The following is a 144179-nucleotide window of genomic DNA, read 5'->3' as shown; positions in this document are numbered from 1 at the left end:
CCATCACAATCAAACCAGCGGACAAGGGAGGAGCAGTCGTTATTATGAACACCCAAGATTATATAGAAGAGGGAAACAGACAATTATCAGACAGCACATACTATAAGAAACTGATCAAAGACCCCACCAAGGAATACACTACCAAACTGAGGAAGCTGATCAGATCTGTCACAGAGGAACAGCAAAAAGGATTGGAAACGTTCATACCCACCAATCCCAACATAGGGACATTCTACATGCTTCCGAAAATCCACAAACCAGGGAACCCAGGCAGACCTATAATAACAGGTATGGACACACTAACCGAACCAATTTCAGGCTTAGTGACAAATATTTTAAAACCCTTTGTTAAAAACACTAAGAGCTTCATACAAGACACCACTGACTTCCTTAACAAACTCAGTCAAATTACAAACTTGCCTGCCAATTCCATACTTGTAACCATGGATGTGGAATCTCTATATACCAACATCCCACACGAAGATGGAATTGAGGCCTGCTCTCTGTCCCTCTCAGAACATACTCATAACCAGAAATACAGTCCTCAAACCATTACTAAACTCATAGAATTCATCCTCACACACAACTACTTCAGTTTCAACAACAATATATATCTGCAAACCATGGGCACTGCCATGGGGACTAGAATGGCACCACAATATGCCAATCTATTTATGGCTGATCTGGAACAACGATTCTTGGAAACACAACTTCACAAACCCTACAAATATTATCGCTACATTGATGATATTTTCATTGTCTGGACAGACGGAAGAGAAAACCTCAGAGAGTTCCATAACGCATTTAATACATTTCACCCATCTATCAAACTCAAAATGGACTTCTCCACAGAAAGTGTAAACTTCTTGGATACAACTGTCACAATAAACAAGGACACACTACATACATCCCTATACAGAAAACCCACAGACCGATCCAACTACCTGCACAAATCCAGCTTCCATCCATCCCACACAAAGCAAGGCATCATCCATAGCCAAGCCACCAGGTACCACCGCATCTGCTCCAACACTAATGATAGAGACATGCATCTAAAAACACTGTCTGAGACACTCAAACAAAAGGGATACAAACCTAGGATCATCAATAAGAAAATTAACTCTGCTCTACAAACACCACGTGAACACCTGTTGCAATACACAGACAAACAAACATCCTCACGCATACCTCTAGTAGCCACATACAATCCTGCCCTAGAAGAAATCCGAAAAATCATCAAGGATCTGCAGCCAATGCTAGCAGAGGAAGAGGTGTTAAAAGAAATTTTTCCTGAACCCCCCATCTTGGCCTTCAGACAACCAGCTAATCTCAAACAAAAGCTGGTGAGTAGCAAACTACATACTGAAACAACACACACAGATAATGGAAGCAAACCATGCAACAAAGCCAGATGCAAACTTTGCCAACACATCTGTACCAGCAACACAGCCACCCACAACAACAAGACATACAATATTAAAGGATCGTACTCATGCACTTCACAAAATGTTGTATGCATGATTCAATGCACCAAATGTACAATGGGGTGTTACAAAACTTCCTATAACCTGTTATTTTTTATTTTTTTTCCTTTCTCTTCTTCTCTCTCTCCTACACGCTCACCCCTGCTCCCCCCCAGCCCTATCTGTGCAGTATATGCCACTATTTACTATTTACGACCCTCTTAGTTTTTTGTCTGCAAATTCTCTACCTTGTTGTTTTAACCCCTGTTTTAACCCTATATCAGAACATGTACTGGTCAGTTTTAAACTGTTTTTCACTTGCTTGGTAAGAAATGCTTTTGACTTGATAAAGGGAGGACTCCCGAAAGCTCGTCTATTATTTTAAATACTGTTAGTCCAATAAAAAAGGTATTACAAGATTCTGCAACATTCTGCTTTTTTGAATAATTACACCAAAAGACTTCCAAATATTAACCAATGAATAGTTGATCACAAAGATCCCTTCAATGCATCAGGACGCCTTTGTTTTTGTGAGCTCTTTGAAACTAGCCGTAATCTGTTGGTAACATCTGTAATCACTTATTACCGACCATGTACAAGGTGCTAGTTAACATATCACTGGCTCATATTTTAAACAAACAAATATGTACATTTGGTGAAAATATATGCAAGTGAGCAATAATTTCACACTCTCGATTAAGATGCAACATTAAAATCCAAAACATGATGCATGGGGGGGGGGGGCACAGGATTTTACATTATGTTACTGATCTCAGGAGGTAAAATATATTTTAAAATAAGTCAGCTGTACTCAGACAAGAATTTCAACTGTGCTATACTAGTAAAAAAAACACCAACTGGTTTTGTCAAGGATCATTAAATCAGAGTAGGCTATAAGTGAGTCAGCTCAAGACTGTGTGACCTTGAGAATCTGCGTTCCTAGGCATGACTTTATAAGAACACTCATGAACGCTCATTTGTCTCTAAACTAATCAAACAATATGTGGTTTGATTATGAGCATCATGATTATTTACTAACCTAGTGGTATAATGCTCTGGAATGGCCCTCTAAACTGTCCAATAAATTTAATAGCAATTTTGGCATCTAAAGACTCACATAAACAAAAATCTTAATTTAGATTTAATGTTTGATATATAATATACCTTTCTACAGTATTATAGAATTACAAGCTTTATTCTTATTTGAGACCTTTTCATTTAACCGATTGTAGAGTTTTACACAAAAGGTTCCCAGCATGAAGTAAATCACTTCTGCAGTATAATACAATTAGCAGTGTCGGGCTAGAAATTAGGGAATTCTTCACACTGATGCAGAAGGGACAAAGGATCAATAATGCGATAAACTAGCAGATCACTTCAAGGAGAAGGTCACACACCAAGGTAGGATGTAGTCTAGAAATGAAAACACTGAGGGCTGTTAGGAGGTAAAGTACGCCAGTGAAAGACTAAATTAATGAAACCCTCTAAATCATAGAGTACATGTTATGTAATCTTAGAAAAGGATTTGACGGTAGGATTAGTATGGATTATGCTGTGAAAAGCCAGAGTTGGAGGAGTTAATTATATACATGAACAATCCTCCTAAGAGAGGAGAGAATATATACAGTCAGGTTTATCCATTAAAGGGCACACGCCAACTATGATATAACTGTGTGGTCCCCTTTAAATTTTGGTGTTCTGCAGAATCCCCCATATATATTTGCCCCTTTCCTCAGCGAACACATCTCCCTACACGTGATTTACTTACCTCCAATCAGATCCAGCACTGAAAATGGAAGCCTGTGTGCAGGGGACTATTCAGACCCGTGTATGCATGTGTAGAGTCCTCCCATTGATTTCAATGGGAGCATTTTCCTGCCACTGATTGGACTACTTCGACCAGCCAAAAATGTAACTTCTAGGTCAGGCATTTTTTATTTTTTTATTTTTGTTTTGGATGAGTGCATACTCATGGAATATTTTAATATGAACTTTTCTATAATGAGGATGTAAGAGACACTGAACCGTCCCTTTAAAAGGTGAATTGCTGATTAGTTGCGTTGAGTTGAACGTTCTATATTACTATTAAGGAAGGATGTCTTAAGTCAGTGGATGAAATTCTTTGTTTTTAACAATGGTTTATTTAATACAGCCCAGAGTAATTTCATAGTTAGCAACATATCTACCTTTAGGACAGTCGGAAGAATGAAGCTTGGACCAATCTGGGTAGGTTAAAACGAGCATGTCAGAAAAGTAAGATATTGGAACCACGTATTATAGTATTTATATTCTAAATACTTAAAACTAATTTTAAAAAATGGTGAGACTTCTGCTTTAACAGAAACTTTCATTGAGTGTTCTTGCTATCGATTGATGAACAATGACACCTGATCTTCCTGAAAGTTTAACACTAATCTAGAAGGATATTACAAACTGCTGCTAAACTGTTTCAGATCTTCCGCTTTCAAGTGTGTCAATCTCAAGGGATGTTACTATGTGTGGTAGAAAGTTTAAATACAAACCTGTGAAATAGTAAATGAAATTGAATAACTATTATGTATATGTTATTTATACAGTAGTGCTCTTTCATATAGATTTTCTACAGAAATTTTGGTGGTGGTAAACAACTAAACCAAAGCTGTCCCCTTTCCCAGTTCTCTGAGACCAAAGACTTCTGGTCTGTGAACAGTCCTCCACATTCTTTCACAATTAATCCTCCCTGTTGAGGCCTGGATTTGTCTTCTGAGACACCTGTTTGGCGGGCAATAAAATCCAAATACTTACCGATACTGCTGCAGGATTACCTTTTGATGCTGTCTCACAGTGTGTGGCTGTGTGTATCCAGCCAGCTGGCCTTAAAGAGCCAGGGCCGTCATCCTTGACCATGTCCCTGTTTATACTATTACTTTAGTCAGGGCCGGCCCAAGGCAAAATGCCGCCTGGGGCGAATTTTAAAATGCCGCCCCCCCCCTTATCTACCCTTCCTCTCCCTCCGTCCCTGCCTCCCCCCCCCTTATCTACCCTTCCTCTCCCTCCGTCCCTGCCGCCCCCCCCATTATCTACCCTTCCTCTCCCTCCGTCCCTGCCGCCCCCCCTCCCTTATACTTACCTTTCAGCAGTCCTGCGGCGAGTCTCCCTGTTCGGTCTCGGTGCCGGCTTGTAATGCTGAGCGCCGGAAATCTTCCGGCACCGAGACAGAACAGGAAGACTCGCCGCATAGGAGAGAGAGAGCCCCTTTCTCTCTCTTTCGCTTTAAAAAAAAAAAAAAAAGGACTTGGGGCGGCAAAGTGCCGCCCCTTCAAAAGTGCCGCCTGGAGCGGTTGCCCCACTCGGCTCCATTGTCGGGCCGGCCCTGACTTTAGTGGACAATGATAAGTCCTAGCAGCTTTCATAGGAGTAAGACGAATGTAGGTGACATAAGGACCATCTACCCAAGTCTTTTACCAAGGAACAAAACCAGATTTTATCCTTTTGCATTGCAGTATTAAGTAATGCAGGGCCATCCCCACCATATAAATATAAGTGGCTTCCCATTGGGGGCTAGTAGCCTAGGGTTGATAGAAAGTGTAGGGCAGGTCTCATAGTTACCATGTAACATTTTGGACTCGGTAGAAAAGCGCAAGGCAATTTATGATAAATGTGTATCTCACACCCCAAGACTCCAGTGTCAAAGTTATCATTCCTTTAACAATATATACATCTTTTTCCTGTTTGCTCTTTTTGAGATCTTCTTGTGCAGTTGCAGAGGGGAAAACACTTAAAATATTTACATTAGGAACAGAGATGATAGAAACAGAATATACCCCAAGCGGTTAATGTATGTCTCAAAAATGTAATAAAATGAAATGATCAAGCCCTTTATTGCCTAGCACTACATCATAACCTGGCACAAAAACAACTGAAAGGTAGATTAAATCTTTTCTTGATCTTCATTTTCCTTTGTAAAGAGAGTAACTTATCTTTTCCTTGTCATTCTGAACAGGGGACACACACCAAAAAAACAAATGAAACACATTAGTTCCCAGAGCTCCTCTGCTTTTTATGACAAAGTAGGTGATATGTTATTGAAAACTGATCTCCTTACCCATTCCCTCCCTTTAACTTATCGGTTATATTGGGGTATCTGATATCTTTAAAACATTTTGATCTACAACCCTTTTGTATGACTGACAACATGTCTTACATCCAGTTACATGCTTTATAGTTACCAATAATAAGGAGATTATGACCTGTAACCAAAAGTCATTTATCAAAGACTCAATCTCTCTGAAATATTTTTATCGAGCTTGTGCTGTACTGAGTTAACTTCATAGCTCATTCTTTTCAATGTGCAATTTTTTTCATTACACCGTGGTTTTCCATTATATTTTCACATAAACGGGGTAAACATGCCCCCAGCTACTGCTACCAAAATAATAAGTTTATACATCAAAGTTACAATCCCTAATACAGTAGGGGCAGAACAGGATACATAGTGAGTCTGGGATGCTGAAAGTGAACTAAGAAGAAATCTTGATGGGTTACCAATGATGGGCATCACAGAGAATCTAATGTTATGGTAATGAGGAAACAGGAAGGTTTTTGTAAGGAATATGGTCAAGTACAGTAGTACCAAAGGTTAACTTTCAAACTTAGAAGTTTCCCCATTTTTGAAAGAAAAGCACATTTTTAATCCATAAAAAACATGAAAAGGATCAGAGATACAGTGTAGATGTTCAGAGACTCTTTATCACTACCATCACTCCTGTGTTCCAATGGTATACTGTGTTCGCTAATCCAAGTTTAAGTTTAAAAGGTTAATCGATCATTAGAAAACCCTTTTGCAATTATAATAGCACAGCTAGAAATGTCCATGTCTTCCATGAAAACCACTAAGTGTCCCAAACTTTTGAAAGCTAGTGAATGTATTAATTCAATTGCTTTAGATGAGGAAGAACAAGGTATTGTCAGAGAAAATTGACTAATGAGATGTGCAAACCTGGAACACCTGATGCTCTCCCTTTTCCAAGGGGGTGGTTTTGATGGGGCAAGGTCTAGCTACACAAAGCAGTGGGGCTAGCCCTAGAATTAATTAAATGGGAGGAAACTGGGCGGTGGCAGAGGAAAAGTGGGCAGAATATGGGAGGGGAGATGGCATGGCCGCATGTCACTACCCTGCTAGAAGAAAGTGATCTGGAGACCTGGGAAGCCTGTGCTTCACCCAAGAGACTCCAGGTCTAACCTGTATACTTCCCAGGTACGGAGTGCACGCAGTTTTTAATATCAAATCAACATTTGTTGCAGCATTATGAATTTACAATCTTGTATTAATATTTAATCAGGTAGACATCTATTATTTGCTGCCAAATGTGGGATGGTGCGGAAGTACCCTGAATAGTATGACAAAAAACTTTGGGAAATGTGTATAGACACATCATCGCTGGGCATTTTCCCCCTTTAAAAACAAGGGGAAAAATCCCATATATCATCCATTAACTACATGGCACTATACATCACCAATTAGACACATTACGCATACTGCAATTGCTAAGCACACAGACTCCATATTTAATACACAAAACAGCCATTAATCAGTTTTATAGCTGCAATCAATCACATGACCCATATATCACTCATCCACCACTAATTACACACACAGCAATTCGCCATCTAGAAACATAGTCCTCCGTATTGCTCATATAGCACACAGGAAAGTTTCATGGCAGGTAAGTGTCAGTAAGTTCACCCACACTCAAAACATATTTTGTGTCTGCTGTAAGACCTCATACCTTAGTTGTCTTAATTAGCTTATATCTGTAACGCATATGCTTGCATTTGCAAATTATATTCATCGCTAACTTCTGTTGAAAGGCTGTTCCGCCAAACTCTCAACTGCTTTTATTACATCAAAGCCTCTGACATTCTGGTTTTAGAGTAAGACATGTTATCCCAATGTGTATCCTTTCCCTTAAAATAATATATATATATATATATATTTTTTTTTACCAAATCTCCTTAAACCATTCTTTCAGCTAATGTACCAACTAATGCCCCCTACCCTACCAAGATGTAGATGTTCAAAGGGGGTTGAGAGTGAATTAGAAGCTGACTGTAGCTCTGTGCCTGCTGTATATAAATAGGGTTACCACCTTTAGGTGAATATAAATTTATGCATTGTTTATATTCCATCCATCTCACTCTCCATCTGGTCTCTCCAAGTCTTAGTTAAGCAGAGTGCTGGGATGTTAGATGGCATATCCCAGGGCTTCACTTCTGTCATAGCTGAAGAGACCATGAGCACGAGTGAGAGCAATGCTTGCCCCTTCCTAAGGGCGAAGGAGCCCTGCAACACCGAGGGCAGTCCAGACTCTATATTACAAGCTCATACATACATAGATATTATTTTTTATTATAGTCTTGATAAAATAATGTTTTTTTTCTGAAAATGTCCTTCTGCAAGAATTCTATGCTTTCTTGGCAATGCCTCACAAAGCTTTCAGACATACAGATCTTTCTCTTGCACAATACCTTTGGCTGGCACAAAAAGGATGATTTATGAGAGCATTCCTAGTATTTCATTGGCTTATGTTATGCCTAAAAGATTATCATTGCCTTCAGGCTGCTGTTTAAATGGAAAAGCATATGTTTTAGAAACCTCTTAGAACTCTGGGAAGGAGTTAGGACAGTAGGATCTGCCTTGGAACCAATTTATGTCGTGTTTGGAGATAAGATGTATTTTATCTTGAAGAATATTCTTCTATATTTCAAGACTTATTATTAAACAAATATCAAGAAATCATGCTTCCTCAGCCTGCCGAAAGGAATTTCTAATATCGTATTAGTTGGTAACTGTAACGTGGCCACCGCCGCTGCATTCCTTACTCCCAATGTCTGATCAAAATGGTTCACAAAGGGTCGGTATCGCATGGACTGGCCAAGGTCAAACCAGTCCCTTAACAGTTTTGGACCTAATGTACAAGTGGTCTCAATTTACGGCCTGAGTTATTACACCACTGATAAGTTATGCAAAAAAATTAACATTCAACAAAATTAAAAAACTGAAGACTCCTCTAGTGTTGGAGACCAGTTTATGCAGTTAATATAAGTGGGCACCAACAGGTAAGTAAATAGGGGTTCTTTAACTTGTACTCTTGTACAAACCATTCTACAAGAAAAAAAAACATTTAATGCCACACTTTGAATTTTTGTTTTGTGATATGCTATGTGATATTATATTTTCAAATTATGCAAAATTCGCTACCGAAAGAGAGAGTGATTAAACATTGCAATAGCATCAAAGATGAAGTTAAATTTGTAACATTTCACCACCTACAAGACTCGCTTTGTTTTGTTGGGTTTTTTTGTACAGGTTTTAGTACCTGACCATTTTTGTAGAGAGCAATTCTACTGGGGAACAGAAGAACTTTCCATTAGTTACCATAGAAACTAACTCTAGAGTGTAAGCTTACGAGCAGGGCTCTCTCTCTACCTAATGTATCGGTTTGTCTCAGTCTGTCAATTCTAGTTTAGCCATGCCTCTTGAATATATATGTATTGTATTAAGTGCTGCTTAAACTGTTGGCAATAGTAATACAAATAACAATAATAGAATTTTTTTGAAAAAAATAGAAAAAACTGTTTTGTGCATATGTAATATATTCTTCATACATGCTTACAGTTAAAATATTTAGCATTTATATGTAGACATTTTGCCAAGAATACTCTGTATTGATTGCTTATAGATTCTGCCATTCTAACTTCATCTTATCACCCTTTAAGTATTGACTTTTTTTTTTTTTTATTTTTTTTTTAAACAGAAGTCCTGTTTTGTATTTGTGAATGTTTCAAATGTTTGATTAGGAAACAAATCTAATAGTTTACTTTAATGATCCAGGTAGTTAATTTCACAGGTTTTAAATAATTGAATGTTTTTCTAACTTACGGTATTTGTCACCACTCATTTGTCAATATAAAATAAACAGTATTTAAAAAAAAAATAAAAAAGTAAACATACTTCTTTAATTAATTTGAATAGTACTGCGTGTAAGGTGCCACCAACAAAATGGCATTATAACTAAAGATATATGTCAGATAAATGCATCATTATGGGGACATTCCATGTGTATTGGTGGATTTTGCTCAGACAAGTATAAATCATCACAATAAAAAAGCCAAAGTAGGCCAGTTAAAGCGTGTTTTATTGAACACATAAAACCGCTTTGCGTGCTCTCACATTAGCATGAGTTTGATTTATTAGATATTGGTTGATTTAAGGGCTTTAGAGAAATACCCAGTGAACTAAAACACTGCATTTTTACAACTACTAAAAATATGTATAGGCAGGGCTGTGTTTATTAGGAGCAATTCTGATGCGATGGAGAATCCAAAATTGGAAAATATATTTTCTATGTTCTAAAAAGGTAAAATGTAAGAGATACACGCATTAGTTTTGGATAAATGCATAAATACAAACCATGAGGCCTTTTCATGTGTATATATATCAATGTAAATTGTTACTGCTGATACTGGTGTTATACAGACATGTATTGTGGGACAAATTCAGGCATTGGCGGTAACTCATTTATTTTTTACTCTTAATGTTTTAAGCGCTCTCTCCATTCTTTGTTGGAGAAGCCAATGGAGGGTTTAACCTACTGACAATGAGTAGACTCATGAGGTGCCGGGGCCTCTCATACCAAGTAGCATCCATAGAGGACTGTGTGTTGCTATGTTTTAACTCATTTCAATTTGGCGGGATATTAACTCACTTCCCCCGCTTTTACTCTATTTGCAGGAAAAGATATGCACCATCTTCCCCGTGTGGTGCATCTCTTATCTCATCTTCCTCATGTGGCAGCCATTGCTTTGGGACTGATGCGCCAAAGCTGGCTCTAGCATATAGGGAACCTAAGCAGCTCCCTAAGGCATTGAGTTGGTCAGGGGCACAAAATCTCTCAAATTGTTAAACATGCTGTAGGATGGGATGTTGGAGAACATTTACTTAATGCTTTAAAGGGGCTGAGGCAGCTCCTGGCTGTTTCTAGGAGGTGCAATTGCCACAGCCTGTAATAAAACCAGCAGGGCAATATTAAGATACTGGAAACCATTCAAACACAATTATAGGAAGGAACAATTCATTAACCTGAAATAAAGGAATGGGGGTAAAATTCAGCAGGGGGAGAACATATTGAATTAAAGGAGGTTATTGAACATAGCTAACAGAAATACAATAATCTTATCATGGTTTTGTTCTCAATGAGGAAATATTTGTGGGCAACAGTCTTTGCCATAAGTGTATTGCCCTTAAATGTCACATTTTTCTTACTCGTCAGTTCAAGCCCATATAGATTATTTAAAAGCTAAGCGAAGTATAGGCGGTTCCGCTATCCCTTTAGGCTGGGCAATGTCAGCTGTAGTTGCAGGTTCCTATATTAATGTTTGAGGGTAATGAAAATGAGTGTTTCCAGATGAATATTTTCTCATTTTAATTCCATCATGGATTTATAGTTCTATTCGTTTTGATGTAAAATGCTGGGTTACTAGGATGGATTTGTGGCACCGCTATTAACCTGTGTGCAGATATACATAGCTACCTCCTCTCTACAAAAGGAAAATATATATTCTGCTTCTGCCGTACAAGGCTGCAATAAACCCCAGTGATTTATGTTGACTGATAGAATACCCTGCAGAGGTAAGGTGGCCAAACAGTGAGCTTTAGCTGTCAGGTATCTGATATTGGCTTTTAAAATATGCTTATTGTTTTGCTGTTAATGGGATTTTCGGTTAGTGTTTGATAGCATAAGGATCTTTATTATGTCACATTTCCAATGGCTTATAAAAGATATGTTTAAGGTAATGTGAAAAGACGGTAAAGTATATCTGTTACACTAATTTGTAATTGTCATCCATCAGAGCCATTCAAGGCATGATTATAGATTACATGCAGAAAATGATCTTCAATCATCATATATCAAGACATCATTTGCAGAGGTTGAGTGCAAAATTGTGACCCATTTACTATTCGTAGTTCAAAAGGAGTCTGGCTGCTAAAGCAGCCCTTGTTGTGCTTATCAATGTCTTAAATGCAGACCATGTCTCCTCAATCGTCACCTTTTATTCTAGCATATTTATAAATTAAGCACCAAGTATGTGATGGCAGTTTGCATTGGGTATTACCTAGACCCCTTCTACATATACGTTATGGTGCACCAGTGCCAACGATCTTAACTTCTGTTATTGAAGGCATTTTTTACTTTATCATGCTGGGCGAGCTAAGAAGTCAAAACTGCCTTCAATAACCATTCTAAGTCTTCCAACCAGGGGAGGGCTGGCAGCCTAAGGCCTGGGGGGGCAAGTCAAGTGAAGTGGTTCCGCCCCCTCGCACTCACCTTTCACCCCTCACGCTGCTCCCATCACTATGCGGCCGTCAGACTGCTGGAAAACTTATCTAAACGGCCGCTGGGTGCTGATGCCACCGGCCGGAGCTACTTTAATCCTTTTTTTTTTTTTTTATTTAATATGCCGGATCGGCTTGCCATATTAAAAATAAAGTATTAAAGTAGCTCCGGCCGGCAGCATCAGCATCCAGCGGCCGTTTAGATTCAATTTCCAACAATCTGATGGCCGCATAGTGATGGGAGCAGCGTGAGGGGTGAAAGGTGAGTGCGAGGGGGCGGAGCTTTCACCCCTCACGCTGCTCCCATCACTTGGCGGCCATCGCATACGGCCGCTGGGTGCTGATGCCGCCGGCCGGCGCTGCTTTAATACTATTTTTTTTATCATTTAATAGCCGATCCGGCTTGCCATATTACATTTTTAAAAAAAGTATTAAAGTAGCGGCGGCCGGCGGCATCAGCACCCAGCAGCCATTTAGATTAGATTTCGGGCGGCCTGGGGGGGGCAATTGCCCCCCGGCCCAGCCCGCCCCTGCTTCCAACTGACATCTTCCTGACAACATTCTGCTTAATCGGAAGATTCTCTAATCTATTTATTGAATATCTTTCCTTCTCTTTCTCTTGGACTGCAAGCTGGTTTGGCAATATAATTATTCTCATTTTAAAGGTCAGTAGAGAAAAAAAACAGAAGGTGGCCTCTGAAATAAGCTTCTAAGCAGAATGGTAACTTATTCTATCCTAGTCTGCTGCAAGCCTGAAATCACTGCATTATTTATAACGCTTCTATAGAAGATATAGGAACACATTTATGGTGGCCTTGTAAGCCTTTGTTTTTCGATTAACCCCAGAGGAACCTACAGTGCATTACAAAATAAGGGTTTATGGTGACATGACCAAAAGGGAATAAAATATCAATAAATCAAGATATTTTGACTGGCTCAGCAGTCTTTAAAATAGTTGCTATTTTATTTATTTATTTATTTGTTTTGCCGAAACAAGCTTCTCTTCAAAAACCATTTAATTCTTGATATCCAGCTAGCAAGTCTAAACGGTGATTAAAAACATATATTAAACAGTATAGTTGCATACTTTATGGAAGATTTTTACCCCAACCCCTAACAAAAAGAACATTAAGAGATTCACCAACTAGAGGACTGAAACATATTTCAGATAAGCACTGACAAGGCAATAATTAAGCACAGATGACCTCTGGTAACTGGGTGATCTTCAAAGAACAGCCTTGGAATTAAGAGCTGATGCAGGGGCTACATGATGGCACGTGCAACGGTCAGATATACAGTGAAGGAAATAATTTGATCCACTGGTGATTTTGTATCTTTGCCCACTGACAAAGACATGATCAGTCTATAATTTGAATGGTAGGTTTATTTTAACAGTGAGAGACAGAACAACAACAAAAAAATCCAGAATAACGCATTGTTGGCAATCACAGAGATGTTTCCTGTAGTTGGCCAGCAGCTTTACACACAACTCAGGAGTGATTTTGTCCCACTCCTGTTTGCAGATCACCTCCAAGTCATTAAGGCTTCAAAGCTGATGTTTGGCAACTCGAACCTTCAGCTCCCTCCACAGATTTTCTATGAGATAAAGGTCTGGAGACTGGCTAGGCCACTACAGGACCTTAATGTGCTTCTTCTTGAGCCACTTCTTTGTTTCCTTGGCCGTGTGTTTTGGTTGATTGTCATGCTGGAATACCCATCCACAACCCATTTTCAATGCCCTGGCTGAGGGAAGGAGGTTCTCACCCAAGATTTGACCCTACATGGCCCCATCTATCGTCCCTTTGATGCGCTGAAGTTGTCCTGTCCCCTTAGCAGAAAACACCCCCAAAGCATAATGTTTCCACCTCCACGTTTGACAGCGAGGATGGTGGTCTTGGGGTCATAGGCAGCATTCCTCCTCCAAACACGGTAAGTTGATGCCAAATAGCTTGATTTTGGTCTCCTCTGACCACAACACTTTCACACAGTTGAATCATTCAGATGTTCACTGGCAGACTTCAGACGGGCCTGTACATGTGCTTTCTTGAGCAGGGGGACCTTGCAGGAGCTGCAGGATTTCAGTCCTTCATAGTGTAGTGTGTTACCAGTTGTTTTCTTGGTGATTATAGTCCCAGCTGCCTTGAGATCACTGACAAGATCCTTCTGTGTAGTTCTGGGCTGATGCCTCAACGTTCTCATGATCATCAAAACTCCACAAGGTGAGATCTTGCATGGAGCCCCAGACTGAGGCAGATTGACGCCTATTTTATGTTTCTTCCATTTGCAAATAATTGCACCAACTGTTGTCACCTTCTCACCAAGCTGCTTGGCGATGGTCTTGTAGCCCATTCAAGCCTTGTGTAGGTCTACAATCTTGTCCCTGACATCCTTGGACAGCGCTTTGGTCTTGGCCATGGTGGAGAGTTTGGAATCTGATTGATTGCTTCTGTGGATAAGTGTCTTTTATAGGGGTAACAACATGAGATTAGGAGCACTTTAAGAGAGTGCTCCTAATCTCAGCTCATTACCTGTATAAAAGACATCCGGGAGCCATACATTTTGCTGATTGATAGGGGATAAAATACTTCTTTAACTGAGTAAAAGGCAAATCAATTTATAACTTATAAATTTGAAATGCATTATTCTGAATTTTCGTTGTTATTCTGTCTCTCATTAAAGTTATAGACTGATCACATCTTTGTCAGTGGGCAAATGTACAAAATCAGCAGGGGATCAAATATTTTTTTCCTTCACTGTATGTAGCCAGTTACTAGGTGTAGGAGATGATACATTGCAGTGAAGCTTCTGGGTAGGATTTATTTGTTGAGTGCATGGGAGTTACTTATAACATAACATGTCTCAGTTACGCAGTTACCATAGGTTTAGGATAGGGGTGTTTGAGCTCTAGAGTTTAGACCACAACATTCATAATTTATGAAGGGACTGCGTGATTGGGCATGTAATATCATTAACATACACAGTGCCCAGTGGTCAGAAGAAATTAAGTCTATGAAGGGCAGGGGCTTGTTACTAGGAATCATGGGTATGAAGCATCTCATACAGCTAAATTCCACACTAGCAGCTGAATGCAGCATTCACCGTGGGCTAAATTCCTGGTATGGCACCATGCAGTGCGTCCACCGTGCAGAAGATGTTATGCTGGTGGCTAGGCATATCTGGGAACCTCCAGGCTTCTGACTCCCTGGACCTCTCCCTCTTTGGGGTCCATCAGCATTGGTGGACAAGGCCAAAACTATGAAAATGTTAGCCCAACAGCTAAATTTTAGTATGGGAGTGTGAGGGAGAACTGGCCATGGGTGTGGGGTGGGGTGTTGTGGGGCATGTCTAAACGCTGCTCCCATGACCCAGAGAAGCAGTTCTTCACCTGGAGTCTCCAGAAGAAACCCAGAGAGGTCTAAGGTATTAGCCTATATCAGTAATTTAGGGGCCCCCAGTTTGCCTCAAAGTAGTGACAGTGTTCAATAACACTGTACTCCTTTATCTCCATGCCCCTGTGTTGAAGCCTTTATTTTAATATAATTTAATGAGGATATTGAAAACGCACCTGCCAAGGAATTGCCAAATCAACCAACCCGCGAGAATTGTAAAGAACTGCGGACTGTGACCATGTTACATTTTATAAATCAGTCTGGTTATAAGAGATCAAACAGGGATTAATAAAATCCATAGATTACACATTGTGCATGTATAGAGTGTGTACCTGTGATGGCATCTTCATCATTGTAAATATCTAATTTATAAATGATGGTCAAACTTAGCTAGACAATATGTCTGTGGGACCAAAATCCCACTTTTCCAGTAACTCGGAATAATTGGAAGTTACAATAATATGTAAAAAAAATTATAAATCAAGTTTATGTAAATAGGATACATTAAAAAAAAAAACAAAAAAAAAAACACGGTTACATAAATTGGCAACAAACACACATAAAAAGCAAAGCCACACCCCAAAACAAATGCCCCCCCCATGACCATTTGAAACATTTCATGTAATATCTAGTAAAGTTCTTTTTAAGCACATATTAGGGTAAATATGCAGCCTGATTTCCAATACCAACTAATGTCGTCACACACTGTATTATTGATGTGGGTATGTGACCTGTTTTACCAATTTATGTTCGCGCAAAAATATGATTTCTAGTTTTAAGTCACCTTTACAAAATTTTCACAAATTCTCTACATAAAGTATGAATTGCCAACAAATGTCTTCTTTTAAAGGACTGGGAAGGTAACCCAATCCAAAAGTGAAAATCATCACATAAAACTATGCATATCATTGTTAATTAGTGACACTACATATATATTGAAGTGATTTATATCTGCATTAATGCTCATTTATATGCAAATCAGCAAGATTTGTACGTTAAGTGATCAAGGCAACATATATTATACAATAGACTAGCTATAGGCAGGCCTATGAAATATTTATCACCTGCTTCAGGGCCGTATCAAGCTTTTCCTGCCTCTCCTTAATGAAAATTAAAAGTCGTCTGTTCCATAAAAAACATGGTAATAAAACATTTTACTATAAATATCCAAACTTGAAGCTTTTATATTAAAAGCGAGTTACGTCCAAAGTTTAAAAAGTATTCTTACATTACAGCTATTTATATAGTGGCAGCAGATTGTGTAGCGCTTTTTAATATTTTCAATGTTTCCTATTGAAACAAAGATAACTAAAATTGATAATATTAACAAGCCATACTGGTACATAAGAGGGGCCTGCTCTTGTGAGCTTACAATTTAAGCAAATCAACTAATAGAATAGTGCAAAACAACAGGGACATTGGTTGCTACAGTGATAAGGCCAGTTTTCAAATGGTCACATTATATTTTATATATATATATATATATATATATATATATATATATATATATTTAGGGCTGCAACTAACGATTATTTTCATAATCGATTAGTTGGCCGATTATTTTTTCGATTAATCGGATAAAAAAAAATATGCAAATTTTTCATTTAAAATAAAAACGTATAATTTACATTAAGATGTGTCATTAACACTGACATAATAGCTATATTTTAAAGGAACCCAAACACACTATTTCTCTAAGTTTTAATACCAAAAAAGTTTTACTAGTAAATATTAATTCATGTAAACTATTTTTTCATATTTAATAAAAACTATGAGAAAAATGCCTCTTGTTTATATTTTCTTTTATTTGCCAACATGCCCCCCCAGTTATGCACATCTCACTCCCAGCTTGAAACTCTGCCCCATATATGCCTTATACCTCCTATGTACCAGAGATGCCACTGTGCCCCCAATATGCATTATACCTCCTATATGCCACTGTGCCCCAATATGCCTTATAGGCCCCTATATGCCAATGTGCCCCCTTGATATGCCTTATAGCCCCCTGATATGCCACTGTGCCCCATTATGCCTTATACCCCCTATATGCCACCATGCACCCTGATATGCCTTACACCCCCAATACGCCACTGTGCCCCGATATGCCTTATAGCCCCCTATATGCCTTATACCCAATATGTCACTGATATGCCCTTTACCTCAATATGCCACTGTGCCCCGATATGCCTTATACCCCCTATATGCCACCATGCCCCCTGATATGCCTTACACCTCCAATATCCCACTGTGCCCCCTGATATGCCTCATAGCCCCTTTATGCCACTGTGCCCCCCTGATATAAGAAAAACTGACAGCGCTAAAATAGGCATAAAATATATGCTTTAATAAATAGACAAAAAAGAATAGATAATACACAATCTAAATATATGGACAATACAAACAATAAATCATTTATACAGCAATCAAAAAATAAAAACCACAAATTAAAGAATGCACAGACATAATAGATCCCGAAAAAATTCTACCTGCCCCACCAGGGGTTAATATATCAACAAAAGAAACACAGGGCAAATAAGCATAAAAAAATAAAGATAATACTCCATGCTTACCTTACCCAGTGCTGCTTACTTGCTCCGTGTTTCTTCTGTTGCTATATTAACCCCTGGTGGGGCAGGTAGACGTGAAGGGAAGTACCGGAGGTTGCGCACATCGCGCACTAAAATCAAAATCCCCTGCAGCGTTGCACGGGACCTGGATCCTCTCCGGCAGCCGGTAGGGGTCTGTGCGATCCGCGCAGACAGCCGCTTCTCCCCTCCGCTTCCGTTGGGGCTTCCATGACAGAAGCCGCACCGGAAGGTCACGTGACGACGGGTTCAGTAATAGAAGCCCCAGCGGAAGGGGAGGGGAGAAGCGGAGGATGTCTGCGCGTTTTGCACAGACACTCACCGGGTGGCAGAGAGGATCCAGGTCTCCTGCAGCTTTGCGGGGGGTCTGGATTCTAGAGTTATAATCCAATCTCTATTTGAGATCGGATTATAGAAGGGAGTTTTTCGTTGACGATTTTCATAATCGATTATCGATTTTATCTATTGGTTGTTTCAGCCCTATATATATATTATTATTTATTGTTTTATATAGCGCCATCAAATTCCGTATAAATGCTTGGGGGGGGGGAACCCCTTGTTTTAAAATCCATTTCACTCAGTGTCTCATAGCAGCAGTTACTACTTACCATTCCCTCCCTGCAATCACTCTGACGATTGGCCCCGCCCCTTCTACCAGTCCCTCCCTGCAGTCACACTAAATATTGGCCCCGCTCATTTCCTATAGCGTCCACACGGCTCAGCAATTCATCCGAGTATAAAATTAATATTTGGGTTGCTGAAAGTTAGGGGAGGTGGGGGTTAATTTAGGGGCAGTTATGATTAATGGGGTGTTTAGGGTTAATTTAGGGGCAGTTATGGTTGATGGGGACAGACTTAAATTTACAGTCGGATGGTTAGTTTCCATGGGTTGGGACCCAAGGAAAAATTGTACTGATAAAGTACCAATCCACTGTCTCGTAAGTTACAGCTTGTGGCCACTAACTTGTTAAAGAATTATTTCAGTGTGTGTATTGCAAACGCAGCATTAGCAACTATGGATCAAGTTATACCAGCATAGCCCGACTAATATATTCCACACCTTGCTATGCTTCACAACATGGAGACCACCAATACCAAGAAAACAAATCACTAACCCGATTAATTCCGGGTATAACAATTGGAATGGACATGAAGTGAACCATGGAACTTCCTTAAATATGGACTATAGATACATATAATACTACTACTAAATTCAGTTTCTTACAAAGTAGTCAAGTTGGTTAGCGACAAAGGAATATACCCATAAAACAATCTACAAAGACAACCTATTCCACCATGAGAGTCAGTAAACCCACCTCACTCACTGCAAGTAGTAGTATCCAGTGACCAGAGGTACCTAATCAGCTCACCCGTAGGGTATAACTGTAAGCAATGACACATGTGCCCTCTAGTGGGGACTTTGGGAAAGTACAGTCACAGCCATCTCCATTTTACTCTAGGTGGCAAGGCTGAGATTAAGCCGATTGGGGAAAAACATTTAACCTCACCAAAAAAGTAAAAAATTAAAAATATAAAATATTTAAAGAAGCCTCAGTGATGTGCTTCAAAAACATAACTGTGCATGGTGCCAGCATCAGACGTATTGTCTGCAAGAAGCGGACCCTCATTTACTTCTGTACCAGTATTTAATATTGTCAGTTTTTATAGTTTCACTCTCCAATTGCAAAAATGTTTAGACACAATTTGAATATATATATTCAAACGTACACACATATACATATCCCTCTTTGTTTAGTCTAGTTATGTGTAATTTAAAAATGTATACATGGAAAAAATGCATAATTTATCAGACTTTTCACATTTCTTAATGAATAGTATATCATCTTCAAAAGACATTTGTCCTGAGAAAGCATGTGTAAGTTTAATTTGCAAACTAATCAAGAAGAAAGAGGGCATAAGCAGTAGGAATGCTTCAGTCCTTAAGTATAAAACAGGAATTTTCCTTATGTTTTTATCAATTGTAATTATATAACCTAATTTATGAAACAAATATCTACATTTCACAAGAAACAAATATCTACATTGTATGAGGTTAATATTACAGGGTCTGACTTCCAACTGGCTATTTCCATCCAGACACGGACCTGGGTTCATTAACCAGTGAACATATATTTATTATATGATTAATAATTAACGTTTACCATACCTGGAGGCAATCCTTTCCTTTCTGCATGCTCCTTAAACCATTCTACAATGATCTTTCAAACTTGGCTCCCATCCGAGATATGTTTAGTCTGTTTACTTGTACAATAAAATAGTGGAATTGAAGCTTGATACAGAGCAGATCCATAAGACTCCACAGGAGCAATGTATAAAATATATTTATAATATATAATACATAGTGTTAAAATCTAATAGCACGGGCAATATCTGGCCCCTGTAAAATATAAAGCTTGGGGGCAAACATGTATAATGTGTGGGTAGTTTTGATCCCACGTGTGTTTAACCAAATACATGCTTTTACTCATGCCAAAAAGTCACGCATGATATGTTATTTCATCGGACGCGTTCCGCTTACATATGTTTTTTGGAGATGGGAAATAACTTCATCACTGACCATGGGTGAATATTTACACAAACTACCATAAGAACAACAGGTTCAAAAGGAATTCCAGACACACTTCGGCAACCTTGAGGATTATTTAAACCAACAATAGAATAGACAATGTAAGAAAAAACAGTTTAATCAAATATTCAAATGATACAAACATTTTAGTATCCTTCCCGTACAACCTGAAAAAAACTAATCAACCTGAAAAGGCTGTACATTTAAAAGGAATGTAACAAGTTATTGGAACACTTCCACTGACACTTTTAAACATTATAGAGGGATACACCGTGCCACAAGCATTCTTCTGCGAGCGTCAGGAATGTGTTACCCTTTTTTTTTTTGTTTTTTTTTTAACAGACCTTTTGCATTTTTGGTTAACAGATGATCCATACAACCCCTCCAAACAAAAGGTGTCCGTGGCATAAGCTTATATTCAAACACATTGCAAATGCAACGCTAGGAAATCACTTGAATTGTACAGTGTATAGCCCGGCATAACCTGCACTAGTCTTTGGTGCTAAAGCGCTGAAGCTGCAGAGTGCCGAGCAGGAGCGCTCCCTACAACCGCATACCTTAGGCTGCCGACGACAGGTCCAGAACATAAACAGGGATTCGCGATTACCTTAAATGTTCATAATCCATAAAAGTCTTTTACACAAAAATCTATATCTCCAAAATAGAATACATTGCATATATATTGGAAAAATAGGGGTATTTGCTACATTTGTGTAACACACACGTACACACTTATTGGATCTACTATGATACAGACTAAAATAATGACTTACCACTGGCTTTTGTTACAAAAATACATTTAGTGTAATGCGAAAAAGTGCAATCTCAGTACAAAAAAACCTTATTTCCATACAATCAAGATCATCATTTTAAAAGTGTAAACAAAACATAACAAGTAGATGATTAGAAGTAATTTGACCTGCAAAGTATCCGGTGTATCAAATGACTTTGGTGATGAATTCAGAGTATAGTGTCCTTCATTCCTCTGATGCCGTATGTAAACCTTTAAGTTTAAAGGTCTTAAGACAAAAAAAAGTCTTGAGATCAACCACAGATTGCAAGCTGTGTCTTCCCTAAAGGCTACTTTTGGAGCTGGTTGTTATAAGCAGATTGAAGAGGAAAAAAGAAAGGAAAAGGGAAAAAAGAAAATAGCAAGAGGGCAACTGATTCAGAGATCAGACACCCTTTAGGCAAAAAGTCTGATTTAACCTTCCTGGGCAGTGATTTGGCACAAACAGGGGAAATGGATATAATTGCATCACACTAAATCTAATAGTTTGGATTATTTGTGATTGAATAATTGATCAAGTCTGATTTTTTTTTTTCTTAAAAATTACAATTTTGCTATAACCTACTGCACATTTTCTTTTAACAGGTTATTTTGCATTTAATTCTCAATTGGATTTAGTCAAATACGTTTCTTTAATCTTAAAACATTTGATCGCTGCATGAACAATTAGTACTGTCTATGGCAATCCATGCATTGCTGTCACTCAGCGGGAAGAATATCACCAGCAAAAGGGTCGATTAGAGATTCATTTCAATGTCGCTACACGTTGTGAATTAAAGAAGGCAGCCCACGGCGACATGGTATAACCATTTGGTTTGTTTGCACGAGGTCCAGTTGGCTTTTACTCCATGCTATGAGAATCCATTGAAGAGGACAATACAAATAAGCATTACTAATGGATAAAAGGCTTAGGCACTATATATATTTCATAGATTTGGCAACTGTTCACTGTAGGTTTTTAGGGTGACCGATACAAAAGAAAGGGAGAAATAAGGATAAAGAAAATAAAAGATGTTTCTAAGAATGAGACTTGTATCTGGAGCGATCAAGCAGCATCATCTATGGCAGTAGACGTATCTACACAATATGCCTAGTGCAGAGGAGACAACACAGACCTCATGGGTGGCTCCACGCGTGCAAAATAAAGGGCGTTTCACAAACTATATTCTAGGTACAACCCTTGACACTGAGAAATATTATTCCCCGAGTAGTAGTACTCCGTTACTTCAGGACACTTCTGTGGCTCAATGCTGACAGGTGACTGGAAAAATGGTCCGGCAGCTAGGAGGGAAGAAAAAAAATAAATTCAAAATTCATATATGTTTATACATTTACCAGCCCACTTAAAGGGAGAGAGAGTCATCTCCCCAATCATAATGCTAGCGCAAGGGACAAAGAACAATATTATAATGACTAATCCTCTTAATAGCTATGGAGCTTTTCCTTTTTTATATATCGGTAATGAAACCCTATACAGGCATGCAACATGTTGCACAGAAACATATGATTTAACAGCAGATGCAAACCATTCAGTCCATCTATTCTGCCCATTCCTCCAGTCTGGAAAGATCTTAATCAGTCCCTGGTCTTGTCTTAGGCATGGAATAGGCATAACACTATCCCGAATCTATATAAACGAGATGCAGCGGTCCTGCAACCCCAATTTATTTTGCACTTTACTCTGCCCCGTGCAATCACTTTCTAGCGTCAGACAAAATTCTAGCAAATGGACAGATCAGGCAATTAAGACATTTACATTAGCACATTGTTACATGCGGCTAATACAGCACTACATGTACAATGAGAAATGTACATGTATAGATAAAATATACAAGCGGCAGCAACGGATGGAGAGGGACAAGATAATCCAATCATATGGGGATAATGGGCTCACATTAATAAAATATATTATTCCCCGATATCTGAAATAGTATATCCACATAAAACCGTAATTAGTGGTACAGATAAATACATGGAGCTTGTGAGCAGTAGTAACGTACCTGAGCACCTAGTCTGGAAAGATAACGCACTCTCACTGCAAAAGCCGTCATAGGGCGAATTCTGGACCAGTCGGCGCTTTCACGTCGCATCTTCTCTTTCTCAGCCCTACAAACACAGTCACCCATTTAACAGACTGGGATTATAATACAGACGGTCTAACATGACAATATTTTTAAACTGGGAAACTTAAATATAGTGCTGACTGCAGCAAATTAATTGTCAAAGCTTAACTGACCAAGTAAAAAAAAAAAAAAAGACAACACAATGCATTTTATTGGAATTTTTTTATTATTAAAAAGTTAGTGAAAAGTACACAAGTTAAGAATATGGAGTTAATGTTTCATGTCAATACAACTTGTATACAATGTTAAACAGTACAGATAATCTCTATGAGAAGAGCGAATAATTAGCAATTACTCAGTACATTTATTTCAAGTAATTTAGTTAAGAGTAGCTATGTGACAAAGTGTTTCACGGGACATGGACTTTTAAGCGAAAAGACTAAAAAAAAAATGTTTTTTAAACGACTTGGCTTGCTTAATGGCATTACAAACACATTCCCTTCATTAGAAATCACAACCCATTGATGATCTATTGTGAGAAGAGCTGGCCCTGCATAAGGAGTAGGGAAATTGGCAAGACGAAATATTTGGTTTAGTAAAAAATTTCCAAATTGGTTGAAAATAGCTGTATCCCGTACCTTAATAGTTTGGTTCACATAATGTCCAATAAATATTAGCACTATTTAGCAACGCTTTCATAAAATCAGCACTAGACTTGGTAAAGAAGGCGTTCTGCATCAATTGTTAAGAATAATGGGAAATTATCCCTGAGCGCCTAGAAATTACAGCTATTCAACTAGAAAACAGAAACCAATGAACATAAATGCCATTCAAGTAACGTGAATTCAAAAGGCCAACCATTGTATGCACATCATACCTATGCATTTGCGCTCTCCCTGTCACCCAGCTATTTGCATTGCGGGAGATGTGTTTAGCGCGCACAAACTGGTGCAGAATGAAGACAGAGGACAGGGAAGTAAGCTGCAGCATTTTCAGCAAGTAAGCTTACTATCAAACCAATGAGACTGGGCATTGATAACATAACCTTGTCTATTAGTTGCAGGATTGTTACAATTTGCGTCACAGTGCTTACTATTAGCACATTGCACTGTGATAAACAATAGTAAAGCCAGCTTGGTCAACAACCACTGATCAACAGGTATGGTCAATATCAGACATATTTCTTAGTGTAACAGTAATCATATTGCATAAAAGTGACATCAACATATTACAACACAAGGAGCAAACAGGCCTGCATTGTGATACCCAACATAAAGCAATAATGTGATTCTGAAAGAAATAATGTCAAATGGATTTTACTTAGAAACCTTTAACAGAAGCATTTTCAGCAAAAGATGAGTAGAAGGACGTATTAAAACATAATTATCCTGGTTACATTCCCTTTATTATCCTAGCAGCATTGCACGCAGTAACACTACCCCTCACTTATGAATATGAAGAACCTAAGTATGTGTTATTACCAAACACACTGATAAACTTGTGTTAACAAAACCCTCACAGGGATTCAGTGCTAGATTCGTTTTTGCTGAAACAGAGGTAAAGTATTGTGCTTGTGAAGTTAAAGTGCTTTTATAAACATAGCAACTTAAGTAGCACAGTATATATTGCTTATATACTTTTCTGTATTGACAAATCTGTTCAATTCAACCATAGACAACACCACAATTTTGAGCATAATTCTCTCATTAGTGATAACCCTTTTAATGCAAAGTAAATACTAAATAGCCATACCCAAGGTTACTACTTAGCCACAGTCCAGAGAACATACAAATATCAGCACTAATGCCCTTGGTTTAGCCAACAGCAACACAAAAAGTGTTTTCCTGTCTTACATGTAAACAAGTAACGTCCATGCTAAGGGGACACTAACCAAACGGTCTAGCATGTCACAGAGCAGAACAAGCAGTACTTAACAGAAATGCTCTGCAGGACTTGGGAAAGGAATGGTTAATATTATATTAAGATTCAATATATGCAATCACTTGAGCAAGTGTCCCTGCATGCTTTCAAAATGATTTGCCCCTGAAATATACCAAAACCCCCAACCCCCCAAAAATATATTCCTCATTCATACAAATTTAAAAATCAAGTGCTTACAAAGAAGAATTGTCCATGGGGTTAGTTGTTTCCATAACATTTTGCGTTAATTTCATAGAAAAGCGAAAGATGCTACAAGAGTTCTGTGAGATTACCACATTTCCAACTTTAACACCACCAATGGACCTAAGTGCAGAAAAATCAGGGAAGGGCAGGGATAAGGATGGACAAGTATCCTATAAAATTAGCAATTAGGGATTATATGTTAGACAGGACATTTCCAGCTAACCCAGAGTTATACAAATGGAGAATAAAATGGCCATGTCTGGATTTATTTTTGTCCCTTTTCATACCATCCAGCTTAATGCCCTGCAGGAGAGGCATTCGGCTGAATGCATCCCCCTGCTCGTGACATACCCACCTCCAGCCCTGGCGAACGATACGTTCTCCGTTTAGAACCCAGTTCACATGTAAAGTCTACCCAATGATTTCAATGACAAAAAACGTTGGATTGTGGAAGGTGGCGGAAGTTATGCAGCAAATTCTGTGTCAGGTAAGAGCTTTATTTTGTTTTAGAATAATGCATATCAAAAGTACTCACAGAGTCGGGGTACCAGGGACATTAGACTGTACCTTTAAAGACCAAAATATCAATCTAGCTTCCATCTTATTCTTCCTTGGGGTAGGTTTCATTTTTAGTGGCCTCTATTGCTGCTGATATGCCATGGTTTTGCCTGACTAACAATCGCTTGGACATATTACATAAAGTGAGCGTAATAAGAATTTACATGTAAATGCAGAATACCCAATGAAATAAAAGTTACCAGAGAACACTCTGCTCAGTAAATAAGCCCCAGCGCTTCTTAAGTGCCATTGTGTGTCTGCGTAACAGCACCATAAAAAATCAGTTACGCTGCTAAAATTAAAAACTGCTCGAGCTACAGAACATTAAACTTAAATGAACGCTGAAAAGATAGTTACATGCACAATAAGCTTTAAAAATGACATAACAGGTTAAACGAGCCGAATTTAACCAGGAAATAAATACAGCATATCGAAAAAGGATAAGTGCTATAGATAGAGAATAAAAAAAATGCCAAAGCAAATTTAGATAAACTTCTAGGAGCCGATACCTACGGTTATCGACCAATCCCAGCTGATAAAAAAATATAAAATATAAATGTTAAGTACCAATAGATCGACGATTGTTAGCAACATTCAACATACAATCTTACTGTACAAGTTGTTTAGTATTAAACGTGTGTTAACTATTAGCATTCAAGCTCAGAAGACACTAAGACTCTTCAAGTTGACATGTTTCTGACCGCATTCTGCACACTTGAAGGTGACTATTCAAATTTCATTTCTGCAAAACATTGTTGTGAAATGCAAGATTATAACCTGTGAAAAGCTATTAATATTAGTCGAACCTACAGAACCACTGCAAATCATCAACTATTTCTGACACGTAAACAGAGGGGAAAAATGTATATTAAAATGTATTTAAAAAAATATTCTAATATGAATTTATATAAAAAAAACAAACACCGGCTTTTATTACCAGTGCCTACAAAAAAAATGTCTGGCATCTACTGCCCACTATGCACTATGAAGGGCCAACCTTGATGAGTTTCTCCTGCAAGTTCACTCAAGCTGCCCCATGTAATAGACAGTAACATCTTTAAGATAACCATGAAAGTTTATTGCAGAAGAATCTCACTGGGGATGGCTCTCCATAACTCAGTTACATTTTACCTGATCTCACTAAATAGTAATGTGCGTGTGTGTACGTGTAATATTTATATATATTCAATTAAATATGCTCTGTGTGCACAGGTTACTCTTGCATGATTGAGTAACGAACAAAGTGGACAGCTTCCTCAGTAGAGTAAGCAGTGGGCATGCGCCACAATGATAAAGCAGACACAGAAAGAAAAGTATTTAGAGTGTGGCTGGGTAACATATCCCATGCAATGACCAGTTTTACTTTTCTTTATTTTGTGTAGGTTAAATAGTCCAATAATGTCTATAGAGTTTAACCCTTTGAGCAGTATGAACGGCACACCATCTGAAACCCAAAGAATAAGCTTTCTAATGGATTTTGCATTGACGATGTCTACTTTCTTTGATCTTTATTTCTTGCCCTGTGACTGCAATATCCTGACATAATATTAAAGTTTAGAATAACGTGTTCGGGACTATGCGATGTCACATTACGACATACACAGATGTGTAAAGGTGATCAGTGTGTGTGTGCGCGCATGCATGGTTTACTGAACTCTCACTGCACAAATTGATCAGAGCTCAAACATGCATGTAAAAAAACAATATTCTGATATAGCAGAAGAAAAGCACATTTGTAACATTTGTTAAGTTTGATGTTAAAATGTTAAGTTTGAGAAGTGTCTCAAGCTGGCCCCTTTATGTTATCGTATAAAAGCTTTTTCACCAACCAGAGGAGAGATCTAGGGTGCAAAATCGCACATCGCCAATTGCAATGGATGCCAGCTGCCTAAACCATAGAATAGGTAGGCAACTCTTAGTAACCCATGATCGCCAGTACAGAGAGCATCAAACACTGCCACCTATGTATTAGAAGAACTGTACTTACAAAACCAGCACAGAGGAATAAATAATGCATCTTGTTAAATAAGCCTCTAAATCCATGCTATTTGTTACACTGAGGGAGTAGAGAGCAAAGCAGGGAGCCATAGGTAATGCCAAAAAGCAAGCAAGCTCTAACTACAAACAAAAGCAAAGGCGTTAGTGCATTTTCACAAGTAAAGATTTAACGCTTCTAAGGCTGATCTGTGGCTGTTGTTTCACCTCACTGCATACACAGGCTGCAGAGCTGAAACACGTCCATAATTTCTAAAACTGATCTACAGGTGGTTTCCCAGACAGCCTTAGTTTATACAGGACAGACACCTTTACTGCAAGGATTATAGTCCCCAATTAAGACACTTTTAATCCCAGAGTAACCCATCACATGTACTCCATGCTGCAGCATGTGACGTGTTCTAATGAAACGATACCATGTCTCTGCAGAAAGCTGTCCCGTACCCTCCTTGTGAAAACACAGTACTATACAAGGCTTCCTGTTGATAGCGATTTGAGAAGTAATATTAGCCAGATTAAACAGGGACTCTGGAACTATATCCATGGATTGATCAGCCTTCAAGACTAAGAATTAATACGCAAACCCAAAGCCAAAAGCGCAGAGAGGAGAAAGAACTTCGAATTATTCATTCAAGTCGGCAGCAGAAACTAAAAGTACGGCTCCAGAATGTATTAAACATTAAAAGTGCATAATATGTAAGAATTGTATCATTTAGACTTACGTTAACATTTTATATTAACAATATATATTAGTTGTTCTCTAAGACATATGAGGCATCAACATGAAAACTGAAATATAAAGACAGACATTACTTACTCGAGAGCAGCTTGCTTTTGCAGTTTCTCTCTTTCCCAAGATGATAAATTTAGATCTCCACCTAGAATATATATTTATGTATTTATTTAAACATGGGTTTTGCATAGGTCACAAATCAGAACACCTTTGCCACCACATAAGGAATAACGCATGGCCAGAGTCACTGAGTCCTAATAACTATATAAAACATGTCATTATACAGACATATTATTGCTCTTTTCTTTACGAGTACTACTGCATAGTAAGATCATAAGCAGTCTGGGAGGCCTTTATTTGTTTTGTGCTTTCTTACCTCTAAGAAGGTTTACGAAGTACAGCATAACCACCGCTATAATGGCCACTGGGGGGGAAAAAAAGACAACGTTTACATCTTAATATAAAATGTGGAGCAGCGCCTTATGGCAGCCTCCTGCTCAGCATGTGCTCTTATGATTAACAGCTGCCCCAAACTTGAATCCATGAGGAACTTAATGCGCTCAAAAATATTATAGTTTTTGTATTCCTGGTGTGTTTGTCTTTACCATTTAGCAACAATATAAACCATTTCGGGGCTCCTGCCTCATAGATAGGCTTGCAGTACTTGCTTCCCAAACACAGAGCACCATAGAGAGGCATCACAATTTCTTCCTATAGCTTACTGTGAGTCTCTATGGTTTTTTCTGTCAGGAAGCGCTTATACAAATTCATTCTGCTTTATAAAGCAGGAGGGGGAAGAGCAAACGTGTTTAACCGCTACCTACATTATAGCAGCAAGCAAAATGTAAACAAAATGTCAATCTATTAAGGAGGGGGAGGGGAATACGTGCCTCCATAAAGCCCAATCGCCAAACGCACCAAAACCTGCAGCTTGAGAACATCCACTGGAATTTCCCAAATGATATACATCTTGTACACAGGAATACTTACAACAAATACAAGCACTAAAAAACACTTCTAAAAACAAGTATCCCCGTGAGTCCAGTATGATACCAGCTAAAATGGCAATTATAGCAAGACCGAGGTTCTGTATGGACTGCATGCTGAAAGATAAGCGGAGAGAAACCTAAATCAGTTTACACTGAGCTTTATCATTAAACACCGAGATTATACGTTAACCAAAACGCCGCACTATGCATTATTATTGGTCAATCCCAGCAGGTCTCACACTCACTCCTTCCATTAAAAACCTGCCAGGGTTGGTTCTTCAGAATGCATTTTTTACCTATAGTCTAAATGTGTAAATCTACAATAAAATAGCAAACACTGGTCTGATATGTAAATATCAACAAGGTAGAAAATTATTAACCCCACAGTTCTCTCTTTGAAATGTAAAACTAGAGGTTAATAAATAGGAGAGGAGATAAAGACCCTGGACACTTTTCCCTGGCATTCAACAGAAATGCCTATAATCATTCTATCCGCAAATCAAGATAAAAAAAAAAAAAAGCGTTTTATCTAAAGTAATATTTCCGGTCTCGCAAGTGATATATGATAAGATTCAAGCGCTCTGATTGAGCTGCCAGTGTTCATACTGGGATAATAATAAAAAATGCTGGTGTCTGCAGTTTGACAGCCCTGGCATATGCCAAAGAAGAACTTATTTTTCACTTAACGGAGCATACTTACAAACCATATGCAGTACCCAGCTGATGTTCTGGAACCACAAAAGCGACCATGGGCCACAGAGCGCAAGCCAACAAAGAATAGGAAACACCCAGGAAACTCTGAGGAAAGAAAAGTATCACTTGAGAGACATACGCACAGCTTTGCTAATGCTTTTTCCCAGCAAATGATTATGCTATTCAGAAGAATATGGATGGAAAAGGACTCAGCACAAAATTTTACAAACATACAAAATAAGGAATGAATGCGGCGAAGCACAAAGCAGATGAAAGAACGCAATATTCTTAGTAAATTATTTTAGCTAAAAGAAATAAAGTTTCTCTTGACCAGACACGTACCATAGCAATCCAGGGGTTCCAGAAGGTAAAGGCCACCATGATGTGAGCAGCAAGCGTGACAACCACAGCGCACATTACCCAGATAATGTTCTTCCCAATGCGATCGACCATAAACCCAAATACTGGTGACAGGGGTGCAGAGATGATGTACACCACACTAAATCGGGTGGAAAAAAATACATTGTAGATTATGTTAACACCAACGTAGTTATGTATTAAAGCAAAAAAGAATTTCGCATACATATATACACCTTGCAGGGCACAAATACAAAGTGTCAGCTCATGGTAGCGCACCTATAGCTTTTCTGCTAGTTATCCAACTTGATGGAAATGGATTCAGATACCTAAATTAGCTTTTTAAAATATGGATCTAAAAACAGACGTGGAACAAGATCAGAAGATAAAACGCTAACTTACCTGTTTATCGCACCAGCTTGTAAAGGTGAAAAGTTAAACTTCTCCATGAAGAAAACCCTGAGTTAAACAAAAAATTACATAAAATATGGATTTGTCAAAATCAGTAAAGATCTGTGAAAAGTATTTTATACAAAAACCTTATCAAAAAGAATTAATCGAAGAATCAAGATAATTACAAACATTTAACAGTTCACTACATCTGCGGTAAAGGTAAATTATGCCAATCTTTAATCTTCAACAAGCTATCTAATCAGAACCATAATATGAATTGATTCTATATACCGTATTAGGAAAAAAACAAAAAGCCTGAATATAAGACTACCCTATAGGAAAAAAGTTTTAATAGTAAATATTAATTCATGTAAACTAATTTTCATATTTAATAAAAGCTATGATTGAGAAAAATATATATATTTTTTTTATTTCCTTTTATTTGCCAACCTGCCCCCCCAGTTATGCACATCTGCCCCCAGGCTTGCCACTCTGCCCCCAGAAATGCCTTATACCCCCCTATTTGCCACTCTGCCCCACGATGTGCCTTTTAACCCTCTATATGCCACTCTGCCTCCAGAAATGTCTTATACCCTCCTATATGCCACTGTGCCCCATGATATGCCCCTCTGGCATGTAGGGGGTTAAAGGGCATTTCTGGAGGTGTAATTTATATATATATATATATATATATATATATATATATATATATATATATATATATATATATATATATATAAACTGCTAACAGCAATCACACTCCTATCAAGCCAAGGCAGCCACTACATGCTGGAACCTGGGGATGATAGGAGTGTGAGTACAGCCTCCCTATGCCATGCTACCACCACCACCCCCCTTACACATCCATGCTATCACACACACACTCATTCACAAACATTTAAATACTCATTCATTTCATTAATCACACAATCACAAAAACCCTCCCCCACCCCCTTACCTGAACTGCAGATCTCCCACTCGCAGACTTCTGCAGGGGCCCGGCTGTGCGAGCAACTTCCCTGGCCCCGCCCCCAGAGGAAGGAGGGGGGAGGTAGAGTTATGTGAGGACTGTGCTAGCTTCCTGTTCTCCTGCTGCTACTAGCAGAGACGCTGCTCCCGACCAAGGCCCGGTAGGCAGCACGGCCCCAGCAGAATGAGGTCTGATTATAAGACGAGGGGTATTTTTCAGAGCATTTGCTCTGGAAAAAACCTTGTCTTATAATCGAGCAAATACGGTATATATATATATATATATATATATATATATACACACACACACATATACGTATATATATATATATATATATATATATATATATATATATACATACATACATACACACACACACATTTGCTTTCACTACAACACTTACTTTCCAAGCCCGATGAATGGAAAGATGGCAACGTAGTAACAGACGCAGATCACAAATATCAACCAGAGAGACAGCGAGAAATCTTTGACATCAGTCAGCTTAATGACTTCACCTGACAAAGCAACAGGAAGAACATTCACAATACAGCGCCGTGTGCAGTTATTAAACACTAATGTCTACGATCGTCATGACAAACTATAACACAATGCGTCTATGTCACCAAGCGTCCTCTTATAACTGAAAAGAACAACTTTTGATCTATACATTGTGTTACAGCACGCTATTTTATTTATTTTAAAAAAATTATTTTAATTGGAGGAAATAGAAGAAGAAATACCAATCTTATAGGTTTTGCCCCTTTGCGGACGCATCAGTTATATGCCGTGCAGAGGACATCTTGGGCAGAACAGATCTCCGTGCACATGATAACTATGTCCAGCACTGGCTTGGCAAACATTTATAAGACTTTTTTTCCCCTTTTGAAAAATGAAGATTAAAACACTCACAGCATACTTTTACGTATCAGTTTTGCACCCATACAACTATAATGAACTTCTTATTTGGATAAAACAGCTTAAGAAAATCTAACTCTTTCCATAATACACACAAAAAAAAATGTCATCTCTAGAGACAAACTTATTTATTACAGACCTGTTTTCCCCTGTTCTTTGTTCAGAATTCTTTCTGCTCGCTTGTCCAGATAGCCAAGGACTAATGCGCATATTAACGAGAACAGGCACGTTATCCCGCCTGTAAGAAGAAGAAAAAAGTAAGAAAAAGGTAGAAAGAATAACAAAAGAACATAGGTCACATTGGTCAGGGTTAATACTGTTAATAGCTTAATAGTAGTCCATTAACCCGAATATGCTCCACCAGATGATGACGGACACCCTTTACTAGATACAAAGCCAACTAGTAGGCAACTACAAAAGCTACCAACAGATACAATTTTAGACACTCACTCAGACCAAATCTACCAAAATTCCTTAAGACGATCCTACTCCATTATCTCAAGCGTTGAACAAATGGATGATGCGCAGAAAAAACTGATAACCACCAGTGATTCCTTCAACCATACAAGTTCAGTATAACCTCAACAAAAACCCCACCGTAGCAATATGATAGAAAAGAGATGGGGCAGCGCCATTAATGGGAAATTTGGTTAAACAAAGTAAAACATGTTGCAAAATCCCACTTATACCCACAAATAGATTGCAAGTTACCTATCATAAGGGTTACACCAAGTGTACTATGTCCTGCAGAGCCCATAAGATCCTTGACGTGAGAGTACACCACCCCCATGATATTCATGTTCACCGTACTACCCTAAAAAAGAGAAATAAACATTTTTGGTTTCTTGTGTTATTTGCGGACGCAAACTTATAAGTGGAATTAGATCAAAGCAGGGGTACAAATGAGGAGGATCTTCAGCAACACCTAAAGGTAGCAAATTATTATGATGAAGGAACATGGCAATCAAAGCAAACAAGGTAATAATTGAAACATGTCGGCCCAGAATACTTTGTTCCTCTGAAGGTCTGTTATCCAAGAGTCTACCCTTTGAACATCTGAATGGGTTGAGAGACTCGCTTATTGGGTTTTTACATCATCTGCCATCTAAGGGTTTATGACCGGTCCATAAGTCCTCAAAACTCACCACTCTGGCCATGCTAAGCTGAAGGCCAAACACCAGGTTCAGCTCCTTTCCTTTGAACCAACTAACCGCGTATGTGTTCTGAGCCACAGCGAGCGATTCGCCGCCAATTCTAAAAACAAACACACAAAACAGATTAGGAATAATCGAGTCCAACAAGGCAAATGCAGGTCCAGCCAAACAACGCTAAACATCGGTGTAGGATTTCCACTCACCCAAATACTAGTCTGCCAGCTTCCATTAACCAAAAGGCATTAAACAAAGCCCCTGTCGCAAAAATCACCTAAAATCACAAAACATTTGATTCAAAGTAATTGATAGAAATGTACACAGATGAGGAGTATAACCATAACGTCTTTGGATGTATCTTATTCCTTCTGGTTGCCCATTTTAGCACACTGAGGCCACCTAACTATTTAATGATTTTCTAATTAGATTTATCCTTTTGCGTTTATTTCGACACATTTTGTTTGGCTGCCTGAACCGCTTTAACATACAGAATTCCATTAAAGACGAAAATTGAGCAAAACGAGAGGAAATACTTTATTAAATGACAGATGGTGCTTTCAGGACATGGTTAATTGCAGCAAATGTTGCTAATCATTGGAATAATGTAAGCAATGCTGTTCATCTTATTTGAATTTTTTAATTTTAACAGAAAGTTGCATAAAAGTTTTTAAATTCTAATAATAAGCTGTATAAAGTGATGCTTACCTGCCCGGCACAAACAAACAGGCTAAATATTATGGTACCCAACCTATGGAGAGAAACCAATTGAAATAATAATAATAATAATAATAATAAAACAGGCTGAGAGATCCAATAATTCGCTGCACTTGACATAACATCTGTGGGACAAAAGAATGACATATGCAATAGGGCTGCAACTAACTTATTTTCAGAATCGATTAGTTGGCGGATAATTTTTTGGATTAATCGGATAAAAAAATAAATGTCAATTTTTCGTTTATTTAAAATAATTTAATGAACAGACTGGATGTTAAAAACAAACAGCAGAAGAAATAAAAAGAGAAAAATGCATTTCTTGTTTTTATTTTATTATATTGATTAGTTGTTGCAGCCCTAATATGCAATGAAAGGTCGTTAACGTAAGTGGAATGTGACTAGCTCTCAGTCGCACGCAATGCAGTTTCAGAAGTAAGACGTGATTTAAAACCTAGAATTTCAAGAACAAAGACCAGCATCCCTCGCGTGCTTTGCTGCAGCCAGACTTACCGAATGCCAAACACCCGGTCAATAAGAAATCCTCCAAAGAAACACAGAACCACGTTGGGCCAGGAATAAAACGCGTAGAGCTGCATGAAATTTGCGGTATTCACTTTCATGTCCTGCAAAGAAAATACAAACCTATGAAGCGGACGAATAATCGAAAGCATTCAATAGCAGATACACGTCATTTCAGTTTTTCCATTAGGCTCGCCTTCAGCCAGATAAAAAAAAAATCGTAACTGCATGTAGCTATATTTGGATTTATGAGCGATTTAACCGCTCGGCACACCCTCTACAACCGTCCTGATAACCAAAGGCTAATTCACATGTTTTCACATCTTGGGATCGTAGAAAATCATATTACCCTCTTGCTGGCTTCAGCTGCCTAGGTCATGATTATAATTATAATATATACATACTTTATTATTATTATTATCCTTTATTTATATAGCGCCAACAGTTTACGCAGCTTAAACTGTACATACATACACATATATATATATATATATATATTAGGGCTGCAACTAACGATTATTTTCATAATCGATTAGTTGGCCGATTATTTTGTCGATTAATCGGATAAAAAAAATGAATGTAAATTTTTTAATAAACAAATTATGTTAAATACAAACAGCAGAATAAAAGAAAAACTTTGATAAAATACATTTCTTGTCTTTATTTCCCAACCAGCCCCCCCAATTGATGCACATTTGAGCCCAGGCTTGCCAGGCTGCCTCCCACATATGCCACGCCACGCTGCCTCCCACATATGCCACTCCACGCTGCCTCCCACATATTCCACTCCACGCTGCCTCCCACATATGCCACTCCACGCTGCCTCCCACATATGCCACTCCACATATGCCACTCCACCCCATATATGCCACTGTGCCTGATACGCCTTATACCCCCTGATACACCACTCCATCCTCCCCAGACATGCCACACTACCTCCCAGACATGCCACACTACCTCCCAGACATGCCACGCTGCCCTCCCCACATTTGCCACTCCACTCTACCCCCAGATATGCCACTGTGGCCCCAGATATGCCTTATACACCCTGATACACCACTCTGTCCTCCCCAGACATGCCACACTGCCCTCCCCACATATGCCTTATATACCGTATATGCCTTATACCCCCAGATATGTCACTCCGTCCTCCCCTGATATGCCTTATACCCCCCAGATATCTCATAGTCCCCTCATAGAGTCACAGACCCGTTCACAGCACACTGACACCATACTTTAATAAATAAGTACTGGGTTAATCTTCACTGCCCCCAGGATTTAGATTCCCCTTAGTTTGGCCCCCCTTTATCTCTAACTGCACCTTAAGTTAACTTTAATAAATTAATTAAATTAACCCTCAGTCCTCATCATTAAATTAACCCTAAACACCCCATTAACCATAACTACCCCTAAATTAACTCTAAATACCCCATCAAAACAACTACCCTAAATCAACCCTAAACACCCCATTAACCATAACTGCCCCTAAATTAAACCTAAACACCCCATTAACCACATCATCCCCTAAATTAACCCTAAAGACCCTGTCAACCACAACAGCCCCTAAATTAACCCCAAACACCCCATTAACCACAACTGCCTCAAATTAACCCCAAACACCCCATTAACCACAGCTGCTCCTAAATTAACCCTAAACACCCCATTAACCATTGCTGCCCCTAAACACCCCATTAACCATAACTGCCCCTAAATTAACCCTAAACACCCCATTAACCATAACTGCCCCTAAATTAACCCCCACCTCCCCTAACTTTCAGCAGCCCAAATATTAATGTTATACTTACAGTTAGATGAGTGTCACAGCCATGTGGTTCTGGCCTTCTGGGAGAAGGAAGGGGGCGGGGCCAGTTGTCACAGTGATTACAGGGAGGGGCTGGTAAGTAGGAGCTGCTGCTGTGAGTCAGACTAAACGGTTTATATAATGAGGGGGATTTTTCAGAGCGTTTGCTCTGAAAAAACCCTCATTTTATAATCGATAATAATCGATTCAACTAATCGATAATTAAATTCGTTGGCAACGATTTTCATTATCGATTTTATCGATTAGTTGTTGCAGCCCTAATATATATATATATATACACACACACACACACACACACACACACTATATGGACAAAAGTATTGGGACACCTGACCATTACATCAACAGGGACTTGTATGACATTGCATTCTAAATAGATAGACATTAATATGTAGTTGGTCCCCCTTTGCAGCTGTAACAGCTGCCATTCTTCTGGGAAGGTTTTCCATAAGATTTTGGAGTGTGTCTGTTCAAATGTCTTGATATGCTAAAGGACATACCACGATATTTCTGACAATTCTATGCTTCCAACTTTGTGGGAACAGTTTGGGGAAGGTCCCTTTCTATACCAGCATTACTGTGCCCCAGAACACAAAGCAAGGATGGTTGGATGAGTTTGGTGTGGAAGAACTTTATATTCAAAAGGACCTCTCAGCATTAATATACATTAAAGGGAACAAGAACTCACTTTAATTTAAAAGCATATTTTTTGTATTCTTTACATATAAACCAAAAATTTGTACGCTTTAGTTATGATGGCTTACCAACTGAACTTGCGTTTGCAGGGCTGCTGGATTGTCATAGCAAAAATAACTACCTGTAAGAGAATACAGTATTAGTTACAGGCAAACTAACAGTCTGTAGAGCCCCCAACATCGGTATATTATTATTATTTATTGTTTTATATAGCGCCATCAAATTCTGTAGTGCGCTGTACAATGAGTAGACATAACATAAATTGACTAACAGAGACAACAGGTGAGGAGGGTCCTGTATATAGCAAACCCGTTAGCAATTTGCTTGCCAGCAGCTTACTTTGCTGATATAACCGTTAGCCGAAGATAATCCCCCTAACCCACATAGAACATTCAGCAGGGGGCAAATGCCACTTCCTACTAAGGTCACTTTTTGGGGGTTCTCAGTGTAACGGGTTCACCAAGAGAGCTGTAGTAACTCCCAGGGATCACCCACATGTATCCTCCTCTTGTCCCCGGAATCACTTCCAGCACCAGCCAGCATGCGCACCTTGGAACCCTGCTATGTGTTCCCAATAAGTAGACACAACTACCTTGAACTGAGTCCAGCAGGAATGAACAGTTTATTGTTGTAAAACAGACTGATATAGCCACAGAACCTTATTAACATAAATTAACACTGATAAACAGGTGCATGTAGACAACCCAACCTTTAATCCCCTTTAGCTACTGAATATCCCCCTGGTAGCCATCCTGTTAATGGGATTAGTCAACACAATGGAGTTCCTGCCTGTTTGGCAGCCAGACTGGAGCCATCTCGGACTACCTTGGGGCCTTGTATGACAGCTCATTCTGTCACACTCAGCAACACCCCTTCAGACTATTCCTTTTCCCCCCATCTATTCCCCCAATTTCTATATGAAGTATAAAGCATAGTATTACCTATTCAATATAAATGATTAGTGCATGAGGTGTGTAATTTTATAAACATATTTTATTCTGTATTTATTTTGTGACCGTACCATATTGAAAAGAGCAAAGATATGGCTTTAAAACAACTACAGACAATTCTCATTCTATGCCGTTTGTGAAGAAAGACTGATAATGCCAATAATGACATATAATACATGTTCGGTGCAGGCAGACTGATTAGCCAGGCGATAACGTCTGGTTATATATAATGTAAAGCAATGTAATTTCACCAAGTCTCATAATGAAACTACATCGTTACTTGGGTAGAGAAGAGCAATACGTGCAGCTACAATATTCTACACAGAGTTACTCGCCCCAATCCCACCCAGCGATGTATGTGCGCATGCACAGCCGGACGCCCTTTGGTGTTTATTCTTCTAATGCTGAAGGAAGGAGGAACCGAGACTTTGGTCTTTGCAGACCTCAGCAAGGCACAATCACACACCAGGGAGTAGCCCAGAGAACTAATCCTCCCAGGTTTCATTTTATCGTGTTTGCCAAATGGTCAAGAAACAAAAAACAACACTGAGGTCAGCCGTCCTTTAACCATCTGCCACAAACACTCTTTCCTATGTCTCTTTTTACAGTTTTGCCATTTATCCCATAAATTGTAATCTCGATTTCTGGAAGTCACACGCTGTACAATGGGTAAACAGGATATGATAAGTAGTCAGTGCATAATGTAACAATTTGATTTAGAGAGACAGATTAAGGAGGACCCAGCTCTAACAGTTTACATGCCTTGTTTAGTTATTTGAGTTAGCCCCTCCCCCGCTATCTGTAGTGAAAGCAGGGAGCATACTGTAATAATAAAACTCCTATTCTGGTTAACAGAAGCTGAGCTCCTATTGGAACCAAAGACAGCAGCAGCCACCAATCACATGCATGGAATTAGGAGCTCCAATGGAAGTGCTGTGAGAGTGTGAAGGAAGTTTACATATTGAGGTTTTCGGTTTTGCCTCAAGAGATGGTCATCTCTGAGCATGCTTCTTGTTGCAAACACTGTACACACGCGTGTCAAACGAATGAAAACGCTAAGTAATACAGTCCCATACAGGCAATAATTTCCCATACCAAACACCATGAACGCAGACTTATGATTCTTTTCAGTAACCATAGAAACCGACAGCTGGAACACACACACACACACACACACACACACACACACACACACACACACACACACACACACACACACACACACACACACACACACACACACACACACACACACACACACACACACACACCCCCCCCCCCCCTTCTGCAGTACGGGGCCTCGGAAGGGCCTTCTTGACTCACCGAAACCAAGAAAGCACATGAGAACCAGCACCACGATCCTGTGTGCCAGCCTGCTGGGGTCGCATACAGCTGACAACTTCGGCCCGTCTGCGTTGCTGGGGGCTCCGGCCGCCCCAGGAAGCAGCGGCTCCCGATCTTCGTCTCCCACCATGTTAGGATCGCTGGAATCACGTTACGGGGAGCGCGGTCACGTGATGTAGCGTCATGTGACTGGACCTTAAAGAAACTTTCGGCCGGGGGCGTAAGTGACGTGTAACGCAGCGACGCACGGAATTAGTGCGCGTGCGCTTAACGCCGTGCCTTGAAATATATGTATTGTATACGCGGTCCAGTACCGAGAGGAAGTCGCATAATGTAGAGCTGTCCGCCTGAGCGTTAACATCCAGCGCTGTGCATAGTAATGCAGGATTGGGTTTCTTTATTTCCAGTATCTCCCTTTACCTGCAGACCTGGAGGCTGCTGTTGTCAGTCACGTGATATTTTGGGCGACCTTCCATGCTCGAACCAGGACAGATATGAGAAGCTATTTAGTAGATATGTCTTTGTTTTTTTTTTTAGATGAGGCAAAGATTTTCTACCGCAATTTATTAGTTTGTTTTATAATAAACTATATGATCAAAATAATGGTATCTAAAGAAAGTTTGCACACAGCTAAAGAATGACTGTCCTCATGCAGAACGACATTTTTTTATGTTTTTCAGCAAGAGTTTCGTTTTTTTCCCCAGTAATAAAACATACAATGAATTGAGTTGTATTGAATTAATGTATGTATACGTGTGTGTTAAATGGATCTGGATGTGTAAGTGGTTGTATGTTTGCCCCTCTAAATGCTTATGCATCCATGCTAAGATTGCACAGGCTGCCTATGGCCAGAGACATTGTTTTTTTGCGGGCAGAAATGGGACAGATAAGCTGTTTGGGTCCATATGGTATAGGCAGGATATTTGGTGGTTAAAATGGCGCAGGCAGGCAATTTGGGGGTAAAAATGCCACAGACAGGCTGTTAGGGGGCAAGAATGGCACAGACAAGCTGTTTGGGGGGCAGAGGTGTCATTGTGGGGGTCTGTTCCCCGGTACTTATTTAAAAATACTTTAAAATATTTATATATTTAAAAATAATGATTTTTAGCTATTTGGATGGCAAGTGGTGTGGGCACAAGAGCTCGACCACTCAATATAATATAAGATTCTGATGTCCAAATATTTCCAGAGCTGCTTTTCATTCCCAGTCTGGCCCTGTTATAAAACACCATAAATTATGTTGTGTCCTTAAAGTTGTTTTTGTGTCATTTGTGAATAAGTGAATTTTAGGATGGTGATCTACCCTGTTCAAAGTTTCTATAATTTATCTGTGAAATAGTTCCCTCTAGTGGGATTAATGGGAACAGCAATTGGAAGAGTCTCTCTGCTGCTTTCCATTTCTTTTAGTTCTGTATATTTGACTTACAGAGGATGGAACAATGGCCCATTAGTAAACAACATGCTCAATGTGTACCATTCCTAAACATACGTACTATTCCCCTACTCCCCTTCCCAGCCCTCCCCCGTTGATTTACCGTATATTCCGGCGTATAAGACGACTGGGCGTATAAGACGACCCCCAACTTTTCCAGTTAAAATATAGAGTTTGGGCTATACTCGCCGTATAAGACTACCCTTCTACCCAGCATACAACAACCAGCCAATCGCGGCAAGCGATGTACCTTACCGGTGATTGGCTGGTTGTTATACAGACATATACATACATACATACACTGCCCTTACACACACACACACATCTATATATCTATATATATATCTACACATACTCACACACACCTGCCCATACATACACATTTATACACTGCCCTCACCACACACCCCTGCCTTTACACACACATATATATATACATGTGTATATATATATATATTTATATATACACACATATATACATACACATATACATGTATATATATATACACACACCAGCTTACAAACACACAAATACCTACACTGGTCTTACACACACCTGACCATACACATACACTGACCATCTCACACCAACATATATACACATACACTGCACTCACACCCCTTTCTCCCCATCTCTTACCTTTCTCATCTTCTATCTTCCATCCAGTTGTGGGAGCGCGAGGTTTGTCATGTCAGACCTCTGCTTTACTGCTCCCTCATCACTACGCGCCGGCAATTGGCGAGCGCCAGGACATGACGTCATCACCGTGGTCGGCATCAATAGCCGGCGCGTAGTGATTAGGGAGCAGGGAAGCCGAGGTCTGAAGTGCCAGACCTCGAGCTCCGTAATGCTGGGCTAGTTAGAGGGAGGTCGAGATCACGATCTTGCACCTACCTCAGCGCGGCCCTGAAGACCGGCCCAGGGGAGGCGGCTTCTCCACTCGCCCCTCCCCTAGAGATTCGTGGCTTCATGGGACTCTCCGGCTGGGTAAGTGTTCGGTACTCGGTTAGTACCCGGCGTATAAGACGACCCCCGACTTTTGAGAAGATTTTCTGGGGTTAAAAAGTCGTCTTATATGCCGGAATATACGGTATGTGTATTTATATGTTTATTAATCCTTATTCTGGTACTTTCGTTATAAAAATAGCACACTACATACCTAAATATACTTATATAATTTAACAAAGTGATCATTTATAGATCTTCTTTGGCTGTAATCTGTAAAGTAGCACCCATTGAAATAATAAATTAAAAACCATGCTGTGTTACTTATCTTCTATTACTGATTTATCTATTCTTTTAAGATACTTATATTAGTTAGTGTCTTTGATTTATTAGAATCAGGCTCACTCCATCCTTGCTTACGGCTCATTTTACATCTTTAATTGATAAAGTATTTTATACCTACTACGATTCAAAAGGCTTCTACTGAGACCCATGTGGTTGTTAAAACAGTTCTTCCCTACCATGACATCTGAGGTGTCATGCTTCCAGTCGTGCAGTGAAGAAAAGGTGTTAGTATTTCTTGCCACGGAGTCTATTATGGCTATAGTGGTGGACCACACTCCCCTTCTCCTCTCCATAGCAACGAGGAGGACCTCTGAAGTCTTCCATGGGGCATGGCAACCAAAAGGTTGGATAAGGGCACTGTGAAGTTATTAAAACTGGAGAAAAAATACTAAAATCTAATTTGGCTTCATTTTTAAAGCCACTAAAGGAAAGGTGCACGACTAGAGCCACTACCAAAAATGACAATGAGGTTCAGCACACAGATGGGACAATGTTAATTTCTCGCTGATTTTGCTCTAGAATCCATATTTAATGCAAAACCTCCACTGAGAAGGAATGAGATGGAAAATCTCAAACCTCAGTCCAAACCAAGCCCATAGAAACATGCTAGCATTGGCCGTTCATGATGCACCACTAATGCAGCTTGTAGCAATCACTCTATAGGGTCACCTATGTAATACATGTTTATAGAGCATGTAGGTACATGTATATGTCTAACAGTATTCTGGACACAGGTCAGGTAAGGACGCTGTGATTTCATTAAAATTATAGAAAAATACTATAATAGAATTCAGCTTTAGTATTATCTAAAGTTAATGTAATACATATTTATCCGACAAATACGTCTTTATATTTAAACTAATTTTCAGAAGGGGCTCCCATTTCTTGGACAGTGTCTGAGTGACTTTCATACATTTATAACCTTCAACCAAAGTATAAAATGTCCCCCTTTTATCTAAGACGAGCTGTTTCGTTATCTCAACCTTGAAAGCATAAAAATCTTAGATTTTGGCTCTCAGACTCTGGTTTCTCTGCCATTGTACGTAATAGCGGTATCATGTGTGCACTACATATTTTGTCTGCAGAACTGCGGCATTATTTGCTGTGAGATAATATTAATCTTTTTTTTTTTGATGGAACCATAATTTCTGAAGTCAGCATTTGTACCAATGTACCTATTGAACACCAAGGCTCTGGTTATTTCTTGTTTCTTGGGCACGGTCTGATAATCTCCATGCAACAGGGATAATTTGAATAAAGAGAAAGTGTTAAGGACTGAATGATTAGCTTATCATTTACACCATAAGTTTCCTGTTTGACTGGACAAATCATTTCTACACTTAGCCCTTGGCATTTTCAGACTCTGATAGCGCCAGTTAATTCAGCACAAAGCTTGCTTGATATTTTTACTTTGGAGACATTACAGGCTTATTCTCTTAAATGGGACTCATGCCACTGATATCAATTAGAACGTGATACTATGAACAAAATGGCAAATTCCTTTTAGGATGTCCACTATAGAGCTTTAAATGTAACCATGCATCTTCTTCAATGGCAAAGGCAGGGTCCTTTAAGTCTGGAAATTACCCCTCTGCACCACCCCTAGGACAGAACTCTCCATTCAGTAGAAGCATTCTGTAGCCGGTAACTTGTGTCTAATACATATGTGACAGCCCATCTGTTTATCCCCTATGTTATTTTGGCCCCATACCTGTTTTCCTGTGTTACACCCCATCCCTGTGTTTTTCCCAAGGATTAAAGGCTCACGGACCCTGTATACACCTAATGCTGGTCTGATTCCACCTCCCCCTGCTTGGCGCCTGACCGGGACCTGGCCGCGAACTGTAAGGCGGCCAGACCTGCGTCACTATGGACATCCTTTGTTCCACCAAGTCGCTCTTTTGAGGTTACATTAAGCTCCTGGTGGTTGCAGAGAGGGAGCTTGTTTGGGAACCGTGCTTTTATTACCAATCTTTAGGACCTGGGTTTACCCAGCCGCAGCTAGGGAACTCTGGCCTGGCTACCGTGCGGACTATTCCCGAGGAAGTTTCAGATGCTGTCGCTCAGGGTCCCGAAGTCAGATCATGTCTTTTTTGAGTCATAACATCTTTGGACCCTGAGCTCTCCATTGGTACCCTGAGATTGACGCCCCTCCCTCGGGATCACCCCGAGATAGTGACTCTTTGTCGGGTGGGCATTGCTAGCCATAGAACTGTATGGAGGCACCGGGCTGTCTGGTGGTTGATGAGATTATACCCTTATATCTCTATGGCGGAGCTACTCAGTCCGAGTACAGGTCTCCGTCACAACAAACTTTACAGTTTATGTTGTTTTCACACTCCATTAACAAGTAAAATGGAAAACTTATTGCCATAATTTTTTTTTCCTAGTCATTGTCCATGGTGCCATTGTGTTTGAGCTTGGAATATATGGTATAGCTTAGAGAAGAAAAAACAGAGAGGGAATCTGATGGAAACTTTTAAAAACAAAGCTGTTCAACAAAGTACAAGAGGGACGTATACGTCAAACAAGGAGAATCCTTTTTCTGTAAATAGAGCCGTGAAGGTCAGATATATTCTGGATATTCCCAGGTACACTTCGCTGCTTGGTTTCCTGCTCACGTGGGTGATATATTATTTTCTGTTATGGTTACAAAGTCAGCCTAATCAGTAATACTCTCTTTCTTTGGGATTTAACCATTGTGGATGGATTTCCCTGTTCTAGGGCACTATGGGCAGTTCTGGGTGTCAGTAAACGGTAGAGATTGGGGAGTAACAAAGCTTCCGATTCAGGTGGATACTTTTCTGAACAAAGCGGTAGGTTTTAAAGAATTTCTGGCGCAAACATTTAAAACCGGTCATAGCATCATTGAAATTAATACAATTCTTGCTGGTTTGATCACTCCATTGGTTGATGATAAGACCACAAACAAAACTTTGTGCCAGAATTGTTCTTTATAAATAGCCCAAAGGATATAGTAATAGGCACCAAGAGTACAGTAAAGTACAACCGTAGTGACATATACATTATAAAACATCAATAGTGGACATAGTACTAAGGGCAGGGCTGATAAAAAAAAAAAGGTAGCAGGTCATCCGATTTCCCGCTGAAGTTCAGTGTTGCAGTCCTATGCTGCAGTAGATGGAGCAAAATGGCACAGCGAGACTGCTTGTGAGACAGTGCCTACAATTGAAATTCTTGTACAGAAAACAATACTTTTAAGGGTTATAATGCACAATGAAAGAGAGATGGAAACTCAATTTGTATGCAGTAAAATGCAATGATAGAGTATTAATGACCAATAAGTACACAAAACAAAGAAAGAATTCAGTGCATGTCCAGCGAATACCAGTCAAAAAACAACCGAGGTACAAATATTGTTGTTTGGCGAGTCCTATCTAATGTTTCATGGCTATATTGCTTACCAAGGGGCTGAATCAGCGGATTCTGTCTGCACCCAGAGGAGACTCTCGCGCAATTTAAAGCCGCCTATGGATACCATTAATGAGGCCCCTGTGAGCAGTGGCGACTCTAGAAACAATATATAGGGGGGGCACACAAGATACCACAGTCAAACTGGGGGGGCATTAATAATTTCCACCATTAAATCATACCACTGAAAAAACACACACACATATATATAAATATATATATATATATATATATATTGCCAAAAGTAATGTGCTATGGAATGATACTTTTGTTATTGGACAATACAATACTTGATCATTCAACATGGGAAGCCTGAAGCCACATTTTAGTACGACTGATCCTTGAAATCCTTTAAACACAATACCTTAACTTTTCCACTAAATGATTTCAGGGCCTAATATTAGTCCCTGCTGTCGATATATATAAATATATAAATAAATATTCGACCCTGCTGCCGATAGCAGGTATAGATCAACACATTAACACACAAACCCAGCTTTGCATGTATAGATCAATTGAAATTCACTTGTGATCTCAGCACTGAAGGTATATATCAAATAAACAGAATCAGACATACAAATCCTGTATTTGCAGGTATACAATAATATATGAAATGTAGCATTGCAGGTATAGATCAAATCAATACATGGAAACAGCATTGCAGGTATTAATCAATGGAACATACAAACCCTGTATTTGCAGGTATACATAAATAATGTATGGAAACATAGCATAGCAGATATGGATCTACAGAAGAACACACAAACCAAGCTTTGCAGGTACAGATCAATTGGAATTCACATAAAAACACGGCATTAAAGGTATATTTAAAACCCCCTAAATTACAGGGATAGATCACAGGTTGCACACCCCAACCACGCTGCCCACATAGAACCTGGCCAGCACCCAGATAACACACATAAGATTTGCCATCTTTGTCCCATATACACCCTGCCTGTGCCATCCTGTTCCCCAAGGCTCAAACATCCTGCTAGTGCCATCTTTGCCCTTCCACAATTATACATCTATGATACACACAATCACATTAACTCATGCTCTCCCTCATTCAGACAAATCATCCACATATTAACTCATGCTCTCCCTCATTCAGACAATTCATCCATTTTAAGAAACTACACCCCTTGGAGCTTCAAATGAGGGGCTACATGTATTTCTAGGACAAAAGTTGAGTGCACAAATAATGATGGAATATGTCGCTTTGGCTTGAAAATATGTTTTTTCTAACCATAGCGGCATGTTCATTTGTGTCTTGCACACTCCAGGTTTGTACTAGAAACACATGCAGCCCCTCATTTGATGCGCCAAGGGATGTCGTTTTTGCAAATGTGTACTTTTTGTGCCATAATTTAACTTCCTACGTGAGCAGTGATGCCACGTCAAGGCTTCAACCCTAATTACTGATCATTCACACGCCTTTCATATCTAAATTCACTCACAGAAGCACACGCCATTCTTTCCATACATTTACTCACAGTAGCACACACCATTCTTTCCCCTTACAATCCCAAAGAAATGATGGTAAAGGGAGAAGAAAAAATCACTTTTACAGCAAAAATAAGTTTTGCGGTAAAAATGAAGGCGCTCCAGGGATGATATGGTTACTCACGTACCGCACAGGCTAAATGGCTTATTTTAATAATATTTGCAGTTCATCAGGATTTCAAAAATTGCCTCCCTCTACCGTTGGCTAAATTTAACCCCATGATCAAAGGGATCATAGGATTAAAAATTAGTATCGGCCATTTTTAAAAAGGGAATGTGACTTTTTATAGCTATATGATCGCTGTGGTAACATTGGCTACCACAGTGATCATTTAGCTAGAATACTTAAACTTTTTTTTTTTTTTTTAAAGTTAAACTACTTTATGTTTAAATAATTTAATTTGGGGGTCTCTAGGCAAGTTTGATCTTTTTTTATCTGCCTTTAGAGACCCCCAAATCAGTTTTTTTTACATTTTTATTTTTTTTTACTTAATATTTTTTATAATTTTTTTACAATCTATATACCGTTGGAAAGGTATATTCCAGGCATATACAGGCATCTAAGCAGCATGCCCCCATACCTCTTTAACTGACAATTGTCATTTGTTAATAAAGTTGCGCGAGACGTCACCGGGCAGATCGGGTGGCCCCGGTGATGCCCTTCAGTGTGAGGGGCAGATCGCCGGGGTAGGTGGTGATGGAGTTCCACAGACCTCCATCAAGGTAAGATAGTGCTAGTGACGACATGGTGCCGTCGTTAGCACCTGACTGGGACTGCTAGCGACGGCACCATGCTGTCGTTAGCAGTCAAGGACTGTCCTGGGTGGTTACAAATTCGGCGGGGGGGTAAGACTGTGAGGTGCTGCTTATCCCTAAGGTTTGGTCAAAACAATCTAAAATGTATAAAAGGCATAAACATTCAGATTCCCAGGTTACTGCTAGAATAACAATGACCAATAAGTAAACAAAGTAAAGCAAGAATTCAGCACATACCCAGCAAATACCCTGAAAAAACACCTAGGTAAGGCATGAACTCAGCTCCTTAGTAGGCAATATAGCCAAGAAAAATTAGATAGGACTTGCCAAACTTGGGGTATTTGACGTAGTGGTGGGCTAAGCAATATATGGCATGTGGTGTGATGGAATCCCCAATATTTATGCCTTAGATAGGTTTTTTGAATGATATTCACTGGATATGCACTCAATTCTTGCTTTGTTTTGTATAGGAAATTGGTTGTCAGCTAATCCTGAGTACAATGCCACCCATATGGGCCAACTTTAATACGCCAACACAGATATTGCAACATCCTTATGGCGTAAATAGTGTATCAAGTTCAGGCCCAGATAAAGAGGCAAGAAATAACGTCACCCACATTAATTTCAATGTCAATATTTAAGTTGAAACAAATATCGCAATTACAGTGCAATTTGTAACACTTGAAATGCCGCGACCTTTATAGAGAACCACCATTAAGTATTGATTTAGCAATAATGTATGGAGTGTGGAATGTGAAGAACAGCCAAATAGATGGGAAACAACTAAAAGGATGTTTGCTTGCGTGGGTTTTGATCCCAGCATCTGTTTGTAGGACATGGGGCAACATCATTTAATTGTACGTGAACAGCCTGGCCAGAAACATCCGAGCAACTGGAATCATTTCCTCCCCTCCTTCTTCTTCCTTAGTCACGTGGAAAGCCCACAAAAAGAGTTCTAGTGGATGTATTGCGACATACTGTTTATTTTTTCTAAAAACATTGAGAATAATGAGAATTCTGGGTAATTTCGAGAACTTGCTCTACTAAACATAAGAAGTAAATTTGGCCACTTACACTCATTAAAATGCAGCAGAGCGCTCTTACTCGGCGTTCTCTCCATGGACACTGTAAGAAGATGGAATTGGCTTTTTCAGTCTGCAAGCTTTGCGCGTTTCACTTGAAAACAGTGGCACGCTATTCTTGCCACCAAAGGAAGCATGTACTGTTTGGGTGCCAAGGCCTGGAAAAAGTTCAAGGGACCATATAGCATGTTGCAACACTTGGGGGGGGGTCATGCACTCTGCTCACCCACCAATAACATGGATCAAGTAGAACGTTCCAAACGTATTTCATACACGCTCCTACAAAAGAAGCAAAATGAATGAGGAAAGTATTCACCGTGAAATATGTGCGGCGAGTCTTTGCTGCTTTTATTAAAAAAAAACTTGGATGAATATGACTGAATGTCAGCGACATCCACTCAAGGGTGACTTAAAGTGTAACTTAAAGAAATGTAAATGTAAAGTTACCTGGGATTTTCTGGGCTTCAGCTACCCGGAGCCTTCCCTTGCGGGACACGGCCAGGACTGCACACTGACGTTGGTGGGCGGTCCAACTGACGACAGCGGGAAACACCCCCATTTAAATGGAAAATGGTCTTGCCACGCCCCACTTCCGTGACCCGGAGGATTCGGGTCCTGACCCGGAGAAGCGGTGCTTCACCCGGCTACCGAGTTCCAAGGTATGCTTATTACGGTATGCCCTAAATACCGTATAACTATGGCAAAACTATGAATATTGGTCTGGCTTTCCAGGGAGAAAACGTGACCCGACCTCTGGCACTCAAAGGGTTACATTAAACAGAAATGATTGCGTTCGGTAGCAGCAGCCAATCACATGTATGCTAAACAATATTTTGCATCATGTAGAAATACATTCCAAACGAAAAGAAAATATAAATAAGCACTTATCTGATGCAAAGAAGATGCCCTCCTCCTCCATGGTCCAACATTTCTTGTCACTGATTGGCTGATCAAGCAGTCAATCAGTGATAGGAAAGTGTTCCCATTGAAATCACTGGCAGCGCTTTCCACACATGGACATGGAGGTCTGAACAGATCACGGGGCACGGCGTTCCTTGAGCCTGCGCGGGAGCTGACAGAGGGCGAGTATACCCCCATGTTGCAAAACAGTTACCATGTAAATTTAAAGGGACTGTGTAGCTGTCAGACATCAGGATGGCTGGAATGTCCCTTTAAAACAAACACATGATGTCTCCCTACATGATGATGATGATGATGACCTTCTGTATGTATTATGAAACGCCTTAGATTACTGAGCGGCAAAGTAATGCGTGATTACTGGAACTCGGAGACAAGGAGACTGTGTGGGAGGTTCTGTTCTCTGAATAGGAACTGTCATGGTCATATCTTTTAATTAACACACAGCAGGGGGGAATAATCCAGATGTATTTTGCTTATTGATCTATGTTTCATAAATAAATCATAGTTGTACTTTTTTATTAGGAGTTTTCTTCGGAATTATTCCCCTTCTTGCACCTCGTTTCTTTTTCTTTTGTATTTGCTTTTTTTTTCTCTTCCTGACATTTTTGGCACACATATATTCTTTTCTATTGTCTATGGCCACAGTTTTTAGCATAACTAGATTCATTAAAAGTGAAAGATTCAGCAAAAGCCAGTGTCATCCACGAAAACCTTTGAGGGATGAACGACAAAAGCCAAATTAAAAACTTGAGCTTTCAGATAAAGAGATACCGGGAACAGTTAAGTCAAATGAGTATAGCAAACCTGCCAACTGTCCCGATTTGTCCTGGGAAATTGGCAATTGGGACGGTTAGGAAAATCATGGATCTCCCGCTCATCGGCCCAGAATTAAGGAGCTCAAGGTCTGTTTCTTCAGACATCTGCTTGAGCGCTCCCAGTCGCTGTGGGTCGGTGCTTGTTGCTGAGTGCCGCGATATGACGTCGTATGCCGGAGCGCAGCAGGGAAGCCGCGTGCACAGAGTGGGAGTCTGGAGCAGAGGTCTGAGAAAGCCAAGGGAAAAGGGTAAGATAAGGAGGGGGGGATGTAAGAGATGGAGAAACGAGGTGGGTGAGAAAAAAGAGATGGGGGAAAAAGGGGGACAGAAGGAGAAATGAAATAGATATGTGGATAAGGGGCAGAGAGAGAAATAAAACAAACAGATGGGGAGAAAGGAGGGTGCAGAGAGAGAGAAATGAAACAGATGGGGAGAAAGGAGGGTGCAGAGAGAGAGAGAAATGAAACAGATGGGGAGAAGGGAGGGTGCAGAGAGAGAGAGAAATGAAACAGATGGGGAGAAAGGAGGGTGCAGAGAGAGAGAGAAATGAAACAGATGGGGAGAAGGGAGGGTGCAGAGAGAGAGAGAAATGAAACAGATGGGGAGAAAGGAGGGTGCAGAGAGAGAGAGAAATGAAACAGATGGGGAGAAAGGAGGGTGCAGAGAGAGAGAGAGAGAAATGAAACAGATTAAGAGAAGAAGGGGAAAAGTGAGAAATGAATGAGGTGGGGAGTATGGCGCAGAGAGAGAAACAAGAGATGGGGAGAGTTCTCTGTGGCTCTTATGCTCACGTGCCCAATGTATATATGTGTGTGTAAGGGCACTGTATATATGTGTAAAGGCAATGTATATGTGTAAGGGCACTGTTTAACCCCTTAATGACAAAGCCCATACATGTACAGGCTCAAAATGCATTGTTTTCATTGGGTTTAGGGACCGCTCATTGTCCTTAAGGGGTTAAAAGTGTGTAAGGGGAGTCTATATTTGTATGAAAGGGCAGTGTATAAGTATGTGTCTAAGGGCACTGTATACGTGTGTGTAAGGGTAGTGTATATGTGTGTGTGTAAGGGCAGTGTATATGTGTGTGTAAGGGCAGTGTATATGTGTATGGAAGGGCAGTGTATATGTGTGTATAAGGGCGGTGTATATGTGTGTGTGTAAGGGCAGTGTATATGTGTGTGTGTACGGGCAGTGTATATGTGTGTATGTAAGGGCAGTGTATATGTGTGTGTAAGGGGAGCGTATATGTGTGTAAGGGCAGTATATATATGTGTGTGTGTGTGTAAGGGCAGTGTATATGTGTGTAAGGGCAGTGTATATGTGTGTGTAAGGGCAGTGTATATGTGTGTGTAAGGGCAGTGTATATGTGTGTAAGGGCAGTATATGTGTGTGTAAGGGCAGTGTATATGTGTGTGTAAGGGCAGTGTATGTGTGTGTAAGGGCAGTATATGTGTGTGTATGGGCAGTGTATATGTGTGTGTAAGGGTAGTATATATGTGTGTGTAAGGGCAGCGTATATGTGTGTAAGGGCAGTATATATGTGTGTGTGTAAGGGCAGTATATGTGTGTGTACGGGCAGTGTATATGTGTGTGTAAGGGTAGTATATGTGTGTGTAAGGGTAGTATATGTGTGTAAGGGCAGTATATGTGTGTGTAAGGGCACTGTATGTGTAAGGACAGTGTATATGTATGTATTAGGTCAGTGTATTTGTGCATGTGCAAGGGCAGTGTATGTGTAAGAGCAGTGTATATGTGTATGTGTAAGGTCAGTGTATTTGTGCATGTGCAAGGGCAGTGTATGTGTAAGGGCAGTGTATATGTGTGTGTAAGGGTAGTGTATATGTGCGTAAGGGTAGTATAAATGTGTGTGTAAGGGCAGTGTATGGGTATATGTGTGTATGGGCAGTGTATGTGTAAGGGCAGTGTATATGTATGTGTAAGGGCAGTGTATTGACGGTCTATTCATACTATTGCTGTTTTGGGCCTAAAGGGAATAGAATGATTCCGTGTAACATGCATGTAACCCGGGGGGTTGCCTTTTTGTAATAAATTCCAGAAGAAGCAATGTCTTCCCTTCCACAGCCTAAAGCTCCTGACATGACTGAGGATGATGAGGCTTGTAGTCCACAGCAACCTCACGGCCCCCTGGGAATCTCATTCACTGATCATAGATTGTAAGCTCCTTAGGTCTTACATTTTATCCCATTTTTACTCATGTTTACCTATTGTACAGCACTGCGGAATATGATGGCGCTATATAATAAGTAGCATCGCTATGTGTTGCTGGGGGAGGAAAGGGGTGAGGAGGGGGAGGAAAGGGGTGAGGAGGGGGAGGAAAGGGGTGAGGAGGGGGAGTCGGTATCTCTGACGGCCAAAGGACTTCCCAGCAATGACATCTCCGTGCAGGGGGAGGACCCGGCGGATCAGCCACTATTTCTTAACGAGCAGCGCAAGGTGGATCACCACACCGGAGCAGACACCGGAGGAGAGACCGAGGCCAGCGCTCCTTTACAGGCATTAACCCCGATCACTCGCCATGCTCCTGTGTCTACTGATCCTCCTGCCCCTGGCAGCGCAAGCCTTGCCCTTTGCTATAGTGTCTCCGGGACTCGGGAAAACTCGGGAGATCCCTACTAATTACAGGACAGCCAGGCACCCTGCCGTAGTGGCCGTGCAATATATCAACTACTACACCGGTTCCCCCAACAACCTGCAGTCCCTGCTCCGAGTGAACAAAGCCACCGTGAAGGTGAGTGTCCTTGGATCTGCCCGCGGTCATCATCAGGAGATCTACTGGCAAAGTTCCATACTTAGAACCGTTACCGGGATCAGTAGTTCTGCAGCAGCCCTGTGATAGCACATTAACCCCCGGTGCCTTCTGCGGTTGTGGCCTCTTTAATAGTTAAAATGCTCCAGAGATCTCATTTCCTTTTATAAAGCCAGTTTTTTGTTATTCACTTAACTTTTATTAAGGGTTTCAAGAAAGCAAGAACATTGGGGCAGAGGATAAAGGGGATCGGGAGGAGGATGATGAGGGTACCCACAATTATTAACATTTTCAATGCCAACAGTGAACCATATTGTGGCAGAGGTTACAATCATGACTAATTATTTTTTCTCAAACACTCCAGAATGAGAAGTCTCCAACGCTCTTGTTCTGAATGACAATGCCCTGGGATGCATTAGCATTTCCAATGTGCCTGCGCTTAATCTGCCTTTCTCATGAGACAATGACCTCAACATTACCATAAAATTTTTAAAAAAAGGCAAATCACTACATTAGTAGCCGGTTGCTATAGTAATCACCGCATAGCTGGGTGGTTGCTATAACAATCAATCAATTAATTATCCTCCATTTGGGTCCTACAACATTCTTTACTTTGTAGAGTTCTACTTAGCATCTGCGCTTTAACATATAACATATAATAACATATTAATACCTACCGACTGTTCATTTAGAGGCATGTAATGCCAAGTCAGCATTAAATATGACGTCTTTCATGTGCCTTTAAGTATTTCCTGCCATTATATATTTGGCACATAAAATAATACTGATCCATAATGCCAGGCGGCTTGTTTGATTGCGGTGACATCATTAAGATGCCACTTGACCTATACTGCTGCTTTACATTAAGGAATAATCATTAAAAATAATAGCAATTAAACTGACTTCACTTTGTAACGATGATCTGCATCGTCTGGATTTAATTCTACCTCCTTCTCCCCAGTATAAAAATTAGTCCCTTTTACAAGCCTGACATGCATTACATGGTTAAAATCTACCCTTGATAAAAAAAAAAAAAAGGATTTTATTTATTAAAAAAAGACAAATTCAGTGTATTTTATGCTAGAAGAAAGTTTTATTAAACACATTTTTTATGATATATAATATTTATATTTTTAGTCTATGGCAGCTCTTGGCTGTATAGTAAATCGTGGCCAGCTTGTCTGGTGCCTCCGGAAGTTTATGACGAAAGCTCAGCAGCGAAAGGGTAATGATGTGACAGCTGGTCTGTTCCTTGTTTGACAGGACTGGCACAGGCTGGTCACCATGACACTCGGCAGTAATAAAAGCCGAGTCTTACAGGTGTCCTTCCCATTCGTTAGCTAGCGATGGCACAAACAAACGAAACTGTTATTACAGTTAAAATCAACTATTTAAACCATCATGTGTAAGTTTTCAGGATATGTAAATCCAAATGTGTATATGATATGCTTATATATTACGCTTCTGCCCTACTAAAAAACACTGCTAGCCATCTCATAAGTAACTAGAGACACTTTAATGCCTCTAGATTGTAAGCTCCTTTGAGCAGGACAAATGTGAGTCAAATTGTAATGTTATATTATATTTAATTGTGCAGCGCTACAGAATATGATGGCGCTATATAAAACAATAAATAATAAAAATGCATATGATAGCCGAGATATCTTAAGATATTCCCCCTTGTAAATGCATAGGGAAGATTCTGCAGAATCCTTCCATTCCATGCCTCGTTCCATACATTAGATGAGCTCAGCAAAACCCATATCTTCTGGCATGCGATGTATTTACTGCCAGGCAGCTGCAGCGCATGTAGCTTTTATTGTAATGAAATTTGCTATCAAATGACTGTAGTTTCCTATAAGAGTCATGGCCCAGCCGGCAGATCCGGTGATAATCCCTGCGCTAAGCGAATTTCGAATGATGTAGAGCTTTTCACACACAGTTAGATTGAGGCTTAAAATGTATTTGTGCAACTAAATCAAATGCCTCACAAGAGGTGATCTGCTCCGTTTATTGTATGAGTCCCTAGGAGATGGAGCGCTCCACGCTACGTGATCGCAATAGTGAAAGCTCACACTGACCACAGTCTTTCATAAACTACCGTATTTGCTCGATTATAAGACGACCCTGAATATAAGACGACCCTAAAGGAAAAAAGTTTTACCAGTAAATGTTAATTCATGTAAACTATTTTTTTTAATAAAAGCTATGATTGAGAAAAATATTTTTTTTGTTTTTATTTCTTGTATTTTCCAGCCTGTCCCCCAGTTACGCACATCTGCCCCCAGGCTTGCCACACCAATATGGCACTGTGGCCCATGATATGCCTTTTAACCCTCTATATGCCACTGTGCCCCATGGTATGCCTTTTGACCCCCTATATGCCACTCTGCCTCCAGAAATGCCTTATACCCCTATATCCCATTCTGGCATTTAGGGGGTTAAAATGCATATTATGGGGCAGAGTGGCATATAGGGAGGTATAAGGCATTTCAGGAGGCAGAGTGGCATTAAGGGAGTTAAAAGGCATTGTATAGAGCACTCTGCCTCCAGAAATGCCTTATACCCCTATATGCCACTCTGGCATTTAGGGGGTTAAAAGGCATATTATGGGGCAGAGTGGCATATAGGGAGGTATAAGGCATTTCAGGAGGCAGAGTGCTCTATTAAATGCCCCCTTAACGCCACTCCAGAAATGCCCTATGCCCCCATTTAACTAACACACACACACGCACTCTCTCCCCCCCCTCCCCTCCCCTCCCCTCCCCTCCCCTCCCCTCCCCTCTCCTCTCCTCTCCTCTCCTCTCCTCTCTTCTCTCTCCCCTCTCTCCCCTCTCAGCCCTCTCTTACCGGTGCTTCCAGCCGGGGCAGCGGGTTGACGTCGCCTTCTGCTGCAGCCGGAAGGAGGTGGAGTTGGCAGCGGGGGTTTGTATGCGTCCGTCGCGTATACTTTCCCCGGCTGTCAGAGATCAGAGATCTCTGACAGTCGGGGAAGGTCTACGCGACGGACGCAGACAACCCCCGCTGCTAGCCACACCTCCTTCCGGCTGCAGCGGACGTTGTCTACGCGGATCGCGTAGACGTCAACCCGCTGCCCCGGCAATACAGCAGGAAGCACCGGTAAGTGTGTGTATGATGGGGGGGGGGGTGAGACAGGAGGATCCAGGTCCCCTGCAGCGGTGCGGGGGATCTGGATCTTAGTCTCCTAATCAGACCCTATTTGAGGTCTGATTAGAAGACGACCCCGATTAGAAGACGAGGGGTGTTTTTCAGAGCATTTGCTCTGAAAAAAACCTCGTCTTATAATCGAGCAAATACGGTATATTAAAAGGAAGCGATGGCTGTACTCCTCGGAGTGAAACATCAGATAATGCATTTATTTCATGGCTCTGACCAGAGCAGTCATCTCTATAAATAGTTTGTGTGTGCGCTGATACCAGGACCAGCGCTGGGAACATCTGCTCTTTCACAAATAGCCACCGCATCTTTGAAAAATGTCATGTTTGTTTTAGAAAGGAGATCTAATCATTCCAATAAAGAAGACTCCCACAACACTGGGAAAAAAAAAAAAAAAAGATATTGTTTTCACTTTTATTTTTTTATTTAAAAGTTAGAATGCGGTCGTGGAGGGAGATTTTTGTATCTGTTCTAGTGTCAGATTAAGAATTAGTTTTAAAAGTATTGTGCAATTTTTTGTTTTTAGCAGTTCTAGTTTTTGCATAATGTTTTAGAGGCTAGCATATGCCTTTTGCATGTGTCCTAGCTCAGTTATATTGGCCTCATCTACTTGTCTCCTTATCATATTACTGCCTGGGGTAAACAATGGAATGGCTCAGTCTTAATCACACGGCCTGACTATGTGACTAATGAAAGTATTTGGAAGAATAGACCTCTAATTACGCTAATGCATCGCCATAAAAAATAAGCTCAGTGTGGCTTCTGGACAGGGAGAGTCACCCAAAATATCACATGACTGACAACAATGGCTGCCTCCAGGTCTGCACATAAAGGAAGTTTATTGGACCAAAATGAGCTAAAACTAGATTTTTGTCAATGGCGACCGACGTTACTATAAACAGCGCTGTATTTTATGCTCGGGGGGGGGAAGTATTGGACTTCCCCTTTAAAGACATTAGTGGCGTTTGCATATTTGTGGTAAAGCTCACATCTTTTCATGTGAGGGCAAGCTGAAACCATAAGAAAAGCAATGTTATGGTGGCCACCTGGCTAATGTTTACCTCTACACAGGTAAAACTAAAGCCAGAGGCCAATTCTAAACTACAAAGAGTGGAATAGCCAAAGGGGGTAAACCGGCACACATAATCCATAAGAAATTGTATTCCAGATTGTCTTTGGTTTTAAAACCCCTTTTTTAAATCCACTAGGTTACCATGGAAATCATTGTTTGCGAAAGAGCCGGCAGCACATGTTTTCATGCCCAGCCCAATTCCCAAAATAATTTCTCTTGTGACCAAGGACATATTCTTCTGTTACGAGGTCTCTTTGGCCTAGTCTAGCTAAACTTTCTAGCTGTCCTTTTACTATGGAGCGATGTGTGGATACATTGTGTTTGTATTTACTGTCGGGCGACAGACGAGAGCATTATGTATCAAAATGAAGCCAGGCATTGCTGAAAGTGTACCTGGGATCTTTCTAAATACGCTGATCCTAAAATCCTGTAAATGTCTTTATCCGTCATGAATAAACAAATATGAAGTTTCAGCGTAGCAGTTTATTCATTTTGGAGACCAAATGTCCTCTCTCTTAATCCTCCACTGTGAACTGTATTGTTATATGTGGGAATTATCATTGCCGCGTCATTGTCGCACATTCACAAGTCCGTGTAGAATATGGCTAAAGACAGAGCAGGGGTCACGGAGAGAGCTTCAGATGCCCCAGGCATGATTGAAAGCCATTACTTTTTAAATCAACCTTAATAGCTAAAAATCACAGTAGCACACACCATTCTTTCCCCTTACAATCCCAAAGAAATGATGGTAAAGGGAGAAGAAAAAATCACTTTTACAGCAAAAATAAGTTTTGCGGTAAAAATGAAGGCGCTCCAGGGATGATATGGTTACTCACGTACCGCACAGGCTAAATGGCTTATTTTAATAATATTTGCAGTTCATCAGGATTTCAAAAATTGCCTCCCTCTACCGTTGGCTAAATTTAACCCCATGATCAAAGGGATCATAGGATTAAAAATTAGTATCGGCCATTTTTAAAAAGGGAATGTGACTTTTTATAGCTATATGATCGCTGTGGTAACATTGGCTACCACAGTGATCATTTAGCTAGAATACTTAAACTTTTTTTTTTTTTTTTAAAGTTAAACTACTTTATGTTTAAATAATTTAATTTGGGGGTCTCTAGGCAAGTTTGATCTTTTTTTATCTGCCTTTAGAGACCCCCAAATCAGTTTTTTTTACATTTTTATTTTTTTTTACTTAATATTTTTTATAATTTTTTTACAATCTATATACCGTTGGAAAGGTATATTCCAGGCATATACAGGCATCTAAGCAGCATGCCCCCATACCTCTTTAACTGACAATTGTCATTTGTTAATAAAGTTGCGCGAGACGTCACCGGGCAGATCGGGTGGCCCCGGTGATGCCCTTCAGTGTGAGGGGCAGATCGCCGGGGTAGGTGGTGATGGAGTTCCACAGACCTCCATCAAGGTAAGATAGTGCTAGTGACGACATGGTGCCGTCGTTAGCACCTGACTGGGACTGCTAGCGACGGCACCATGCTGTCGTTAGCAGTCAAGGACTGTCCTGGGTGGTTACAAATTCGGCGGGGGGGTAAGACTGTGAGGTGCTGCTTATCCCTAAGGTTTGGTCAAAACAATCTAAAATGTATAAAAGGCATAAACATTCAGATTCCCAGGTTACTGCTAGAATAACAATGACCAATAAGTAAACAAAGTAAAGCAAGAATTCAGCACATACCCAGCAAATACCCTGAAAAAACACCTAGGTAAGGCATGAACTCAGCTCCTTAGTAGGCAATATAGCCAAGAAAAATTAGATAGGACTTGCCAAACTTGGGGTATTTGACGTAGTGGTGGGCTAAGCAATATATGGCATGTGGTGTGATGGAATCCCCAATATTTATGCCTTAGATAGGTTTTTTGAATGATATTCACTGGATATGCACTCAATTCTTGCTTTGTTTTGTATAGGAAATTGGTTGTCAGCTAATCCTGAGTACAATGCCACCCATATGGGCCAACTTTAATACGCCAACACAGATATTGCAACATCCTTATGGCGTAAATAGTGTATCAAGTTCAGGCCCAGATAAAGAGGCAAGAAATAACGTCACCCACATTAATTTCAATGTCAATATTTAAGTTGAAACAAATATCGCAATTACAGTGCAATTTGTAACACTTGAAATGCCGCGACCTTTATAGAGAACCACCATTAAGTATTGATTTAGCAATAATGTATGGAGTGTGGAATGTGAAGAACAGCCAAATAGATGGGAAACAACTAAAAGGATGTTTGCTTGCGTGGGTTTTGATCCCAGCATCTGTTTGTAGGACATGGGGCAACATCATTTAATTGTACGTGAACAGCCTGGCCAGAAACATCCGAGCAACTGGAATCATTTCCTCCCCTCCTTCTTCTTCCTTAGTCACGTGGAAAGCCCACAAAAAGAGTTCTAGTGGATGTATTGCGACATACTGTTTATTTTTTCTAAAAACATTGAGAATAATGAGAATTCTGGGTAATTTCGAGAACTTGCTCTACTAAACATAAGAAGTAAATTTGGCCACTTACACTCATTAAAATGCAGCAGAGCGCTCTTACTCGGCGTTCTCTCCATGGACACTGTAAGAAGATGGAATTGGCTTTTTCAGTCTGCAAGCTTTGCGCGTTTCACTTGAAAACAGTGGCACGCTATTCTTGCCACCAAAGGAAGCATGTACTGTTTGGGTGCCAAGGCCTGGAAAAAGTTCAAGGGACCATATAGCATGTTGCAACACTTGGGGGGGGGTCATGCACTCTGCTCACCCACCAATAACATGGATCAAGTAGAACGTTCCAAACGTATTTCATACACGCTCCTACAAAAGAAGCAAAATGAATGAGGAAAGTATTCACCGTGAAATATGTGCGGCGAGTCTTTGCTGCTTTTATTAAAAAAAAACTTGGATGAATATGACTGAATGTCAGCGACATCCACTCAAGGGTGACTTAAAGTGTAACTTAAAGAAATGTAAATGTAAAGTTACCTGGGATTTTCTGGGCTTCAGCTACCCGGAGCCTTCCCTTGCGGGACACGGCCAGGACTGCACACTGACGTTGGTGGGCGGTCCAACTGACGACAGCGGGAAACACCCCCATTTAAATGGAAAATGGTCTTGCCACGCCCCACTTCCGTGACCCGGAGGATTCGGGTCCTGACCCGGAGAAGCGGTGCTTCACCCGGCTACCGAGTTCCAAGGTATGCTTATTACGGTATGCCCTAAATACCGTATAACTATGGCAAAACTATGAATATTGGTCTGGCTTTCCAGGGAGAAAACGTGACCCGACCTCTGGCACTCAAAGGGTTACATTAAACAGAAATGATTGCGTTCGGTAGCAGCAGCCAATCACATGTATGCTAAACAATATTTTGCATCATGTAGAAATACATTCCAAACGAAAAGAAAATATAAATAAGCACTTATCTGATGCAAAGAAGATGCCCTCCTCCTCCATGGTCCAACATTTCTTGTCACTGATTGGCTGATCAAGCAGTCAATCAGTGATAGGAAAGTGTTCCCATTGAAATCACTGGCAGCGCTTTCCACACATGGACATGGAGGTCTGAACAGATCACGGGGCACGGCGTTCCTTGAGCCTGCGCGGGAGCTGACAGAGGGCGAGTATACCCCCATGTTGCAAAACAGTTACCATGTAAATTTAAAGGGACTGTGTAGCTGTCAGACATCAGGATGGCTGGAATGTCCCTTTAAAACAAACACATGATGTCTCCCTACATGATGATGATGATGATGACCTTCTGTATGTATTATGAAACGCCTTAGATTACTGAGCGGCAAAGTAATGCGTGATTACTGGAACTCGGAGACAAGGAGACTGTGTGGGAGGTTCTGTTCTCTGAATAGGAACTGTCATGGTCATATCTTTTAATTAACACACAGCAGGGGGGAATAATCCAGATGTATTTTGCTTATTGATCTATGTTTCATAAATAAATCATAGTTGTACTTTTTTATTAGGAGTTTTCTTCGGAATTATTCCCCTTCTTGCACCTCGTTTCTTTTTCTTTTGTATTTGCTTTTTTTTTCTCTTCCTGACATTTTTGGCACACATATATTCTTTTCTATTGTCTATGGCCACAGTTTTTAGCATAACTAGATTCATTAAAAGTGAAAGATTCAGCAAAAGCCAGTGTCATCCACGAAAACCTTTGAGGGATGAACGACAAAAGCCAAATTAAAAACTTGAGCTTTCAGATAAAGAGATACCGGGAACAGTTAAGTCAAATGAGTATAGCAAACCTGCCAACTGTCCCGATTTGTCCTGGGAAATTGGCAATTGGGACGGTTAGGAAAATCATGGATCTCCCGCTCATCGGCCCAGAATTAAGGAGCTCAAGGTCTGTTTCTTCAGACATCTGCTTGAGCGCTCCCAGTCGCTGTGGGTCGGTGCTTGTTGCTGAGTGCCGCGATATGACGTCGTATGCCGGAGCGCAGCAGGGAAGCCGCGTGCACAGAGTGGGAGTCTGGAGCAGAGGTCTGAGAAAGCCAAGGGAAAAGGGTAAGATAAGGAGGGGGGGATGTAAGAGATGGAGAAACGAGGTGGGTGAGAAAAAAGAGATGGGGGAAAAAGGGGGACAGAAGGAGAAATGAAATAGATATGTGGATAAGGGGCAGAGAGAGAAATAAAACAAACAGATGGGGAGAAAGGAGGGTGCAGAGAGAGAGAAATGAAACAGATGGGGAGAAAGGAGGGTGCAGAGAGAGAGAGAAATGAAACAGATGGGGAGAAGGGAGGGTGCAGAGAGAGAGAGAAATGAAACAGATGGGGAGAAAGGAGGGTGCAGAGAGAGAGAGAAATGAAACAGATGGGGAGAAGGGAGGGTGCAGAGAGAGAGAGAAATGAAACAGATGGGGAGAAAGGAGGGTGCAGAGAGAGAGAGAAATGAAACAGATGGGGAGAAAGGAGGGTGCAGAGAGAGAGAGAGAGAAATGAAACAGATTAAGAGAAGAAGGGGAAAAGTGAGAAATGAATGAGGTGGGGAGTATGGCGCAGAGAGAGAAACAAGAGATGGGGAGAGTTCTCTGTGGCTCTTATGCTCACGTGCCCAATGTATATATGTGTGTGTAAGGGCACTGTATATATGTGTAAAGGCAATGTATATGTGTAAGGGCACTGTTTAACCCCTTAATGACAAAGCCCATACATGTACAGGCTCAAAATGCATTGTTTTCATTGGGTTTAGGGACCGCTCATTGTCCTTAAGGGGTTAAAAGTGTGTAAGGGGAGTCTATATTTGTATGAAAGGGCAGTGTATAAGTATGTGTAAGGGTAGTGTATATGTGTGTGTGTAAGGGCAGTGTATATGTGTGTGTAAGGGCAGTGTATATGTGTATGGAAGGGCAGTGTATATGTGTGTATAAGGGCGGTGTATATGTGTGTGTGTAAGGGCAGTGTATATGTGTGTGTGTACGGGCAGTGTATATGTGTGTATGTAAGGGCAGTGTATATGTGTGTGTAAGGGGAGCGTATATGTGTGTAAGGGCAGTATATATATGTGTGTGTGTGTGTGTGTAAGGGCAGTGTATATGTGTGTAAGGGCAGTGTATATGTGTGTGTAAGGGCAGTGTATATGTGTGTGTAAGGGCAGTGTATATGTGTGTAAGGGCAGTATATGTGTGTGTAAGGGCAGTGTATATGTGTGTGTAAGGGCAGTGTATGTGTGTGTAAGGGCAGTATATGTGTGTGTATGGGCAGTGTATATGTGTGTGTAAGGGTAGTATATATGTGTGTGTAAGGGCAGCGTATATGTGTGTAAGGGCAGTATATATGTGTGTGTGTAAGGGCAGTATATGTGTGTGTACGGGCAGTGTATATGTGTGTGTAAGGGTAGTATATGTGTGTGTAAGGGTAGTATATGTGTGTAAGGGCAGTATATGTGTGTGTAAGGGCACTGTATGTGTAAGGACAGTGTATATGTATGTATTAGGTCAGTGTATTTGTGCATGTGCAAGGGCAGTGTATGTGTAAGAGCAGTGTATATGTGTATGTGTAAGGTCAGTGTATTTGTGCATGTGCAAGGGCAGTGTATGTGTAAGGGCAGTGTATATGTGTGTGTAAGGGTAGTGTATATGTGCGTAAGGGTAGTATAAATGTGTGTGTAAGGGCAGTGTATGGGTATATGTGTGTATGGGCAGTGTATGTGTAAGGGCAGTGTATATGTATGTGTAAGGGCAGTGTATTGACGGTCTATTCATACTATTGCTGTTTTGGGCCTAAAGGGAATAGAATGATTCCGTGTAACATGCATGTAACCCGGGGGGTTGCCTTTTTGTAATAAATTCCAGAAGAAGCAATGTCTTCCCTTCCACAGCCTAAAGCTCCTGACATGACTGAGGATGATGAGGCTTGTAGTCCACAGCAACCTCACGGCCCCCTGGGAATCTCATTCACTGATCATAGATTGTAAGCTCCTTAGGTCTTACATTTTATCCCATTTTTACTCATGTTTACCTATTGTACAGCACTGCGGAATATGATGGCGCTATATAATAAGTAGCATCGCTATGTGTTGCTGGGGGAGGAAAGGGGTGAGGAGGGGGAGGAAAGGGGTGAGGAGGGGGAGGAAAGGGGTGAGGAGGGGGAGTCGGTATCTCTGACGGCCAAAGGACTTCCCAGCAATGACATCTCCGTGCAGGGGGAGGACCCGGCGGATCAGCCACTATTTCTTAACGAGCAGCGCAAGGTGGATCACCACACCGGAGCAGACACCGGAGGAGAGACCGAGGCCAGCGCTCCTTTACAGGCATTAACCCCGATCACTCGCCATGCTCCTGTGTCTACTGATCCTCCTGCCCCTGGCAGCGCAAGCCTTGCCCTTTGCTATAGTGTCTCCGGGACTCGGGAAAACTCGGGAGATCCCTACTAATTACAGGACAGCCAGGCACCCTGCCGTAGTGGCCGTGCAATATATCAACTACTACACCGGTTCCCCCAACAACCTGCAGTCCCTGCTCCGAGTGAACAAAGCCACCGTGAAGGTGAGTGTCCTTGGATCTGCCCGCGGTCATCATCAGGAGATCTACTGGCAAAGTTCCATACTTAGAACCGTTACCGGGATCAGTAGTTCTGCAGCAGCCCTGTGATAGCACATTAACCCCCGGTGCCTTCTGCGGTTGTGGCCTCTTTAATAGTTAAAATGCTCCAGAGATCTCATTTCCTTTTATAAAGCCAGTTTTTTGTTATTCACTTAACTTTTATTAAGGGTTTCAAGAAAGCAAGAACATTGGGGCAGAGGATAAAGGGGATCGGGAGGAGGATGATGAGGGTACCCACAATTATTAACATTTTCAATGCCAACAGTGAACCATATTGTGGCAGAGGTTACAATCATGACTAATTATTTTTTCTCAAACACTCCAGAATGAGAAGTCTCCAACGCTCTTGTTCTGAATGACAATGCCCTGGGATGCATTAGCATTTCCAATGTGCCTGCGCTTAATCTGCCTTTCTCATGAGACAATGACCTCAACATTACCATAAAATTTTTAAAAAAAGGCAAATCACTACATTAGTAGCCGGTTGCTATAGTAATCACCGCATAGCTGGGTGGTTGCTATAACAATCAATCAATTAATTATCCTCCATTTGGGTCCTACAACATTCTTTACTTTGTAGAGTTCTACTTAGCATCTGCGCTTTAACATATAACATATAATAACATATTAATACCTACCGACTGTTCATTTAGAGGCATGTAATGCCAAGTCAGCATTAAATATGACGTCTTTCATGTGCCTTTAAGTATTTCCTGCCATTATATATTTGGCACATAAAATAATACTGATCCATAATGCCAGGCGGCTTGTTTGATTGCGGTGACATCATTAAGATGCCACTTGACCTATACTGCTGCTTTACATTAAGGAATAATCATTAAAAATAATAGCAATTAAACTGACTTCACTTTGTAACGATGATCTGCATCGTCTGGATTTAATTCTACCTCCTTCTCCCCAGTATAAAAATTAGTCCCTTTTACAAGCCTGACATGCATTACATGGTTAAAATCTACCCTTGATAAAAAAAAAAAAAAGGATTTTATTTATTAAAAAAAGACAAATTCAGTGTATTTTATGCTAGAAGAAAGTTTTATTAAACACATTTTTTATGATATATAATATTTATATTTTTAGTCTATGGCAGCTCTTGGCTGTATAGTAAATCGTGGCCAGCTTGTCTGGTGCCTCCGGAAGTTTATGACGAAAGCTCAGCAGCGAAAGGGTAATGATGTGACAGCTGGTCTGTTCCTTGTTTGACAGGACTGGCACAGGCTGGTCACCATGACACTCGGCAGTAATAAAAGCCGAGTCTTACAGGTGTCCTTCCCATTCGTTAGCTAGCGATGGCACAAACAAACGAAACTGTTATTACAGTTAAAATCAACTATTTAAACCATCATGTGTAAGTTTTCAGGATATGTAAATCCAAATGTGTATATGATATGCTTATATATTACGCTTCTGCCCTACTAAAAAACACTGCTAGCCATCTCATAAGTAACTAGAGACACTTTAATGCCTCTAGATTGTAAGCTCCTTTGAGCAGGACAAATGTGAGTCAAATTGTAATGTTATATTATATTTAATTGTGCAGCGCTACAGAATATGATGGCGCTATATAAAACAATAAATAATAAAAATGCATATGATAGCCGAGATATCTTAAGATATTCCCCCTTGTAAATGCATAGGGAAGATTCTGCAGAATCCTTCCATTCCATGCCTCGTTCCATACATTAGATGAGCTCAGCAAAACCCATATCTTCTGGCATGCGATGTATTTACTGCCAGGCAGCTGCAGCGCATGTAGCTTTTATTGTAATGAAATTTGCTATCAAATGACTGTAGTTTCCTATAAGAGTCATGGCCCAGCCGGCAGATCCGGTGATAATCCCTGCGCTAAGCGAATTTCGAATGATGTAGAGCTTTTCACACACAGTTAGATTGAGGCTTAAAATGTATTTGTGCAACTAAATCAAATGCCTCACAAGAGGTGATCTGCTCCGTTTATTGTATGAGTCCCTAGGAGATGGAGCGCTCCACGCTACGTGATCGCAATAGTGAAAGCTCACACTGACCACAGTCTTTCATAAACTACCGTATTTGCTCGATTATAAGACGACCCTGATTATAAGACGACCCCCCAAAATCTGAATATTAACTTAGGAAAAAAGAAAAAGCCTGAATATAAGACGACCCTAAAGGAAAAAAGTTTTACCAGTAAATGTTAATTCATGTAAACTATTTTTTTTAATAAAAGCTATGATTGAGAAAAATATTTTTTTTGTTTTTATTTCTTGTATTTTCCAGCCTGTCCCCCAGTTACGCACATCTGCCCCCAGGCTTGCCACACCAATATGGCACTGTGGCCCATGATATGCCTTTTAACCCTCTATATGCCACTGTGCCCCATGGTATGCCTTTTGACCCCCTATATGCCACTCTGCCTCCAGAAATGCCTTATACCCCTATATCCCATTCTGGCATTTAGGGGGTTAAAATGCATATTATGGGGCAGAGTGGCATATAGGGAGGTATAAGGCATTTCAGGAGGCAGAGTGGCATTAAGGGAGTTAAAAGGCATTGTATAGAGCACTCTGCCTCCAGAAATGCCTTATACCCCTATATGCCACTCTGGCATTTAGGGGGTTAAAAGGCATATTATGGGGCAGAGTGGCATATAGGGAGGTATAAGGCATTTCAGGAGGCAGAGTGCTCTATTAAATGCCCCCTTAACGCCACTCCAGAAATGCCCTATGCCCCCATTTAACTAACACACACACACGCACTCTCTCCCCCCCCCTCCCCTCCCCTCCCCTCCCCTCCCCTCTCCTCTCCTCTCTTCTCTCTCCCCTCTCTCCCCTCTCAGCCCTCTCTTACCGGTGCTTCCAGCCGGGGCAGCGGGTTGACGTCGCCTTCTGCTGCAGCCGGAAGGAGGTGGAGTTGGCAGCGGGGGTTTGTATGCGTCCGTCGCGTATACTTTCCCCGGCTGTCAGAGATCAGAGATCTCTGACAGTCGGGGAAGGTCTACGCGACGGACGCAGACAACCCCCGCTGCTAGCCACACCTCCTTCCGGCTGCAGCGGACGTTGTCTACGCGGATCGCGTAGACGTCAACCCGCTGCCCCGGCAATACAGCAGGAAGCACCGGTAAGTGTGTATGATGGGGGGGGGGGGTGAGACAGGAGGATCCAGGTCCCCTGCAGCGGTGCGGGGGATCTGGATCTTAGTCTCCTAATCAGACCCTATTTGAGGTCTGATTAGAAGACGACCCCGATTAGAAGACGAGGGGTGTTTTTCAGAGCATTTGCTCTGAAAAAAACCTCGTCTTATAATCGAGCAAATACGGTATATTAAAAGGAAGCGATGGCTGTACTCCTCGGAGTGAAACATCAGATAATGCATTTATTTCATGGCTCTGACCAGAGCAGTCATCTCTATAAATAGTTTGTGTGTGCGCTGATACCAGGACCAGCGCTGGGAACATCTGCTCTTTCACAAATAGCCACCGCATCTTTGAAAAATGTCATGTTTGTTTTAGAAAGGAGATCTAATCATTCCAATAAAGAAGACTCCCACAACACTGGGGAAAAAAAAAAAAAAAGATATTGTTTTCACTTTTATTTTTTTATTTAAAAGTTAGAATGCGGTCGTGGAGGGAGATTTTTGTATCTGTTCTAGTGTCAGATTAAGAATTAGTTTTAAAAGTATTGTGCAATTTTTTGTTTTTAGCAGTTCTAGTTTTTGCATAATGTTTTAGAGGCTAGCATATGCCTTTTGCATGTGTCCTAGCTCAGTTATATTGGCCTCATCTACTTGTCTCCTTATCATATTACTGCCTGGGGTAAACAATGGAATGGCTCAGTCTTAATCACACGGCCTGACTATGTGACTAATGAAAGTATTTGGAAGAATAGACCTCTAATTACGCTAATGCATCGCCATAAAAAATAAGCTCAGTGTGGCTTCTGGACAGGGAGAGTCACCCAAAATATCACATGACTGACAACAATGGCTGCCTCCAGGTCTGCACATAAAGGAAGTTTATTGGACCAAAATGAGCTAAAACTAGATTTTTGTCAATGGCGACCGACGTTACTATAAACAGCGCTGTATTTTATGCTCGGGGGGGGGAAGTATTGGACTTCCCCTTTAAAGACATTAGTGGCGTTTGCATATTTGTGGTAAAGCTCACATCTTTTCATGTGAGGGCAAGCTGAAACCATAAGAAAAGCAATGTTATGGTGGCCACCTGGCTAATGTTTACCTCTACACAGGTAAAACTAAAGCCAGAGGCCAATACTAAACTACAAAGAGTGGAATAGCCAAAGGGGGTAAACCGGCACACATAATCCATAAAAAATTGTATTCCAGATTGTCTTTGGTTTTAAAACCCCTTTTTTAAATCCACTAGGTTACCATGGAAATCATTGTTTGCGAAAGAGCCGGCAGCACATGTTTTCATGCCCAGCCCAATTCCCAAAATAATTTCTCTTGTGACCAAGGACATATTCTTCTGTTACGAGGTCTCTTTGGCCTAGTCTAGCTAAACTTTCTAGCTGTCCTTTTACTATGGAGCGATGTGTGGATACATTGTGTTTGTATTTACTGTCGGGCGACAGACGAGAGCATTATGTATCAAAATGAAGCCAGGCATTGCTGAAAGTGTACCTGGGATCTTTCTAAATACGCTGATCCTAAAATCCTGTAAATGTCTTTATCCGTCATGAATAAACAAATATGAAGTTTCAGCGTAGCAGTTTATTCATTTTGGAGACCAAATGTCCTCTCTCTTAATCCTCCACTGTGAACTGTATTGTTATATGTGGGAATTATCATTGCCGCGTCATTGTCGCACATTCACAAGTCCGTGTAGAATATGGCTAAAGACAGAGCAGGGGTCACGGAGAGAGCTTCAGATGCCCCAGGCATGATTGAAAGCCATTACTTTTTAAATCAACCTTAATAGCTAAAAATCAATAGTTGTATTAGATGTTGCCGTATGGAATATGTTATTCTACAATTCCATTTTATTCCGGAATCATTACGCATGTAGGAGAGAGGGAGCAGGCCGCAAAAAGTAATCCCACCAACACTACATATATATATATATATATATATACTAAAATTTTATATAGTGTGTGTCCATAGCTGTTGTGTTTAACAGGTAAATGTTATGTGTAAATCCTAGATTGATGAAGTACATTATTTTACGCAGTCTGTTCCCGTCGGATTTTAACTCGAATTTCTTGTGTTAGTGAGCGAGCTGAGCGGATCACAGTATTCTGTTGTCGGCCTTTCCGTATTTCGTGGTGTTAGATACACATTCAGCAGGAAACGTAGCGAAACCCTGTTTGGATTGCAGCAGCAAGACGAAAGGTCAGGGGATAAAGTAACGGAAGATCAGGATTTCCATGTCAAGGCTGGATTATTTCTGAAAGAGATTTGTGCAGGGCTTTGGTTTAATAAAGCAGAGAGGAGGGTTAGCTGCTTCTTGATACATTGAGGGCGATTGGCCGATTTTCACTTTTTTCTTGCAGAACATTTTCAAAACCGTAATGTGAAAAAAAATAAATATATATATATATATATATATATATATATATTGTAGGGGACAGCTCACGCATGGGGCGGCAATGACAGTTTCACACAGGTTTCCAACGTAAAAGCGTGTTTATTTAGATGTTGTAATCACAGAGCACCTTGTAAATAAAACAAACTATAAGCCTGTCCGGCTCTAACTAAACAGCAGGATACCTCTCTAGCAGCCTAAGGTCTGACGCAAAGCAAAGTAACCAGTTTTGTATGGGGTAAAGCTTCATACCTGGTGGGCTGCAGCGCTGGCTGTAGCTGCTCCTTCATTCAGTGTCTCCCTCCCTCTGAAAACCTAACAGCCCTTTCTTTTAAGGCCTCCTCCCCAGTAACGAGCTTAGGAAGCCTCACCTGAGAGCACCTGGGTTTGCTACCAGGCCTGGCTGAGGTAACCAGGTGAGACATATATCCCATCAACCACTCTCCCATACACTTTACCACAATATATATATATAGATATATATATATACCTGACAGCTGGTAATGGGCATTACAGCAAATACAATATGATGGCGTTCATGAAAATGTATAATGTGAATGTCCAAATTAGGTTTTAAGTGTATCTAGACCAAAATATTGAAGATGTCCTTTAAAAGCATGCTCTATTGAAAGTGTTATAGAAAATGCAGTTCTGCTTAGGGATTTTTATGCAAGAATGCCTCTTGCCAAATCAGGGGCTTCAATGATGGCATTAAATATTAAATATACATAGTTATTAAATCACTGTGTGAGGAGGAAAAGGAGATCCGATGTATAAGCGTGTCCAAACACGGGATGTGATAATCATAATGTATAAGATTGTAACCTTACCAGTCCCTCTTCCCCTTCTGCACTAATATATTACATTTTTTGTGACTCTGCTTGTGCTCTATAAATAAAATGTAATAACAGTGTATAATCTTATTATGACGTATCATTACATCATCAAATGTTAATGTAATTTATAAATCAAAGAGTAATTTACTTTTTGTTTCTTGCAGTCGGTTCCAGAAATAGGAAACAAATACTATGTTGAATTTACCACCAAAGTGTATAAGGACAACGTGAGTATATCTCTGATGATATTAGATGGTATTAGTTTATACTGAGCATTATTTTGCTTTCTATAAAGCAAGATATGGTGATGCAATTGGATATTTTATCTGCAACAGCTAGCAGATGAGTGTCAGCACTGTGTACAAATGGCCTGAGCTAGAGGGGTCTACAGGAACATGGATAAATAGAATAAACTGGCATGTTGACTGATAGAAATAGATAAAACAGGTGAGAACATTTTAATATTGATGGAGTTTTTCCTTTTTACTTTATAGCAAGATATTAGAGCATGTTCTGCGTCAGTGTTCTTCCACCAGGAAAAGCCACGTCCAGCTATAAACGTTAACTGTTCAGAAAGTGCAAGTCTCAAAAGTCATCGTAAAGATGACTATAACTTCTACAAGCAGATGAAGCAGCGAACCACTCCTCTTATCGCAAAGGACATTCCTGGTAAGATTGGACATGTGTAAGAATAACACTATTAGAACATACAATATGTACTATATTAGAACGTACAATATGTACTATATTAGAGCATACAATATGTACTATATTAGAGCGTACAATATGTAGTATATTAGAACGTACAATATGTAGTATATTAGAGCATACAATATGTACTATAGTAGAACATACAATCTGTACTATAGCTAAAATTGCCCCTTTTTACCCACAGCTATACTAATGCCCATTCGCTTTACAATCTTGTGTGTTTCTACATCTTGAAATTGGATGTGTACATCGCTGAAATTCTATTTCACTTTACAATGGTCAAAATATTTTTATCATTGCATGTGCTTGGACAATGTGTATATTTTTAATTTTTATCGATTTACATTCATTTTCATGATGATGTCCAAAAGGTGTCCATCAGTCCATAAAGAGGTTTTCAAGATATTTATGGGAATTCCAAGACAACTTTAGAAATACTCCTCTTAAGTAGACAGCAAATGTTATAAGCCTAATCATCCTTTTCTATGTCCCATTAGACAGCTTTGGATACGTTGCACCCGACATCATGTCTCTCTTTGATCTGGCTGAACTGGGAAGCAGCTATGTCATGTGGGAGAAAAGCACAGAACAACGAGAATACTTCCTGCAAAAAATCCAGAATGTCAAGCAACTGGTATGAAATGAATAAGTAAAAGAGTATTAATTCCTAAGAAAACAATGGAATAATCTCATGGAAGCCCCTAAATCCAACACCTGCCTGACGGCTCTCACCATGAAGTTAAGGGGGAATGTGGGGTGAAAGGGTTAATGAAAAAAAAAAAGCCCGCGGGCTCGCTGGCCGTTCTCACCGCAGGGCCCAAATCAACTACATCTGAACCCCACACCTGTTTAACCCATGACCCCAAAACTTTATTCACTGCCAACACCAGGTTCTTTTAAAGCTCTTAAAAAATACCTAAGGAGGCTTCGGTAACCCCCTGAACTGCTCAAATTGTATATGGAAATAAAAAAACAAACAATTTGGTTAAAAAAGAGAACTTCCAATTCATAAAAATGCCAGTGTGTTAACTGTAAAAGCTGAGTTCAAAATTAGAGCACAAACCAGAACTGATTTATTTATATTTAATCAGAATATCACAGTACTTCTACAAAAGAGAACATAAAAACAAATAATACAAAACAGTCTTAAGAATTAATTCATAAAAAAAGTGAAATAATTTGTGGGAGCTCTCGATGTTACGGTCCCTCGTACAAATATAAAACAATTGAAATAGTTTCTTTTAGATTGCCATTATAGGTATCTCTTTCTCTGTCTCTAGGGGAAGCACGCTTAGTGTTACACGGGTGTTTAGTTATTTTGAAGTATTAAACCCCATCTTATGTGTATAACGTGGGGAATGTATCTTCACTTCCCTTTCATGACAGCCTTTGTAAGAGTAGGGAAAGGAGAAAAGAGAGAACTTGTGGACAGGATTAATTTCAGAATTCTGGCACTGCTCCAGGCTTTTGCTATTATCTAATTTCATGAGGTAAACAAACTGAAACTAATCTCTAAACTAGTTACCCCGATTAAAAACAAAACCCAAGGAATTGGTAGTTTTAATACTTGTGCTAAGATAATGGGGTAAGAAACAATGGCGTAACTACAGGGCACATCGGTCACACTCTCGAGGGCCTGGGAAACCCCTGCAACCACTTTTTCCTGTCTCCTCGTGTCCAAAATTAATTCAGAAAGGGTCCTTCCGACCTGGACCGGGCCTATTGTGAGTGTTTGCGTGTGAGTGAGCATGCATGTGTAAGTGTTAGTATGTGAGTATGGATGTGTAAGTGGGGTGAGATGGAGTGTGGGTGTTACAATGAATGTGTATGTGTGTGTTAGTGAGTATGAGTACGTGTGTGTAATTTGTGTAAGGGTGTTTACATATGTGTGGCAGAGTGTATGTTAGAGGAGGCAAGGGGCACAGAAGGCACAGACAAGTTGTTTTGGGGCAATAATGGCACAGGTCAGCTGTTTGGGGACAAAGATGGCACAGTCAGGCTGTTTAGGGGTTAGGATGGCACTGATAAGCTGCATAGGGGCAAAGGCACTCACAAGGTGTTTGGGGCAAAAGGTGGCACCGTGGGACATGTTGCCTATGGTTTCTAGTTGCGCCCCTGGTAAGAAAACATGCACTTGACAGACACTCGCTTGTCTGAAAAATATTGTGTTATCGATAAACTAGGACCATTTTAAAAGTGGAAATAATGCAATATCATTTCAATCTGTGGCAGAAAATTTTTAACTGTTTAACCCTTTTGACTTATTGAAGTCTTAATGTAAAGGACATTTTAGCATTGCTCAGTGTGGTATGTGAGCAAAACATCACATGTCTGTCAGCAATGGTGACCTCCAGGTCTCAGGACAAGTGCTGGAACAATATGTAAAAATAGGCGCACACTTTTCCTCCTGCGACTTCTGTTCCTCTCTGCTGTACCAATAACTGTAGGCTTATCCTTCACACAATAACACGCACGCACACACATGCATGGAACTGCCATACAGCAACACACACATGCTCACACGCAAACATTCTAACACCATGCACTAATATACATACACATATACACACTCACGCTAACACTATACACTTCCACATATACACACACTCTGTCCTTTAACTTTCATCCCTCTCAATTCCCCTCTCCCTATCCTTTGGTGGAGCTTGCGGCTGTCCCACACTCTCTGACCCCCTCATCTTGCAGTTTATGTGTGAGCTGGCACCCTATTATCATGGGTTATGCGTGTTACATGACCCCACTGGTTGCTATGGTTACCAAGCGGGCCGGTTACTGCTCACCTGGGTGCCTTAGCACACCCCATGCCTATGGAACGTAATGTGGTTAATGCTCAGTGAAAATAATATGGTACCATGAGTCTTGTCATTTAATATTTATTTCACATTATAGTTTTAACCCTTGTAAAGCCAATCATAAAGTAGTAAGCCAAATATCGTTAACATTGGAAACATCTACTGTGGTTTTTTTTTCCCAGATCAGAAAGGATGATTTAATAGCATTTGATTACGACATCCTTTTGTATGAGACTCCCTCTGAGGTAAAGTCATTAAACTAATTCCATTTTAATTTCTAAGCGTGTTTTAAAGATAGCAATCATTTTTAACACTTAAATCTCTTTGACTTCTATAGCGCATGGTGTCCTGTAGCCTCCATATTGTGTGGATACCCGGCAAGCCGCCCAAAGTGGAATACCATTGTTCACACGACTCTGAAGAAGACGGCTCAGGGAGTGAAGAGTCGGGTTTCCTGGGAAATTTCAAATAAAGTGTTGCATGTGTGTTTTTTGTAAAAACCTGGTTCCAAAGTTGTGAACATTTTCATTTTAATAATGGTCGTGCTATTGCTACTAGATTAGAAAAACTACTATATACATGCACTTTCACTAACAAGAAATGACATGTAATATTTTGATTTATTCCAGTTCAGGATCATCCCTGTGGCATATGTTGGTGCTACGCGCCCACGGTTCTCAAAGGGATAGCCAAGGACCACCAACAGTACAGGATTTAGGATTCACTCCTTAATTCTTCCTTAAGTCTTAGCTATTTGTTGCTCCTTTAGGCTAGTTTGAGGCCTGTGTGCTGATACGGCGCAAGATATGGCACAGCGGCACTTGATGAAAATGATCCAAACATATAAACCTGTTTCACGCTGTACCCAGTAAGAAACACACTTATAGCTGCTATCCTAGCTAACCAGGGGTTAAACAGAACACGTGTAAGTGCTTTGTAGAGTGATCCCAATATTCTGTAGTTAGAATGAATCTCTTTTCTGCCCCAACCCATTGCAACACTGGACATCGGACATTGTACTTCTTTTACTGCGGTTTTATAACACAGATTTAATGTGTGAGTAACTTGCTATCTGGATGAGGATGCTGGGAGTTGTATTTACACAACTGCTTGTTGGCCCCAGGCTTAACATCCTTCAGACTACTATTTAGCGTGTCTGGAAATAAAAGCACAGGTGTGTGGAAGGAGCGTAGTGCACTTTATAGACATGTAACAGCCATATGTATCTTTATTAAAAATATAATCTATTTTTTCACACGTATTTTCAGAAAGATCAACACTTTAAATTGTAACCACTTGTCAAAAAAGTGTAAAAAAGAAGGTATTCATTATTTTAATAAAGACAAAATTTGCATACTAAAATTTTAAAATGTTTTTTTCTTTGTTAAAAATGTAACTTTCTCCTTCGTCCTTCCACACCTTGATGGCAGCGCATGGGGAAAAACATACAATGCACATGACGGGGTATCCAGAGATGTTCACACTTTGCTACTTATTACCGATAGCTAGAAAGGCTGAGCTGGCCCTGTATAATGTATAATTAAAAGGGTGAGGAGATTTTGGAGAAATCTCACTGATTTTAACTATGCGTTGTAAAGAGCCAGCCAAGATATTCCTACAGCAGAAACCTATTGGGAATGGACCTTCATAACGTAAAGTCAAACAAAGGAGTTGAAACATATCTCTTTCCTTCCAATTCTACCTTTATAATTATATATTTTTTTTTATTTATGTAGCGCCTGCAGATTCCATAGCGCTGTTACAACAGAGTAAGAATAGTTTAAAATCACAAACAATAACACACTGGTAGAAAAGGAGAAGAGGGCCTTACTCTTGTGCGCTTACAATCTAGTCAGTGGTTGAGGTACAAGTGAAGATGTAAAGATGGCAGCATGATCTAGGAGTAAGATTCTATGGAAGTTTAGTCCTGTTCTTTGTATGAAAACGTTATTTATGAGAGAAATCTCATAATATGAGTCAAAGGCATGGGTAGTTTACACAGGAGCTCGGGAGGTGGCAGAGAAGGCCTTGGACCGTGGTTTCTCTCTGAGGCTTATGATGATACCCAAGCCTCTTAAACATACATCTATTTGTGACTCGGCTCAAATGGTGGTTCGAGAGCTGAACACTTGGTTAAGGATTTATTTAACTTGTGACAAGGTACGGCTTCCTAAGGGACCAAAGTTTAGGAACTGGAAGAGTTATGGGGGTTTATTCACTATAGTGGGGGAATTTAATGAATCTGACAATTCAATATTCATAAAGGACTAGCACTGTTATGTTAGTGTGCCATTTAAAGTGTCTGCCTTTTATATGTTTTGTAATCACAGAATAGTCCAGGTCATGTAAACGTAAAGCACACATCTAGATTTGCTTCGGCCGCCAGTCAAAATGCGGTGCAGTCCCACTGATTCAGCTCCTTAATAGCAATCTAGCCACGAAACTTTAGATAGGACTCGATAAAACTTGGGCTACTTTGACGTAGCGGCGGAATAAGCAATACACAGCCATATAGTGTGACGGAATCCACAATATTTATGCCTCAGATAGATGTTTCTGAACAGTATGTGCTGGGCATGCGCTCAATTCTTGCTTTGTTTATGTAAATTAATTTAGCTGTATAGCAAAATGTTGCTCAACCACATGAAGCTATAATATAGCGTTTAACAAGGACTGAATCATTAAAATAAAGTGAAACCAGGGAAAAGGCAGGAAAGGATATCTGGGATACACCCAGTCTCGTAACACTGTTGGCAGAATCAGCGCTTGTTAAAATGAAAATTAAAACAAACAGGCATTTTTCTGGGGTTATGTCACAGTCATATAATCCGTGTCCCACCGTCTGAGAGTGTCTGGGTTGAATTGAACAAAAGGAGACGTACATTAGGGTGCGGTGTGGAGAAAGAAGCGCTAACACATTATACCAGATGCAGAGATGTAAAAGCGTTTAATAATCGCTAGCCGTGTGGCATTTGCAATGAACCGTGAACTTTTTCCTGCCATTAAGCGGAACATGCATTTTAATTTGTGATATTATAAATAAAAGCATGTGATTCATGTCTGTAAAAAGGATTTATAGGGCACAAAACAGCTTGTAGAACAAGAACATAAAAATATATAATTTGACGGCACGTGAGAATTATCCCATATAGTCTGCCAATTTATCCTCATGTAAGGACTCAAACCTTAATCGGTCTCAGAATGCCCTGCAGCATATTTTTCTTTTGTCGCAGGGCTTGTGTTTCATTACGTATGGAACTGAACAGAAACTTCTCTGCTTCCCTGGCAATGAGTTTTCAGCATCTGCTTTGGTCACAACAAATAAATACTCCCAGCTAAAAATTACGAATGAGAGAAAAAAAAGCTTCTAAAGTCACAAAAATTTTAAATTCAGCAGAGTAAATGGAACCAATAGCATTAACGGTATGTAAATACAGTTTACATTTTTCATGCAAATTGCCTTAATTTGCCATTGATGCCTTTAAATAAGAAGTTGATTCACAACACACATGCTGAAGCCGAGTAGTCTTTCTGAGAAGATCCAGCCATTTAAAGAAGCTGGCATTTTGTAAACTCGACATGAGATACACATACACAGAAAAAACAAAACAGCCTGTCGTTAAGATAACCAAATAAGTTTCCTACACAGGGTTCTGTTTTTTATTTCACAACGGAAAAACAGCGTTAGGGGACATTACAGCGAGGACCTTAACATGTCTAGCTGACGAGCTTCAACACATCTCATCATCACAAATAAAACATCCATGAAATCAGTTTGCGTACCGCAAAATGTAGAAAAGCTCAGAGTATTGGTTATCACGACATTATATTCTATGAGGCTAATCCAGATTCTTTAACATTCCAAAAAGACAAAGCTCCTTACTTTCAAGAGGTTTTACAAAAACCAGTAATCCCACCCGTTCATGCCTACTTGTGAAGGAAGTCCCAAAGAAACCATACTGAGTAAGCATTTGCAGCCCATTTCTACATTCGGTAAAACAGACACCCTAAATGGAAGAGTATGTTTTTGTTTTGTAGATATTAAAAAGCCAGAGTCCATGTTTTTGTTGCTCCATTAGCTCTTGACCTTTCCTTTTTTCGCTGGAAGCTGTCCTGTTGCCTCCAGATACTTGTTGACCAGTTCTTCCTGTGTAGTAGGCAAGCATGCCTGATATCTGCTGTACTCCATGGTGTATTCGCCTTTTCCCTAAACACCAAGAAGAAAAGAAACAGCATTTACATGATACCAATACCATGCCAATATTCCCACACAGTTTAACACAGCACAGTGTGATTGTTTGGCTGTAGATCAGGTTCCACTAAATGACATTTTTAGGCAGAACACTGAGAAATAAACAAAATTCTGTGACAGCTGAAAAAAGACAATACTGTTTCTCTTAAATGACCCCCCAAAGGACTTTCATTGCTTAACACCACAAACTCAATCCAGAGCATCAAAAATAAAATACGTTCTATACTACCAACCTGTCCTTTAAGCCAGGTGACTAACCCTCCGTTACATTGTAAAATGCTTTGTCCTGGGCTTTAATGTCACAAAAAAATGTGTAAGTCATTTCATGTTAACCAATAGAACATTAAAATACAAACCTCTGTACAAGATCGAAGCTCAGATGCATAACCAAACATATCGTTCAATGGAACCTGTAAATAAAAACGAGAATGTCACTCCATATGCTTTGAATGATGCAGGCGACCGAACAGAAATCAAATTAGAAAAAGCTTTGCTAAAATCTGCTTATTCTCAAATATAAATAAATAGAGGGTATATCCATTCATATTGCTCTTTTGATTATTTCTTCTTGTGTTAAAAGGTACACCCGAGCCATGATATGCACTTTTATGCATACGATAGCATAAAATGCATAGAAGAATTGAGCAGAAACTGGACTCTATTGGCAAAACCGGCACAGAACTGTTAGAGGTGGAGCCGTCTTACAGAAATGTAATTGCCATTACTACTTGCTAATATGAATTATTCATTGTTGGGGAGGCTGTTTGGGGCATTGGGCTGGTTTGATTTTTTGGGATGCAATATTAACAGCTTTTATTTTAGACAAAAGCACACTTACATCCGCGTACAGCGTGAAGTAGCCCTCTGATCCATCTTGACCTACTATTACCCCATGCCTCCGGTTGATGCCAGCTATAACAGGTCCCTGGAATTCACTGGGGGCGACAACTTCCACCGACATTATGGGCTCCAGGATAGAAACAGTTGAAGACTCCATGGCTGTGGCAAAGAAAAAAAAACCCCAAACATGCTCAACTAAGACAAAGTACAAGAAATTCATCTCCTCAATTCATCTTCATACCCAACATACATCGATCCCTCACTTGCATACATTTTTTTGTATTTCCAAATATTAAACGGGCTGGAGAGAAGAGGAACATTCCTGGAGATATTTAGAATTAGGGATAAACGTATATGAACAACCGATTTCTGGTCATGGTATGGCCCTTTAACAATACCAGGCATATTAGCCAAACTATATTTGGTTATGTTAAGTAAAACTGAATACTCGGGGATTCCTGGGGATTCTTTATAGCGCTAATAAGCGGTTACAGATTTAGAGTGGATATTAGGAAGACCTGTACCTTGCTTCAAAGCTCCCTCGCCTGCTCTGATGAAGGAGATTTCATTTGAATCTACCATGTGATGAGCTCCATCCTCCAAAACAAAACGGAGCCCAGAAATTTTATGTCCAGTCAGCGGGCCTTTCTCACACGCTTCCCGGAAACCCTACAAAAAAATACACATCAACTATGGAAAAGTACACACAGATATAAAACATTGGCAAAGATAAAGGTAGATTGTTCTCTGCTCCGTCGCCGAACACAGTTGCAGGAAATAAACAATTTCTTTCCTTGAAGTCGTGATAACAAAATTTGGAAAGCCTTCAACAGGCTGTGAGAGAGCAGGAAAACACGCTAAAAACGTGCACACATAAAATGAAACATGTTAAGTAACCCTTTAAATACAATGAGTTGATCATCACACTGATACTCAGGGGTTCTATTTAGTTAAGCGGGACTTTGCAAGACAATGGAACCTTTTCCCTGCTGATGTCACTATATAGATTATGAACGATGGGCCGTGGGGAGATTCTCCTGCAGGAACGGCTGAGCTACCCATGAGTAACATACAGAAATCAGCGAGGAGAGGTGACAAGAAACCTCATGCTGCCTCTGCATAATGCCGGGCGACAGAGCCCTTCTGGAAGGATAAGCTCACAGGGGTTTGCACTTGATAATTCCTGGTGATATCAAATGTTCCACTGCCTCGCAATCTCCCTCTTTCGTGAATAAACCCCAAAAAGGTTAAACCTTGGATAGGGGACAAAACAAATCCCAAAAAGTAAATAAAAACCCATGTTTCTTAATCCACCCTAACAATGGCTACCTGAACCAAATATAACACTGGGGGAGGCATAAGTTCACAGGGAGGAACCATGCAGGTCCTGAAAGCAACCATGGTATAGTTTTAACACACACATATATATATATATATATATATACACACACACACATATATATATATATACACACATGCATACACACACACACATATATATATATTACACACACAGATTTTAATCTATTTCTATTGTCCTCAAATATTTAGGATCAATGTCTGTTCTGCTTAAGCATTCCTATGAGAAACACTCATACTAAGCAAAAACACATTACTTACCCTCTCAACTGCTGGAACAAACTGCTTGGGAACATTTGTCCCAACTGTCCGGTCTTCAAATTCAAGCTTTGTGTAGTTTTCAGGCTCCAGGGGCTCCAGAAACCCAATGACTTTACCGTACTGCCCAGACCCTCCAGACTGCTTCTTGTGAGTGAACTCAAAACTGTAAAAACACAATATTCATTCACATTTAGTGGCCTAGAATAATGGTACTAGAATAATAATGATCCTGTCTATGAAAACCAGGGTGCTCGGGGCTGGATCTGCTAAATTTGGAGTAGGGGCAAACATCTTTCCCAAATGTATAAGTTTTTTTTCATTTTATTTCATAGGAATGTTACATGTGCTCTTATTTTTTTTAATTGTCAAATACCATTTACACAGCACATCTGAATTAATACACTTTGTGCCAGTGATGTCTTTTACCTCTTGCTAAAGCCTGATAACAAAGATGTCCTGTGTACATGGTATTTGATATGTAACATGCATTATTTATTCTATCGTTACCTGCAGACAAATTAAATCTTTCCATGATGATGGCAAAATACCGTATTTGCTCGATTATAAGACGAGGGTTTTTTTCAGAGCAAATGCAGTTCAGGTAAGGGGGTGGGGGAGGGTTTTTGTGATTAATGTGTGAAGTATGTGTGATTAATGGAATGAATGAGTATTTAAATGTTGGTGAATGAGTGTGTGTGTGATAGCATGGATGTGTAAGGGGGGTGGTGGTGGTAGCATTGCATAGAGAGGCCGTACTCACACTCCTATCATCCCCAGGTTCCAGCATGTACTGGCTGCCTTGGCTTGATAGGAGTGTGATTGCTGTTAGCAGATATATATATATATCTCCAGAAATGCCTTTTAACCCCCATGATATGCCTTTTAACCCCCTATATGCCACTCTGGCATATAGGGGGCTAAAAGGCATATCATGGGGCAGAGTGGCAACCCTGGGGGCATAAGGCATTTCTGGAGGCAGAGTGGCAACCCTGGGGGCAGGTTGGCAAATAAAAGGAAATAAAAAAAATATATATAATTTTTCTCAATCATAGCTTTTATTAAATATGAAAAAATTGTTTACATGAATTAATATTCACTAGTAAAACTTTTTTTTTTCCTATAGGGTAGTCTTATATTCAGGCTTTTTGTTTTTTCCTAAATTAATATTTAGATTTTTGGGGGTCGTCTTATAATCGAGCAAATACGGTACATTAAAGCTTCTCAGTAAGCCGGTTTACAGATGCTGAATTTTTTAATTGCAAGACAAGTAAAAAGTAACAAGAGAAGCAACATATAACACTACACAAGTATACGACACATCAAACCTAACTTGTCTTATATGTTGTTTAAAATGCAAATAAAAAGTTGCAGAAAAAGCTCCTAACTTGTCTAGTGTATTGTGATTTAACTGGGTTACGTTCTTGTTGCTGCTGCACCCTAATGGCCAGTCTGTGTACAGGCGACATGTTCCAGATTTGTCATGGAATTGTTTAAGACGGGATCTGCCGGAGTACAAAGTTCAGTCCTTGGCGTAGCACAAACAAGCTCTTGGACACTCCTTTTGGCCCGTGATGTCAGAGATTTGCTCACACATGTGCTTCCTGGTTGTGAGTGCAATGAGCAGCTCCTCCCCGCAGCCTTCCTCATTTCTATTCACTGATTGCAAGGGAAGCAAACGCAGGGGCACAGGTTTAAACTGTGTCATATCGTAGGCCTCCAACAGCAAGCATCATGGAGTCAATCAATCCATCCTTCTACCCTGCCACAAGGGCCGCCGCAGCGACCGAGAACTTCATTAACTACAAGCTTGGCAGCCCCCACCGGCTATTCCAGTTAAAGGTGACAGAAGCGAGGAAAGAGGTAAGAGGAGGGGAGAAAGGAGCTTTAGAAACTGCATGAGCCATACCAAAGAGTATCAACAGGTACCAAAGAACACAACCACCGTGCCAATGCTAAATGAAACAATATCGCGCAACCAAGATTTATAAAGGTACAGATCCGGCTCCTGCACCGGCTGGCACAAGATTTCCGGGGGGCATTACGTGACAGCCCCCCTCCGCAAACACATGCACCTTTTATATTCCTACTTGTTTCAGTGGAAATGCTATCCAGCCTGATGCAGGCTAAACGGTTTTCATCAATTATTATTAACCACAGTAAAATAATTTATACTCACTTAAAGTTTTACAAATGCATTAATGTTTGAGGCTGTATCGCATGTCCACAGATATAACTTGCAATCCATGGGCATAAAAGCACAGGTGTTCCTCTAGCGTCAAGTTTGCAGACGAGCAGAAACTGCTCATCACTTAATAATTAAACACACTTGATTGCGCAAGAACGGGAAACATGGTAGTTCTTTGAGCCATCAGAAACGGGGCCCGTGTATGAATAACGGTGCATTTCTTATTATAAATATATATATATATATATTGTACGTTTAAAATGTACTTTGCGTAAACATCTTTTAAGATGCTCGATACATTCTCAGCGTATTTTTTCATTGCAGAGTATTGCCGGGGTTGGAAATAAATATTATATCACATCTTCAATGAAGGATTTAGTAAATGAGGTAAGCATTCCACTTTTTTCATATTTTAAAGTAAGAACGCTTAGATCGAAGGCTACGGGATGCTGATCTGTGTAAAGCGGCTTATATTTGCTAATAATCTGCATTTTAATTATGCAGGGAATTTGCAGGAGTGTCACCAGATGCTAGAACCTGTTCTCAGGCAAACCAACACCCAAATTGCCCCATCTTACCCATCATAAACATGCCAGCTATAGCTAAAGTATCAAACTATCCACGTAACTTACAGAATCATTCTAATTAGTGAGTTGCTCTTAAAATGTGCTGCAGTAACTAACAATCCTTGTCCTCCAGTGGTTTTGAGGCATTGGAATAATCCCTGGTAATTCGCAGTCACCGCTGTGTATCAGCATTTTGGTTTTCAAGGCATGACTAAAAATCTCTCCCTCTCTTCATCTGATCAAACCTCGCATGATCCAGCCATCATTTACACTTTAATGCGTATGATAGCCACGTGGTCCTTCCAAACGTCCATGTGGTTCTCCGCAAATCCCCCCCCCAACCGCCTTGCAGGAGATACTATTCGGCCGAATGCCATCTACCTGCCTCCGGTGCTGGCTCCTGGGAATGATATGCGGGGGGTCTGCACGTGTGTAAATTTACCCCATCGATTTCCATTTTTCTGCCACTGATTAGCTGCTCAAAGTTGTTAATCAGGATCAAGAAACGCCAGATCATGCAGAATGACGGCAAATTCTGTCGGGTCAGTGCTTTATTTCGTATTCAGTTTGGAAGAACGCAGATTAAAGTACTCAGAGGGTCAGGGTTACTGTCGGACTACTTTTAATATGCATTCTTCTATATGTCAGGGACGTTTCGACTACCGCTTTAATAAAATTGATATGATTTTTTTGTCAATTTAACAACGGATTATTATGTCAATTTCACACCATATTACCAGCGACCTGCTGTTAGTTGCACCGCGGAGATTCTGTACTATCAGAGAGACCAGCAGAAAGCCCCCGATGTCAGCTTTAACCTACAGACAGAGCTTGAGAATTACACGTTGGAAAAAGATATTGCGTTTTACGACAGAATGAAGGCTTTGCCCCAACCGCTCGAAGCAACAGACATCCCAGGTAATCTGTAACACAAAACACACAGGAGCACCCTCCGAGCCGCGGCAGTTACTCTTACTTCAGATATCGTCCCCTAGATAAATTTGGCAACGTGGCCGCAGACATGGAGCCCGTCTGGCACTTGGGATTGGCAGCCTGCGGTTATGTGAAGTGGCAAAACTCCACAGAAGACACTTTCTACGCGATGGCGTTAATTAAAAGCGTCAAACAGAAGGTATGTCCGTAACACACTGTGTACTACATAATCATCAATAGGTATGACGAAGTTCTGCATATGCTCCTGCGCTTATAGACATTTAACTGATCAACTATAGGTGGTGTTCCATTATTATACATAGAACTCCTTTTACTGAATCTGGAAGCCCTTTGTGAAAATAACGAACCCTACAGAAATGCTCTGACACGACTATTCCTCAGAAAGCTTCATGTATTTTTTAGTTATAAAGCATCAGAGAAAGCAAGCAGGGTGCTGGGTTGTAGAGCGAGAGGCATCACAGATCTCTGGTCAGGCCTCGCCTAGAGTATTGTGTACAGTCGTAGAGACCCCGTCTCCAGAAGGATACTGACACATTGGAGAGTACAGAGGAGGGCGACCAGAACGATGAAACGTTTGGAAGATAAAAATCATAAGGAAAGACTAAAGGATCTGAATGTGTATAACTTGGAGGAGAGAACAGAGAGTGGAGACTGAAATATTTCAATACTTTAACAAAAGCCTGATTAGCGTCTGAGTCTTACATTGAGCAAAATTGTAAATTTCTAAGTTTCTATAACAAAGCATACTTTTTTTCCACGCAGAAAAGACAAGATACAGCCTTAGAATTTCACTACGTTATGCTGATCCACGAAATGGTAACGCAGGTAAGCAACACTTGCAATCGCTGTCTAATCTCTCATTTCATATCCTTTCACTGAGAAATGATGAGTGGATATATTGGGGTCACTTATAAAGAGCAGTTCGGTGATAGAGCGGGTAATAGGGGTAAAATCCCCACTGCAACCAATGAAATCTTCCTGACTGCTTCACTATTACATCTTAGCAACACAATTGCTTTTTATACACGACGCTCATCGTGCCTTTACAGACTGTGTGAATACTTCCCCAACAAGCAGATTTTTAATCCCTTACGTATATTAAAAAAAAATTTCAATTGTTCAAAGTCTAAAACAGACAATCTGTGGTATCCATAAGTCAGAAGGGGGTGCAGAGATCAAGAAGTACTCTTCTTACTTTGCACCACAGAGGGAAAAGAAAAGAGCACCGCATCTGATTCAAGGATGAGAATCCATGAACTAAAATGAGATTAGTGTATAAATGTATAAAAGCATCGCAGCTTCATAAAAATAAAATGATTAGCTCTCCAGAAAAGCATCTATTGAGAACTTAACGCTAGTTGTTATAAATAAAATGTAAATGTCACATATATTCTAAAATATCTCTCCTTATATTTCAGGAAATGATTCCTTGGCAAATAGATATTTTATGGGATCCATGGCAAGGGCTAAAAATAGAAAACCAAGTTCGTCTGCCGAAATCATGTTGCAGTTAAACAGACCAGTGACCTCCCCCCAAGAGGCAGTCTCCGTGTAGCGGTACTTACGGCACAGATCTGGCGATCGTCTCTCTGAAGGCGACTTTTGGTTTTCCCATGATGCATGGACAACCATATTCCCTTTCCATCCGCTTGAAAAATCGGCAAAAAAACAGAAAAAAAAAAAAAAAAGAAATTGGTGAACCAAACAAATAATTACAAGTTAATCCCAAAATAACCGATTACAACCTCCTTTCATGGTTTGGGCGTTACCAAAATAAAAAGGTATGATACCCAAGATATGTCTGTTATAAAAATATTTTCCTATAACATTTATGGAAGTACCTCCAGGTTTTAGAGAATATACATCCAAGATCTGGGTCGCGTATACCAGTAGTGGAGAAAACCTGGGGCTTCTAAAGTGTGCAGAGGATAATAAAGTGCGATCTGTATAATGCTTTGAGACGGTAAATAGTTAAATTAGTTGGTAGTCATTAATCTAAGCTGCAGTGGCCTATGAACTGTGGCCAGATTTCCTTTGTCTATTAATACCTTTACAGACTGAAATGGCATTAGATTGTCACGTCACATCATTTAAGCTGCTGTCAAAATGAAGAAACCATATCGTATGGAAACCAGGAAACTTCACAGGGACAAACCCAGGAGTCGAGAACAAAGACCACGCCAGATAGAGGGCAGCACCAGGAAATATGTTTGAATTCATGGAGTGCACTTGGAGACGCTGATGGAACGTTATTAATGAATAGGAATTACCTGTGCATAGATCTCTAAGTGTAACTCTCCCATTCCAGAAACAATGGTTTCTTTGCTCTCTGTCTCATAATGCACTCTAAAGGTTGGGTCTTCCGTTGTGAAACGGTTGATACCTTTCGAGAACTTATCCAGATCATTCTAAGTTGAGAAAGAGAAAAAATAAATGGTTCACATTGGACACATCACACCATTACTCATATACAGGGACAGTTCTGACAGCTGATAAGCATTAAAACAAGCTGTTGTGGTCATAATGATTTCGCTGACTGAATCGCTAGCCTATATTGTTCTATGTTAATCAGTGTCATTTTTATGGAGCGGTCTGTGGAAGGCTGGATCTGAGTCTCCATCAGCACAGCCGCTATAACCTATTTCCATTTCATGTCCATCTCATATCTCCTCACTGCTCGTTAAAAAATGCTAAGTTACAAACTGCAACTTCATAGGGGAGAGATATCCCAAAAGACAAAAAAAGAGATCCTGCAAACAGAAAGCGAAGATACCTCTCTGCACGTTATGGAAATAGCGTGGGTTTTGAATCTACATCATATACATACTGCTTATATTAATATGTCATCATCAGAACACAGGTATTATAAATGTATAGCGGAAGAAGCCAATATGGATAGAAGCGGGAGATCTGCCTTGAGTAGTTTCGTGTCTCTGATTACCCTACCTTGTTAGATGGTCGTATGGCAACTGAAATGACCGGGTCAGGCACGTGAATGGATTCCTGTGAGGAGACAGAAATGTTAAGTAAAGATTCCGGGGTTTCAATCACTCACATTACACAGAGCCTTGTGAACACTTATGTTGATATAAAAAAGGTTACAAAGACTGATGTACTGTCATTACTTTATTGGTCTCCACCACAGGAACCAAGTCATTTCAGTATAGCAAATTATAATTTCAGCTCTCCATCCAGCTGCTGAATGTACGAGACTCATATGTCTGAACATCTGTCTGCACGCGATTCCCCTTCGGTCCGCTCCAGCACCAGCTCTGCTGAACACTGCGTGCAGCCGTCTGTATAGATCCCGGTGCGCATGTGTTTAGTCTTTCCACTGATTTCAATGAAAGTACTTCCTTCCACTGACTGACAGCTTAAGCAGCCAATCAGTGGCAAGAAATAAAACAAGGAAGATTTTACAGCGTGGCTATAACTTCTTTGTTCCGAAGAATGCAGGGTTCAATATATATATATATATATATATATATATATATATATATATATATATATATATATATATATATATATATATATATATATATATATATATATATATATATATATATATATATTCATATATATTCTTCTATAGCAAGGGTGTCAGGGACAAGTCTTGATATTCCCAGCATGTAAATCCAACAAGAAATGTATCTACTCTTCTTATGTTCCAATCTGAGCTAGAATACTTCCACTATAGCACAGTAACTACTTAGGGTTGCTGAAAATATCCCATATACACTAATAAGCCCAAAGGCTTAAATTCTGATAAATACGGTACATTATAACATAACCAAAAATGTATTCAATACACCCCTAAATAATATTTCAACGATACAGATTTTTTTATTTTTTTTTTAAATGTTAACATTTTCTCAGTTCAATCGATACTAATGAAAACAAGCATGACTGCCCCTTAACACCAGAGGGTAACGTGGCCACGTCTTTCCACCCAGAGGGCAAGGTGGCCACGTCTTTCATACCAGCACACGTTAAACGTCCCGGAAGGCAGTAATTAAAAAGCCTGGTCACTTTTGTGAGTTTATACAACCAATGCGGTAAGATCACATATCAGGCAAATATCTCAATAGCCATGTGGTAACCCTATACCTGAAGCATACTAATGAATAAGTAACAAACAAGTTTAAAAATTAACATGTTTTTGATTTGATATAAAGAATTCTGGACCAAACATGATAACTTCCTCTGATGATCATCAGCAGGCAGTGAAAAGAAAAACCTGTTACCTATGCATGTTCTGGGGGGGGGGGATTGGCAGATGCTGCCACGCGACCCAAGAACGACTGACCTTGTTTGACAAATCATCAACTATTCTAATTAACTGTAGGAAGACCCATCCGTTTAACTGTGCAAACGCAGAATGTATTCACCAGGGTAGGATCTTGCTGCTAAGAAGTTTCACGGTAACCATAGACATTCATTGATTTCACGCAGCAGACTGCACGTTAACACCCAACAAACAACCCCTCTACAGCAAACACTATGACCCAAAGTACATCATGGCCCACTTACTATACCTGAATGGCATTTAATTTGGTTTTACCTTATTTTTTTGCTTTCTGATTGTCCTGACAATTGCTTACCATGGAAAGGTTATCGTTGGCTTTTGTAGTAAACGTGTCTCCGCTCGCACAGTCAATACCAAACAAAGCACAGATGTCTCCAGCATAAACTTCATCCACATCCTATAAATCATGAAAAAATTTAGCATAAATATTATTCGTAAGATAGGAAAACCAACATTAGGGTATTTCCATGGTAGAAGAGGTCTATGCAGGCCCCTTTAACAAAAGGTAGGTGTATAGAGAGGTATGTCACAGTGATTTTGGTTATAGTTACCAGTGATCAAAATTCTTAAACATGCGTTTTTACTTTCTAGTAGTTAATCTGAGAACTCCCAAAACTCATGGGCCTGTCCAAAGTTCAGTGACCAAATCACATTCAGCGGGTTTTTGGAGCAGGTAGTCTTAACAAAAGAAAATGATTATTCACCAGTTCCTCAGGAATATAAATTCAATATTCAGCTCTAGATGCGAAGAGTTTGCACTCAAATAGTCATACACTTATAATAATAATAAATAAATAAAAACAACAGGGAAGGTCTGGAGGTTAAGATATTTTATAACCCAGGAAAGGTGGTCGCTTTAAAAGAAATATGACTATTCCACTGGAAAACACATTAAGAGTAGAATAAGCCACCCTCTCCCTCTTTTGGGTATTAAGACTGAGAAACGAAGTTAGGATTGTCGCCAGGAACGTACCTCCATCATTTCAGCATGAAGACGCACCAGCCGCTGCACCCTCACTTTCTTGCCTGTCCTGGTGTTGTAGATATAGTCACTTTTCCTCAGCATTCCCTGGTACACTCGCACGTATGTGAGCTGCCCAAAACGACCAGCCTGCAAAAAGCAATACGAGAGAAGTCTTGCATAAAAGGTAACTAAAGAGGACGTCGCGTTTATCCCAGACCATAAGTGTATAATATCGGCGTATGCGTATTAGTGGGATACGATCAAATGCACCATGAGCAGATAAAATCCACATCAACATCTGGGCAGCTGGGGTGATACGAGCTATAGCTGCACTAAAGTACTTTGGAAAGAAATCAAAAGCTACATACCAAAGTTACAGCTGCAAACACGCAGAACTTACCTCCAGTTTAAACGCCAAGCCCACAAATGGATGAGAGTCGTCCCTGACAGAACTCATTAAAATCTTTGTCTTTTCTTCACTGTTCCTAAAAAAAAAAAAAAGAAAAAAAAAGAATCTATTATATCTATGTAAAGCCCAGGCTAACACAAATTAAAAGGCACATACAGGTCACCGTGATAGCCCACCATGAAATCTGGCAGTATCCCAAATTAATTGATGATGCTTTTGAAGTGCAGGGAATGCAGAAACTGATTTCTTAAAACAAAAACAAAGTAAGAAGCAAAAAAACTATTAAGCTTACACTAAAAAGGCTGTAAAAAGTTTGCTCTTTATAATTTCAGGAAAAAAATAAAATAAAATAAATAAAAGATTCTACGTAATAACCGCTGGGTGGCAACCAAACAAGCGGACCTTGACGGTAGATAAAAGCCGTTGAGCCCGTCTAGCCTCACGTTCTTCCTGCTGTAAGAAACCTCAAATCTCATTTTGATCTCGGTCTTGTATTATAATCGGGATAGCCTTACACTTGCCTCCTTTGCATGTTTAAATTGCCTCGCTTTATTAAGCCTGACCGTCTCTGCCGGAAGGCTGCCGCACACTCATCCATTCTCTCAATTTACCTAAACCATTCGCAATTTCCCTTTGATTCCCAATTGATTGCCAGGAATGTATCTGTTTTTTTATTAACGCGATCATTAACCAGACACCTGTCTCCTTTGTGTGCTCCGACACATCTAATAATGCATTTTGCCTCCCTGTCTGTATCATCCCCTGTATGGTTTCTAGATGCTACTTTCTACTGAGAAGCACGACATGGTTAATGCACCAAATGCCCCCAGTAATCAACTCTATAGTAAATAGTTTGGTTTACTTGCAGATAACTAAATCTGATGTTATCATAGGTGGCGACTTCAATGCAGTGCTGGACCTTGGACTAGAGCTTTACATCTTAAAGAACACACAACAACACACAAAGGAGTCAGGGGAAACTCACTGATATGCTTTACTTAAATTACACACCACAGGGGGACTGGGTAACAATGGAAGAGCTAGTTCGTTGAAGGGGAGTTGGGGAGAGGGGTTACGTTTTCGGCTTGGAATGGTCACTATCGTATTCAGATGAGTCTCATGGAAGGTCAACCTTGCTTCTTAACAATTGGCCGGTCAAGCTGGATATATCTGCTTACTACTATGTGTATTTGCCGACTATAACTGCCATCATCCTTAGCCAGAATGAGGACATCAATCTAATTAAAGTCCCCTATAAAAGATAACCTAATCTTTCACCTTCATCTATGCATTTCCCCCACAAGTATATGATTAAACTCCTCGGCTTGCAGAGCAGTTGTACAGATCATACGTTTACAAACAACCATCTTTAAATTTAAACTTTTCCATTTAAGACAAAGCTCTGGATAAAATGGAAATGTCACACAAACTCAGCTCACTGGAGATTAAAGTCCACTATTATACTGGACTATCGGTTCTGGTAGCAGATGCGCCAATCAACAGATTTTGTTAAGAGGAATTAATGTGTGGAGATTTCCAGGGGGTATTATTATTATTATTATTTATTATTATCTTTTATTTATATAGCGCCAACAGTTTACGCAGCGCTTAATACAATACATAAATTCAAGGGATATGACAAGACGAGAATTGACAGACTAAGACAAACCGATACATTTGGTGGAGAGAGCCCTGCTCGCAAGCTTACAATCTAGAGGGAAATGGGTGACAAACATAAGGCATAGAGAAAGGGTGAGAGGTAGTGCGGGGTTATCAGTGACGGGTGAGAGGTAGTGTGGGGGTATAAGGCACAGAGAAAGGGTGAGAGGTAGTGTGGTGGTTGTCTCAATGACAAGGAAGTTCTAGCAGCTAAGATGGTGCGGCTTCTCTGAAGAACTGGGTTTTGGGATTTTTGTTGACTGTTGGGAGGGAGGGTGAAAGCTGAAAGTTCAGTAGAAGTAGATTCCAGAGATATGGGGCAGCTTGAGTGAAATCTTGTAGACGGGAAAAGGAAGAGGTGATGAGTGAGTATCAATGGAATCACATATAACCAAAATGTAAGCCAGCTAGAACCAATGAGGCTGCACACATAGAGGGCAGAACTGATTTGATGCACAATGCATGCTATCTCTGAAGACAGTGTTTAAAAGGAATTATTTTCCAACATACACTCTTTAATAAGTGAGCTTTAGACTGAAGAGATATTGATGGTATTTGTGGACACTTACTCATGATTGAGGATAGCAAAGTTTTGCACTTCAGATGGGTTTGGGAGGTACTCTAACACAGCATCTAGAAGAGGTTGTACCCCTTTATTCTTCAAAGCACTTCCGACCAGGACCGGTGTAAACAACCTCTTCAGAGTGGCTCTCCGAATAGCATGCTGAAAAGGAATAAAGTCACTCTGTATTTACACTACACCAATCAATTCATAGACGGGGAGGGGAATAGTGTAATGCTTCACAGGCAGCTTTTTTGCAAATGTGGAGCAATCACCATATAACTGCCAGAATGTTCCTTCTGACTGTGCTACATTTTTACCTTTCAGCAGAATAACCCTTTATCATAATGAATTAAGAAACGCAAAAAGGCATATTTTGGTCAACCACACCTAGCATAGTACAGAGGTGGTTTTGGAAAAAATATATATCAAGTCATCTTATGTCGAGAGGAGACGAATCTTACAGCAGATCATAAATAAACATAAAATGTTAGAATAAAGTGTGCCAAAGGGTGTGCTGTTCATCTATAATAATTAATCAGCTGGCTGGCACATAGTAAGACTGATTTCTGCTGTCATGGAGGGGATCAGACATTATGCCCCAACCAGCCACCCCCACCTGGCAGATCAGTCCAAATAAAGGTTATAAACATATATATTTTTTTTTATATATGAATAAATTGGCTTTTTACCGGATTAGCATTAGGCAGTGGTCTATGCATGGGATGTGCAGCACCTAAGTTTTATAGATGCTGTATCAGACACACATAAGTCGAGCATCTCTTGGTTTTTCTCACCTTGAGATCAGTGTTCGAAGGGATCTTCTCTTCTAGAAACATCTCACCAAGGTGCTCGTCAGCATTAGCAACACTTTCTATCAGCTCTTGTCTTCTATCGGCAGTCTCTGCCCTGAATTCTGCTGGGATATCCTCATAACGTATAGACTGCCTGAAAACACAAACATCATGTAGCTTCACAACTCCACAGGGCATAGTGTGGTTAAGAGGGGAAAACAGAAATGATTTAAAGCGTAGAATGTAAACATACCCATATTCCCCATCAAAGTATATTGCACGCTCATCCACAAGGTCTATAATCCCTTTAAATCTGTTTTCGATTCCGATAGGGATCTGGATATAGGCTGCATTATGGTTTAACTTGGATCTGGTACAAAAGAAAAACAAACATTAAAACACTTGTTTGGAAATTAGGCAATTATTTACCAAATCAAATACACCCGATTTGTAAACCGAACAGGAGAAATTAACACAAAAGATATATTTGGGAGGGGGGGGAAGTAAGCCCGATAGATTTTTCAACACTAGTATTACAAGTATAACTTTGTTAAGGTTTTTCTAAACACACAAAATATTCAGGCGTAGACTGACCTCAACTGCTGTACGGCTTTGTGAGGGTTAGAGCCAGACCGGTCAAGTTTATTGATAAAGGTTAAGAAGGGGACACCATATCGCTTCATTTGTCTATTCACAGTCATGGTCTGGCACTGCACCCCACCAACCGCACAAAGAACAAGCACAGCTCCATCCAAGACCCGCAAGGCTCTCTCCACTTCAATGGTGAAATCTACGTGTCCTGGTAATTAAGAAAAAAAAGTCACATCAGTTTTACAGCGTACCCCAAATCGCTGTGTACTGCCAGACCTAATAATCAGCGTGCCCTGCTGTGCTTCAATATCTTCAGTGTATCTTGTAAATCAAAAAAACTAATAACATAAAAAAATGAATAATCCATACACACATTAATGACAGCTAACATAACATAGAAACATGGTAGCCAGTATCCCAGTCACATAATACCCTACTGCACCTGGGGTGTCAATTATGTTGATGTTGGTGTTTTTCCACATGGTGTATGTAGCCGCAGATTGGATTGTGATTCCTCTTTGACGTTCTAATTCCATTGAATCCATAACAGCACCAACACCATCCTTACCCTTCACCTGAAATACAAAACAGAAAGATCTAAGCTGACAGACTACAACAGTTTGCAAACAAAGTTACATTCTCTTTAGGGGTCTAGCGTCATTAGCAAAAGAGGGGTTTATCCACTATGGTTGCACATTTCTGCATAAGTCATAAGACCCTTAAGACCCAAGGTCTTGAAGACCCAAGACCAGAAAATCAGCCATTAGAAACGAGATAGTGGGCCACTGTTTGATAAAGGGCCAAGCAAGGCCAGGGGCTCGACTCATTAAACATAGAAGACCTCAAGCGCCTGTATAGACACATGCAAGGACCCAACTACCCAAAAGGAGGTGCATTAGCTGTCTCAAGTCTGAATCCCAGTCCTCCCCATGCAACTAGCTGACCCAAGCCAGACACAGGACTTGTACACACCCAACCTTGTCCAGCTATAGTAACTAAGTCACTATTATATGACTTAATGCAATATTTTTTGCAAGCCAAGAACACGGACTGGCATTATTAACACAACAAACCCAACATTCTCTGAAAGGCTCCGGCACTCCAGTACATTCGAATTCTGATGATGTTACCAGATGGGATTTCTGTAGAACGTACTGTTTAGATAAACTTCATCAACATCAATAACAGCACTTTTACCTCATGCATGTGGGCTATCCTGCCAGTGTAGTAGAGAACGCGCTCGGTTAGGGTGGTTTTGCCAGAATCAATGTGCGCAGAAATGCCAATGTTTCGTATCCTTTCATTTGGGGTAATCCCGGAGGAACAACTTCGGCAGATATTAAGAGGAAGCTGTAATAGAGAAATAAAACATCAAGCACCTTCCACAAATAGGAATATGCAACATATAAGCCAAGAGCTGTTCATTTCACGCAATCAAAATATTGTAGGCTTATTCTTTCACACAGTATAATCTTATACTTTACATCAAGATGGGGGGATTTTCCTGCAGCTCTCATCACCCTTCTCATGTACCGATGGATTAAATACAACTAAATGATGTGTCATCTACTGGCCGAGTTTTACCCCCATCAAATAAGACGCTCACTGACTGAAACTGTCGGTGCCACGTAACAGCATGTTAATACTATCAGCGAGAAACCGGGGTTTCAGCACTCGCCTCTATCATTCGAAAGAGAAATTCATCTTTAGGACTAGAAAGAGTGAAAAAGGATCACAAAGCCAATCGTGACAACACAGATAGAGACACCCGCGCACACACACAGACAGAGGCACCCGCGCACACACACAGACAGAGGCACCCGCGCACACAGACAGACAGAGGCACCCGCGCGCACACACACAGACAGAGGCACCCGCGCGCACACACAGACAGACAGAGGCACCCGCGCGCACACACAGACAGACAGACAGAGGCACCCGCGCGCACACACAGACAGACAGACAGACAGAGGCACCCGCGCGCACACACACAGACAGACAGAGGCACCCGCGCACAGACAGACAGAGGCACCCGCGCGCACACACAGACAGACAGACAGAGGCACCCGCGCGCACACACAGACAGACAGACAGAGGCACCCGCGCGCACACACACAGACAGACAGAGGCACCCGCGCACAGACAGACAGAGGCACCCGCGCACAGACAGACAGAGGCACCCGCGCACAGACAGACAGAGGCACCCGCGCACACACACACAGACAGAGGCACCCGCGCGCACACACAGACAGACAGAGGCACCCGCGCGCACACACAGACAGACAGAGGCACCCGCGCGCACACACAGACAGAGGCACCCGCGCGCACACACAGACAGACAGAGGCACCCGCGCGCACACACAGACAGACAGAGGCACCCGCGCACAGACAGACAGAGGCACCCGCGCACAGACAGACAGAGGCACCCGCGCGCACACACAGACAGACAGAGGCACCCGCGCGCACACACAGACAGACAGAGGCACCCGCGCGCACACACAGACAGACAGAGGCACCCGCGCACACACAGACAGAGGCACCCGCGCGCACACACAGACAGACAGAGGCACCCGCGCGCACACACAGACAGACAGACAGAGGCACCCGCGCGCACACACAGACAGACAGACAGAGGCACCCGCGCGCACACAGACAGACAGACAGGCACCCCCGCGCACACACAGACAGACAGAGGCACCCGCGCGCACACACAGACAGACAGAGGCACCCGCGCGCACACAGACAGACAGAGGCACCCGCGCGCACACAGACAGAGGCACCCGCGCGCACGCACACACACACACACAGACAGACAGAGGCACCCGCGCGCACACACACAGACAGACAGAGGCACCCACACACAGACAGAGGCAGCCGCGCGCACACACACACACACACACACAGACAGAGGCGCGCGCGCACACACACACACAGACACAGGCACCCGCACGCACACACACACACACACACAGACAGAGGCACCCGCGCGCGCGCGCACACACACACACACACAGAGGCACTCGCGCGCGCGCACACACACACACACACACACACACAGAGGCACTCGCGCGCACACACACAGAGAGGCACCCGCGCGCACACACACACACACACCCGCGCGCACACACAGACAGAGACAGAGGCACCCACGCGCGCGCGCACACACACACACACACACACACACAGGCACCCGCGCGCACACACACACACAGAGGCACCCGCGCGCGCGCGCACACACACACACACACACAGACACAGACACACAGACAGAGGCGCTCGCGCACACACACACACAGACAGACAGACAGAGGCACCCGCGCGCGCGCGCATGCACACACACACACAGACAGACAGACAGAGGCACCCGCGCGCACACACACAGAGACACGGGCAGCTCAATGGACTCGGCTGTCATCTGCACCCTGACAACCTAACATACATTAATGAAATAAAAAATGCAGTCATGTATCATGGGACAGTTTTAGGAGCCACAAGACACAAAGATAAGGCAAAGCATGCTTTTTTTTTTGTAAACAGGATGCCGCTTATCCACAGGTGTATTCTTGCGTTACCTTTAGAGAATAATACTATAAACATGTTATCTGCTGTTTGGTTTACAGTGAGTTTGGGGCCAAATTATATAACCAACGCATACACTTTAAACTCAACAACAGTGTCCTTCCTCACCTGCTTATTCCGAGAGGCTCCGGCCTTTTGAAAGTGCCGCGAACCGAGAACCGATGCCACCTTTAGGAGCCGCATAGTGACCAGTTTGCCTTTCAAAGTCACGCCGGTCTTCCTTCACTACAGAAAGAGTACTTCCGGGGCCGCGGATGCCGGCAGAGGTCAAGACTTTTACTTCCGGGCATTGGAACGCACGTCTGCTTCTATCTGATTCTGTGCGATTAGCGTATCGATTCGATTGCGTCATTTTAGGACTGCAAAGTACTATATGCGATGCCCACACACATCCTCAGCTCATTGCAATTCTATCGGTCTGTAAATCGCAACATTGCAATTCACTTTATTCAAACTCAGAAACGTAAATAAATCATCAAATGTGTGGGACGGCGTATTTATTGTAGCAAATACTTCCAAACCGTCCTCTCTAGAGGTCATCTCTATTTTATCTGATGAGACTTCTAATCTCGGTAATTGTCTCCTTATGGCCCTTATCTGATGTTGTTAAATATTAACCCCTTACCGGAATTCCTATACCCACATTAGTGATGTAAGGTGCGCCATACCTCCCATGTGTCCCCCTTTACAAGAGTCAGTTCTTATTTTGTCCCTCAATCCGCCCTCACTTTCCATCCTCTGCACCTCTTTTTTTTATTATGTTAAAATGTTTGGTGGGTATGAGTGGGATCCCAGTGTACTAAGGCCCTAAATAGATATTACAGTAACTAGAAACCATCTTTATAAATGAAATTAACATTATTGTTCCACTACATCAGGGGTGTCCAAGTTTTTTCTCCAGTGGGCCACTTCATCAGAATTGTATACGTGCGCGGGCCGCACTCATTTTTCACTGTGACAAAAAATATGGCCTTTAATAAAATATGCAGATTAAAATAAAGTAAAATGACACAAAACCTTTACTCTTCCTCTCACTGATTTCTGGGCCTTGAAAGTTTTGCGACTACAAATTCAGGATTCCCTAGATTTATTCTAGGGATGAACTAAAATGAAAATTCTGGGCCAAAACATTCAGGGTTCACTTAGCCAAAACCGAAAATGACCCCCACCTTTAAAAATAATAATAAAAACTCACATGTTTAATAAAAGTAGGTAACACGCAATTGGACAAAATTAGCAATATGACTTGGCATGATAGGAGTGTGATTGCTAACAGCAATCACACTCCTATCATATCCAGGCAACCAGTAAATGCTGGTACCTAGGCATGATGGGACTGTGCTCGCTGTGATTGCTGTTAGCAATCACACTCCTATCATGCCAAGTCAGCCAATACACGCTGGTACAGGGTGGCTGTAAGTGATGTGCAGACCCCATACTGCTGGCAGCATCAATACACAAGTGGGGCAGCTAGCCAAGTTTCAGCATGTACTGGCTGACTTGGCATGATAGGAGTGTGATTGCTAACAGCAATCACAGTCCCATCATGCCTAGGTTCCAGCACTTACACATACATCCAGTAAATGCTGGAACCTAGGCATTATGGGACTGTGATTGCTGTTAGCAATCACACTCCTATCATGCCAAGTCAGCCAATACATGCTGGTACAGGGTGGCTGTAAGTGCAGACCCCATACTTTTGGCAGCATCACTACACAAGGGGGGAAGCTGGCCAGGTTTCAGCATGTACTGGCTGACTTGGCATGATAGGAGTGTGATTGCTAACAGCAATCACAGTCCCATCATGCCTAGGTTCCAGCACTTACACATCCATGCTATCACACACACACACACACACACACTCATTTATTCATATAATCATTCATTCACAGATTCATTCCCTCAATCACACACACTCATTTAAACACCCTCCCCACCCCCTTACCTGCACTGCAGCTCCTCGATGCCGCTCACAGACTTCAGCAGGGGGCGCGGCCTCCCTCTGCCTTCTCTGCTAAACCACAGAGGAAGTAGGATGTCACCTGAACTCCGCTTCCTCTGTGCAGTCCAGAAGACCCTCCCACAAGTAAGTAGCAGGGCTTGAGGTGCGGCTCGCGTAAGATCGGTTGCCCTGGCCGCATGTTGGACGCCCCTGCACTACATGGTGTGAAAAAGTATCCAGAGCTCACCGTTGTTGTAAGTTACTGCTTCATTGAACTGGTCTCTGGTGACAGCTCAACCACCCCAAAGCATCTGATTTGCCCCCCAATGGAGAAAAGTTCCTTAAGCTCCCACCAAACTCGAATGCCAGCTCTTTAAGACATGTCTAAGGAGCTAATATCTGGCCTTTGGTCGGTTATTTTGTGCGATGGTAAGGAGGAGATGACTTCAGCCAAACGCGAGCCAAAGCTGGGAAAGAGGGCAGCTAGTGGGGGATTCTGAAAAATATGCAAGGAGGGAAATCATTAAATGGGATACTCTAACATATGAATTAACATGCATCAAGTGTCCCTTAAAATAACACACAATGGAGTAAGTCCTTAAAATCTTGGATGTATCCAGTTTTGGGTTCTGAGAAGATGTCAGGTGGATGGCAGCGGCTTCTGCCCACACCAAAACCCTGGCAATTGCATCCTTGAAATTGGCAGGTCGTCTGATGGAGAAACATTCACAAAACAATTCATATTCCAGAGATGCAAAACATCTAGCGGGACTAAAAGGTCTAATGAAGACTGGTCCAGGAAGACACTGAAATGTCACAGAGACGGAAGTTCATCCGGAGAAGATTCTCCCAGGCCATTGAAAAAACCCAAACGTTAAATTACACCGTTATTACTAATGAGGATTGGTACAGAAACACACTGTGAAACATCACAAGAAGCATCCATGTATCCAACTATTATTATAACTTACACTATTACTGTACTTATTTGGGTCTCTGGGGACGAACAAATATACATGGTTTCATCATGACATTTACATGATGTAATGCACACATACATACACATTCACATAGTCTTGCATATACACATGCACACACATACTGATGCATAAACGTCAATGTACAGACACGGAGGTAGTCTCAGGTGTGGTCTTCTGCTGCTGTAGCCCATCTGCTTCAAGGTTCAACGTGTTGTGCGTTCAGGGATGGTATTCTGCATACGTTGGTTGTAATGAGTGGTTATTTAAGTTACTGTTGCCTTTCTGTCATCTCAAACCAGTCTGCTCATTCTCCTCATTCTCCTCTGACTATTTTCGTCCAAACAACTGCCACTCACTGGATATTTTCTCTTTTTTGGACCATTCTCTGTAAACCCTAGAGATGGTTGTGCGTGAAAATCCCTGTAGATCAGCAGTTTCTAAAATACTCTGGCACCAACAACCATGCCACGTTCAAAGTGTGGTGACATAAGTATTGTGGTCAATGTTTTAGCCAGTTGAACTCTTCCTGTATTACATGTCTTTTGATATGTTAACGAGGGCACACCTACAGTGATTCAATATGCCTGTTGAATGCAAAATCTTAGTTCAGTTTCTCTCTGCCCACCATCCTGCATGGATGGGGTAATCGGTGGTGTGCTGGGTTATGTTGGACCTTTAGGTTGCAGGTTAGTCTTGTAAAGTGTTGCATTGTATGTTGGGCTGTCACTCATTTATTGTATGTTACTGTGTTTCTGTCTCTTATTAAATATCTGTTAAAGTAGACGAACCTTTGTGAGATATATTTTTATATTTGGTTTAAACACCACATTTGGCGACCACGAATATCAGACTTCTACAGCAGATATTTATGAGGCCAGTGACTAAATCGCATTTTTAGTGCACAGCGCAACTGCAGTGCAGCATTTTCACAAGACAGGGGTGTAATTACTGATTTTAATATATATTGTGCATAATCTTGTTGATGTTTTGTTTGTTTGAAATCTTGGCCTGATTTGTGTATGAGGCCTGGTGATAGTAAGACACTATCCCTCACTGTGGAGATATCTTCAACATCTTTATTGCAAATGGTGTCTTATTCCGTTCTTACATTTGTGCATAATTTTAGTAGCAATTTTATTTGTAATTTTTTTCTTTATACACCAGTTTTAATATCTTTGCCATTGATGGTGGGGTAGGCCTGGTGCATGTGTGAGGCCTAGTTGAATACAAAAACCCTTTGCCTCATGGTGAATTGAATTGTGTGTGGGGGGTTTTGTTTGGTTTTCTCACCATTTTCTTTGTTTCTCATTTCAGGAAAGGAACTTTTCTGTATTCACCTTAGTTAACATATAAGCATTGTTACCATTGTCTGCACTATTTAAAGAAGGTTTCATTTGAATTTGTTTTTGAGGATTAACAGTTTTTTACAATGGCATTCCCAGGTGCTAACTATTTTTCTGTAGAAGTGCACAATTATTTTAGAAATTATATTCAAAAGCATAATGGTCCATACATGCTCCCAGAACCAATAGATTCAAACTGTGGGGAATATGAAGGATTTATGGATGTTTTAACAAACATTATTAAAGCAAAGCTAAGTGCTAAGAAAATAAAAAATTTAATTGCACAATCTGTACTGTCTACAATTGGAGGTTTGGCAGACATGGTACAGAAATTAAAAAAAGAGAATAGGGAATTAGCAGGCAAAATGGAGGAAGCACAAAATAAAAAGGACTGCATTATGCTAGCTGCCTTAAAGACCACCACTATCGTGGATAACTTACAAAAGGAATTAAAAGACATAGAGGAACAGAGGGATACATATTTGGTTAAAATCACTGAACTCCAGAACATGGTAATGGAGTATAAAAATAAAATAAAACCTGAAAACGCAAGGGAAGATTTACATAATAGCCCAAAACTTAATCTTCCACAAGCCCCAATAATTATCTCAGAAAATTTCAATGTGCAACAAATGCCAATAGGTTTTTCTACTCAGACACATCCTTTGTCTATGGCTGAGAAGGATAGTTTCCAAAAATGGTGGGGAAACATGCCAACCAATGATTTTAACAATTTTATACATTGGTTTCAGAGGGGAGCTGAGAAAGCTAGAAAAGGAGGCCTTAAATTAGAGGAATGGACAGAGCTGTTAGAGTATGCTATGGGACCCATAGCTAGTATTTTACTGGGATTTAATGACAGTGTGTCTAAACAGGCAGGAAGAATTGCAGCAAAGCAATTCTATTTACTCAGTGTAGAGAAAGAATTAGCCGGCATTACAATGAAACGAACAGATGGTCCTAGAGAAGTAGCTCATCGAATATTATTCTGGTCTACACTACGCCAGCCACAGCAGCCAATGGTGTTGGGTTCACCAGCACATATATCCAGAGTGTTGGATGCTCTACCCCATGAATGTCAGGAGTTTGTGAGGCTGTTTGACCAAAGGCCCACAGACCTAGAACTGCTGCTAACTAGAGCAGACAAGTGGTGGATTGATCATCTTCACACTGAATATGCGTTTGTTGTCTCAGCAGTGAGACGGTTTCAAAGAGAACCTAGAGATATGAAATGCAAGGAGAATAATTGGAGAAATCGGCAACGGGAGGAGCTTCAGGGAAATAGACATAGATTTAGTCAGAATTGGAGGAGGAAAGAAGGAAATAATTGGAGAAACCAGAGATTTGGAGACTGTAATAATAATGGAAGAAACAGGGAGACTGGTAACTGGAGGAGAAATGAAAAGGAAGATAAGTTTAAAAATCTGAGATGGGAGGAGCCAGAGAAAGACAATAGATACTGGGGGAGTAATAATTGGAATACCAGAAGGATAGGTAATAATTTGGGGAAACAGAGATGGGATGAGCCACAAAGGTACAACTACTACTGGCAAGATAATAACTGGGAAATTAAAAGAGAGAGAGAGGGTTACTGGAGAAATCAGAGATGGGGGAATCCTCAGAGAAATGGCACAAGGCAAAATAATAATTGGAGGAGGAAAGAAGGGGTCAGTAACTATAGGGAACCAAGACAACAAACTGAGAGAATGAGGGGTGGTGTAGAAACATTGGGAAAACAGGCTAGGGAGTTAAAAAGGGGGATCAAGAAAGAGGAAGAAGAGCATAAGAAGTCAGAATTATTGGCAGTGCCTGCATCTGATTTAGATGATGGATTATCTGATTGTTCCTTCAGCTCAGGGTCACAAAGTTATATGAGCGAAGTATTGCCTGGTTGTGAAGAATATTCTGAACAACAATCTCCACAACACAGAACAAACCTAGCAGATCAACTTCTCTTTGGGTCTCAACCTAGACACTAACCCTGCCATCAACCCCACCCTACCCCACAACAATTATTTTTTGATCTTACAGGACATCTCAGAGCTTAAGAGACAGTGGTGATGGACCAGTGGATAAGTATACACTGTATCAAATTGTATTATTGTAAAGGGAAGAAAATCATGGTTTAGGTTAAATGTTAAAAGTTTTTTTAAAGGGGGCGAGTGGGATGCTGAAATACATGTTCATCCCAACATAAAGTAATTAGTTACTGGCAAAACTGAGGAGAATGTGTTCTGGCAATAGTTTATTTTGATGGCCAAAAGAGGGATTGCCAAAAAGACAATATAACTTTTTGATTTTAATATTTATTTTATTCTTTTAAATCCATAGAACCATGAAAGAGTTTACAGTTATAATCCTGGACCACCACTTCATTACCATCACTTCATTTAATTTATGCCTATGCTTTGTATAATAAATGTACTGTAATTTGTGGGTCACGGGTATTGTAAAATACATTGCAGGAAAACTCATGTCGCTGAGGGAATTTATTCCGGAGGGACGGTGGGCTGAATTTTTACCTATAAGGTTTTTTTGCTCCCACTGGGTTTTCTTGCATTTGGGTAGGGGGGAGTATTTAAGATTGTAATGTAAATATGTTGATATATGCATGTTTTAATGTAAAGTGACAGTCCTAGGTCAATTGCAGAAAGACTTACGTCGCTGAGGGAATTTATTCCGGAGGGACGGTGGGCTGAATTTTTACCCAAAGGGTTTTTCGCTCCCACTAGGCTTTCTGCATTAGAGGGGGGATACTTAGAAAATGTGCAACACAAGAGAAAATAAAGTGGGGGAATGTGGTGACATAAGTATTGTGGTCAATGTTTTAGCCAGTTGAACTCTTCCTGTATTACATGTCTTTTGATATGTTAACGAGGGCACACCTACAGTGATTCAATATGCCTGTTGAATGCAAAATCTTAGTTCAGTTTCTCTCTGCCCACCATCCTGCATGGATGGGGTAATCGGTGGTGTGCTGGGTTACGTTGGACCTTTAGGTTGCAGGTTAGTCTTGTAAAGTGTTGCATTGTATGTTGGGCTGTCACTCATTTATTGTATGTTACTGTGTTTCTGTCTCTTATTAAATATCTGTTAAAGTAGACGAACCTTTGTGAGATATATTTTTATATTTGGTTTAAACACCACACAAAGTCACTTAAATCCCCTTTCTTCCCCATTCTGATGCAAGTTGTCTTGAGCACGTCTACATGTCTAAATGCATTGAGTTGCTGCCATATGACAAGCTAGCCAATTAAATCCACTCAATGAACAAGGGAGGTTCACATACACCCTAGGGCAATGATATGACCAATAGGAGAATCTCCCTATGTTAACCTTTGAGGAATATCAACCAATGTGAGGTGTTCTTACTCTCTCCGTGTTATTCTATGCGGATCAGCACAGGCATCCTGGCCGGCTGATGCTGATCCCTTGGACACCCAAACCTAATCGCAGACATGCATTTCCATTAACCTTCCTGTTTTGTCACAATTTTGTTTAGGAATAGATGGCGAGGAGAACAGAAATATGTCAAGTGGATCTCAGGAACATAACGTTCAGGAAAAAATTGCAGAAGTGTGTGGCAGTGACTCTGGCCAACCTGGTACGGAGCACTGCAGATAATTTTATTATAATAGAGGCACACAGAATAAGCCAGTTTAGAGTGGTTAGTTTAGTTAAGAGTTAACTTCACTGACTCTGTACTTTTCCTATTGGGCTCAGAGGGGCCAAAAATAAATGCGCCCCCTTCTGGGGGAGCACTGACCCCATCTCCTGTGCTCACCTCCCTCCATCCCTGTCCTGTCCAGATTTTGTTACTTACATTTTCAGAATGCAATCAAGACATTGTGTTATGAAGTGTCAAGGTGTGCACTTTGCAGCCATTAAATAATGCCATAGAATCAAGGAAAATAGTAACATGTATATTTATTATCCAATATTACAGATAAAAAGCCAGAAAACCAATATACAAAAATACATCTGCCCGATTAAATGCCAAGGAGATTTTCTAGGAAAGCTATTGTTTTTTGCAAATTTGTTACAAATGTATATAATCCCTCATTTCAGGCTTTTCATCAAATGTTAACTTCTTTACTTTAAACTGGTATGAGAACAGACATAATAAAAAGCATCAGTCATGTAGCAAACAATGAGGCACTATACATCAGGACTGCAACATTTTACCCTTTTGTGTGGTTGTAGCTTGATTTGCCAACTAGGGATTACAAGAATTGTAGTCCAACAAATGCTTGGGGCTACAAGCTGCATAATGTCAGAATCCGCCCAACTAAATTTTTAAAAAGTCAACTGAACCAATTTTAATTACCGTATGTTCCACCAATTTACCACCTAATTCCGAATTTCTGGATAAAAAGATATATTGTAATGGCATACACAGATTAAAAGCGTTATACAGATTTAAAAATATGCACATTTTACAATGTACAAGACATGGAACATTTGCAAATCTTAAATATGTCATAATCCCTGGGCAATTAATATTGAGATCACATATTGTATCAATCCATTTTTATCTTTGGTAACCATTTTAATGGTAGAATAAGCTAAAAAATATGCTCTCTTTTCTTCTACAAACATGCTTTGTTCCTGCCTTAAACACAGTGACAAGAAAAAGTAGGTGAACCCTTTGGGATTATGTATAAATGTATCTTAAAATATAATATGATCTTCATCATGTTACAATAACGAACAATTTGTTTTAACTAATAAATTATTATATTGTATTGCGTACATCATTCAGACATTCACAGTGTGGATTGTGAAACGTATGTGAACCCCTAGGCTAATCACTTCAACAAAAGCTAATTGGAGTCAGGAGTTAGCAAAGCTGGAGTTCAATCAATGAAACTGGGATTGGAGGTGTGTTTTAGAGCTACTTTGACAAAAAACAAACACTCAAACATTTTGAGTTTGCTATTTTCAAGAAGCATCTGCAGATGTGAACCATCTCAGAAGACCTACAAAGAATTGTTGATTTGCATAAAGCTGGATAAGGTTACAAAGTAATATCACAGAGTTTCCATTTTAATCATTCCACACTTATTCAAATTGTTTATAAAGGGAAGCAATTTAGTACGGTGGCTACTCTTCCTAGAAGTGGCTGCCCAGCCAAGATGACTACAAGAACACAACATAGAATTCTCAATGAGGTAAAAAAGAACCTCAGAGTAACAGCTAAAAGCTTAAATGAATCATTGTAATTCATTAACATCTCTGTTCGCGAGTCTACCATATGCAAAACTTTGAAACAGGCATGAGGAGGACACCACGGAGGAGGCCACTGCTCTCCAAAAAAACATTGCTGTTCTTCTAAAGTTTGCCAGAGCACCTTGACGCTCCACAACACTAAAACACACTGCCAATTCCGTAGTAAAATGTTTTGTGGAGTGATGAAACTAAGGTTGAATTTTTTTGCAGCACTAGGTATAGCAAAAAAAGGGCACCGCACCCCCACATGAAAACATCATCCCAATGGCAGATTGGGCATGATTTAGGGCCTGAACAGCTTGCTGTCATTGAGGGGACAATGAATTGCTGTCCTCCAGCTGAAGCTCAGAGTAGAAGTTGGGTGATGCAGCAGTACAAGGACCCTAAACATAAAAGTAAATCTACTACAGAATGGTTTCAAAAAACAACAATCGCCTTTTGGGGCAGCCCAGTCAAAGCTCAGGCCTAATCCTATTAGAGATATCCTTTTTCTAGCCACTGTACAATACCTACTGTTATTTTTAGGATACAGCATTTAATACGCACCCAACATTTTTCATACGCTGAATGATCTGCTTATAGCGTTGGTGCAGTCACAGAAAGCTTTAGATAGCAACCTCTGGAGTGGGTTGAAGTAGAAAATAGGACTTTGTCTTAATGATTATTCTCTCAGTGGTGCATCAACCCAAGCTGTGTACATTAAACAGAACATTTTCACATCAGTATTGCAATCTTTGAAACATTTTTTATCTTTACGTTTATTTTGCGTATGTGAGAACTAGTTTTGCCTGTGTGTTATTTGTCACCCTCAACAACATTTATCTTAAAAATAAAGAAAACACTTTGAGGTAAATTTACTAAAAGGAGAGTTGACAAGAGAGTTTGCAAGAGACCTACAGCTTGAATTGCACTATACATTATGAAGCACCAACCCCAATGAGCTTCTGTTGCTTGGCCCTGTAGAAAGTATTAATTCAGGGAGGTCACGTCATGGTCTCCTCACTCATTTAATTATGTATCATACAGAGCCCTCAGCCCTTCTTGTTCAAGAAACTTGGCCCTTCATAATGGATAGTGACCAGGCCCGGACTGGGACAAAAAATAGGCCTGGGCATTTAAGACTGAGCAGCCCATTTTTATTTATTTATTGTTAAAGCCCACCCTTCATGTACCATCTTTGCATTTCCCCAAATCACTTAAACATTCATGATAGACACAAACACTTACTCACACATATTCATTAATGCAGTCTCACAAATCATTAAAGCAATTCATCCACACATGAATTCATTAATTCTCATACGCATTCACACAATTCATCCACACATTTATTCATTCATTCTTGTACGCATTCACACTTCCCCTCTCCCCATCTTATCTGCCCCTTCTAACTATGTACCCCCTGTTAGAAGAAAGCTTATGTGATCGTAAATATTATTCCTGACAAAGACATAAGAAAGCAGGGAATGTCTAGTCAATGATATATGGACGAGTTCCCGCCAACACGTCTACTCTAAGTTGTTCTATATATATATGTGCAAAGGGTCAAGTCTAGGCCATTCTTAATTATGCAGCTTAAAGAGGTGTAACTTGCTTGAAAAGTAACCAATCAGAAAGAAGCATGCTATTAGAAGTAGATAAGATGCTATATAAACCAAGTAATCTTAATGTGTAATTAGACAACGCTTCGACTTTTGTGTGTTGTGTGCCTTGTCTCGATTATGCGCATGATCTAATTAAAGGAAACTCTTTCTGAGGAGAATTCGACCATTATTTCAACCAACACCCCCTCTCACTATATACCCCCTCTACCCCTTTCTATCTGACCCCTCTCCCCCCTCTCACTGCACCCCCCTCCCTTACCCTACTTACCTTGTTGCTGGAGTAAGCAACTCAGTCAGGACCAGACTGACTGGGCCTATGCGGCCGCATTAACACAGGGCATAAGGGGCACCTGCCCCTTAAGCCCGCAGCAACTGCGACCGGGTCCGCCACTCTAGGGGGCCAGGCAGCCCCAACCAGGTCTTTGGGGTGCGCGGCCGCACAGGGCTTAAATTAAAACATTGGGGGGTTTTTGTTGTTTTTTTTTTTTTTACTTTATTTAACATCCTTCATGTTAAATAAAGTTAAACTTTATTTAACATGAAGGATGTTAAATAAAGTAAACAAAAAAACCCCCTGATGTTTTAATTTAAGCCCTGTGCGGCCGCGCACCCCTAAGGCCGGCCCTGGTGGGGGCTGCCCGGCCCCCTAGAGTGGCGGACCCGGTCGCAGTTGCTGCGGGCTTAAGGGGCAGGTGCCCCTTATGCCCTGTGTTAATGCGGCCGCATAGGCCCAGTCAGTCCGGTCCTGACTGAGCATATTTTAAGGTAGGGACCTGGAGCTGCAGCTCCATCAGCCCCTACGTCAATCCGGCCCTGGGCCGCCCGGCCCACCGGGAAAATGCCCAGTCCGGGCCTGATAGTGACACAAGGGAGCTGAAACCACAACTCTCCCGACACTCTCCCTTTAGTGAATGGACCCCTATGTATTAAGTATAATTTATTATTTTAAAGATCCCACACTTTATGTTGGTGCTATGTGTATCATGTCCCACCACTAAAGCAGCTTGCGTCTGCTCACTTACGACACACACAAACTAATGAATCACCTTTATCAGCCATGATACCTGTGCATACGTGGAGATTAGGCCCCTCTCATTCCCACCACTAATGGGTGGCTGCAAGAGGAAACCTTCAGCCATATTTAACATGAGGAATACTTAAAACATTAGTGCTTTAACAAAGTGCAACACTCAGGTATCAGAATTATTTCCTGTATAGCTTTGTAGGTTTCATATTGAACATCATTAACAGTCTTTGTGTAAACCAACAATTACACTTCTCCAGCTGTTATTCCACATACACACAGTTCATTACATACAAAGCTTTTTTTTTATTAAAAAAGCCCCCAAACTTTTGAGAACGCAGCTCGTTCTTTACAACTAGATCCCCTCTACCATCTCGGACAAAAACCAATCAGCACCGGGTCTCAAAGACGGAAAGTATAGCGCATCTCTGAAGATGCACCTCATTTTCAGTGAATTCCAAAAGAAAATGATCAGAGAAGCATACTGTTGCCATCAATGCTTAACTAAATGAATCTATTGCTTGTCAATCAGTGTAATTGTTTTGCAGATACTTCTTAACCTCATAGAAGCTACGAGAGAGGGCAGGGCCAACGCACGCCAGGACTGGCCAATCTCAAAAAAGGGGTAAAAATGCCTGGTGGGGTGTTGGCTGACAGTGCCACAAACTCACCCAACCTGCCACTGCTGGTCGCGCTCTACATTAGCATTAAAACGCCATTAGTGAGCTGCCGGCCTTAAACTCCCAGGACCGCCTAAGCAATTTCTGTCTCTTTTTTTCCCTCACCCACCACTCCAGAAACTGCCTGAACCAATTGGTTTTTTTACATGTACATATTGCTAAATAAACTCTAAAATGTAAGATTTGGGAAAGGTGACAAATTGCGATATATATCGTGGGTGCAGCTATCTTAATTTCTTAATTTTGTTAAATTTGTTTTAATAAATGAGTTTGTTTCTACAAGATTGTGTAAATGGCATCTTCTTTAAAGCACGCGCGGATCCCTTTAATTTATTATGTACAATGTGTAAAGTGTTCAAGCTATTGATATGTAGATATTTTATTTTACAATAAGTAACTGTGATCTCTGCCTTTTATATATATTGTTCAAGAGCATTAACATATTTAATTACACAGAATATTATATTCTTATAAAGAATTTATCATTTCCATTAGACACATGGATTATGCACAGTACAAGCTGACAAATTTTTAGCCATATTCAACATTTTTAACGTATTTAGCATACATAACACAGTAGTTGAGTCAGCTGATGGACAGATACAAATCATTTGGAGTTTGTCTATTCTTAGGAATTCTCTTTTAGGTTATTCTAATTAGCATGACAAGAAACCATCCTAAATTAACCCCATCCTACCGGCATAAACAGCTAGTACACAGGAAATTAGATCATTTAACATTTTCTCATTCACAAAAAAGCAAAACCTATATGGACCTGTCCTCTAAAGATAGATTTAAATGGTTCAGCAGTTTCTATAACTCCCTGTTATAGAATGCCTAGCACAGTATCTGATTCATTCATTCTTTCTGATTCATTGATCATTTTGTGTGTTCTATAATCATACAAACAGTATTTTGTTACCAGAACATGATTCCAAATAATGACGATCCATACATTTAAAGCAATCAGATAAGCAAACTGTAGAGGATAACTGCTGGACCATTCAAAATACCTAAAATGTATACAGTTTAACATTTTGTTGTTTGATGTTTTTAGAGGAGAGGTCCACCTTTAAGTTTTTTGTTTTCAGAGTCATTAACTCGCACTGCTATTTTGACATGGTGAGGCATGTGTAGTTTTGTGTTACAGCACCAAGCGGTGAGTTAAATTCACCACGGCCTGAGAGAGAAAGTGTGAATCGCCATCACTGATGGCTCGTCCCAAATAAATGCAGAGCCAAATAAATGCGCGTCTCACTCATTTATTTAACCGGCCGCAATTGCAAGGGATGCGTTTGCATGAAGAATCGGACCTTCTAGATGACCATTTTTGAAATGCATCGCTCCCTGAAATAAAAAAATAAAAAAGGTGTTATTAATGATAACAAGTAGGCACCAAAAGATTTCTTATACTCCAAAACAGTGGGCATCGCACAGTGCGATATCGGCTGTCACCAGCCTAACCCCACAGCTACAAACGTCCATGTAAAAAATAAACAATGGAAGCTCAAGCCTTTATCTGACTGCATATGATGCTTATGTGCCGCTTTTATCGCATGTTATAAATAACTAGAAATTATAGATCATTAGGGCTTATGTCTAGAATTTCATCACCAATTGATCTTTTTCTATGCCTTTAACAGGACGGGATTACCGATAGTTACAGTTATGCTAATACAACAACAAACTTCAGTTTCATAGACTAAAAAAAGAGCATCAATTGAAAGAATACAGATATACAAAGATCAAATTTTACTGAAAACTGGTCACGCTGCATTAATTATCTTATCTTTTACATATAATATATTATTTAAAGAGGTAGTACAACAGCTCTGCTTACGTGTTTTTTTTTTAGCTACAGCATTTTTTTTATTGTAATACGATCTTAACAAAGTTTCATTATCAGAATAAACTTTTTTTATGAGATAACAGAGTTTCTAATCTCTGTAAAATGTTTATTTAGAAGCTCCAGGCGGGATTTGTTTTCACTTGGTTTGTATAAATACGAGGTCCTACGCATCCTATCCACTACAATGGCTTATTGGGCTTTGTCAGAGTTTGTAGTAGGCCACCAGGGGGAGACGCACTCAGTAGGCTTGAACACCAACCTCACCTTCTTGGAACGTCTGGAGGTCCTATTTTTGTTTTAAAATGAGTACTTTTGTTTTTTGGAGCTTCTATGGAAGGTCTTCCTCCGGATGGCTTAAACTTTGAGATCTCTTGTTGCCACTCATTGTCAAATGATAGCGCTTCCGCTGTAAACACAAACAGAGGTCAGCATCTACGTTAATGAAATTTCAGTTAAAAATACGAAGGCGAAAACTACCTGTGAAAGGGTAGTTTCACAGGTAGTTTCTGTAGTCTTTTACCTTTGAATTACACATAATGAAACCATAACAATGGTATTGCATAATCTATAACCGCATGCATCTAAAAAAGTAACGCTGACCCATCAACTGATTAAAAACTTAATGGATGAAATCTCTTAGAACTGGTCTCCCTGGAAGAAAGTTTTTACGATCCTTAGTATGACCACTGTTGGGAGTAATAAGCGTTCTGGTACATTCATCTGCTCATCTAAGAAAAGAAGTCCCCTAATTTCAAACGTTTTCACAATTTATGTGATAATCTATGTGATAATACGTGCATTTCTCATGATCCATACTTACATTCATCTAAATTCATAAATTCTTGGTTGACTTCCCGATCGCCGGTTTTGTTGTTCACAGACTTCTTGATGACGTGGGCTCTTTCTTTAATGTGATGTCCAATAGCCATTTTTTCCACTCCACTTTCAGAGTCTCGGACAGCTCTCTTTGTCTCTTTAATCTGTCATGGAAGACGTGGTCAATACAGTTACAGATAATCAACAAAACAGATACAATCAACAGCAATGAAGACCGTTTTAACATATGTTTAGCTAAGTGGGCCTTCAATTCTTTAATAGCAAAAAAGCTGATTTGCCTCTGGATTTACTGTAACTGGCAATTTGCTAGCTGGGCCTTAGCCAGGCTGGATAAGTCTCTATTGTTAAAAACCTGACCAGGTCTTCCATAGTTTTGATGGAAACAGCTGTACCACATTCAAGACTTCACACAAATCCATGGCTCAGCCCCATGTACTGGATCCATGCACGGAGAGTAATAAGTCAGAAGCCTGTAGAATGTGGCCATATCATGGTTTTATGATGCACACAGAAGTAACAACAAACAAAGAATAGTTGGATTGAAGACAAAACATGGGATATATGTAAATGTGGATAAAGATCAGTGGGGTACCCCAGCAATCAGTACTAAAACCAATTATTTTCAATGTCTTTAAGGTTAAGTATGTATTTTCACAGATGATACAACAGCCTGCAGATGGTGGAGTGAGACAAATGGCTAACGATTTAAGTGAATCAGAAGACTAGTGAGACTCGTGGCAGTTGGCAGCTGCAGTTCAGGGTTGATATGTGTCTGGGTTGTACAATTACAGGCAATGGTAGTAGAAGGAGGGAGGTGGTTCTGCCACTTTGCAGGTCTCTGGTCAGACATCACCTGTCCTAGAGCATTGTGTACAGTCCTGGGGATCCACTCTTTAGAAGAATGGAGAACCAGAGAATAATATCTGCCGTTTTACAGCAGGACACAAATGGGCAGATTAATTCACTATATGTTATACAGAAGATATCTTCATCCGTAAACAGAATAAAACAATCAGAGATAACTTTCTAGAAACCCTACTGTGTGGATCACCTCAGCCCTTCCAGCACACAAGCTTCCTGGAGCTGTCTATCGTAAAGTCAGTGGGTCAAACTGTGCCCTCTACCGCTTAAGTGAATATATCATAAATTTAACCAGTTGTAAAATCAGTAACATTCACAAGAAAAATCATTTCTTTATGGTGTGTGTGGAGGAGAAGCAAAAGCACCCGCACATGCAGTGTGAGAATGCATACATAGGGATATGGCTGTTCTTAATAGAAGACAAGGTCAAAGTCAAATCAAGCTTTAAGACCTTAGAGCAGGCAAAAGAAAAAAGAAACCTTGATAATCAAATGACTCATAACTGCTATCAAGTGTTACTCCCATCAAGGACTACAGAACATGCATGCAAGAATCATATGCTTATAATTCTCAAAAACTCAAAAAGGGAGATTTCAGGACCCTAATATTACAATTTAAATATTCCGCTAGGGAGCGGGGAAGGACATATTATAGGACAAATGCTCGCCATTGATACAAATAACCCTTACGTGTGGTTTTACAGTAGAGGAAATAACTTTGCTGCAACATTTCATGGTTTAACACCCAAACAGTTGATCACTTTTTCACTATTAAACTTTGATTTAAACACAAACATTTTAAGGCCAATCAAGTGAAAACCCTCTGCCAGGTGACCAGAAAAACCTTTAGCCGAGGCTAATAAAAACCTTAATGTGTGAGTTGATTGATAAGGTTATCAAAATCAAAATGTTACGGAATCTGTTTTTAGATGGAGGAATGTAATAAAATGTGTGCGGAGGTACAACCTGTTTTTTTATTTTTAGTGAATGACATGGCACTTCAGGCTTCACCTAAATATAACCCGCATGTTCTCCGACCCTCTCCTTGACAACAGACCGGATAATAATCATTCGGTGGGATTTTCTACATGAAACAACAACTAATTACCGGACCGTCGTGTTGACTGACTGGAAACTCTTGCTGAATGCGGCATTCATTGGTATATTATTAGAGACTTTTGATAACCAAAGTCAGCCTTGATTGGCAGTGAGCTATTTTCTGCAGCTCACACATACAAACAGACATGAACTGGGTTGCAGAGTTCAAATATACATTTCTTAATGGCATTAGGTACAACAGCTGCAAAGAAGACAGCAGAAAATAAAAACAGCCTTCTGCTAGTAAGCGTGAATGCGTGTGCTATCAGCTCAGGGATAACCTTCATATTGTAGTCCTATGTTTTAATGTATGTAGTCTTTTGAATTTCTTAATGACTACATAAAGCCAAGTATCAGAAAACGTCAGGTATAATATAGGGCTGCAACAACTAATCGATAAAATCGATAATAATCGATAATGAAAATTGTTGCCAACGAATTTCATTATCGATTAGTTGAATCTTTTTTTATCGATTATAAAATGAGTGTGAAAAATACCCCTCATTATATAATCCGTTTCAGTGACTCACAGCAGCCGCTCCTACTTACCAGCCCCTCCCTGTAATCACTGTGACAACTGGCCCCGCCCCCTTCCTTCTCCCAGAAGGCCAGAACCACATGGCTGTGACACTCATCTAACTGCAAGTATAAAATTAATATTTGGGCTACTGAAAGTTAGGGGAGGTGGGAGTTAATTTAGGGGCTGTTATGGTTAATGGGGTGTTTAGGGTTCATTTAGGGGCAGTTATGGTTAATGGGGTGTTTAGGGTTAATTTAGGGGCAGCTATGGTTAATGGTGTGTTTAGGGTTAATTTAGGGGCAGCTATGGTTAATGGTGTGTTTAGGGTTAATTTAGGAGCAGCTGTGGTTAATGGGGTGTTTGGGGTTAATTTGAGGCAGTTTTGGTTAATGGTATGTTTAGGGTTAATTTAGGGGCTGTTGTGGTTCATGGGGTCTTTAGGGTTAATTTAGGGGATGCTGTGGTTAATGGGGTGTTTAGGGTTAATTTAATGATGAGGACTGAGGGTTAATTTTATTAATTTATTAAAGTTAACTTAAGGCGCAGTTAGAGGTAAAGGGGGGCAAACTAAGGGGAATCTAAATCCTGGGGGCGGTGAAGATTAACCCAGTACTTATTTATAAAAGTATGGTCTGTGACTCTACGAGGGGACTATGAGATATCTGGGGGGTATAAGGCATATCTGGGGAGGACGGAGTGACATAACTGGGGGTATAAGGCATATAGGGTATATAAGGCATATGTGGGGAGGGCAGTGTGGCATGTCTGGGGAGGACAGAGTGGTGTATCAGGGTGTATAAGGCAGATCTGGGGCCACAGTGGCATATCTGGGGGTAGAGTGGAGTGGCTTATCTGGGGGTAGAGTGGAGTGGCATATGTGGGGAGGGCAGTGTGGCATGTCTGGGAGGCAGTGTGGCATGTCTGGGGAGGATGGAGTGGTGTATCGGGGTATAAGGTGTATCAGGCACAGTGGCATATGTGGGGGTAGAGTGGAGTGACATATGTGGGAGGCAGCGTGGAGTGGCATATGTGGGAGGCAGCGTGGAGTGGCATATGTGGGAGGCAGCGTGGAGTGGCATATGTGGGAGGCAGCGTGGAGTGACATATGTGGGAGGCAGCGTGGAGTGGCATATGTGGGAGGCAGCGTGGAGTGGCATATGTGGGAGGCAGCGTGGAGTGGCATATGTGGGAGGCAGAGTGGCATATGTGGGAGGCAGCATGGCGTGGCATATGTGGGAGGCAGCGTGGAGGGCAGGGCCGGACTGGCCCACCGGGATACCGGGAAATTTCCGTGGGCTGGGCGGCCGGCAGACTTACCATGAAGACAGCCGCAGAGCGGCTGCAAATGGCAATGAACGCCTCCCTCGGTGCCAGGGGCGGGCTGGGCAGGGGGGCAATTGCCCCCCAGGCTTCCCGAAATCTAATCAAAGCGGCCGCTGGGTGCTGATGCGGCCGGCCGGCCGGCATCAGCACCCAGCAGCCGTGTGCGATGGCCGTCTAGTGATGGGAGCAGTGTGAGGGGTGAAAGCTCCGCCCCCTCGCACTGACCTTTCACCCCTCACGCTGCTCCCATCACTATGCGGCCATCAGATTGCTGGGAATGTAATCTGAACGGCCGGTGCGTGCTGATGCCGCCGGCCGGCTCTGCTTTAATACTTTTTTTTTACTTTATATGGCAAGCCGATCCAGCTTACCATATAAATTAAAAAAAAAGTGTTAAAGTAGCTCCGGCCGGCGGCATCAGCACGCACCGGCCGTTTAGATTACATTCCCAGCAGTCTGATGGCTGCATAGTGATGGGAGCAGCGTGAGGTGGAAGCTCCGCCCCCTCGCACTCAGACTGCTGCAGCACCGGATGTCAGGTCAGTGGCATCCTGTCAGCATAGAGGAGAACAGTGTGCAGCTACCAGGAAGTCAAGAGAAGTAGAAGGTGAGTAAAATAATGTATTTTTTGTACTGTATAATGTTTTTTGTATTTGTTAAAAACAAAAAAAATCGGCATGTGTGTGTATGTAAGTGTGTCCCCCTATATGCCACTCTGCCTCCAGAAATGCCTTATACCCCCCTATATGCCACTCTGTCCCATGATATGCCTTTTAACCCCCTATATGCCAGAGTTGCATATAGGGGTATAAGGCATTTCTGGATGCAGAGTGACATATAGGGGGTCAAAAGGCATATCTGGAGGCAGAGTGGGATAAAGGGGGTTAAAAGGTATATCATGGGGCAGAGGAGCATATAGGAGGGTATAAAGCATATCGGGGAGGCAGAGTGGCATATAGGGGGCATAAGGCTTTTCTGGAGGCAGAGTGCCCCATGATATGCCTTTTAACCCCCTTCATGCCACGCTGCCTCCAGAAATGCCTTATACCCCCTATATGCCACTCTGTCCCATGATATGCCTTTTAACCCCCTATATGGCAGAGTGGCATATAGGGGGTTAGAAGGCATATCATGGGACAGAGTGGCATATATTATTTTTTATTTAATATGGCAAGCTGGATCGGCTTGCCATATAAAGTAAACAAAAATGTCCCATGATATGCCTTTTAACCTCCTATATGGCAGAGTGGCATATAGGGGGTTAGAAGGCATATCATGGGACAGAGTGGCATATAGGAGGGTTGAGGCATATCAGGGAGGCAGAGTGGCATATAGGGGGGTATAAGGCTTTTCTGGAGGCAGAGTGCCCCATGATATGCCTTTTAACCCCCTTTATGCAACTCTGCCTCCAGAAATGCCTTATACCCCCCTATATGCCACTCTGTCCCATGATATGCCTTTTAACCCCCTATATGCCAGAGTGGCATATAGGGGTATAAGGCATTTTTGGATGCAGAGTGACATATAGGGGGTCAACGGCATATCTGGAGGCAGAGTGGCATAAAGGGAGTTAAAAGGGATGTCATGGGGCAGATGGGCATATAGGAGGGTATAAAGCATATTGGGGAGGCAGAGTGGCATATAGGGGGCATAAGGCTTTTCTGTAGGCAGAGTGCCCCATGATATGCCTTTTAACCCCCTTTATGCCACTCTGCCTCCAGAAATGCCTTATACCCCCCTATATGCCACTCTGTCCCATGATATGCCTTTTAACCCCCTATATGGCAGAGTGGCATATAGGGGGTTAGAAGGCATATCATGGGACAGAGTGGCATATAGGGGTATAAGGCATTTCTGGATGCAGAGTGAGGGTATAAAGAGAGGGTATAAAGCATATCAGGGAGGCAGAGTGGCATATAGTGGGGCATAAGGCTTTTCTGGAGGCAGAGTGCCCCATGATATGCCTTTTAACCCCCTATATGGCAGAGTGGCATATAGGGGGTTAGAAGGCATATCATGGGACAGAGTGGCATATAGGGGGTATAAGGCATTTCTGGAGGCAGAGTGGCATATAGGGGGTTAGAAGGCATATCAGGGGGGCAGAGTGGCAAGCCTGGGGGCAGAGGTGCATAACTCGGGGGTAGGTTGTCAAATGAAAGGAAATAAAAACCAAATATGTCTCAATCATAGCTTTTATTAAATATGGAAAAAAATAGTCTACATGAATTAATAAAGAAATAAAAGTTTCTTACCAGAATATCGTGAAGAATAATGTGATCAGTGTTTTGTTCCACTAAATAAAATGGAACTCTTTCATCTAACAATGTTCGCAGTAGTAAATGTTTTGATCCTATTATGTGTAATGTATTTAATTTATTAGGGCCTTTTAACACTTTTGCTTTCTGGCATTTTAATACAAATAATGAGATAAAAAGAATTGCACATAGTGTGACTCGGGTGTGTATAAGGGGTGCGTGTGGGTATAAGAGCTTCACCGTGAGATAAACTATATGGGGCTGGTCTCCAAATTTTTCCAGGGCTGCTTTTCAGTCCCAGTCCGGCCCTGGTGGAGGGGCATATGTGGGAGGCAGAGTGGAGTGGTATATGTGGGACGCAGAGTGGCATATGTGGGAGGCAGCGTGGAGTAGCATATGTGGGAGGCAGAGTGGCAAGCCTGGGCTCAAACGTGCATAAATTGGGGGGGGCTGGTTGCGAAATAAAGGCAAGAAATGCATTTTATCAAAGTTTTTTTATTATGCTGTTTGTATTTAATATAATTTGTTTATTACATTATTTTAAATAAATGAAAAATTTACATTCATTTTTTTATCCGATTAATCGAAAAAATAATCGGCCAACTAATCGATTATGAAAATAATCGTTAGTTGCAGCCCTAGTATAATACATTTATTAGGCATAGGGGTATGGTTACAGGAAAGCGCTACGTAAACCCACATTACTGCACTAGCAAGAGCGGTGCTGAGGTCTCGATCAGCAGAGTTACTTGAAGTGTCTCCATTCATGTATTTGACGTTGTGACCATCATTTATTAAAAGATACTCACGCCCCCAGGAGCCTTGTGGGTTTGGCTTGTAGCTTGGAAAATCTTTGCAGGTTCATCTCCGGTCTTAGAATATGTCATCACCGATGAGGAGCGAAAGGAGTGAATGTCCGATGTGTCTGACAGTCCTTCCTATGGGCAGTAAAAGAAAGAAGAAGTGTGTCCATTGTGTGAACATGGATGCAGACGCAGGTGACTGGATACACATTCTTAAAATGGAGAGTATTTGGTTAACTTTGAGCGTTTTATTTTTGCTTATATATAATATATGCATTAAGAAGTAGACACAGGGCTGTCCTCTTTAATAGAACAATATGTGTTGGGAGTGCACTGCACTATACAAGTTTTTTGCTGTGATCACTGTTATCCTGAAGCGCCACCAGCACTTCAGCCCTATTTTAATGTTAAATGCCTACTGGAGTCCAAAGCATTTAAGTATATGAAAAGCAGTTCCGGGATTCAAGTTATATAAAGTAGAACATAAGCCTCATTTAACTCAACCCCCAGCTGCCTCTTCTGAGAGCGGGGAGCATTCATCAGTACACTTCCTGCTCAGTAGAACTCCCATTCTGGACTAATGCTTCCTGGTAGAGGCAGCCACACGAGGAGTTAAATGAGACAGAAGTATTACTAACTTCAATCATTTGCATGCAGTAAAATACATTTGAGTCCATATGCAAAATATGCATTAAAAATAAAAAAGTCAAATTGTGGGAGGTGGACTGTTTCCTTAAAAGTTGTATGCTTAGTTGCGTAATAGTAGCTTGTGTAGACCGACAGCCAGGCGACACAAATATCCCCGGGACTGGACCAGTGAAAAACTGGGAGAACTGGTAAGTGTGCAATAGAAAAGTTTACTGCATAAAAAGCTTCTATTGCAATGTCCTTTACAATGAGAGAGAAGTAAAGTGAAGAAAGAACCCTTATTCAGTATGAGGAAAAAAACACACTGACTGGTATTTAGTAAAGTTATTAATATTAGACATGCGACTGTATAGGTGACCCATTTCCAGACACCGCCATCGTGATAATTCTAAAGTAACATATCAGCAGTTATAATGTACTTCAAGGCTGACGATGCGTTTACACATGTAACCTTAATGCAGACTCGGGGCAAAGAGCTGCTTAATATACACACATGGCCTGCCCATCTTCATGTGTCTGTGTTTTTTGGAAGAAGAGCAAGTGTGAGCCTGCAAGCCGATAGCACGATTATAGCATGATGATCCAAGGGCTAGAGTGTCTTGTATGCGAGGGAAGATTAGAATATTTTTTATACTGAAGATGTAGCATTAGAAAGGAGATAATATTACTGCATTAAAGTATGAATCACTCATATATAGACTTGGCTGATACACAGAACACATAAGCAGTTCAGATGGTCCTTCGTGACCATAAATAGGAAAAAGGCAACACCAGGACATATGTGAAGAGAAGCAATATTTATAGCAGGTTATATTAGCTGAAAAAAAATATATAATATGCTCTAAGCTAAATACAGGTAGAATTCTTAGAAAGTCGATATGGGGTTTTTATTTGGCAGATAAAAGGTTATTCCAAGAAGATTGAAAAGGGCCTGTCCATTAATCATCAGTGGGAACGGTGGATGCAGAGTTACTCTGAGGACACAGGGGACAGCTTTAGCTGGCACCATGTGTAAGGGGGACTGAAACTGCTACATGGCACATTTATTAACACCATGCAACTGAAAGATCCATGGCAAAGACACAAGGAATTAATATCCAGCAGACAACTTGAACGCTCAACACCTCATATCCAAATACGTATCTAAAGCTTGTATTCATAGTTGTTGTTGTTGTCTGGATGACATGCTAGCGCAGGAGAAGCTTATAATCAATGCAGTGCACTGATGTTCTTCACCCCACTGCAAGTATCTATGTTTAATAAGCCCCAATATGAGCATCAGTCGCCTGAGAAACAAAAATAGTTTACTGGGTTTGCATAAAGCATATGACAAAAATGCACTATTGGATGGGGCACATGGGTATCAACCCCCGGTTCTTGGCATGTATCCTTTCAGTAAAAACACGTGTTAAATCAATTTAGACCATACACAGAGTGTAAAGCGAGCATTATTTAAACAGCGAACTATGTTGCAATACTACTCACAAATTGCCGGTGCATGTCGAACATTCTGTTCCGCATGTTCACCATCATGTTATCGATGGAGCGGAAGGAGTCCTTGACATCGGGGGTCTACAAGAAAACCAGAGGAAAGGGTCGTGGTTAGAAATACAACTTCAATTGCATTGCCACAAAGAATCAGCTCAGCGTTGTGTTTGAAATGTAACCAAAATATCACAACATGCTTGCCTACAATGGCCATCTCCAAACTTCACCAGAACAATGCGAATCAAACCCTAGCTTCTCTTAAGTGCTACGCTACATTACTGTACAGAACGTTGTATTTCAAAACTCAAAGCACAATATTTGAGGCTCTCTCCTTAAGATAGGGCAATGATCAGTCCTTCTAAATACATAGATCAAATTTGTGTGTTACCAAATTTAGCATTTTAGTTTCCTTGGCTTACATTACATTCTGTATTATTTGCTTGTTCTCATCTGATGCCTGTGTATGCCAACTCCGATTTTCCACATAGTCCTAGGGGTAAAGTTTTACTTTAATACAAGACATATATAAAAACACTTAACATATGAGATGGCCAGACAGCTTTACCACAGCTATGATCGGCCGCTAGCTATTACCATGAAAACCACCTTGAAAGGTCCTTGGGATCTCTGAGGGTTTGGGTCCCAACACACCCTCCATAGAAGGACTCTTGGGAGGGTTAACATAGTTCTAAATTTATCATTAGATCTCCATGAGTCTAGACTATGTGATTAAACACAAATCAGCACTAAACCATAGATTTAGCCACCCCTATTTTAAGCACTTCTGCAGGGTATTTTCAGCGAGGTTTCTATTTATACAGTATTTCATTCATAAAATAGTGACGATTCAGCTGTTAAGGGGGGCATTTGGACGTAAACCCCACTGCTGTTGGAGCAGATTTAATTCTTCCTCCCTTTAAATTTGTATAATAATAAGATAAAGAAACACAGCATAGTATTTTAGAGATCAAGAGACGTTCCTGCAAAGGCCAAACTAACGTGTCTCTTATTTTGGGGTCAATTCAATGCCAAAACATTTGCATTATAAATATATATGGTTTTTTTCTGATACCACCTGTATGAATTGGTATCTGTATTTCATAATCTGGTGAAGCTATTGACATCTGTGTTTCTGGATTTAAGAGCTACATGCAGATACCAGCTCATTCAATAAAATATGTCAGCGGTCTCAAAACAGATGATGATTTTTGGATAGGACAGCTTGACGGAGGCAGATCAATCAAATGGCTGAAGCTCATGGTCAAGTATGGATAGGACTAGGAAGTCCTAGCCGGTTTGTGGTCCTACACCACTCATTATTATTATTATTGGCCTTTATATATTAAGCTTTAACAAATTCCGCAGGGCTGTACAACTTAAATATCGGGTGGAAAACAAGTGCATAAAACGACCTAAACATGCACAATCAAGCTCAAGCCTTATGGTCCTTTCATCCTAAGAGCCTAACAAGAACAATGGGTTTACAAAGGCCCTGTGTGACATCTTATTTTCTAAAGGAGACCAATAAGATGCAAAATTATACCAGGCGGTTATGTCTGGGTTAAAGTTGCTGGGCTACTCAGCATGGAAACCTGTATTGAGTTGGCCCACACTTCTACTTTACTTCAGTCTGTGCCCGTAAAAAGTGGACTTCTCTACTCAACAGGCAGGTCTGGCTTAGATCGCATACCTCCCAACAAGCTAGGTCTGGGGTACAGCTGAGCTTATGTCATGCTCCAGCTGGCTCGCTCGCCTTTAAAGCACACGAACACCCAGTGGTGATGCCTACCAGGAGCAGGGCAGCAGCTGCCTTCCGGAGACATCAGTGATACAGGCAGTGTGGTCTACTGATGCCTTGAATGAATTTCCACGTTACTAGCCTTTTAATTTGATGGTTAACACCACTTTTAACAATTTGTTAATCAGAGCGAGTTTTACCCCATGCACAATCTCTTAGGGAACGCTAATCAGGTGATACAAAAAGAAGGAACGGTTAGGTTGACGTTTCGGATTGCTGGACATACTAGAGCACTAAATGGTGAAACGCCACATCATCTCCAACTACTGCTCTCTTTGTAATGATGTAGCTGCAGTCTTTACTTCCAACCAAAAACCCTTAAGCAGTTTATCAAACGGGAACAAAATCAAGTCTTATCACCGCTTAGAAATTGTCAAACCCACAGGGAGGTAGTTTATTTCAATTAAAGTCCTGTTCACATAACACCTCAAAATGAATGTTATCACAATAGAGAGCAGAGGGCATATTTATCATTTATTCCTATGGCTTCCTATGATAATCTAAGGCGTGCCGCTGTAGCTTATTAATCAGTGTCTACAATTCCTCACGGTGACACATAAGAAATGAGGCCATTTAAGAGACAGAACATGAAGATTTATTTTGGATAATATTGGACAGGCACACAACAAGTTAATTTCCTTGTGTTTATTTTTAAATATATCCAGATACCAAAGCACAACTTTAATAAATCCAGGAATCACAAGAGCAAAGGTGAAATAAAGTTTACATGGTATAAAAATATATTATGCTAGAGTACTGCTTGGTATCTTATCCCACAGAACTAAAATATCCTAAGAGTCAGCCTTAGGATTTCGGGGGGGGGGCTAAGCAAATTATGTCTATGGTGTCCCTACCTGCATGGACATGCCTACTAACACAGGTGGTAACTTGGTAGCAGTGCTCCTCCAAAAACAAAGCACACATTCAATGAATACCATTCAAAAAACACCTAAGGCATAAATATTCAGTCACACTATATGGCCATATATTGCTTAGCCCCCCACTACGTCAAAGTAAATTTATTTAATGGAAAAAGGAAACAAAGGAGAGATGAGGCCCTACAAGGGAATTTTGTAGTTCTATAAACCAGGCAGACCCTGTGTCACTAAAGTTCATATGTTCTAGTCTATGTTCATATGTTTTAGTCTAAGCTAACCAGTGTCTCAATCCTTCCATTATGAAATCCAGCTATCTACTCATAGATAGGAACACGCAAGGTTTTCGGATGAGTACCATTAAAAGAAACGTTGTCGTTGACTTCTGTTTTTCAATATGCTGAACTTCAGAAGAGGTAGTAATTACACAAAGCATCAACCAAGGAACTTTAACGTTGATTACTTATTCTGTCCCCACCTTAACTACTATTCTGGCTACTTTAAAATAAATATGGAAATCTACTTCTAAGATTTGAGGGTGGTCATACTGCAGAAAAAAGATATTAATAGAAATTAATATTCATAGGCCTATGGAACCTCTAAATGGTTCCAAAACATTATTATAATAATATAACAGCATTCCCCATAAGAGAATGGACACAAAAGATTAGTCGCACACATACAGCTATTATGGCTTTAGTACATAGAAGAAGAAGAAAAAACGATTGTATTCCTTATAAGTAAGAAAACGGGTGACTCCAGATATAGACCTCCTAGCCTACAGTGCCTAGGCTGGCAGGAACCATACCTTACTGGAGAGATGAAAACATCCAGAGTTCCCTTGGGGAGGGGAACATAGCCTTATGGAAAGGATTAATGAATAACCAGAATGAGGAATCTGCACACTCCAAGGGAACCCAGGAAGGGCCAGTTCCCCAGCAAATCCAATAGATAAATAAAGGCTCCAGGTACTCAAGAGTTCCAACGTCAGGGAGATTTATTGAGACAAATAACAAAGTTTCGACCTCACAATGAGGTCTTTTTCAAGTTATCTTATGGACAGGATTAGTCTGATATGCTGATGGAGCTAAAGTCTGAGACTCTCTTCAGCAGGGTGTAACATATTTAAGCATTGCCTGCTCTCAGCTAAAGTTGCCTCCAACTTTGTAAATAATAAAAAAAAAAGGTACATGCATTTTTGATTATTATTCTCCAAAAAACATACATACCTGGAGAAAATGTTAGCAAGGGAAATTTAGTGTATAACTAAGTATGTTGCCATGCTGTCATCTTGGTTAATCAGGCTCTTGGGGAGTGAAAACAAAACACATATGAAACCACTCACACCTCGGCTATCCCTCACAAGATCTCATTTCAAATGGTGTAATTCCAGGTTCTATATATTCGGAACCGCTTGCATTTGGCCTGCAGGCTCCAGGAAATTGTAGGGGACTACCAAGCCTCCATGGCAGTGGCTGATTTCAAGACAAGGGTGACTCGCCCATTTGGCTGCCCCATTCCAGTCTTTTGTGGGCTAGCTTCACCCCCACATTCGATGAGCCAGACCCACCCCAAAGTGGAGAACTACTGGGGAGGACGTTCCTAGGTACGCACATGCTACATGCAGCATGCAGAGTTTACCAATCATAGTCAATGGGGACATTTAACTATAGGAGCAACACAAACACAACCAAGGATTTCTCCAATTATATTATTTTAAATGAGGTACAGAGTTAGTGTATAAAATGATCACACCTATGGGTGAGCGGATATGAAACAATTCATTCAGGTATACTAACCAGGCCCTTGAAAATGTCTGAAGGCATGTGAGACAAACTTGAGGCCTGCAAGAAAAGCATTGGTTCTGTTCAATACTCATAAAGATTTGTGAATGTGTTGTAAAGTTTTCAGGAATCATATGAGAAATTACTTTCTCCACAAAACAAATGCACCCATAGGTCAAGATGACAAAGGGTCTGGAGGTGACCCGAAGCGTCCATGAAACATTTGAAACTGTCATAATAAAAAGTATTTTTTTTCTTTAGAAGAAGAAAAAAGAAATCCACACTTATTTTGTGGATTTCTATATAACTGGCGGTATCACAAATGATGGAGGACATTCTTCTTCAGGATTTTCCGACAGAGAGCAGAGTTCCACCTTTGACTCATCAGCCCACAGAATATTATCCCAAAAGTCCTGGGGGTCATCAAGATGTTTGCACTTTGCAACACAGATTCTATTTAATTAATGTTGAGATTCACCAGGGCTGGCAGTTATCTTGCCTGGGAGTGTCTAGTGAAATTGAACCCAATTATCAATCCCATTTAGTTAATTGGCAATTACCTTTTCACATAGTGCCAGATAGGGTTGGATAGTTTTTCCCTTATATACATGAAATAATCATTTAAAAACTGCATTTTGTGTTTATATCCTTGTCTAATATTAAAATTAGTTTGATAACCTGAAACAGTTTGACAAATATGCAAAGAAAGGGGCAATTGTTTTTTTTACAACACTGCATATGAAAGAAAGGAGAGAGAAAGGAGAATGAGAGAGAGAGAAAGGAGAATGAGAGAGAGAGAGAAAGGAGAATGAGAGAGAAAGGAGAATGAGAGAGAAAGGAGAATGAGAGAGAAAGGAGAATGAGAGAGAAAGGAGAATGAGAGAGAGAAAGGAGAATGAGAGAGAGAGAAAGGAGAATGAGAGAGAGAAAGGAGTTTTGTTTTGTTTTACAACACTGTATATGAAAGAAAGGAGAGAGAAAGGAGAATGAAAGAGAGAGAGAGAAAGGAGAATGAGAGAGAGAGAGAGAACGGAGAATGAGAGAGAGAGAAAGGAGAATGAGGGAGAGAAAGGAGAATGAGAGAGAGAGAGACCTAAGAGAATAATTCACCTCCTTGATATCACTATGTATTATAGAAGAAAGGTCAGCATTGGCCCTGCACAATTCATATGCAATGTGGGAGATTTCTAAGCACTTTCCTTGCTGATTTAACTATTTATTCTAAAGGGGCAGCTCGGTTCTCCTAGGGAGATGCTGGAGTGCATTATGATATTAGGGAGTTGGGATGTTCAACTCCACCGCAAGCTCCCTTTTTAGTAAATTGACCGGTTCATTTTTGACATCCCTCCAACTTCCGTACCAAAAGAGCTTTTATTTTTTCATTTAATTATTTATTAAGAGAGGACTTATTTTGCACTTGGATGTATTTTGGGCATACTGACAGCTGTGTTCAGCATGGATTCCAGAAGAAAGCAGGCTGTATGCAGATACCTGCCAAAGATCAATACGTGCTTCACAGTTCCTATGGCTAGTGAGCTAAAGCTGGGCTACAGTATCAACGCTCATTAATTTAAACTTAATTGAAAAACAAATGGCATGACTAATGAACATAATGAACTGGCAGCAAAAATTATACCTCCGCTGTGACAAGAGAATTGGCTCTTTGTAGACGTCGGTTCAACATACGGCACGAAGCATTTAACCTCAGATCGGAAAGTTCTGAGCTACAATAACTTATGTCTGTTAGCGGCAAGTGTTATGCGGCTTAACCTGTTCAGGTCATCCACACACACAGAAAATAACTATCTATATTTGCTCATGTTTTGGATGCTAGGAAAGGGATAAACTTGGCAGCTTCCTTTTGACCCGCAGTTGACTGCTTTTTCTAAAGCCCCGTTTATTGAGCTCGGCATATCTCGGCTCACATTACAGTGTCTGAAGCTGGCACGGTTCCACAGACCCCCGCCGTGTCTTTATCCATGGACTTTGTTTTTAGTGGGTTCCCGCTACATCAGAGCTCAACCTGTTATTTTATTTGCTCATCCAGTTTTATTATTTCTGGATTCTGTAGGAAACGAAAACAAAAAATGACCGTGTAATGTCACCGTGAGGCCGTTTTCAGGGCAGGGGACAGGCAGTGTTAAATATAGAAAGGGGACACGTGCCAAGTTCGCTTTTATCAGTTACACAGCGAGAGGTATAGGGACTGTCATCTGTTACGGGGACTCATCTGATCTAAGCGTGTGCACCAGAGGTATATAGCCGTGATGTTGTGCTCGGCTAGGAACCTACAACAGTTAAACAGAGTAGAATTAAGAAGTGTTAAACTATTATGGGAATAGTACTAGAAGGGAACAGCTGTGGATTAGGTCACAAGGAAGAGAAAAGAGCAAGTCAGGGCAGTATAAGGCTGGCATTACTGTACCATAACATGGCACACAGGCTAACAATCATCTCTGTGAAATTAATCCGACGATAAGATTTCAGCTGATGACAGCACAGCAAACTACTTGGAAAGAACATACCCTGTGATCTTCCCTCAGGGCCACCTGGGACCCCTGCCGCCCTCTTTGACCCGGAGATCTGCCATCTGTGATACTGAAGAATGGATCCCGGCCAAAAGGATCAGAGAAACTTCTCATCATCTGTCTCACATGTTCTTGGTGAGCAGTTAAGGATTCCCTGCGAGACCAGGAAAATTAATAGAAAAACATTATCAAAAAAGTCAGTCTCTATGTTAACAGAAAAAAAAAACAACAACAACAACAACAACAACAAAGCTACCAATTCTGTGAATATTGCACTTCGGTTTAAAAGCCGCGTAATTATGTATGCATGTCATGGCATGAAATAAAACCGCTATATCTTCTTCAAAAATACACCATTGCTATTCTTCCATCCCTGTACACGAAAAGTGAGCATTCAGTTAATACGTTGGGATAGATTTATTAAGCAGAGGAAGGATGATGTGCTGTGTACAGCTAAACAATAAAAATATAATAAGAAATGATACTTATAACTGTGCGCAGGATGCCGGATGGTTTATAAGCATGTCCACCATAATGTTCAGCTAGCCAATGCTCCCTACGCATTATGGAAACAGTTATTTAATTACGGCTGGAAGGAAGTAGGTTGCGCAGCCACGGTCTATTCACAAAAAAAGAAATGCTGAAACCTTCTCTATCTCAAGAGCCAATAATTCACATGCATGCCATGCTGAGCTCCCATTAACCTTGATAAGAAGGTCTGCATGCTCAGCTGATGAGCCAGACAGTTAGATTCAGGTTCACTTTGGCAAAGGTGATAAATCTTGGGTTATCATGAGAATTATCACATCTCAGGTCCACTGGACCATTAAGTCTAGCTCTTTGGCCACCTCCCTTGGCACAGCTGGTCAAATATAAAACTAAATAAAATATACGCTGCAGTAAAAGGGCATATAGAGGCTCATTATAAATACGGTAACCCTAAGGCTAGGTTTCCACTTGGTTTTTTTTTTGCTAAAAACGCCCATAAAAACGCCAATAGCGCCACCTGGCGTTTTTTTAGTGAAAAAACGCTGCGGCCAGATGTTAGCTGTTCTTCAATAGGAAATCGCAGAATGCCATATCCACTTGGCGTTTTTCTGTTCGGCGTTTTTTCAGTCCTCTTTGGCGTTTTTCTGCTTTTTTGGGCTCTGTGGCAGTTTTTCAAAATCGCAGCATGTTGACACTCTGGCGTTTTTTGCAAGGAAATCTTGGCGTTTTTCTCCAATAGAAGTCTATGGGAGAGAAAAAACGCCATGAAAAAGCCATGTGGGTTTATTGCCTTGGCGTTTTTTATGGCGTTTTTTCCACAGTTACAATGCAGAGGATGGACCCAGTATCTGTGTGAACTACGAGAAATAGGCTGGAAACAAACAGTTTCACACAAAACAAAGTTCATATTGAATTCTACACCATTTGGAACAAACATGCCATTACAAACAAACATACGCGACGCATCAACTGGATCCTGCGTGCCAAAAGCAACAGCAAACAATTTGCACCATCATTTGGGGCCAATCTTCCTAGAGGAGCAGACATTCGGAATAAAGCACGCCTTACAAACCACAGAAAAGTGACAAAAGGGTCCGCCGGGGTGTTTAAGTAGAACTCTACCAAGTAAATGACATCAGGGGGCAGATACTTGCCATTTATCCTAATCCCTTTTAGCTGGGTGAAACTTCTAACTTGTAAAGGCTGGAAAAACTGCCTAAGGTCAAAAAAAGCAATTTCCACAGAAAGGCTAAAACGCCAGAAAAAACTCCAGAAAAAACGCCAAAACGCAGGAAAATGCAGTGGCAGTTTTCTTGGCGTTTTTCATCAAGAAAAAAAACGCAGGACAAAAACCCAAGTGGAAACCTAGCCTAAATCTGGTACTCTGAGACGTGATAAGTAAGCATTTTAACAGGTGTATTTTTAGACTCTAGTTCTAGGAACCAATAACAAGCTCATCCAACGTTACAAACCGGACCGTTTTTATTTCCAATCTCTCATTTTTATTTAGCACTAACCTAGCGCATTTAAAAGTTTGCCTTCTAAATAATACAACTTTTTTCTTCATTAAATGCCATTATTTCAAAAATCATTATTTTCTTTATTCTCATAAAACAAAAAAGCAGTGTTCTGTGTATTATTTTAAAAATAATATCCACATACACAGAGAATTCAGGTTTAACATATATCAGACACATTATAGATTTTGCATCTACACATAGTAAACCTCAACATGATAAAACATTCAAGTCTTGGTGATAAAACAGACAACGTAAATCCTTAGAAGAAGAAAAAAAATAACAATTCTGTGAATATTGCATAGCATTTCAGTTTAAAAGTTGCACAATTATGTATAGTGAAGAATAAGGTGCTAAAGTGAAAAATGGTCCTTCAATCCTATTCTTTTTATATAACATTCATATAATAAATTCATGTTGTCTAATAGCCTGATTATCACAGGATGCTATTACATTATAGGTAAATGCACGGAGGGTTAACCCTGCATATTCCTGTATTGACACTGGTATGGCTGGACCTTTAGATCGCATCTGCCGGCAGGATACCCACGGCCAGACAGGGCCATTTATTTTGACCACTGCTCATTCTTGACTGTAGGACACTCTTGGTCATCTAAATTTATTCAGAGGTGGTGGGGGAGCTAGATTCTGGCCACGGTGTAAGTCTGTGTAATCAGCTACACATCTGCTGTAAAAAGAAATAAGCCCCGAAGAAGCATAAAAGCCAGAAGGACACTGCCCTGAACCTCGCACGCTCCAGAAGACCCTCTCCTGCTCTCTTTCCAGACTGCCCGGCATTGGACCACTTATGGGGAACCTTCCAGCAACTGTTAATCAATGTAACCTAAAAGGAATTCTTATTTGTTGTGCACATGTTTTCACACAGTGCTCGCCAACTTTCCAAGATGGCAGTTGGAGAACAATAACATTCCAACCCACATAACCAACAAGTTCAGCAATAAAGTAATGGAAACACAATTTTCCGTATTACCTCCTGCCGATGTTTGTTAAACAGTGAGCCCACCAAATGTTTTCACTCAAGTACCATGTTCTTTAGAAGCACAAGGATCCTCCAACGTTTTAGGACTCTAATTTAAATGCTAAACTCCACGGCTTATAGAATAAAACCTTTAGGATTACTTCTGGAACACGGCATTTACATCCAATCCACACGGCTTAACTGTTACCGAGGATAGCGCTAAGCAAAAACTGTAATCTGGACCTGTATCAGTTTGTCTTTATAACTAACATTTTATGTGTAGTTTTAATATTTTAATGTTTTGAAATACAGAAAGGGGAGAACACCCTAAAATGCATAGGTGCTGCTGAAATGACCAACGTGTACGCCCTCAGTAATTATTATTTAAAAACACTTATCGGAGGCATAAATATTGGGGATTCCGTCACAATATATAGCCATACATTGCTTAGCCCGGCACTACGTCAAAGTACCGCAAATGTGAATCTGTGGGACTGCACTGCAATTTAACCCACCAAGACCCTCATACAATTTAAGCATTATAGCAATATAGCCATGAAAAATTAGGCATTACTCGCTAAATTTTTTTAATATATGTATCTTTAATTAACAGAGCACTGCTTATAATAAATTACAAAAAAGGAAAATATTAAGTGTGGTGATTAACTTTCAGTGGTTACAGCTAAATAAATATATAAACATTAGTTTGTAATAAACAAGAAAATCCCAAAAATATCTACTTATAAGCGCTCAATGGTTGAGGGCTTTAAACAGTTAAAAAGGATCCCTTGTAACGCTGTTAGTTCTCTAGGTCCATAGCTCTGTTTGTAAACGGGATCAGATTAGTAAGGGATTTGCATGGCTTTATGTAACACGGGATCTTGCGGGTGAAACCAAAAAGTGTACAGCGTGTGGCTTCAACTCTATCAACACTTCCATTTCACCCGATACTTAGAACACTTCTTCTTTCATTAACTTCTAAGGTTACTCCGAGGCCACAGTGACCTCTTGCTAGAGTTTGTAGGCTTCAGTAAAGGATGCCTCTGTGGTGTTACCAGGCTCATGCAATATATGCAGGACTTGGGTCCATACCAGCTTTAGCAGAACTAAACTTTGCCTCCATAGTAGACTTTAAACACATCCTATACCCATGTTTAATGCCTACATATATATGCTACTTGACTGCAACAAGTTAAAGGCGAACCAGGAGCAAGCATACACTGTATCAAATAAAGAACCAAGGCTCTATTTAAAAAGGGTGAATGGTGAAGCCTCAGCATTTTTTTAAATTTAGCCCTTACTGACAGACAAGTAAATAGAGCATTCTCCAGCCATGGCTCATGATACGAGACCAGTTAAAATAAATGTTTGTGAAACCTGGAGTTATTTTAGACATCACTGGTCTAACATCCGATTTAAGTTGTCTTGTACTTGTCTATGAGGACAGATTTTCTTATATAAAGCTACACTTGTGGGGTGGCTAATTAATCAGAAAACTAGATAATGCACCTAATTACTAAACTGTGTTTAGCTATATCTGTCACCTATCTATCTATAGCACCACACACACGCATACATTATATATATATATATATATATATATATATATATATATATATATAAGAATGAAGGCAGTTCTGAATGCAAAAGAGGGTCCAACCCGGTACTAGCAAGGTGTACCTAATAAAGTGGCCAGTGAGTGTATATATACACACATATACACAATGGCAAAGAAGTAAATAACCCTTTGGAATTACCTGGTTTCTTGCATTAATTGTTCACAAATTGCGGTCTGATGTACAATTAAGTCACAAATATAGACAAACACAATGTGCTTAAGCCAAGATCACACAAACGATTAGGGCTGAAAAAACTAATCGATAAAATCGATAATAATAGATAATGAAAATCGCTGTCAACGATTTTCATTATCGATTAGTCGAGTCGATTTTTATCGATTATAAAAAGAGGTTTTTTTCAGAGCAAATGCTCTGAAAAACTCCTCTCCTTATATAATCCGACCTCAAACAGAGATCGCATTATAATACTAGAATCCAGATCCCCCGCAATGCTGCAGGGGACCTGGATTCCCCTCGCTGTCGGCCGGTCTCTCACTTCCGTCTCTCTCCCCCCCCTCCCATACACCCCTCTGACTCCTCCCTCCTCCCATACACTGCTCTGCCTCTCTCCCGACTCCCTGGTGTTTTGTGAACCTCCGTTGCTGACAGGCACTTTCACTGCAGCTTCATAGAAGCCTCAGCGTAAGTGAAGGGCAGTAACGGAGGCTGGCTGTGCGCATCGCGCAGACCCCCACCGGCTGACAGAGAATCATCCTCTCTGTCAGCCGGTGGGGGTCTGCATCGAACAGACAGCCTCCGTTACTGTCCTTCACTTACGCTGAGGCTTCTATGAAGCTGCAGTGAAAGTGCCTGTCAGCAACGGAGCCGGGTAGAGAGGCAGAGTGATGTATGGGAGGGGGAGAAGTCAGAGGGGTGCATGGGAGCCACCCTCCCTTACACCACTCTGCCTCTCTACCCGGCTCCCTGGTGTCTTGTGAACCTCCGTTGCTGACAGTAGGCAGAGTGGAGTATGAGAGGGGGGAGGAGGTAGGGTGGAGTATGGGAGGGGGGAGGAGGCAGAGTGAAGTATGGGAGGGGGGAGGAGGCAGAGTGGAGTATGGGAGGGGGGAGGAGGCAGAGTGGTGTATGGGAGGGGGGAGGAGGCAAAGTGGTGTATGGGAGGGAGGAGGAGGCAGAGTGGAGTATGGGAGGGGGAGGAGGCAAAGTGATGTATGGGAGGGGGAGGAGCCAGAGTGGTGTATGGGTGAGTTATAGTGGTGTATGGGGAGTATTATGAATTTCAGGGCATATAGGGGGTATAAGGCATATCGATATTAGGCATATCAGGGGGGCATAAAACATATCTGGGGGTAAAAGGTATATCAGGGGGCTCAGTTGCATATCACTGGCATATAAGGAGTATAAGGCATATCAGGGGGCACAGTGGACTCTGGCATATAAGAGGTATAAGGCATATATGGGGGCAGAGTGGCAAGCTGGGGGTCAGATGTGCATAACTGGGGGCAGTTTGGTAAATAAAAGAAAATATAAACAAGGCTTTTTTCTCATAGTTTTTATTAAATATGAAAAATAGTTAACATATGAATTAACATTTACTAATAACTTTGTATTAAAACCTAGTTTGAGAAACACTGTGTTTGGGTTCTTGTAGCTTTTATTATTATTGTCAGTAAAATAAGAAGGTGAATAGAGAGAGGCCATTGCAATAAAGAGATGAAAGTGTAAATTGTACGTTTTTTATTACATTATTTAAAATTTTAAAAATTGCATTTTTTTTATCCGATTAATCGAAAAATAATCGGCCAACTAATCGATTATTAAAATAATCGTTAGTTGCAGCCCTACAAACGATGATAATGTTTCATGTCTTTATTGAACACACCCATTAAGCATTCACGGTGCTGGTGGAAAAAGTAGTGAACCCTTGGAATTTAAACTTGGTTGAACCTCATTTGGCAGCAACAACCTCAAAGAAGCGCTTCCGGTAGCTGCAGATCAGACCAGCACAATGTTCAGAAGGAATTTTGGGCTTTTCTTCCTTACAGAACTGCCTAAGCTTGGCTATATTCCTAGGATGTCTGGTGTGAACGGGTCTCGATATCATTCCATTTCATCTCTAAAGGGTTAAGGTCTTTTTAAACCATTCTGTAGTAGATTTACTTTTACGTTTAGGGTCATTGTCCTGCCGCTTTACACAACATCTACTGAGCTTCAGCTGGCGGACAGCCATTCTGACATTATCCTGTATGATACCATGATAAACCTGGGAATTCATTGTCCCCTTGATGATGGGAAACTGTCCAGACCCAGAGGCAACAAAACAGCTCCAAATCATGATGCTCCCCTCCACCACGCTTCTCCATTGGGATATTTTCATATGTGTACATGGTGCATGTTCTTCACCAACAATTCCACTGTAGTTTCATCAGTCCACAAATCATTTTCCCAGGAGCATTTAGATGTTAACCAGTTCCATTGATTCTTTGAAGCAGTTACTCTTGGGTTCTTTTTTACCTCATTGAACATTCTGTGTTGTGCCCTTGAAGTTATCTCGGCTGGGCAGCCACTTCCAGGGAAGAGTTGCCCCAGTACTAAACCATCTTCTTTTATAAACAATTTTTCTAACTGTGGACCGATGAATATGTAAACTCTTTGAAATTTTGTGAGGCATAGGTCACATCAGCAGGTGCTTCTTTTATTGCAAAGTAGCTCTAAAATACACCCCCATCCTGTTTAAACGATTGGACTCCAGGTTTACTAAGTCCTAACTCCAATTAGCATTTGTTGACGTGATTAGCCTAGAGCAGGGGTAGGCAACCTTTTGGTAGTGGTGTGCCAAAGTAAAACATTCAAGTCCCTTGGTGTGCCGGCAATAATTTCAAAGAGGAGCGAATGGTTGAGAAAGTAAATATTTGAAATAAAAATGATATTCCTTAAACAAAAAGGAACATCATAAAAACTGCTTTTCTTTCTCAAAAAACCGTCACACTGCAGAGGTGGAAATTTTGTTTGGGCATTTTTTCACCTCTCTACTGGAACCAACCTCCTACCTACCCCCTCAAAAAAAAATGAATAAGACAAACATGCCCCCTATTTGCAGGTATACATAAATAATGTATGGAAACATAGCATAGCAGATATAGATCAACATAATAACACAAAAAACAGCTTTGCGGGTATAGATCAATTGGAATTCACACAAAATCTCCACATTAAAGGTATATTTAAAACCCCCTAAATTACAGGCATAGATCACAGGCTGCACACCCCAAAGCCAGCCCTGGCGTTCACACTGCCCACATAGAACCTGACCAGCACGCAGATAACACACATAGGGATTTGCAATCTTCGTCCCCAAACAGCCCACCCTGTGCCATCTTTGTCCCATAAACACACTACCTGTGCCAGCTTTTATCCCATAAACATCCTGCCCGTGCCATCTTTACCTTTCCAAAAATCTATTATTATTACATCTATAATACACACAGGTGCTTTTACAGTCACTCACTAATTCACACAATCATTAATTCTCTCACTGTCACACAATTTAGTTATACATATTTATTAATGCATTCTCACAAATTCATTAATTCTTTCACTCATTCACACAATTCTTCCACACATTAATTCATTTATTCTCTCACTCATTTACACAATTCATACACAAATTAATTTGTTCATTCTCTCACTCATTGACTATCTACCCCCTCTTCCTCTTCTCACTATCTACCCCCTCTCCCCCTCCTTCTTACTATCTTTGTAGTTCACTTACCTTCAGACGTCCTGTGGTAGGAGCGTGAGTCTTCTGTCTTCAGTGTCTTCGTCACGGTGCACGCTGCTTCACTGCTGAACGCCGGAATATGACGTAATTTTCCGGCGCTCAGCATGAAACGCCGGCACCGCAACAAAAACATTGAAGACAGAACCATCGCGGAGGAGAGTGAGGGGCGCCGAGCGGTTGCTGAAAACTTGAGCGACCTCTTGCCGCCCCTCTCTCTCTCCTCTGCGTCTAGCGCTTTCTCCAGGCTGCAAAAAAACCCAAAAAACGGCGTTTCAATTGGGTGAGCAGTCGGCAGCCTCGCGTGCCACTGATTTTGCCGACCCCTGGCCTAGGGGTTCACATACTTTTTCCAACCCACACTGTGAATGTTTGAATGATTCAATGTGGACAAGAACAATAAAATAATTTGTGTGTTGTCAGTTAAAACAAATTGCATTTGTTCATTGTTGTAACGTAGATAAAGATCATATTTTAAGACAAATTTATACATATATGCTGGTAATTCCAAAGGGTTCACTTACATTTTTTTTTGCCACTGTGTATGTGTGATATGGAATGTTTCTTAAAACCTTCCTTGCTGGTTTTGCTATGCATCACACAGGGCCCTTCCTGCAGAAGAAGCTCACCAGGATTCAGTGAGAGACTCAAAGTCCTACGGCCTCTCTGCAAAGCTGTATTCCGGGGTATGTATTCTGTTTTGGATCTAAATATTGTGGAGCGAATAAATGATACTCAGACCATTACATGCACTTTAATCTTTATAATAGTTGGGTGGCCCCCACTGCAAATGCATCCCCACCAGAAGTGTCAGCCACAGACATCTTCTGCCACGTGGCAAACTTACCGCCAGTCATCTCCATTGCTGGCTCAGCAACTGTTCACTGGGTCTAGTGAGATCCCCCAACCCTGGATGTGCAGAAAACACTCCATTGATTTCAAACGGTAGTGTTCTCTGTCACAAGATGAAGCCACAATGGCTGTAGGGGTCTGTGTTATACCCCTGCTGGGTTTTGCCCTTGACAATGCTTAGTGATATCAGGGAGTTGAAATGTTTGTCTCTTCTGAGAACACTATTGGACAGATGTGTACTAGTTGAGCAAGCTAGGTAGCAACTGCTACAACTGTTTTGTGCTATTTCACAATGACCTCTTGAATGAATGAATACCTTCATTACATAGGGATAGCGAAGTGTGAGAATGATGTGACTAGTAGGCGCTTCTACAAGTTGTCTATCTGAACGCTAACAGGCTTACACTTAGCTACACTTTGTTCATCATGGCATCAAGCTGTGGTTGAGGTACAAACTGCAGTCCTGCAGCTGACGTCCGTCTCCTCAGTCCAACAATTCTTGCCCCTAATCGGCCAATCAGCAGCAGGAAAGCTCCCCTATTGAAATCAATGGAAGTGCATTCCACACAGTGTGCACATACGTCTCAACAGACCCCCACGCAAAGTGTTCTCAGAGCCGGTGATAGAGTGGACTGCTCGTAAATCATATAAATGGAGATGTATTTGGCTGAACGCATACCCTGCATGGGAAAAAAGCTGGGGCAGGGCAAAGGGGAAAATGACTATGCCCCTGCAAAAGGGCCACAGTGGGTATTTAAAGAGACCACGCGGCTACCATATGCATTAAAGTGCATGCTGAAGTGCCCCTTTAAGATATACATGCAGGGACCTAAACGCTTCAGGAGGTCAAGACTTCTTGGAGCACAAGCACACCCTCTAATGCTCTCTGTAATTATTTAAAGGTGATATCACTGGCAACACTAGGCCTATAACATATCAGGTAAGCAAAGAATAATGCACTCCTCTCACATGCAAATAACCCTGTGTCCTAAGAGATGATAATGAGGAAGGACCAGGCAGGGATGTTTGAAAAACAAGGATAAGGATGAACAGGACAAATGCAAAGGTATATAGTGCAACAAAAATGGTGCCGATTTATGACATCATACAGAGATATGTGACACACTGCAGAACTTTCCTGAGACTGGGGAGAAATAATGAGCAACTGCTTCTCGCAGTGTATATATATAATCTCCATTGGCAACATGTTTCATATACACACACACACATTTATATATATATAATCTCCATTGGCAACACGTTTCTTACACACACAGATGTATTTATACACTTCTTGCCTGTGGCACACGTACCACCCTCGGCAGCGGAGATTAATGTGGTGTGAGCGGACAGTGTGGCTAACGGCACATTAAGATGCCTGTACGGGTCGGACGCTGTAATGAATAACTCACGAAAAGAAAGGGTCGTCCTCGAAGTCTTTGAGCAGGCTGCCAAACATGTCGCCGGTGTTTCTCTGGCTGTCTGATCCCAGGGGCCCCGTCCAGGAGTCCGCTCTGCGCCACTCAGGAGCACAAATGTCCAGAATAACTGCTACATGCGCGACGTATTATAATACATGGCATCATGTGATTTAGGAGCCGCGTATCCTATTGGCTGACGGCTACAGAAAGCTCTAGACATGGAAGTTTCTCCGGCCGTCATGGCAACAGCCGTCAACAGTGTAGCTGCCGAGAGGCAGTCAGCGGCCGAGCTATAGAGATTTAATGAACAAATCATCCTAGGATTGCCTAGAACTGAAGGATGTGATCTGTTTACCGCTGTAACACATGTACTTTTAGAATGCGAGGGGCAATAATCACCGAAACACTGGATCTAAACCAAAAAGAAACGCACAGGTCATGCAAAAATCTTTGAGGATGTTAACCCCTTAAGGACGAGGCTGTGTTTTACCTTTTGTACCACTGGGACCGAGGCTGTTTTAACACTTTTGCGGTGTTCGTGTTTAGATGTAATTTTCTCTTTACTCATTTAGTGAACCCACACAAATTATATGTTGTTTTTTTCAGGACAAGAAGGGCTTTCTTCAGATACCATTGTTTTAATCATATTATCTAATTTCCCATAAAAAAAATAATAAAATATGATGAAAAATGTAAAAAAAAACCCCACATTTTCTGACTTTTACCCCAAAAATCTTTTACTCATCCAAAAAAGCTAATGAAAAAACCTACTAAATATATTCTACTATTTGTCCTGAGTTTAGAAATACCCAATGTTTTTATGTTTTTTTGCTTTTTTCTGCACGTTATGGAGCATTAAGTACAGGTAGCGTTTTGCTATTTCAAAACCATTTTTTCCAAATCTGGTAATTCTTCCCCCCCATGTGCCATTTCGGGTATCTTTGAAGCCGGCCAATGCAATTTACCCCATCAAATCATATATTTTTGAAAACTAGACACCCCAAGGTATTTCAAATGCTAGAATTTTAACTCTTTCCATGCACTAATTCTACCACCAGTCTTTGTCAAACTTTGTGGCAGTAATTTATTTTGTGTTAAAAATTGCTCTTCAGGTATGGATTTACAGCTCCTGGTATACAACACTTTCAAACAACACCCCAATATGTGTTCAGCAACAACTCCCGAGTACAGTCATACCCCCTATGCGTGGGTTTGTCGGGTTGTTTGGGAGGTAAAAGGCCACATTTAGGAAGTGCACATTTTTTAACTTGGAACTTTTACATCTGGTCATTCTGCCCCCATGTCCAAATAGGACCATCTTTGAAGCCGGCTAATTCAATTTAACCCATCAAACCATATATTTTTGAAAACTAGACACCCCAAGGTATTTCAAATACTAGTATTTTAACCCTTTCCATGCATGAGATTCTACCACCAGCCTTTGCCACACTTTGTGTTAGTATTTTTTTGGTATTTTCTTTTACACAAATTGTACTTTGGGTATACATTTATAGCTCCAGGTATACATCACTATCAAACAACACCCTAATATGTGTTCAACAACATCTCTCGAGTACAGTGATACCACCCATGCATGGGTTTGACTGCTGTTTGGGGTTAAAAGGCCACATTTGGGAAGTGCGCTTTTTTCCCCTATTTTGGTCAGTCTGTGCCTATTCCCTATCTTTGAGCCTGGCCACTACAACTTACCTCATAAAACCATATATTTTTGAAAACTAGACACCCCAAGGTACTTAAAATGGTAGTATTTAACCCTTTCCATGCATCAGATTCTACCACCAGCCTTTGCCACACTTTGTGGTAGTATTTTTTTTTGTATTTTTTTCACACAAATTGTACTTTGGGTATAAATTTATAGCTCCAGGTATACGTCACTATCAAACAACACCCTAATATGTGTTCAGGAACATCTCCCGAGTTCAGTCATACCCCACATATATGGGTTTGTGATCGTTGATCACTTTCTAAGCTTGTTTAAGTCTGATGACGTGTCAGGCACGTCATAGGTCGTTAAGTGACCGTTTGGCATGACGTGCCTGACCCGGCAATGGACGTTAAAGGGTTAAAGTATCATATTGCTAGACAATAGCGGGCTAGTCTGACCTAAACTACCCCATAACGCGGGGCATGAAGAGAGTCTGTAACCCCATCAGTCGTAAGCAGCAGGAATGTGTTTAAAAAATCAGCCCCTTGAAGACCAAGGCTACCTTACACACAACCCTCATTTCCCTCTTCTAATTTAGAGCACCCACACAAATAATTGTGTATATATATATATATATATATATATATATATCAGGGGCGTAACTAGACGCCTCAGGGCCCGGGTGCGAGAATCTGTTAAGGGCCCCCCCACCCCCTCACCCCCCCACCCCCCCAAAAAAAACATGATTTTTACCCAACAATTTTTTTTCAACTAATTCAACAAATTCAATTTACATATTGAATCATATCTGTAAAAAAATCAAAGAAAAAGGGGCGCATGTACAAAGGGCATAATCCAGGGGTGTCCAAGTTTTTTCTGCAGTGGGCCACTTCATCAGAATTGTATACGTGCGTGGGCCGCACTCATTTTTCACTGTGACAAAAAATATGGCCTTTAATAAAATATGCAGATTAAAATAAAGTAAAATGACACAAAACCTTTACTCTTCCTCTCACTGATTTCTGGGCCTTGAAAGTTTTGCGACTACAAATTCAGGATTCCCTAGATTTATTCTAGGGATGAACTAAAATGAAAATTCTGGACCAAAACATTCAGGGTTCACTTAGCCAAAACTGAAAATGACCCCCACCTTTAAAAATAATAATAAAAACTCACATGTTTAATAAAAGTAGGTAACACACAATTGGACAAAATTAGCAATATGACTTGGCATGATAGGAGTGTGATTGCTAACAGCAATCACACTCCTATCATACCCAGGCAACCAGTAAATGCTGGTACCTAGGCATGATGGGACTGTGCTCGCTGTGATTGCTGTTAGCAATCACACTCCTATCATGCCAAGTCAGCCAGTACATGCTGGTACAGGGTGGCTGTAAGTGATGTGCAGACCCCATACTGCTGGCAGTATCACTACACAAGGGGGGCAGCTAGCTAGGTTTCAGCATGTACTGGCTGACTTGGCATGATAGGAGTGTGATTGCTAACAGTAGTCACAGTCCCATCATGCCTAGGTTCCAGCACTTACACATCCATCCAGTAAATGCTGGAACCTAGGCATGATGGGACTCTGATTGCTATTAGCAATCACACTCCTATCATGCCAAGTCAGCCAATACACGCTGGTACAGGATGGCTGTAAGTGATGTGCAGACCCCATACTGCTGGCAGCATCAATACACAAGGGGGGCAGCTACCCAGGTTTCAGCATGTACTGGCTGACTTGGCATGATAGGA

The 144179-nt window shown here is 40.8% G+C and overlaps 5 protein-coding genes across 7 annotated transcripts; 2 read left to right on the top strand and 3 right to left on the bottom strand.

Annotated features, from left to right (window-relative positions):
- Positions 1-22410: 22410 nt before the first annotated feature.
- On the bottom strand, positions 22411-40242 carry LOC149300361 (lysosomal dipeptide transporter MFSD1-like). Of its 2 annotated transcripts, XM_089485383.1 has the most exons (18): positions 40158-40233; positions 37953-38005; positions 35358-35470; positions 34836-34878; positions 34337-34404; positions 34125-34233; positions 33691-33793; positions 33119-33217; positions 32468-32579; positions 31104-31160; positions 30687-30843; positions 30352-30449; positions 29653-29765; positions 29039-29086; positions 28747-28807; positions 27431-27440; positions 23190-23288; positions 22411-22470 (listed from the first exon to the last, which is right to left on the bottom strand). In XM_089485383.1, the coding sequence occupies exons 1-18, from the start codon at positions 40174-40176 to the stop codon at positions 22411-22413; spliced, it is 1422 nt and encodes a 473-aa protein (XP_089341509.1). In that variant the 5' UTR covers positions 40177-40233. The 2 variants fall into 2 exon arrangements, with proteins under 2 accessions (XP_089341509.1, XP_089341508.1); XM_089485382.1 differs by lacking the exon at positions 27431-27440 and having other exon boundaries at positions 23190-23295; positions 40158-40242.
- A 24985-nt stretch (positions 40243-65227) lies between these two features.
- Positions 65228-75862, top strand: RARRES1 (retinoic acid receptor responder 1). Its single transcript, XM_089485313.1, has 6 exons — positions 65228-65440; positions 72034-72096; positions 72364-72538; positions 73078-73214; positions 75573-75635; positions 75728-75862. The coding sequence occupies exons 1-6, from the start codon at positions 65228-65230 to the stop codon at positions 75860-75862; spliced, it is 786 nt and encodes a 261-aa protein (XP_089341439.1).
- Positions 75863-79465: 3603 nt separating this feature from the next.
- GFM1 (G elongation factor mitochondrial 1) lies at positions 79466-96409 on the bottom strand. 2 transcript variants are annotated; one of them, XM_089485373.1, is made up of 17 exons: positions 96290-96298; positions 95535-95667; positions 95096-95300; positions 94755-94871; positions 94505-94655; positions 93715-93869; positions 91478-91562; positions 91087-91224; positions 90409-90510; positions 88754-88810; positions 88078-88215; positions 87373-87455; positions 82103-82265; positions 81007-81151; positions 80481-80641; positions 79999-80052; positions 79466-79597 (listed from the first exon to the last, which is right to left on the bottom strand). In XM_089485373.1, the coding sequence occupies exons 1-17, from the start codon at positions 96296-96298 to the stop codon at positions 79466-79468; spliced, it is 2028 nt and encodes a 675-aa protein (XP_089341499.1). The 2 variants fall into 2 exon arrangements, with proteins under 2 accessions (XP_089341499.1, XP_089341500.1); XM_089485374.1 differs by lacking the exons at positions 94755-94871; positions 95096-95300; positions 95535-95667 and having other exon boundaries at positions 94505-94651; positions 96290-96409.
- LOC149300359 (latexin-like) lies at positions 83834-87321 on the top strand. Its single transcript, XM_089485251.1, has 6 exons — positions 83834-83962; positions 84612-84674; positions 85594-85771; positions 85849-85985; positions 86570-86632; positions 87226-87321. The coding sequence occupies exons 1-6, from the start codon at positions 83834-83836 to the stop codon at positions 87319-87321; spliced, it is 666 nt and encodes a 221-aa protein (XP_089341377.1).
- Positions 96410-112789: 16380 nt separating the features above from the next.
- On the bottom strand, positions 112790-140793 carry MLF1 (myeloid leukemia factor 1). The gene is made up of 7 exons (XM_089485312.1): positions 140747-140793; positions 130137-130293; positions 123152-123238; positions 121025-121153; positions 114143-114302; positions 113587-113728; positions 112790-112820 (listed from the first exon to the last, which is right to left on the bottom strand). The coding sequence occupies exons 1-7, from the start codon at positions 140791-140793 to the stop codon at positions 112790-112792; spliced, it is 753 nt and encodes a 250-aa protein (XP_089341438.1).
- Between the last annotated feature and the right edge of the window lie 3386 nt (positions 140794-144179).

The sequence above is a fragment of the Sceloporus occidentalis genome, unplaced genomic scaffold, assembly GCF_023333645.1.
Source record: "Sceloporus occidentalis isolate IW3139 unplaced genomic scaffold, rSceOcc1.0.p SCAF_25, whole genome shotgun sequence".
Lineage (NCBI taxonomy): Eukaryota > Metazoa > Chordata > Lepidosauria > Squamata > Phrynosomatidae > Sceloporus > Sceloporus occidentalis.
This window is presented reverse-complemented; position numbering and strand designations above follow the sequence as displayed.

What these genes read in the sequence shown, in the direction of transcription:
- LOC149300359 (XM_089485251.1), top strand. Translation starts at nt 83,834, where the DNA reads ATGGAGTCAATCAATCCATCCTTCTACCCTGCCACAAGGGCCGCCGCA. An exon ending in TGAAGGATTTAGTAAATGAG is followed by an intron (nt 84,675 to 85,593) that starts GTAAGCATTCCA and finishes CCATATTACCAG; the next exon opens with CGACCTGCTGTTAGTTGCAC. An exon ending in TTAAAAGCGTCAAACAGAAG is followed by an intron (nt 85,986 to 86,569) that starts GTATGTCCGTAA and finishes TTTTCCACGCAG; the next exon opens with AAAAGACAAGATACAGCCTT.
- LOC149300361 (XM_089485383.1), bottom strand. An exon ending in TGTTTGTTTGTGCCGGGCAG is followed by an intron (nt 34,405 to 34,835) that starts GTAAGCATCACT and finishes TTGTGATTTTAG; the next exon opens with GTGATTTTTGCGACAGGGGC. An exon ending in TTTCCAGACTAGGTGCTCAG is followed by an intron (nt 22,471 to 23,189) that starts GTACGTTACTAC and finishes CTTCCCTCCTAG; the next exon opens with CTGCCGGACCATTTTTCCAG.
- RARRES1 (XM_089485313.1), top strand. Translation starts at nt 65,228, where the DNA reads ATGCTCCTGTGTCTACTGATCCTCCTGCCCCTGGCAGCGCAAGCCTTG. An exon ending in TATCGCAAAGGACATTCCTG is followed by an intron (nt 72,539 to 73,077) that starts GTAAGATTGGAC and finishes ATGTCCCATTAG; the next exon opens with ACAGCTTTGGATACGTTGCA. An exon ending in TGTATGAGACTCCCTCTGAG is followed by an intron (nt 75,636 to 75,727) that starts GTAAAGTCATTA and finishes TGACTTCTATAG; the next exon opens with CGCATGGTGTCCTGTAGCCT.
- GFM1 (XM_089485373.1), bottom strand. An exon ending in TACTTTGATGGGGAATATGG is followed by an intron (nt 94,656 to 94,754) that starts GTATGTTTACAT and finishes TTGTGTTTTCAG; the next exon opens with GCAGTCTATACGTTATGAGG. An exon ending in GCTTGGCGTTTAAACTGGAG is followed by an intron (nt 91,225 to 91,477) that starts GTAAGTTCTGCG and finishes TGCTTTTTGCAG; the next exon opens with GCTGGTCGTTTTGGGCAGCT.
- MLF1 (XM_089485312.1), bottom strand. Translation starts at nt 140,793, where the DNA reads ATGTTTGGCAGCCTGCTCAAAGACTTCGAGGACGACCCTTTCTTTTC. An exon ending in GAGGACGACCCTTTCTTTTC is followed by an intron (nt 130,294 to 140,746) that starts GTGAGTTATTCA and finishes CTGGTCTCGCAG; the next exon opens with GGAATCCTTAACTGCTCACC. An exon ending in CCCACAAGGCTCCTGGGGGC is followed by an intron (nt 114,303 to 121,024) that starts GTGAGTATCTTT and finishes CTTCCATGACAG; the next exon opens with ATTAAAGAGACAAAGAGAGC.